This window comes from Rhineura floridana, chromosome 5 (genome assembly GCF_030035675.1).
Source record: "Rhineura floridana isolate rRhiFlo1 chromosome 5, rRhiFlo1.hap2, whole genome shotgun sequence".
Taxonomy (NCBI): Eukaryota; Metazoa; Chordata; class Lepidosauria; order Squamata; family Rhineuridae; genus Rhineura; species Rhineura floridana.
Window position 1 is genome coordinate 133,614,529 of NC_084484.1, and position 109,606 is coordinate 133,724,134.

Sequence of the window (109,606 nt, forward strand, 5' to 3'; positions counted from 1 at the left end):
AACTACATGGGAGGGCAGTGGTATTACAGCAGCAGTCTCCTTCCCCAATTCTAATGTGTGTTCCATAGAATATGTGTAGGCACACATCCATTCATATGACTGTCAGACCCCTACTCAGGGTCTGGTCTTGTAATGGATCTCTCACAATGACCCCAGCACAGGTCTCTCACGATCCCACTACTAGGCGGCGCCACCTAACACTCTGTAATGCAATATTGCCCTGAGACTGTGTCATAGTCTCCTCCACAGATTGCTACAGATTGCTACATAGTGTCTGGGTGCACTTACAGGCCACAACCCCTCTGTATCTTTCTGCCTTTAAAGATTACAGCCCTGGGTTACTTTGGATACCTGGTGCTGTTACCCTTCACCGCTGCCACCATTGATACTGTTCCCAGCTTTGGTATTTGCTCTGCCCACCCTTCTGGTCTGTAATATCCCAGCCAAGGATCAGGCGTGTTGTTAAACCAAAACTATTTATTTATTAACACAAGGATACAAATGCAATAAACAAACAAACAAACGTGTGGTTACATATGATAGTTTTCTCTTTATATCTCTTAGTCCTAAAACCTGCCTCACTACCACCTAAACACAAATCCACCCCTCCAAAACCCAGAACCAACAACCAACCACTCTCCAACTGTCATTCTCTCATTTATACCTTCAATCATCCAGACGGTCAGCCAATCACAACTCAGCATTCCAACCCATGTACTCCCCCTCTCACTCACTCTACTTACCACATTTACCCTACAAAAATGACACTTACCATAATTACTCTACAACATTTACAAGGGCTTCACAGTGACCAGTACACATCCACTCGTATGTGCAGAGTGTCCTTGTGCCAGGGCTCCTGGCTGGGTGTGAAGAGAACTTATGCATAGAACTGTACACATAGAAGTCTCTACACTTGTTCTAATGGATGTGCATATATCAGGAGAGGGATCTGTCACCAATATGCTGTTTGCCTTGGCTCCATCCTGATCTGAGTCCATTTGAACATCTAAAAATGTTCAAATATGGGGAGAGTGGGGCATACAGTACGCTTTGCATTTGGTGTACAAAGCCCTATGCAGCTTGGGATCAGGATGCCTGGAAGATCATCTTACCCCTTATATACCCAGTTGATCACTGCACTCTGCAGGTGAGGGCTTCCTGCAGGTATCATCTTATCAGGAGGTCCATTCTATACAACATAGGAAATGGACCTCTAGTGCTGTGGCACTGACACTTTAGAATTCCTTCACCTTAAATATTATACAGGCACTATCTTTGTTATCTTTTTGGTACCTACTGAAGACCTTCCTCTTTCAACAAGCCTTTTAAGTAGAGATCTTGTCCCAGTCTGCATCTGTGCTGGAATTGCTTTTTAGGATGTTTTTAAAGTTGCATTTTAAAAGATGTTTTTAACATGTTTTGTTTTAATATGTTTTTTAAGATGTTTTGTTTTTTAAGATGCTTTAAAGTGCTTTTAGTGTTTTTGTTTGCTGCCTTGGGCTTCTGGGAGGAAGGGTGGGATATAAATTTAATAATAAATAAGTAAATGCAGAGGGAATCTATTGCATGTCCAACTAAAAGGATCCGGTAATGGTATACACTGGAACTGCCTTATACGAAGCCAAGATCACTGGTCCATCTAGCTCAGTATTGCCTACACTGACTTGCAGTGGCTCTCGAGGGTTTCAGGCAGGGTTCTCTCCTAGCCCTACCTGGAGATGCTGGGGACTGAACCTGGAACCTTCTCAGATGCTATGCCACTGAGCCATGGCCTTTCCCAGATCCCTGCCTGAGACTACTGCCAGTTAGAGGAGAAAACACTGGGCTAGATGGATACATAATCTGACCTGTTCTGCTGAAAGAGCCAATTCCTACCTCCCAAACCTAAAATTAACAAAAAAAAATTGGGGGACTTGAGGAACACATGAAAATGTTGGGGGCACAGATCTGCAGACCATGGGTTAGCCATATCTGTGCTATATCACAAGTTTCCATTACTTCCATTTTGAATATGCTTTTGTTTTCAAAGTCCCATTTTTCAGTCTTCCTTTTTAAATGTGCATGCTCGCTACAGACCAGCCGTTGCCAAGGTGGTGTCCCCCAAGTGTTTGGGACTACATCTTCCATCAGCCCCAGCCAGTCCCAAACACCTGGAGGGCACCAGGTTGGAGAATGCTACTATACACTACATGCTTCCTTTCCCCAGTACCACCACTGCTCCTTCCTTCCTACTTCTTCTGCCTCTCTTTCTAGACCATTCTGCTCTGCCCTCTGGCTCTCAACGTACCTTTTGGAGCTTATCTTCCTTTCTCTTTGCCCCAGTATTATGATGATTGTGGGCTGGATATTTGCATGGGTGCCCAGGACTCAGGGCTGTACCACAACTCTGCAGCAGACCACATGCAGACATTTGGTCTGCGCACAGATAAGAACATAAGAAGAGCCTGCTGGATCAGGCCAGTGGCGCATCTAGTCCAGCATCCTGTTCTCACAGTAGCCAACCAGGTGCCTGGGGGAAGCCCGCAAGCAGGACCTGAGTGCAAGAACACTCTCCCCTCCTGAGGCTTCCGGCAACTGGTTTTCAGAAGCATGCTCCCTCTGACTAGGGTGGCACAGCACAGCCATCATGGCTAGTAGCCATTGATAGCCCTGTCCTCCATGAATTTGTCTAATCTTCTTTTAAAGCCATCCAAGCTGGTGGCCATTACTGCATCTTGTGGGAGCAAATTCCATAGTTTAACTATGCGCTGAGTGAAGAAGTACTTCCTTTTGTCTGTCCTGAATCTTCCAACATTCAGCTTCTTTGAATGTCCACGAGTTCTAGTATTATGAGAGAGGGAGAAGAACTTTTCTCTATCCACTTTCTCAATGCCATGCATAATTTTATACACTTCTATCATGTCTCCTCTGACCCACCTTTTCTCTAAACTAAAAAGCCCCAAATGCTGCAACCTTTCCTCGTAAGGGAGTTGCTCCATTCCCTTGATCATTCTGGTTGCCCTCTTCTGAACCTTTTCCAACTCTATAATATCCTTTTTGAGATGAGGCGACCAGAACTGTACACAGTAAGTCAACCAGAACTGTACACAGATGAATACATGGAAGATGTTTGGGGTTGTCCCTGCTGTTACTGCCCGAACCTTCAAGTGTTCAAGATCTTATCTGCACACAGACTTGTACACATACACCCACATTTCTAAGTTTTACATGCACAATCTGTAGCTTCCAGTTTTGCAGGGAACAGATTGTTATCAAACCCTACACTTCCAGAGATGCATACTCTTCTTGTATCTTTGGACCTTGAAACTATGCTTCCATGGATTCCCATTCCTCCTTGGTGTAGGCTTGAAGACAAAGAGGACCAAACATTTTCATGGCAGGGAAAAGGGAATGTGGGAACCTCCTGCTTAAAACCCTACATTAGGTGTTCTTAAATCTGTGATCTATGGACCCTTCATGGATGGGCTTTAGGGGTCTGTGAACAGAGCACACAAAATATCAATTTCCAATGCAATAAGATAAATTGTATTTATTTATGATTTATGGGGTCCATAGCTTTCACCAGATTCTCAAAGGGATCCGTAACCTAAATAAGGTTAAGAACCACTACCCTACATAGCGAGGAAAGGCTTGGTTGCATTCCGTATGCATTTATACATGCTGTGGATTTCTTCTTTGTTTCACTATCAAATTAATGAGTGCTTATTACTGAAGACAAGTACAATTGCTCATCTAGTTCTAATGTAGTCTGTCCCACTTCTTTACACCAGTGTCCTTGCTGAGGTCCTGTTAGTAGAAATGATCCTATTCGTATTTATAATTTGTTTGTCTCCTAAACTGGCAGTTTCATATTGGTCATTGACCTTTCCAGCTTCTAGTCCATTATTACAGCTTCTGTTAATACTTCAAGCTAGCATTTCTCCAGGATATTTTAACCTACCCTGGGCACTGGTATAAGACATTTTACTGTGTGTCCAACAAAGGTTGCAGTCTGATAACATCTGTGGGGTCAAGCAGTACCTCACCTCTGTCTGACTATATTTATTTATTTAAGGTACTTCTAAGCCACCTTTCAAGTTATAAATATCTTTGCAAAGCACAATACAAAATATTTAAAAAAACCTATTTAAAACAAAACATCAAAACTCATAATTTAAATAAAATAAATAAAACACAGCAGTAAAACCATTTCATTTCAAGATAGCTATCTCATCATAATCCTAATTCACAACCACTGAAAGCCTATAGAAAGCATGTTCCAGGAAAATTGGGGATCTTTCAACCCAGCTCTGATGAGATTCCTTAGCTGGCCTGGCTATACCTTCAGTTGTACCCTTTCTGAACCAGGCCTAGCAGTATAAGGACAAAGGAAGGGTTGTCATCCAGATACGTGTATTGTACTCCCTTTGTAAGAACGTAAGAGCCCTGCTGGAACAGACCAAAAGCTTATCTAGTCCAGCATCCTCTTCTCATAGTGGTCAACCAAATGCCTATGAGAAGCCCATATGCAGGACACGAGTGCAACAGGATTGTGTCTGCTTGTTATTCCCATCAACAGGCATTCAAAGGCATACCGCCTGACAGTGGAGACAGAAAACAGCCATCATGTTAGTAACTATGAGTAGCTTGTATCCTCCATGAATTTTAAAGCCAAGGTAGTGTCTATCACTGTATCTTCTAGGAGCAAATTCCACAGTATAAGAACATAAGAGTGTGTATTTTGGAAATATAGACCCTTCAATTAAATTGCATATGCTTGCATTTCTCTTTTGGTCTGAATTGATCTTTTGGTATATAACAGGTGTAGGAAACTCACAGCCCACCAGGTACTGCTGAACTACAACTCCCATCACCCTGTACCACTGGCCATGCTTGCTAGGGCTAATGGAAGTTGTAGTTCAACAGTATCTGGAGAGCCAAAAGTTCTCCACTCCTGATATATAACATGTATGTTTGGTTCTTGATAACATTCAAATGTACATTTCAGCACACTGAAATGCTATTTGAAACACTGACAATAAATAGCACATCATACACAGCACAATAGATGAACAAAATTAATTAAGTACTTGTGTACATTTGTCCAATGCTGTTTGCCATCTTTTTTATATATAATTTAAACAGTTTGGCAGTTTGGCAACAAAGCTAGATGGCAAAAGTCTTGCCATATCTAGAAATTGCAATTCTATGCAATGTTTACATTCTTCTGATATCTCGTTTTTCAGATACATTTAGTTATGAACAATGGGATTACTATTTCTAAGCTGTTGGAATCCAGCCCTTGGCCAGACAAGATATTAACCTTTTTCGACTATCTTGAGGCTTCTTAACAAGTGTTTTAAAAGGCAGAGGGGTTGGCTTAGCGATCTAAGCTTTTGGTTTGAAATATCCAGACTGAATGGACAGGTTTATAATCTTTATGTATCTGTGACTTAGCTTTTCATCGTCTCACTCTAGATGAATTATATTATATGCTATAATAATGAACATCATTTGACAAATCATCATCTTGTGGTTTTTTTACCAAGATAACTGACCAGAATTCTAATATAATACAGTATATTTAATACAATGTTTATGCTAGGGTAGCTGCACTTAATATATTCTGTGTTTGATTCCATCATATTTTAAAACTTGTTTTATAGTGAAGGGTGAGTAAGAAATATAACAATAGCAACAGATGTAGATGTTTGGAGTAGTGAAAAAAATCTTAACTTTCTGAAAATTTGCACTGTTTCACTGCAGTTTAGAACCTTTTTGTCTCCTGGATGCCACCTCTTCTCAGTGTCCTTTTGATCCTTCTCTTTTGCTCTCACAACTCTTAGCATCATTATTTATTTATTTTATTTGTTTCATTTATAAACCGCCCATAGCGAGTAGCTCTCTGGGCGGTGTACAAAAAAGTTAAAATACAAAATATCACAATAAAATCAGCCTACAAACAATGAACACAAGCAGCAACAAAAGAAAGTAGAAAATTTAAAATTATAACATTAAACGCTTAAAATGCCTGGGAGCATCTGCCCACTCTGCCTTTTAATCTGGCTGTGGATTTGTTTTATGGGTGTCTGTGACATTATCACATCACATGAAGTGTCATGACATCATCAACATCATCATGTGGGGTCACCACAGCCAGCAGAGGTCAGTGGGGACTAATGAGTCAGAGGACGGTAAAACCAAAGGGGGGGGGGGAATGGCACACGAAAAGAATAGGTTGTCAGAGAGTAGTGTCAAGCCATCTCTTGTCTGTTGTGACTATAGGAGTAAATTACTGCTGTATCTAAGACACTTTACAGATGTGTACTGTCTTTTGTGCACGCAGTCTCTTATAATGCAGGAGACTAGAGAGATGCTATTCCTGACTTCCCTGCCCTCTTCCCCCCTCCCCCCTTCCGGAGCATTAAAAGCAGTGGGAGGAGGGGTATTTACATCAAGGCCATATCCACACTATAAATTTAAAGCATTATGATACTACTTTAACCTTCATAGCTTCCTCCAAAGAATCATGGGAACGGTAGTTTGTGAAAGGTGCTGAGCATTGTTAGGAGACCCCTATTTCCCTCACAGGGCTAGTTTCCAGAGTTCCCTAGGAAGAGGGACTGACTGTTAAATCACTCTGAGAATTATAACTCTGTGAAGGGAATGGAGTCTCCTCTTAACACCTTTAATGAACCATAGTTCCCAGAATTCTTTGGGGGAAGCCTTGACTGTTAAAAGTGGCATACTGCTTTAAATTGATAGTGTGGATATAATCCAGAATCATGAGAACACCTTCTCCCACAAAAACACACCCTAACTTTCAAAGCAGTCCTAGAGGGCTATTAATTTATAAAACAAACCAGAGAATAGCCTAACTGGGATCTCCTGTGTATCATGTCTGGTTTGGCCCTCAGATGCATTTGCCCATGTGGTGAACAGAACAGCTGTTTGAAACAAAGGAAAATCCCTGTGCACATTTTGTAACAGTCACAATGTGATCTGACTATAAATATCATGGACTCAGATTGGTTTATAAAGAAAAGCTTGCGTTTCTGGATTTCACCATTACAATATGAACATTTTAAGATTACTTTTTTTTAAAAAAGGGGGATCTTTGAAATGATTACTCTTTGGATCCCCTTAAAGAATTCTGGGGATTATCAACACTGTTCTAAATATCAAATAATAATAGTCTTGTTAAACTTCCAGTGCTTATTACCTAACCCTTGCACAATGTCCTTAATGCCTCACATGTCCCAATTTGTTTTTGATGGCACAACTATCTCTGAAGGCTGTGAGCAAGGATGGTGAGCTTTGGAGTACTGTGACTGCAGCATTCTATCCCATTTTTACAGCCATTTTACAGAGCTTTCTTTCTTTCTACAGAAATCCAGTTAATGGTCACAGAATGTGTACTAGAAGGTGGAAGTGGTAAGCTGCAGCTTTCTGACACTAATCTATCTCTATCTCTGTAATCACCCAGTCCCAAGACTGGACATATTCCATGATACAACAGTCATACTGCACAACAGTAGAATTTGGCTCCAGGTGAAAATACTTCAGCATCATAAGAAGCACCTGCTGGATCAGGCCAATGACCCTGTTCTCATCCTGTTCTCACAGTGGCCAACCAGATGCCTGTGGGAAGCCCACAAGCAGGACATAAGCACAAGAGCACTCTCCCCTCCTGAAGTTTCCAACAGCTGGTATTCAGAAGCATACTGCCTCTGACCATGGAGGTGCAGCATAGCCATCATGGCCTGAGAAACTAGAAAAGTAAGGGAATGATCCAGTCCTTTGCTTTGTAATTCCCTCTCCCTGCATGCAGAATTCTCTACCATAGACCTCCACGCACTCCCTATATTGCCCAGCCCCCTCCAGTATATCCTGTGCTGGACTGGATCATCCCTCAAGTTTATAGCCCTCAAGGATGTAAAGATAAACTTGAAAGTCTATGGGCAACACCTGATGAAATTCTGAGAAGGATTTCTAGCATGTTCATGTCATTGCCATGTAGTGGTCAGAAAGCCGAATCTGGAATTTCTGACAGAATTCTGTAGTGATTGATGGTTCTGCTGTGACAAAATGTCCCATTGAGCCTAGGATGCAAGCCCCAGGAGAAGTCTCAGTGCACTGAAGGGTTACCTTTATGCAACTGTAGGAATTCTCTCAACAACAGATAACATTGAATCAAATGTAAGAGTTGGAACTCAGGAATATGCTGCAGGCCCTGCACACTTGTCTGCACAGATTTCCCCCCTCCTTTCTCTGTTTGCAATAACCATAGTTTGCTGTCACATCTGAATCAGGCAAACTATGATTAATTCTAACTGGGATTGCCTTAGACTTTCAACCATGGTTTCAAATCATAGTTTGAGGTTGAGAAAAATTGTATATGGTATAAGACTTGTGATGTTTGTTACATGATTAAGATCTCTATGGACAGGCATAAATTACATTTGAAATTATTGCACTTGGAATGACTGGATTTTATGTTTCTAATGTTTCTGTGATTATCCACCTGTTTTTCAGTTTGTTACTTTTGAGTGTTTTAAATAGGATGTTTTGATTCCATTTGATGTCATGTTACTGTACAAGTCTAATACCGTTTGATTATCTGTTTCCAACAGTTGTTTGCCACTTGGTGCATTCATCTCTTCTGCTCTGAAGGGTATGTTTTCTCTTTGTTTTCTGGTCCAGTGTAGTTCACCCCCCTGTCCTTAAATATAATTAAAAATTATATATACTTATTTAGTATAGTTATATAAATAGCTAAAAATCACTGACAATGTCTTTAATGAATCTGGCTGAACCTCATATGAAATCAAGTGTGCTTTTGTAAGGACCATTTTTACATATTACTGTATTAAAAATATATAATTGGAACTTGAATATGTAATTGTGAAATTCTAGAGAATCAATTTGTTTCAATGACTTTGTCCAAAACTAAATTTATCAGATTGAAAAGAAATAGGTAGTGAAGGACTGGAAGCCCATATAAAATGGGTGAGATCCAACATAGCGTAAGTGGGTGTCCACTTGTGCAATGAAGCTTCTTCTTTCTCTCCTCTCCCCTCCCCACATCCACCTGCACACCCACAAAATCTGCCCATGAAGGTTGGGGGACCTCCAGGCTTGTGCTTAAACTCACTGAGACTGTAATAGGTTAATATTCTTTCTCAGCAACAGAACTTGATTTTTCAGAGTATTGAAGGTAGTATAGAATACCATTGTTGACCATAGTGGTCAACTAGTAAGCAAGTTTGAGCTTGTTGTGTCTGAGAGTCAACAGCAGGGAGAATGTGCATATGTAAATTTCTAGGCCCTCCGTGGCGCAGAGTGGTAAGCGGCGGTAACACAGCTGAAGCTCTGCTCACAGCCAGAGTTCGATTCCAACAGAAGGAGGAAGTCACATCTCTGGTAAAAGGGGTCGAGGTCCACTCAGCCTTCCATCCATCTGTGGTCGGTAAAATGAGTACCCGGCATATGCTGGGGGGTAAAGAAAGGCTGGGGAAGGAACTGGCAATCCTACCCCATATATACGGTCTGCCTAGGAAACGTCGCAAGACGTCACCCTAAGAGACGGAAACAACTCGCACTACAAGTGCGGGGACACCTTTACTTTACCTTTTTAAATTTCTAGATCCCGAATTTCTAGATCCCAAAGACATACAAGATTTTTTAAATTGAAAAAATGATTTCAGGTCCAATCATTTGTGACTATGCCCGTGTGGCTCAAGGCTGCATATAAAGTGGCTTTACTGACTGTCCAGATGTGGGAGTACCCCCTCAGACCCCAAAGCCACATCCACTGTGCCTCCAGCTCTAAGGCTCCCCATGGTCCAATGCACTGACAAGTACAAGGATCAATTCTTGGAGTTAAGATATTGATATACCAATACTCTCCAAACTCACATCAAACCATGTTAAAAATGCAAATTTACTTTGACCTTTCCTCTTTTGATCTCTTATATGACAGGGGTGGGGAATGTTTTTCAGCCCAACGACCATATTCCATTATGGGCAACCTTGGGACAGAATCAAAAGATGGTATGGTCTGCTGGCCCCATCTACATTTTATCTTTGTTTAACACACTGCTTCAAAACATGAGTCCACACAAAATAGATGTGAGAGAGAAGACTTACACAAGAGAAAAACAGTGTCTCCCCACCTTCTGGACTCCAGAACATGGGACACATAATATCTCTGTCTTTTCAGGATTCAGCTTCAGTTTATTGGCCCACAGCCAGCCTATCACCACCTCCAAGCACAGGCTTAACCCCTCAGCCATCTCTCCTGAGTCAGATGAACAGAGACATAGAGCTGTGTGTAATCTGCATATTGATACCTCAGTCCACATCTCCTGATGACAGCTCCCAGCAGCTTCATCATTATCATTAATAATAATAATTTCAATCTGTATGCTGCTTTTCCACATAAACATGCCCAAAGCAGCTCACAAGAGCAAAGAACACATATCAGTACATCATTACAGTAAATCTAATGCCAATTCATGTCAAAACAATACTACAATGCAAATAAATAAGCTGATTTTGACAATATGGGCATTCTATGGATGTTAAATGAGGGACCAGATGGAATCCTGTGGAACACCACAAGAAAGCTCCCATGATGCCAACAATGGCCTCCCATAAGTACTTTCTGGAAACAGCTCTGGTGATAGTAGCAGAACCACTGAAGTATAGTGCCCCCTAACCCACACCTCCAGAAGGATAGTATGGTCAACAGTATCAAAAGACACAAAGAGATAAAGAACAAGCAGGGTCTCACTCTCCCCATCTCTCTTCCAACAAATATCATCAACTGGGGCTACCAAGGTGGTTTAAGTGCCAGACTGGAATGGATCAAAGTAATCAGTTTCCTCCAAGCATGCCTGAAATTAGACGACCACCCCTCTCAAGCACCTTGCCCCAAAGGAGTTATTCGCCACTGGCCAGTAGTTAACACTTCTGGGTCCAGGGAGATCCTCTTAAAGAGGGGAAGCACTACCACCTCTTCAAGGCAGATGATACTTCCCCCTCCTGCTCCAGTGAAGCATAAATCACTCCCTGGATCCACCCAGTCAACCTCCTATGGCTAGCTCTAACAAGCCAAAATGGGCAGGGGTCAAGGAGGTAGGTAGTTGGCTCCTCATCTTCAAGCAGCTTGTCCACGTCTTCAGGCTGCCATAAACAAAACTGGAGTACAGGTGGAATAGACAGTGCTCTGGACAATTCTGCTTCACAATAATAGCAATTGGGCTCCTGATGTCCTTTCATGCTGGATGAACTGAAGCAGTAGTACAGAGAAGGAGAACTCTGCCTTTATCAATTAAAAATACAATTACATAAAACAGAACTTTTTTAAAAAAAAAGCACATTGCAGGCATGATGCAGGAAATAGCACTGCTAATCACTACTGATGTCATTGGCAACCACATTTGACAGTGCAATGGCAATAGCAAAGTTTGTGTTTTGTTGAGGAAGAATTCTATTTTTTGGGGACAAATATTGCTGTATGGTTGCTTAGAAAATGCAATATCCCTGCAGAACTGCTAGATACCTGAATTCCTTACAGTAAAAGTGTAACAGATGTACATTTGTTTTGTGCAAAACCAATTGTATATGAAGTCCCCCAGAATAGTTTATATGGGAGATAATCTTTGGGGTGGAAAACATTAGCACATTTATTTATTTATTTATTTTGTACCCCGCCCTTCCTCCCAGCAGGAGCCCAGGGCGGCAAACAAAGCACTAAAACACTTTAAAACATCATAAAAACAGATCTTAAAATACATTAACAAAACGGCATTAAAAACATATTTAAAAAAAACAACTTTAAAAAAGGGTTAAAAAATTATTAAAAACATATTAAACAATTCTGACACAGATGCAGACTGGGATAGGTCTCAAACGGCTCATTGAAAGAGGAAAGTCTTCAAAATGCGCCAAAAAGATAGCAGAGATGGCGCCTGCCTAATATTCAAAGGGAGGGAATTCCACAGGGTAGGTACCATCACACTAAAGGTCAGTTTCCTATATTGTGCAGACCGAACCTCTTGATAAGATGGTATCTGCAGGAGGCCCTCACCTGCAGAGCGCAGTGATCGACTGGGTATATAAGGGGTAAGACGGTCTTTCAGGTATCCTGGTCCCAAGCTGTATAGGGCTTTGTACACCAAAACTAGAACCTTGAACTTGGCCCTGTAGCAAATGGACAGCCAGTGCAATTCTTTCAGCAGCGGGGTGACATGTTGGCAATACCCTGCCCCAGTGAGTAGTCTTGCCACTGCATTTTGCACTAGCTGCAGCTTCCGGACCAACCTCAAGGGCAGCCCCACATAGAGGGCATTACAGTAATCCAGCCTGGAGGTTACCAGTGCGTGGACAACAGTGGTCAGGCTATCCCGGTCCAGAAACGGCTGCAGCTGTCTCACCAGCCGAAGCTGGTAAAAGGCACTCCTAGCCACTGAGGTCACCTGGGCCTCTAGCGACAAAGATGGATCCAGGAGCACCCCCAGGCTACGGACCTGCTCTTTCAGAGGGAGTACAACCCGTCCAAAGCAGGCTACTGACCAATTATCCGAACTCGGGAACCACAAACCCACAGCGCCTCCGTCTTGCTAGGATTCAGGCTCAGTTTATTGGCCCTCATCCAGCCCTTACGGCTCTTCTGTACTGCTTGTATATGCGTTGATATAGTCACCGCCCTCAGGGAAATTTCAGTATAAGATGCTTTCCAAATAAGCTTACATTCTTTTTACAGCAGATGGTTCGCTTATTAATATTATTGTCAGGATCAATTAAAGACACTACATGTCACAACCTTCTTTCTTTCCTTATCTGATGGGTTTATTGACTTCTTGGAGTTTGTAGCTGCAATAAATCTGGTTATACAAGGAAAAATGGAACAAAAATTGAAATGGTATTTTAAACTACATGACGCTGATGGAAATTGAACTGACAAAAAAGGCACTTCTCCTTCAAATCTATGCGGATAGAAGAGATTGAAGACATGCTCCCATTGGCTCATCAGCTGAAGAGCAGATGGGAGGGTGCCTTCAAACACCCCCTTCTGCATTTCAGACCTCTGCACTCTCTGATCTACCCATCAGCTAATTGATGGATGAGAGCACACCTTCAAATGCCCGCCCTCACCAGTCACATCAGCTGGTGGGTAGGTTGGTATGGTGTGGAGAAAAAAAGGGCTTCAATTGAAGTAGTTCCTTTTGTAAAAGGACAAACTAGAACAGGATGAACTTGGAACTGGTTTTTTTTTTATGAACTTTCCAAACATTGATTAAAAATGTCAAAGTAGTACTAAACATTTCCTCTGCAAGTTGCAGCCCTGACCAGTCAACAGCAGAGCACACCTGTTCACTCTGCTAGCAGAAGAGTCCATCCATCTGAAATGAATGGTGCTGAGGCATGGCTTACGAATGCATGTGTGATCAAGCTAGTGAAGGGAAGTATAATGCATTGTTTTTGTGACTGGAGGCTATCCTTACTGAGAATATATTTTGGAGCACAATATATTGGCACGGAAATAGCCTTGGTCACCCTGTATGATGCCCTCTGTCGGGAGAGACAGGGGGAGTGTGACTCTGTTGATTCTCCTTGATCTCTCAGCAGCTTTCGATACCATCAACCATGGTATCCTTCTGGGAAGACTGGTTGAGTTGGGAGTGGGAGCGACTGCATGGCAATGGCTCCGCTCCTACTTGGCGGGTTGGCTCCAGAAGGTGGTGCTTGGGGAACATTGCTTGGCCCTGTGGACTCTCCAGTATGGGGTTCCAAAGGGGTCAGTTCTGTCCTCCATGCTGTTCAATCTACATGAAACTTTTGGGTGCAGTCATCCGGAGTTTTGGAGTGCATTGCCATCAGTATGCTGATGACATGCAGCTCTATTTTTCCTTTTCATCTTCTTCAGTTGAGGCTGACAATGTGCTGAACCAATGTCTGGCTGCGACAATGGACTGGATGAGGGCTAATAAACTGAGGCTCAATCCAGACAAGACTGAGATGCTGCTAGTGAGTAGTTCTTCTGATCGGATGGTGGATGTCCAACCTGTCCTGGATGGGGTTGCAGTCCCTCTGAAGGAGCAGGTTCTCCTAGAATCATCTCTGTCACTTGAGGCTCAGGTAGCCTCGGTGACACAGAGTACCTTCTACCAACTTTGGTTGGTGGCTCAGCTATGCCCCTATCTGGACAGGGATAACCTGGCTTCAGTTGTCCATGCTCTGGTAACCTCCAAGTTAGATTACTGCAATGTGCTCTGGGGGGGCTACCTTTGAAGACGGTTTGGAAACTTCAGCTTGTGCAAAATGCAGCAGCCAGATTGGTAACATATAAAACTGATTCTGGCCCACTTGTATTGGCTGCCTGTATGTTTCTGAGCTCAATTCAAGGTGCTGGTTTTAACCTATAAAGCCTTACACGGCTTACTACCGTAATACCTGTTGGAACGCCTCTCCTGACACGAACCCACCGGTACACTACACTCAACATCCAAGGCCCTCCTCCGGGTGCCTCCTCCGAGGGAAGCTGGGAGTCTGACAACAAGGGAGAGGGCCTTTTCAGTGGTGGCCCCCAAATTATGGAATGATCTGTCTGACGAGGTGTGCCTGGCACCAACACTGTTATCTTTTGGGCACCAGGTCAAGAACTTTCCTCTTCTCTCAGGCATTTTAGCATGTGTTTTAAATGGTTTTTAAGTACGTGCTTTTAAACTTGTATATTTGTTCTTATGTTTAAATAGTTGTAAACCTCCCAGAGAGCTTCAGCTATGGGGCGGTATACAAATGTAATCAATTATATATATTCCCATGTTATTTAACTTCCAGAGGAGGACCCGTTAGTTCATTACAGCAAAACCAAGTCTTGTAGCATCCAAAAGACTAAAAGATCTGCCACACTGAAAATATTAATCAATACAGCAATGTCAGGGTGCCGGTGTTATCACAAATTACTGCTATTGGGAACTGTTACTGTGTTTATTTTGCGTATAAATAACCTTTAATTGAATAGCCGCAGTCAATGCTTTTTGCATTTCATTAACATTTGAGTTTCCTGTTGATATCCCCCCCTACCTCCACGTGTAGAGAACTGTCTAGGGCAGATAAAGTGGATTCTAGTCCAGAAAAGCATATGCCACAATAAATGTGTTAATTACTGCCACAAGACCCTTTGATCTTTATGTACAGTCCACATGAATAACTAACTTCAAACTGGCAAAAGTAAGCTACTACTCGATTATTGCTTCCTTATTTCTCCCTCAAAAACCAACAACATGCCTTTCTCCTCTTACTCTATATACCCTCACCTAAGGAAAGCTGAATAATGAACCGTCTCCTCTCTTTTTCCCTCGCCATATGTTCTACAGCTCCCCAGCGTCTCTTTGGAGGCGTGGTAATGCGAGAGCACCTCGATCAGCCGTCCAATAGCCATTCTCACGCGGTTTCCGCTGCTTTCCGGATTCGTACCGTACCCTAACCTCTCCTTTGTCCTCGATTTATGAGCTCAATAGAAAGCCAGCTCAGGGACAGCTTAGGGTTTTGAGAGAGTTAGAAAGACGGGAACCGGTCCTTACGGATGCCAGCCAATGAAACAGAACTATTCTGTTCCGCTCTCTGATTGGACGATTTTCATAAAACGACGGGAGAAGCATCCTATCCAATTACAGGACTCGAAACACGCTCTTGCGGGACTGGTGCGGCGGTGAATTTGAACTGGGGGGCGGACGTGGGAGGTCCTTTTCTGTCTCTTTCGGAGTGATTGGAAGCACCCAATGCCTGTTCTCAGGCGGGGGTGCACAGAGCGGATCAAGAAGACATACGAGATGGGGGGAGCAAGAAGATGAAGGTGGGGGAGTGAGAGAGGAAACGGGCGCTGCCCCCATGAACCCCCGAGGAAGAGGAAAAGACGGCGACAGCAGCATCAACATGGACCGGCGCTTCAGGCACAGCAGCCTCCGCTTCGCCTCTGCCATGAGCAGCATTGTAGAAAAGGTGAGCCCAACAAGCGTTGCGCGGCGAAGGGCTCGGAGTGGTTTAGTGGGCCGAAGGAGCTGCTCCGGGAGGGGCGAGGATCACGGGCTTTTCCAAAGGGCAAAGGCCCCGGCAGGCACCTCCGACGCCGGGCTCCTCCTCGGCCTTTTTCCTCCCCTCTGACGTAGCTTTGTTGGAAAGACCCACGCTCAAAATATCAACCAGATAACGTCACTGGAGAATTTTTAGTAAATGTAATAAAATTTCTTTTTTTAGGGTTTTGTCTCTTCTTTTTCTTTCTTTCAGGGTTCCTGTCACTTTAATGTCTGACGACTATTCATTTATTTTTTACATATATGCCCCGCCTTTTCTCCAAGGACGCTCAAAGCATGTGTTTTAAATTGTTTTTAATTTTTTTAATTGTGTTTTTAAATTTTTTTTTGTGTTTCAAAATTTGTATATTCGTTTTTATTTGTTTTTAATTGCTGTAAACCGCCCAGAGAGCTTCGGCTATGGGGCGGTATATAAATGCAATAAATAATTTTTTCCCTCCCAACAATCCTGTGAGGTAGATTAGGAGGATAGAAAGTGACTACCTGAGGGAAGCTGTTCTTGCTGAATGCAGCCGGTCATGCAGCTGTTAACGGTACAGAAGTGCTTTCCTGGGTTGGGAAAGAGGTGGTTACCTCTTGCTCTGTTTTGAGGTGACTGGTGACAAATTATTTGCAGAGAACGTTAATAAATAAATAAATGGTTGCTACTTTCTCTTTCGTGGCCTTAAATGATTGGGCATTAATAGGTCTGGAGTACAAATGGGGGGAAGGGGAGAATTAGAATAAGACAGAGGGATTATTATGCCTCAACCCTTGTTGCTGAGGAAATCACTTTTTCAAATAGTCTAGTCAGTGAACATGTAAACTGACACAGGGAGAGTTCCATCACAGTTGGTGATCCATAAAACTTTATAGAGGATATCTGTGAAAGTTACAGGACTAATCATGGCACCAGTCCACATGTTTGTTGTCTTGGAGAGGAATTTAGAATTATTACTGTTACTAGTATTTATTAGAATCTGGTTGTGTTAGTAGTCTAATATGCAAGCTGGTGGCTTTTGCCACAGTTACTATCTGTAAATTGTCAGCTTGCATATCTATGTATTCTGATGTAACCAGCCCACAGGTACATGCTTGTGAAATCACTATGAGTCAGAGCTTGGAAAAGTTACTATTTTTGAACTACAACTCCCATCAACCCCAGCCAGCATGGCCACTGGATTGGGCTGATGGGAGTTGTAGTTCAAAAAGTAACTTTTCCAAGCTCTGCTATGAGTGCCAGATATTGGAACAGAAGCAGGCTCCAAGAATGGAGAAATTGATGGAGAAATACCTTTTTATTGATCAGGGTCTTATAGCTGAAAGAATGAGCACCTAAGAATGAATGAAAAAGTGTGCTAAACAGAGGGTTTCATCTGACAGATGTTTAGTTTGATTTCTTACTTGCCTAGTTTTAGAGTAAGAAAGAATTCCATTGTAAATATATAGAATATATTTAAAAGCATTATGTATTTAACAGCCCCTCTTGTTTCTATAGCATGATGATCTTGACTTTCTATAAAAGTTTGATGAGGAGACGCATATATGGAAATGTTCTTCCAGGAGCCACAATTGCCTGAGACACCCATGAGTACCTTTCATGTATGCAACTCCCTTTTCAGACATTACAGAAAATGCCATAGCTGATTGCAGAAACGTGCAGTCCTTTTTTCTTTTTTCAAGAAAAGTGCCTTGAGTTGCTTTTGGAAATTGCCTGGACTTTGGCAAACCTCTTAACCCAAGCTGTGAGTGACAGCCAAAGAAGCTACCCACTGCTGATCATCAAAACATATAGGTCTTGTTTGCACATAAACAACAGTTAATGGTTATTTTGCTCCCACCCCCGCACTAGTGTGTAGGAGAAACAAGGCACGATCCCTGGCTTAATGGATCGTGGGGGATTATGCTTTGTTTGGAGTGAAAAAAGCCACAATCTGCAGCCAAGTTTTGATTTACTGATTGTGGTTTATTTGAATGAAACAAACCATAATATAACACTGAGCCAGGTATCATCGTTTGTTGTACCTGTGCGCTAGTGGGAAAAAGCAGAGTGGCCCGGACTGGTGTGTTAACTAATGCCACACAGTAGAAGGCAGTCTGGAAATGACACCCAAAAGTTTGTAGGAAGCCAGTGCATATAGTTGGAGCATTAATGCACAGTGGTACTTTTAGCAAGGTGGCGCAATAGGGAGATGGCTGTTAGTGTACAAAGCACAGTTTTGCAACTAGATCCACAAAGGTTGTCCACTGAAATAAGTATACTTCTGTGACAAATTGTTGTGTTTTTTTTTTAGGGATCATACATTCTAAATTATGTCTGGAAAAAACCCCAGACAATCCCATAATGTCCGGGTAGCTACTTTATTGTCTCAGATGCTGGACATTAAGCCTGTAGTACTAACCATCCTGCACACAGTAAATCTCACTGTTGACAAGGGGTAATACTTTGCTGCAGAGCACTTCAGCACAACTGATCTCTTATCTAAAAATTCTGACTCAAAATTATTTCTTTTACTTGGAAATTTCCCTGCCTTATATATTCTCTCTGCCTGCTTTCTTGTCTACTCTACTCTTACAGATTAAAATGGTATATAGGAGGGAGTGTTTTTGTGTACCATTGTACAAATTTAGTACATGAGCTTTATAGTCTCAATGAAGATAAATAGCAGGGACACAAGAGAGCCTTATTTAAATTTGCTTCAGTCAAATTTGGGAATACCACAGTGCAGCTGCATTAATGTAAAAACAAAAATGTTGGACGTCCAATCATAAATCTGCCATTTTGCATGTAATTTGGCCCTGTCAACCAGATGTCAACTAGACAGGAGTGAAGTAACTTGCAAATAGGCTGTGCCCTTGTTCTGATTAAATCAGCTCGGGCTAGCAGCTTAACTGGAGTTGTAATAGTGTAATATAAATCTTTAAAAAAACTTAATTTTTTCTAATCTCTAGCAGTGTGCTCATATGTAAAAAATTGTGTGTCTCTTTTAAATCTAGTACAACTTTCCCTTTGATGATGATGATATGGTCTCCATCAAATCATTGACTTATGATACACCTGAAGGTAAGACTGCTTTTATTAGTTACTATATTTTATTTTCCCTTTCATTTGAAAACAAAAAATATAGATGTGTGAAACCAATGTGGACATTGTGTCATAGTGAAATTTATTCAGTATGATGAACATACATCAAATTGCATTAAATTAAGTACTGAATGTGAACTTTGAGGTTTATTGTAACAGTGGCTGCACATAACAGAGTCTGCATGTCACAATAAGGTATGGTTAACTGTTTACTGTGAATAAGCAGATGATTATTTATTTCATTTGTTAGTGCCTAATATCAGTCTCTAGGTGACTTTCAACAGATTTAAAACATACACAAGTTTAAAACAAGAGCGATATATAAAAACACACACAAGCAATTAAACTCATCAATACATTAAAAGCCATACATAATCATCAATAAAAACTTAAAACCCATCAAATGACAAAAAGGAAGAACTAGGACAGCATACATCAAGGGCCAAAGGCCTGAGCAAAGAGGAAGGTCTTTGCCTGGCACCTAAAGATGGATAAGGAAGGTGCGAGGTGTGCCTCCCTGGGGACCGCATTCCACAGCTGGGGGGGGGGCACCATTGAAAAGGCCCATTCTTGTGTTTCCACCTTCTGAACCTTGTGTGGAGGGGCACATGTAGAAGGACCTCTGTGTCGTACGCAGAGTCCTGGTTGCTTCATACGGGGGAGAAGCAGTCCTTGAGATATTGAGGTCCTGAGCCATATAATGCTTTTTAGGTCAAAGCCAGCACTTTCTATTGAGCCCCAAAACTCATCAGTAGCCAGTGCAGGCATGCCAGAATTGGTGTTATATGTGTGGACTGACTTGCCCCATTTGAATATATGTGGCTGCCAAATTCTGCACCGGCTACAGTTTCTGAACCATCTTCAAAAGAAGCCCCACATATAACACATTGCAGTAATCTATCCTAGAGGTTACCAGAACATAGCCTAACTTGGGTTGTCTATCTCTGTCTAGATAGGGGCACAGCAGGGCCACCAGTTGTAACTGGTGGAAGGCACTCCACACCACTGTGGCTGCTTGAGCCTCAATCGACAGTAATATACCCAGGAGTACACCCAAGCTACATCCCTGCTCCTTCAGGGAATGTAACCCCATCTAGAGCGGGCTACAACCATCCATCCTGTCTAGAGAACCACCCGCTACAGTGTTTTAGTCTTGTCCGGATTAAGCTTCAGTTTATTGGCTCTCATCCAGTCCATTACCGAGGCAAGACACCGATTTAGCACATCCACTGCAAATGTAAAACAGAAGCAGAGCTGTGTGTCATCAGCATATTGCTGACAATGGATCTGGTCCGCAACCACACACTCAAGAACCTTGCCCCCAAAGGGGAGATTGGTAACTGGTCAATAATTATTTAAATTTTCTGGGTCCAGGGAGGGTTTCTTAGGGAGTGGTCTAACCACTGCCTCCTTTAAATAGGAAGAGACCACCCCCTCTCACAAGGAGGCATTAATCACCTCCCTGGCTCAGCTAACTTTCCCATCTGCTAGTTTTAATCAGCCATAAGGGGCAAGAGCAGAGGCAGTTGCCCAGACCAAACCAAGCACCTTGTCCATGTCCTTGAGCCTTACTAAACTCATCCAACACAACAGGACAAGGCAGTGTTCTGAACACCTCTTGAGGCTCATCAGCTATCACTGTGGAGTCACCAAATCAGCAGTGTGGCACTCAGAACTGTACTGAGTGCCACATGCCCCAGATATGAGCTTAGTATGCACTAGAAGGCCATCTTTTATTGTTGCAACACCAGCCTTCTGAAATCAGTAACCAACTGAAATTAGATAAGCAGCTGTTCCCTAAAGTGTGATCCAATCATTTTATGGAATAATCTGTATAATTGTAGAAATGTTTTTGCCTTTAGTTTACTGAATTTGTAAATCTTTTGTATTTTATCTTATTGTACACCATTTCAGTAACATTTGGTTGTGAAGTGGTTTATAAATCTGATAATAAATAAAATACACTGTAGTAAACAAGATGTATTGGAAAGGAATACCAAAAGACAGTCTTCCTATTATGATGTGCTTGTGTTGCAAAAACGTCTATTGTTGTTATTATTATTATTAATAATAATAATAATAAATTAAACTTCTGTCCCACCCTTCTTCCCAGAAGGAGCCTAGACACAACTATTTAGAGTGCAGTGCTTAACTGTTTCTTACAGATCCTTTTTATGACACATTGTCTTTGGCAGATCGATTTTAATGTACATGTAAGTCATCACCCTCCGTGGCGCAGAGTGGTAAGCGGCGGTAATGCAGCCGAAGCTCTGCTCACGGCCGGAGTTCGATTCCAACGGAAGGAGGAAGTCGAATCTCCGGTAAAAGGAGTCGAGGTCCACTCAGCCTTCCATCCATCTGTGGTCAGTAAAATGAGTAGCCGGCATATGCTGGGGGGTAAAGAAAGGCCGGGGAAGGAACTGGCAATCCCACCTCATATATACGGTCTGCCTAGTAAATGTCGCAAGATGTCACCCAAAGAGTCGGAAACGACTTGCACTATTAGTGCGGGGACACCTTTACCTTTTTTTAAGTCATCATGAAGCTAGGAATTCTATAGAGTAATGGATTACATTTTCTGTGCTATGTTTTTCCTATAAACCACGTTATTCTAGGGGAAGAAAAAAGAGGTTTTGCCCTGCTTCTGTCATGGGCCATGTTGGAGCTACTGCTAGAAGGCATAAGATTCTTTTTCTTCTAATTTCATTTTAATATTTCATCATGATGATGAAGAGGTAAGGGAAAGTGCTCATGCCTCTGGCTGATCACAGCTGAGCCAAGCTCTGATAACTCAGAATTCAGTGCAGTCCTTCCCATCAACACAAAGCTCATTTGAGCTCTGAGGACCCTAAGCCATTTATTGTGGTGCCAGTAAGGTTTGTTCAGATTTGAAACCAGCATCTGATGCTATCTGGTTTGAAGTCCAAGATCAAACCACAATTTTCTAGCTCGGCTCTAATAGGGAACTGATTTAACAAACCTCAGAAGTTTTTAATTGTGGAGCACAAGGGAATGGGACGAGTTGGAGCAAAATATGTGGGCACAAGGCTTGTTCCCAGTCTAATATTATGGTTTATTAGACAGAGAACTAGCCTCATTCAGTGAATTATTAGACTGAATTTGTTGCACCTAGAATGGTCTTAAAGCCATGTTTGGCTTTCTGCAGCTGAAAGGGAGGAAGCCATTGGTCCTGTCTAGTCCAGCAGTAGAAGATTAAAAAAAATCTTTGGGCCACTTCTGCTTGCTTACTATAAGAAAGAAGTGATCACAAATCCCCTTGCAGCTGTGGTGAATGAGCAGGAAAATGTGCCAGTCTTGTAGAAGGAAAAATTGTTTGCAGATTGGCATTTGCTTTTATTCCACCAAAAAGCTCTATCTAAATGATTGTTCCCAAGTTTCTGTCACACTTTCAGGTGGCCAAGAAACAGATATCTGAGTGAATTTATGAAGGCAGGAGCAGACTTTATGTTTGGTCATTGTGGCAGGAATCAGGTTTAGCTCTTGCTTCAATGGTGATACCAAGTGCATTCCTTTATGTTGCCTATATAACTGAATGGCTGCCATTCTCTGACAGAAGGGAAAGTGAAACACTGCATTTCAAGAAACTGTTGCAGTTACTTCCACTTTCAGAGATCACTGCACAAAACAAAGGCACATTGCAGACCAACATTGTACCTAGTGATCCTGTCAGCATACAGCCCTTCCTCCATGCACAACTTCCCCTATCATAATAAGAGCCATGGTTGAACGTTCTGTCATGCTCTAGATTGGCTGGTTAGTGCTATGCAAACAGGAAAATACTTAATTCTCAATTATAGGTTTCACCAGTGTCAGGGATCAAGCTTAATCCCCACTCCAGTGGTGCTCCTGATTTACTATGTTGCTTTCTTCCAAGTGAGTGTCATATGAGACAGTAATCAATGTACTTACTCAGAAATACATGGTTAGGCAGGGGTGGATTATCTTCTTCATGGTCATTTGCAGAATAACAGACCTAGATGCCATCTGTGTCCACACATCTAGTCCTGCAACACTATTGCAGGGCCTAATAATGTCATCCACAACATCAGGGATTCATTTACCTGTTCATCTTCTAATGTACTAGATGCTATAATCTGTCAGCAATATCATTCTGCATTTTACATAGGACAAATAGTCCACTCTCTCAAAAAAGGGATAAATTGAACTAAATCTGACATCAGAAATGGCAAAGCCAGTGGAGGAACATGTTAATCTTTTAGGACATAGGACACTCATTAAGAACCATTGTTCCTCTGGTGCAAAGGAAATTCAAAGAAACTGAAGCGTTCAACCACTGAGGAGGAGGAGGAGGAGTTTTTACTATTGATAATAATATTGATCCCACCCTTCCTCCCAAAGGAGCCCAGGACTCCAAACACCAAAAAGTAAAACAATTAAAAATAAGATAAAAACATATTTAAATCATTTAAAAATATTCAGAACATCTAAATTATGTTCTCCAATAAGTTCTTAATTATTGGAATATTTATAATCAAACTATGAGACTAGATGAGCCCTTCCCAACCTTTGGGCCCCCAGATATTTGCTGGACTACAGTTCCCATAATTCCTGACCATTGGCCATCCTGACTAGAGCTGATGGGAGTTATACAATATCTGGGGACCCAAAGGTTGGGAAAGGCTGAACTAGATCATTACTTGTTTAATTAAATCTTGGGGTTTTTTTAGGATTGGCCTTGCTGTACAGATATACCTCTATATATATATTATTTTGTTTACATTTATTTATTTATTGCCCACCCTTCACTATTAGGTCCCAGGGCATGTTACAAAAATTTAAAATACAGTATTCAAGATCTTAACACCCAAAAGAGTCTGTAGGGAAGGAGACAGTCTCTGAGATATTTGGGGCCTAAATTGTTTAAGGCTTTAAACACTAGTGTAAGCACCTTGAATTGGACCCTGAAACGAACTGGCAACCAATACAACTGTTTTAGAACAGGGATTATACGAGTTCTAAAAGCAACCCCAGCCAGTAATCTGGCTGCTGCATTTTGAACCAGTCGAATTTTCCCAGTCATCTTCAAGGGCATTGCAATAGAGCGCATTGCAATAATTTAATCTGGAAGTTACCAAAGCATGGAGTACTGTGGCCAAGTCATCTCTGTCCAAAAGGGGCTGTAGCTGGCAAACCAGCTAGAGCTGAAAATAGTCACTCCTAGTCACTTAGACTACCCAAGCCTCTAGTGACAATGTTGGATTGAGAAGTATCCCCAAGCGCTCCTCCCAGAGAAGTGCAACCTCATGCAGAACAGGCAATCTTTCCATCTCCTGGACTCGAGAACTTGGAACAGTAACACCTCTGTCTTTTCAGGATTCAGTTTCAGTTTGTTGGCCCCCTACCAGCCCATCAGTGCCTCCAGACACCTGTTGAGCACCTCAACCACTTCTGCCGATTCAGATGGAATAGAGAGGTAGAGCTTAGTGTCATCTGCATATTAGTGACACTTCACTACAAAACTCCTGATGACTGTTACTTGTGGCTTCATATAGATGTTAGACAGTGTCAGGGACAAGAAGGAACCTTGCAGGATATGGCAGGAAAATTGGTATCAAACAGAAACCTCCCATAACTACTTTCTAGACATGTCCCTGAAAATAGGAGCAGAACCACTGAAGTACAGTGCCCCCAACCCCTGCCTCCCTGAGCCATTCCAGAAGGATACTGTAGTCAATGGTATGAAAAGCCACCAAGAGATCAAGGAGAATGAGTAGGATTATACTCCCTCGATCTCTCTCTCTCTACAAATGTCATCAGCCGGGGTGACCAAGGCAGTTTCAGTGCTGTGACCAGACCTAAAGCCAGACTGAAATGAATCCAGATATTCAGTCTACTCCAAGCATGCCTGACATTGGACCGCCACTACCTTCTCAAGCACCTTGCTGGAAAAAGGGATATTTGCCACTGAGTGATAGTTATTTAACACTTCCGGGTCCAAGGAGGATTTCTTAAGGAGGGGACACAACACCGCCTCCAAGTTGGATGATACTGTCCCTCCTCCAGTGAAGCATTGATCACTCCCTGGACACAATTCTGGTCATAATGAAACAGATGTTGTGTATATATAAGGGTTATAATTTTTTTTAAAAAGTGTTGTTGTTTTTTTAAAAAATTAAAACATTAAGAACATCTAAAATATTTAATTCTACATCAACAGTTTCAATGCTATCACTTACGGACTGAACTGAGACAAAGGATTTTTAGCATGTATGTATATGTTAATTGGGTTATCAATGCCAGGATGTCATCAAAAACATTTTGTGTTACCGCTATTAAGTACACAGTTATCACTGTCTGTCCTTTCTGCATTTCATTTCTCTCTGACCTCAAATGGTGGTGCTTCTAGGATTCTGTCCTTTGATAATGGAGCAGCCACTTCTTTTCAAGGTTGTGCTCGATGCCACTTGCACAGGTTATACTTTTGAGTCGCTGTTTTCACCAACTGTCTCCCCTTATAATCTAGAAATTTTCTCTAATTTGTGTAAGTGTGTCTCTCAATCCAGCATGCATTAATCTTTCATGCTGATACATATCTGGAGCTCTGTGAACCTTTGCCTTGGTGGTAGTATCCATGGATGCTGCTGTTCTAAAGTGAGATTTGATTTTTGTAGTCTTCCACCTACACGCATCAAACCATCCTTGTCCAAGAATGGATTAAACTCTTGAGTCTCTTATTGGAATACCATGTGTCAGCTGTTTTAATAACTGCTCTAAATGTTTCTGCCTGAGTTCTCCCAATCTAGTATCTTTCAGCTCTGAGTATCTCCTCAGAAATCAGAGGACCTCACTGTTTGTGTTGTGGATTTCAGAGATTGTATATCTGTGGGTAGCAGATCCTCAGAGCTGCATCTGGTTTGCAAAGCCATCCGAAGACTTGCTTTGAGTTCTGGATCCCCTTTCATGGAATCTTCTTCTGGCAATGTGCACTGTGGCCATTCATCTTCAGACAGTGATAACCAGTAGGGCCCCTTCCACCAAAGATGACATTTCCAGAGGTCCTCTATATGTTGCCCTCTGGTAGGGAGATCAGTTGGATTCTCATCTCCTGCACAACTTAGAGGGTCAGTTAAGCCTTGAATCTCTGCCACTTGATTGGCTACAAAGGGCTTCCACTGTCTTACAGTGCTATGAATCCAGTGGAGGGTGATCACTGTATCAGGCTACATGTAGGCTTCTACACCTTCCATTTTTAGCACAGTTTTCAAGTAATTCACCAGTCTTGCTCCAGTCAATGCTCCCATTAATTCAAGCTGTGGAAGAGTCACTCTTTTTAGTGGAGCTACTCTTGGTTTGGAAGTTATCAAACTCACATCTGTCTCTCTATTTTCTGTTACATATTAGAGGTAGACCATTGCACTGTGTGCCTTTTCGCTGGCATCACAGAATGTATGCATCTGTACTCTTTATAGTGCACTCAAAGTACCCCGAAAATACCATCTTGGAATGCTCAGTTCTTGCAGATGTGGTAGTTCAAGACACCATCGGTTCCACTTGAGGGCTAGATCATTAGGTAATTCTTCATCCCATTTAATACCTTGTTCCCAAAGTGGTAGCCTTATCCTTCTGGATAACTGCATGATGAGAAAGATAGTAGACCACCTTGCCCATCTCAAATGCAGAACTATGGATGACTTCTTCAGCTATGCCCTTCTGAAGGTGCTCTTCAATGACATTGATGTACCTCTTAAAGAGCATCAGTTCCAAACTTCCGAGCTAACTGACTCTTCTCTTGGCTACAAGGAAGTTGTCTGGTAAGTCAGGGCAGTTGTACTTCATATCTCCCTTCTTTGTATTTTATGGGAGCCTCATATCTCTGGAGCATCTCTGTCACACTTTGTCTTCCCCTCCAGCTCTTCCATTATGCCAATTGATTCTAGTTCCCAGAAGGCTCTGCTGTTTGGAGATGAGGGATTCTTCCTCCGTTATGACTTGCAGTACTCCAGCCTTGGTAGCACTGGTGCCTAAGGTGAAGGTTGTAGTTGGACCTTGAACAGCCACTCCAATATAGTCTCGAGTACCACCAATTCATTTTCAAGATGTTCCACTCAGCCTGTCCCTGCCTTCCAATAATAATCTCCTCCAATCAGTACTTCTAGCTCTGGCCCATGGCCTTCTTTGGGAGAGGTTGCATCTGCCAGCTGGAGGCCTCTTGTTTCTGATTCTTGGTGCAGGCCATCTCCTGGGACCCTTACCATGGCACTGCATACTTGTGGCATTTTCAGGGCCTGCAGTTCAATCTTCTCTCTTTTCCCCAAGAGGCCTTGCAAGGCGACCTTAACTCTCTGTCTTTTGGTAGTCACTGGTGTCTTTACCCCAAAGGAGTGGATAGTTGGGGCCTCTTCTTCCACCACTGGGAGCTTTAGTGCCTTGGAGATATCTTCTTGTATAAATGTTCTTTGGCTTCCTCCATCTAGTAGACAGTGCAGTTTTCTTCCCAGCAGTCCTTTTGGCTGAAGCTTGCACAGGTTGCAGTAATACTGTGTTCTGTGGCTTTAAGTCTGGTGCAGATGGCGCTACTGAGGACATTATAGTGTCACCAGGAGTTGTGTTGGTGGGGTTCTCCTTGGCTTCTTGAGAACAAATTGACTTATGATGGCATTTTCCACAACTAGAGCAAATAATTCCCTTTGCTTTGCAGAATTTGGCCATGTGTCTTACCCCCAGACATTTGAAGCATCGGCCTTGTTTCTTCAGCTTCTCCTTTCTTTCTACAAGTGTCAGAGATGAGCAGTCACCTGCCCCGTGGTGAGGAGCATTGCAGAATATGCAGGCTGCTTCTGGAGTTATTGTGTTCAGTGCTACAGCAGATGGTGTAGAGAGCAATCCTTTCTTCTGCTCTGGATAACATTGTACTGACTTCTAGCTATACTTGAGGGGAGGTATCACTCTCACGTGGTTTAACTGTGTTCTTAGCCAGAACTGAGGTAAGCTCTCGACTCAAGTTTCCCTTTGGAGGAACTTTAGGACTCCTGGTAACTTCCATTCATCACTATTATCCCTATTTGGCTGAATTCCAGTGCTATATCTTCAGGAATCATTTCATCAGTATAGGACACAATAAATTACCATAGGTATGAGAGACAACCCCATGGACTCCAAAGTGTGTACTTGAGTCTCACAGGCATCATATAGGTGACGTGCAGCCTTTTTACTGGGTTCAGGCTTAGCATCATGTGGGCATTAATAATAAAATCCTTATGCCCAAATCTTTCCCTCAGGATTTTCAGAGATGCATTGTAATTTGCCTCTGATAGTGGCATGCCAACAATTGTACTGGCTGCTGCCCCACCTAGGAAGGAGTTTAAGTCATTCAACTTGTCTACCTTTGTCACCCTGGTGTTGTGAATGGAGGTTTCATATTGGCCCCAAAATCTCTGCCAGCAGCTAATGTCGCCATAGAATCTTTCAATCATCAGTTTGTTGAGCTTGACCATCAGCGGCTGTGGATCTGCCCTTGTTGCTGAAGAGGTACTTCTTGCATCTTCAGTGTTAATTGCTTGCATTGCATGAGTTTTCCCAGCTATAATGCGGCCTTTATAGCCCTGTGCTGTTTCACCTCTTCCTCTAATTCATCTAGATCAGTTATCCCAGCTTCTATGTCTTGGTCAAGCTCATTTAGAATATCTTCCTTTGCTATAAGCTGATTTATGCTTTCCTCAAGCAGAGCTACATCCAGTTTTCTGGCACATCTTATCTTTTGTAACAGTTTTGTTGTCAATGTTCTAATTACAGCCCTCTTGCGCCCTTGCCTTTCCAAAGCCTCAGCCATGTTCCCCTTTTCTTACCTTACAGTGCAGTCTGTCTTCTAATCTTTAAATCTTTCTCAGGTTTCAGCACCAAAAATATTGCAACAACTAAAGTCGTCTTAACAGGAATAATGGTTCTTGGAGCTTGACTTCTTTAATGCTGATCATATTTATTAATTGACAAATTGGCTTACAACAAAATTAAGCTTCTACAAACCGTGAGGCCAAGGAAGGGAGGGAAAACCTAGTGGCTTTCACAATATTCAGTAAGAGTTACATAAAAAGATACCCCTTTAGGCCTCTCCCTGTGTTACATCCAAACCCTTCTCTTTAAAGAGACAACAAAGAGTTTCAACAAGGTCCACAAGATTCTTGATGTTTGCTCTAAAGGCTAACCATGCTACTCCTCTATTAATCAGAAACGTGTATTGTTACAAACTTCAACAAGTGGCATTATTGTAATAATTCTTGTATCATTTCTAGGACCAAAAGTTTGGGGAGAAGAGCCAAGTGCTGAAATCATAGATAGACCTTATCAGGTATTGACTTTAAATGTTATAATGTTAACATAATCAAAATAGATTATTTGCTAGATTGTTAAATTTTGAAATTATTTAGTAACAGATTATTATTGATGTAGTGATTTGCATTTTTGTTCCCTTATGGCTGCTTTAAGTATATTTAGGTAAAAAGCAGCATGTCAATTTTAATAATAATATAGAAAATGTATAACTTGTAATAATTGTATTTTTATGTTTGCAGTTGCTGGGTAACATTTATTTTCTAAATTGTTGTGATAGTTCAAAAATCTAGAAATCTGTCGAAGAATACTCTTAAAGTTGTAACAATAGTACTTCTGAATTGTGTCTCATTGGCAACTTAAACTGAAGGAGCCCCACTGAAACAAGCCATGGATTCTGTTCAGGGTTTATGACTTGTATAAGTTGAAGAATATTAATTTCTCTCTTGCAGTTTTCTCTTTACCTCATATTTTGGACAGCTGGTAAAGCGGATAACAAAATGAACTAATCCAAATAACTAAAGCCCAATACAGGACTATTTATCATCTGCCCAGTAATACTTATTTGCATTGTTGTATATTGGTTTCTGTATTCCGTTTTAGCCCCAATGCTCTAATCGTTGCAGATGTTTGCCTGATGGGAAAACAACTTTTGTGGTCTTACCTGCAATCTGAATTGTTGATTCTTAAAGAAAAAAATCAATTGTATTTCAGAACAAGATTTTCACATTTTGTCTTGCTGAGCTTTCCAAAGATGCAAGAATATAATTTGCTTAATTCAATGCAGATGTATTCAATTCAGTATACTAAGACATATAAAAACAGTTATTTTCATCCCTAGTACTTTCCCCTTGTGACTGGAGTTTGGCAGATGTATGGGAATATACTAATCACATATATTCATGACATCCTGTTGATGCCCATATAAATGATCTACAAATTACAGTGCAAATCACATTATTTAGTAAATAGCAGTAAATAGCAGGAGTCATTGACAATTCGTGGGGGAAGAATTACTTTTTCCTTTCTACTTTCCAGATCACTATCTATACATGTGTTGACTAGACTAACAACAAAGTGTACCTAATTGTCTCCATGTTACACTGGCAGTTTACAGTCCTGCAGAGTGGATTGTTTTAAATCAAGTTTCCCATTGATCTTCTCTTTTCACATATTTCCTAAATAATACCATGCTGCTATTCTTTTTACAACTAGGTCTTGGATTTCTTCGTTGTGCTTTCCTTTTTTTTTTTACCTGTAGAAGGAATGTCTTTAAAATAATGCCATACAGGTTCTTTCTGACAGTCATCAACCATCACAGTTTGTGAAATTAAATATGGGAGTATAGGAACCTGCACACTGGACCATTTTGTCTTCTGTTCATCTCTCCAGTGTTGTTCCTTTCTTCTTCACTCTGCATTGGCCCGTCCAAGAACAAGATCACATCTCACACAAAAAATACAGCAATTAAAATTAAATGTTCATGACTGATAATTACTGGGTAAACTTGAGCAGCTTATTTTTATTGGGTGAAAATGCAGTGCCTGTGTCTAGTAGGTACAGTGTAAATCTTTATAACTGAGAAATGATCACATCAGTTCATTCGCAAAGAAATGCCCCCTTTAATCCAATGTTTCTGATAGAGGTGCTGATCCAGTTTACAAGCTATCTGTAGGGCCAAAATGCTTATATTCCTATTTTATATTAAACTGCTTATTCTTTAAGAAAATTGGTATGTATAAATTATTATTTTTTAAAAATATTTAGCAGTACTTAGAGCATAGTGAAGAACAGTCTGTACAAAGAGCTTGTGTTCAATGATCGGTCCCAATTAAAAAGTATAATTCAAGGGCACTGTCTGCCTCTAACTAGCAAATGTTAGGGATATGCATGGATTCCCAAGATTTGCCTTGCATCTGCGCATTGTCATCATCATTACTATTATTATTTCAATATATTGGTTACTACATAAACAGTCTGAGCAACTTACAAAATTTAGAACATAAAGCATAACAAAATCAGAAGAAAAAACCCAATACATTACAACAACAAAAATACAATAATCCATTGAACAGACCTAATAAAACAGCAGCATAAACATCAATACAAAATCATAATCTGTCAAATGTCTGGGAGAAGATAGAAGTTTTTACTGGTGCTGAAAAGCTATTCATGATGGTGCTAGGTAGACCCCAGTGTGGAGAACATTCTACAAACGAAGCTACAGGTGAAAGGGCCCTCTCCCTTGTCTTACTCTCTGAACCTTCCCCAGAGGGGGCATCTGGAGGAGCTTTAAAAAGTCCAGTTTGTTCCGTGTTGCTCTATGTTCTCTCTACTTTCATCTGTGTTTAAGGTTCTGAGTCACTCTAAGTAAAATGTAGCTCTGTGACCCCCATTCCCTATTATGGGGGATTTAAAAGTGGCTATAGCACTTTCCTCTGCTGGCCTAAGTGAATAACATTTAAAGGCTCAATAGCTCCTCCAGAATAGACTAAATCTGCCAAATGTAGAAAATGGATCCAGGGGTGTTTTGTGGATGAAGCAAAAGATATTTACTTTTCTCCATAATATCTAGGAGAGGAGAAGGAGACTTGTCTCTTGCTTTTAATTTAAAATAAGGCAGCCAAGTTTTGTGTAGTCTTGCTGATATGTTAATTTAAATTGCAGCTTCATACCAGCCTTTCCATTCCAGTGGTTGGTAGGATTTATATATCATGACCCTCTGCAAAATGCTGCCTGCAGAGTTCTGAAGAGCTGTGGGTGTTGGTGTTGGTTGTTGAAGCACAGCAATTAAGGATTTTTTTAAATTTAGATGAAACATAACTTTAAAAAAAAACTTTCTGCTGCCTTTCTTTCGCAAAAAAAAAAAAAAAGAATCCAATACCCTGCAGGCAGCATTCTGGACAGCTTCCCTACTTGCAAAGCCCATTGACCTGGAGAAACATAGAGAACTATGCAGGGGACAAAAGCATAGAAACAGAGTGATATGAGATATTGTGGGGGCTCTAATCCAACTCAGGATGGTGGTGGTTATTGACATTGCCCACTAAATCATCCCATTGTTTGGCACCCACACAGAAACAATGTATGCCCTAGCAATTCTATTCTATGTAACATTAGCTTAACTTCAAGCCATGCTTATTTCTGAATAAGAAGATATTTTAAAATAAAAAATACTTTCCATTCTTTTCAAAATGAAGGCACTGAATGTCCTTTTTTGTAAAACAAACAATTTAGATACACTGAAATTTTCCTGCTTCTTTTCAAATTACAGAATAATGTACAATGTCAGGAAAACAAAGGTAAGATAAATCTTGGAACTTTCTACAATACCGTTATCTTTAAATTGTGTAAAGATGTAACTTTTTAACTATTCCTAATGTCAAAAGGAAACGATCAAGTCTAAATCTGAGATAGCATTCTTTTCTAGAGACAGCTCTGAAAAAATACTGTAGCTTGCATATATCATAGCCAATAGTTGAGAATAAAAAAGATTAATTCTGCACAGGAAGATAGTACAAATAAATTGGACAAAAGAATCTGAAGTCGCTTTTTAAACAACAGATATATAATCTTTCTCTAATCTTGACTTACAAAGCGCTTACAAAGGGGAAATTAACATATAAAATCTGCAATTTTTATTGGATCTATGCTTAACTTCATCAGTGTACCGTTTCTTCATTTGCATATATTTGTTTCACTTGTATGAAACATATTTACCTGCTTTTCATTCTAAAACCCTTCAAGAGCCTTATATATTATAAAGCAGAACCTAACTGGTCCTTCTCACAAGCTATTCAGAAATGGTCGTTTGAGCTTAATTCTTTAATTTTTCAGGATTATTTTTTAAATGAATTGTGTGACTCACCCAAATATGTTTGTAGTAGTCACAAAAATTATTCTGAAAGGTGTCTGTGCATGCCAAACATTAGAAAAGCCTCTCCTTAAGACCTGTCAATAACTAGGTCTCATTAAATCCTAAGAAGAAAGTCTTATGCATGAACTACATGGAACTTTGAGACAGTTGATATATATTCTAGTGTTGGCATGATGTAACCTAGATGTTCCTGTATCATAACTCTTAATCTTATTTAACTACCGAACAGAATAAATTGAATATATATTCAACCTCTTTTGCTACACATATGTAGGTGTAAGACCTAGATTTCCAAAAAGTGCATTATGCCTGTGTAGTAAAACTGATTCCTGTGCCACAAACAACCATTTCCAGGATCATATCAACAATTTTCCCATTTGCTATATTCATCACAATAGTGGTGGCTATGGGTTGTATTGCTGTATTGCTCAGTTTAATTGGTGATTTATCCATAGAATTTGTAAAATTGGGAGGAAAGGGTTTAAATGAAAAAGAATTGTGGCTGGATTAAATACGTGGATTTGCTCTAATCCGCCAGTGAAGAGAGAACTTTTATCTTCAATTTTATAAAATCAGTTAATTCTTTTTAATTAAGAAATGGAGAGGCAGAAGACCTCTGACTTTGACAGTGAAGACTATGAAGATTATCAGGTATGTACCTGTAAATTTTTAAGGGGAGGCAATTGGATCTTTTTGGTTTCTTCTTCAGCCTGCAAATCTAGGACACATAATGGCAATCTGCAAGGAATGAACGTTTCTTCTTTCTCCAGCTGTTTGAGTTCCCTGCACAATACTAAAAGTATATATCTCTCCACAATCTTGCTTTATTGTGTTTTTCTCTGAGTTTTGCGAATAATCTCCGGCATACTTTTGTGTGGAAATATCGCATAGGCATTAGTTATCCATTTGCTTTTGCTTTTCTGTAATTGTATTTGAACAGGGTCTGTTCTGGGATCCTGCTCACAAGCATATTGAGGAAATATTGCAGTCGCATACAATACTTCACATAAACGTGATGATAGAGTTGCTTGAACCTGCTTCTCTATGTGCTTGTTACATTGTCAGAATCAGTTCTTCATTAAATCAAAAGTAAACTGTGTCCATGGTATCAGATGCTATCTTAAGATGCTGTCAGAGAGACACAGTAGCTTGCTGTTGTGATGCTTTCTCCTGCAACTACATGTGAGTTTTTATTCCTAATCTCACAGACCTCATGAGATTTGTAAAGTGATCTTCCCTGTTGAAGTGTAATCTTTGCATAACTTGTAGTACCACATGATTACTTGTTCCTGTGTTTTCTGGAGAGTTTATCTGACTGATGTCAGCAGCCATTTTTAGATTTTTCTAATGCTCTGTGTTTATAAAGCTTTTTGTATATCTGTTTGACTTCCGAAGGTTAATGGCTATTGGCTCAGGGCAGGGGTTATCAACCCTTTTTGGACCAGGAGGCACATTTTGAATTCTTAAGAATGTGCTGAGGATGCCAGTCACAAAACTGCTGCCATGGGGAATGTGATGTAACACAATATGGCTGCCATGGGGAGTATGGCATAGCCCAAATTAGAGGGAGTACAGTCATTCCAACTTCCCATCTAACCACCTTATGCTGATCCTGATTGTGGAGATGCAACTGTTAAAGGCATAACAACCTTGTTTTCCCCAATGCCAATCCTAAAGGAAAGCCTAGGCTGCCGTGCTGTACTCACATATTTTAAACACAAAAAGAGCTCTGAAGTAGACATGTATGCCATTATACTGTAAGTTAACTATGCAGTAGGGCCCTGCTTTTCGGTGCCCCGCTTTTCGGCGTTCTGTTAATACGGCGCCAGTGGGGTGATCAGCTGGAGAGGGGGGCTGGAGCTCCCCGCACTCCAGCTGATCGTGCCTGAGGAGGGAAAGATCAGCTGCAGCTCGCTACAGCCGATCTTCTCTTCTGGCACGATCAGCTCAAGCCGAGGAGAGGAAGATCAGCTGTAGCATGCTACAGCTGATCTTATCCTCCTCGGGGGCGGTCAGACTCATGCACTCCAGCTGATCGCACCCGAGGAGGGGAAGATCAGCTGCAGCTCGCTACAGCCTATCTTCTCTTCTGGCGCGATCAGACTCTGGCTGGATCTGATCGCGCCCGAGGAGGGGAAGATCTGATCTTCTTCTCCTGTGGTGCAATGAGCGAGTTAGGTTCCAGACCCCTGCACTACAGCTGATCTGCTTTTCAGCGGTTTTCGCTTTCCGGCGAGGGTCTGGAACCTAACCTGCCGTATGAATGGAGCCCTACTGTAAAGTGAATTCTTCCAGAATCAAGATACATCATAGTGCTTAAGTTTAAGCCAATTCACATTCTGTGTGTTATTATTAATCATACAGAATTTACTGTGCAGCAGGAGAGATGTCTGAGCCTCCTTGTGAAGTTTTCACATTTTACATTTGCCATTTGGAGATGGGTTTCTTTAACATCTTCCTGTACTTACTGTGTAGTAGTATTTACAGAAAATAACTTCTAGGGACTACTTGATCTCAGATGAACACACACACACACCGTAGGAAAGATGCATCCTTGCTAGGTAAAAAGGAAGGGTAAACTACAGAGATTCTATGATTACACAGAAAAAAGATAGAAGCAGGAAAACTGTGCTAATGGGAAGAGTAAAACGAAAGCTCTTTAGGACCTGAGAAATACCTCTTGCCTGTTGTCCAAATAGCTCACTTATCATAGTTCTGACTTCACTTAGAAGGGTATTTGCACATTTTGCTTCATAACTTTCTAGGAGGGCTAGAGGTTTACTTTTTCTTAAAAAAAGAAAAGAGAAAGCTCAGAGTCTGGGGCCCCTTCCGGGGGGTGCTAACAATTCCCCTTCATGGGTGCCATAGCACCAGGTTGCCGGCTCCCAGCCCAGGGTCATTTAAAAAGCTTTTTAGCTGAATGGGAATTTGAACCTGGGTCTCCCTAGTTCTTCTTTGATACTGTAACCACTATACCACACCGGCTTACAGTGTGCTCTTTCGTGTGTTCAAATACCAATGAACTAGACAAAATTTCTGCTTTCCTGCAACACATCTTATTGTGCAAGCAAAATATTTATAATAACACTTAGCACTTATATAGCATTTTAGAGTACTCTGAGGACATATCTTCTCAGGGTAACGCATTAAAACAACCTTTGGAAAGGTTGGAAAGGATGATATGCCTAAGGCCACCTTAGTCCAGCTGAGCTGGACTTCTTGGCTGTCATTCTTAGTCTTTACCTTATACCAGATCTTATTTCAGATAGACATTGTATGTAATCTAGAATGCTTCTGTTCGAGGCTTGGAAGTTTCACATTGCTCCCACAAGAGGTGATGATAGCCACCAAGAGTATTAAACAAATTCAGGGAAGACTGCACTTTCATTGGCTGCTTGCCATGATGGCAGTGCTATGCCTCCACGGTCGGTGTGCTTCTGAATATTAGTTACTGAAATTGCACTGGGGAGAGTGCTCTTGTTCTTAGGTCCTGCTGGTGGGCTTCCCATGGGCATCTGGTTGACCGCTGTGAGAACAGGATGCTGGACTAGATGGGCCATTGGCCTGATCCTGCAGGCTCTTATGTTCTTTTGCTCATTCTGTTCTGTGTCATTCATTGGCATTGATATGGGTAGTTATACATACACACAGCTAGTAGCTGGAGCTTTTTCCATTTAACTTCTTTAAAATCATGACCAAGTTCAAAATATGAGGTAAAATAATTTGCAGTCAGAAATTGCCTACCAATTACAATTTTAAGTACAAATAATTGCAAGTAATATTAAATTACTTGCCCAAATTGGCAAGGTGGTGGGAGCAGGTAAATGCATGGTATATTTTAAAAATGCTTGAATAAATAGTTGGGAGCAACAGATGTATCACACAATGTTAGACTGTTGACAGCCATAGCTGATACAGATTTCTATGGATAAATGCTAGCACAGTATCAAATGTGTAAATCAAGTAAATATGTAAGTGTAAGAACCAAAACTTGAAAATTCCCCCATACTGTAATTATACGTCCTATTTTCCCTATACTGTTACTAATACTAATACAACGCAGTAACCCCTTCCTTTTTTCTATGTAGCTCCCTTGGCTCTAATATTAAAGTTGTTAACTAGGCCAAATTTAGGTCACCTGGTATTTATGGGGGTTTTTTTGTTTTTGTTTTTTGCAATTAAAAGTCATCTGAGGAAGAACAGTTCATGAACTCGTGTGGAGAGAGTCAACTTGATACAGGTAAGGCAAGCCTGGTGGGAAAACTTGTAACTTGAAACATTTATTTATAGGACTAATCTAAGCAGTCTTGGCTATAGATAACACTTGAGGAAGCTGATCAAATACATTTTAAAATTATTATACACAGCCTAGCAATGATTGTGCTACATACTTTGTCCTGCTACCCCGGAGGAAAAAAAATAGTCTCTGTACTTATTTTTTTTTATTTAATGTCTCTCCATCCACACACCATCCTATAAGGTTGAGACATGCATCTTAACTGAAGAATGGAATTTCTCTTTCATGAGATTCAGAAAGGCTTTAAGGCCACATATTAGGTTCAGAATCATACAAACATTGATGTAGTGATATTGATCTTCCTTCAGGCATTTTATGCACATGAAAGAGGCTCTGAGGTCATGCTTTTAGTTGCATCCCTGAAGTTGTGTGTCTCCTACCACCATTGCCATGTTGAGACATAACTTCTGAAGTGAGTAACCTGCACTATGTGTGGAATTCCCTATATGATTAAGAATCCTGGGCAATCAGGGTTTTAAATGGCACAGGGAGCCTCTACACATAGAGTAGATTCTCCACTTCAAAACCTATGCAGACAGAAACTGCGTGACTGGAGGCAGGGCTAAATCGGTGGTTCTGCAGCCACTTTCACATTTGCCTGCTTCATGCAAGTAATGCCTGAAGAGGGCTATGTTAGCAATGAGTGGGACAAACGGACTCAAGAGAAAATGGCAATATCTTCAGAAATATATATTACATACTTTGTTACTTGAGGTTACCCCTTGTGTAGAGGTTAATTTTTCCAATGTAGAATTTTGTCAAATAAATTAGAAGCAATTTGTATGAAAAATGAGCGTAGCCTATTGGTGTGTTTATGGCAACTGAAATATGTTTTGTGTTTTAACTTTGAATTGTAGATCACAGAAGCAATGCTGAGTTGATCTCTATTAAAAGACATTTGGAAAATATACATATCAAGGTAACACTTGAGCATAAATTAGAATTTTGCTTACAGTCTTTGAACATTTGAAGATTCAGGATATTTGTTCAAAGAAGAGTTAGGAAAAAAGATTGATAGGAAATAAGGGATATGAGGAGAAGCTCTGAACTATATAATAGGACAAACGCCACTAAGCTCTGTCAGACGCTTTCTGAATATTTCATACGCACTGTCTGTGTTTATGAAACTTTACATCCATCGGTTCTTGTTTACTCAATTTGTTTCCCAAAAGCTGCGATTTCCTGCCAAATTCTGCATCATTGTATAGAATTTGTTCCGTACAACTAATGCGGCTGTTTCGATGCATGGATTGTTAACAGTCTTTCTCGTCCTTATTCCAGGAACTATATGCATTGTTGTGGGTCTTATCTAATTTTAGATAGAAGGGGTGGAAACAGAAATCTTGTCACTGCCATATACAGCAAATATATCCTGTTCTTGCCATGTATGAGTAACTTTCCCCAGAAAGCAAAAATGGTATGTGAAATACCAGTTTTCACTGAGCTGAAATATAGTAGTCTGGTATTCTCTGCATTTCAGCAACAACCTCAGTTAACTGTTGTTATAACTGTTCATGGAGGATGAAAAGAATGCCTTGTCACTAGTGGATGAAATGTGGTAAATAAATAAATATTCCAAAAACATCTGCTAATATTTAAAAAGAATTTGTACAGTTTGTTCTTGTAATCATTCAGAAATATCTCCCATTTAGTGTAAGGTTATTGAAAGTCAGCAGGTAGTATCAGATCATACCTAGCTCCAGTGTGTTCTTGTTGCTTGTAACTATATGTAATAACTGTTCTTCAGTATCTTTACAAATATTGTTTTATTTCTAAAGACTCTTTAATAAAAATACTGTTTAATGCAAACAGCCATACATAATATAATTCATTTTTTTTTTAAAAAGGAACATATTCCTCTTGTATGCTGTTCTGGAACACTTGCAAAGAAAAAATACAAAGTTGAAATGGATGTGCTGTTGGAGGATGGTGCGAACCTAGTTCCAAAACTGATTACGGTAACTGTTCAGCTGATTGTACTAAAACCTTTCCACTTACAGCTACTCTTGCAAGTCCAGATTTCTGTGTGTGGCCCAATATTGTGTCTCCCCATTTATTTATTTTTTCTATTGGAAGTGCACACACATTTCCAGCGTTTCTGTTGAAATGGGTGAGGAGGACGTATTGGCACTCGTCTGCCCATAAACTACTAAATTAGAAGAATTGTTAATGAGATGGGGTTCAGCCCACTCCTGTGTGTGCTTCAGTCCCACTGGAGTATAAATGGAATATAAAAATGCAACTATCTAGTATTTTAGTCTGAACATATTACTTGCCAAAGCTAGATTTTGACTAGCCTCTAACAGTAGTAAATAAGATGTGTATCTCAAATAAAAAGTGTTGAATTGTTTTGTTATTGAAGGCTGATGTCTTTGTGCAGATCTTTTAAGTACTGTTTACTAACTACCTACCATGGGAATTTTGACTTAGGTTACAAGACCAAAAGCAAATAATGTTTATCAGTTTCCTTTGCAAGAGCTGGAAGATGAATCCTTAATTGGTGAGCATCATGACAAATCCTAAATGTTTTAATGAATAAAGTGCTTGAAGGAGAAATAAATGGTATAGTAACACAAGAAGGATGGCAAAAGAAACTTTCCAGGTTAGCGGGCACAAATTATTCTTTCATTGACTGGGTAATACATAAGTACAGTAATACTAAACATTCCTTATAAGCCATGTTAGACTATCACTTGACACAATTAATTGATATTTTTAGAAGCTTTCTCAGCTGAATCAGAAGTCAGCTACATATAAGGCTAGTTCTTGGGATTTTGTAGAGTGTAAAAGGGCCAACTAGACCAGTATGTGGTGGATCCTTTGACAAGCCAGTGGTTGTAAGAACCTATCTAGCCTGCTCTCTTTCATCTCCTGTGATCTTCAGTACTGCAAGAGTCACTCCATGCTCAGCAGGCACCTAAGTACTCTGGTGTTCTACTGGAAGCCATGGAGGGCTTTTTATGCTGTGCCAGGATCTGGCACATTGCTTCACCTATATGGGAAGTTGCAGCTAGCCCAATATTGTCTATGCCAGCCAGTATTGCCTCTGCTCATTAGCAATAGTTTTCCATGGCTTCTGGTAAAGGTCTTTCCTATCTTTGCTACTTAATCCTTTTAACTGGAGGCCGAACTCCAGAATTCTGCATGCGAAGTATATACTATGGTCCCTTCAGTTCCTGCAGTATCCTTCCTTCTCCAAGGGTCTGTTGACATGTGTGGAAATATCTGTTCCTTACCCTCTGTATAAGGCTCCAGGGACTAACTTGAGCCCACTGTCAGTACTTTTTTCTTTAGTAGCCCATTTTAATCCCTAGATTTTACTGTAGCATGCTGTATTGCTTTAGTCAGCTGCAAACAATTTTTATAGTGATAGCACTCTGGATAATTTTAAAATGATTATGCTTACAGGTAATAAACCTATACTTTACAACACTCTGAAGGATCATTGTGAATAGATTAACAGGATAACAGGTGTCTAGTACTCTCCATCAATTGCAGTAAATTGAATTCTGCTTTATCTCTGAGGAAGTAGTATTTTTCATTTCTGTCTTACAAAACAATTTGTACTGTGTTCCTCCTAGCAATATGTAGTTAAATTACATAGGCTGACGTTAATTTGAGTCAGCATGGGGCAGTAAATAAGTTGAATTTGGATATACCATATGCAGCCTCAGATCTCCATTTAGCTATGAAACTTATTGGATAGTTTTGGACAAGTTGCCGTATTTCAACAATTTATTTTTTTGAGGATAAGTGAGATATATATTCTAAATTATTGCTGTCTTTTAAAACTAGAGTACTTTAATCTCTTCATAGTTTGATTTTTGTTAGTTATTCGGTGGATAATGCAAATTGCATTTGAATAATAATGAATGCAGCAATTCAGCCTGATTCAAGAACTGTGTTCAAGAACCTCAGTTTCTTCATTGTTGGAGACAGTTTGGGGCTCATGTCCCCATTATGCCTGTAGAGGTACCCCTGTGATATTGAATTGAGTGGGAATGTGGACTTGTTTAGGTAGGAGCTTTCAACTCACTGGACTGCATGAAGACCTTTAGATCAGAGCAGGGGTCTCTTAAAGGTGTTGATTTTTTTATTCACTTCTATATATTGCAAACTCATATAAAAACATATCTGTGTGCTGTACACAGTCTCAGTTAAAACCAAAAAAATATAGCAAATAAAATCAAGCAGAATACGTTAAAGAAACAAATACAAAAATGGGTCCTCTCACAAGAAAGTTATAATAACAATAACTCATTCTTGTAAGAAGGCTTCCTGAAATAGACAAGTCTTAAGTTCGGGCCTGAAGCTCATTACAGATGATGCCCACTTGATTTCACTAGGTAGAGTTCAAATATCGTCATTAAATTATACAGCCAGCATAGATTTTTCACATTCCTCCATATTAAATTGAAAATACCCCCCATGCTGTTCTGCTGCTTCCCAGAAGCTCATTCCAAAACAAAATCTTACAAAACGTATAGTCCTGAACTCAGAAATGCTTCCTTAACAGCTTTTCATGGCGATACACAAAACGCTCAGAGAATCTAGAGTTCAAAGTGTAAAACAAGAGAAGAAAAATTCAGACCCCTGTTGGACTTTTTTCTGTCAATGGTCTCATAATTTGTTGAAATTAATAAAAAATCAGCCATGTTCACAGAGTCCTGTAATCGTATTACTGACCTTGTCCTATACTTTGTAGGGCAGTACAATATTTCAGAGAGGAGGTCAGGTCTCCTGCTCTTCTGAAGCATTCACTATGCTGCCCAATTTCCCTGCTTTTTAAAGTTTGATAGAAATATCTGTTGGTAACAGGTACCTTCTTAAACTGTAAGGGTTTTTTTGCCTATTCATGAATAACATCTCAATGTGTGCTACCTCATTATGAAGTGATACTATAAACTGATGTTGCTAAATTTAATTGAAAAGCAATAAAGAAAATGAATGCTTCTTGAAACACATAGACAGTATCTGGCATAACAGTGAGGACTGACAGAATCCTAGATAATTTTAAAAGGTTTGGGAGGGGTTAGTGCTTTTTCTTATTTTAAATCTGTTCAGTTTTTAGCATTATAGCTTAGTTGGAACATCATTGGCAGTAGTCAATCCAAAAAAGATAAAATACTGGTACTTGTACTTCCATTTATTTGGTCTGATAGGTCACCGTGATATGTTCCTGAAGAAACAAGCACAATCTACAAATGGAAATCCTGCATCACTATCTCCACAGCTGTCTAACTCAGCTGCTCCAGGTTCTACCAATGAGGCAACTGTGTCTGAAAACCATTCCGTTGGGGGTGATAATGAAACTGTTTACAGTAGCTTTTTGGAAATGTATGAATCTGCAGATGAGCATTGTTCTTGGAATAATGTCACAATAGCAGACTTGTATCCAGGAATGGTGAAGGCACTAAGCAGACTGTTGCATAAAGTATCCCGCAAAACTTCTTCCAATTCATTAAATAAACGGTATAGATATGGACACTGCCACCCCAAGAAAACAAAGCTTAATACCAGTACAGACAGAGTAAAGAAGTCCATACCATTGAAACTGAAGTCTAACTTGATGATGACAGAAGATGATTTGAAAAGAGATAAATTGTCCATGGGAAATAATAGACGAACTAGTCCTTTTTATGATGGCAAGCATCAAATGCAGTGTTCAGTGAACAACATATCTAGAGCAGTATCTTCCATACACTGTAATGCAGATAGAATGGAAATGGACTCTGGCATCTTAGATGATCACTCATACACTGAGAGAGTCAGACTAAATGACACGGAAACTACCATTTTTTCTAGAGCTCTTTCTACAGAAGAAACATTTCTGGACGGAAGTCCATCTTGCATACCTTCGTCTTCAGACTTTGGAAGAAAGGGTCAAACATTTGAACAGTACTCTCCTACAATTTGCACTGTAGATACAGGAGCAACATTTAATCTAGCAGCAGATGATAAAACTGGGGAGATGAGCACTATGACATTCAAGGCCACATCATGCTTAAGCTTGTCTTTGAATGGTGGCACAAGCTCTTATTTGCACAGTAATACATCTTCTCCAGTAAAAATGTCAAACATGTTACTTGGAAATCATGAAATTAAAAGGTTCAATAAAGCCATTTCACTACAGCGGAGTCACTCATTTTCATCACTTCCTGTTAATTGCGGTTCCATCAAAACTCACCAGACATGTGAAGATGCATTTGAAAAAATGTATAAGGAGCTGTGTTGTCCAAAGTTGCAAAAACCATATAAGTTTTCAACCATATGTACAAGTCCTAGGAAGTCTTCAGAATTGTGCAAGTCTGGTTTTAATAGTCTTTCTTCAAACTTTCATCAAAATATGATTGAGAATATATATCAGAAATTATGTTCTGAAGGGTTGCCAAAGATTCCTACATTTCTGAGAGCTGCAAGCTTAAAAAAATATGAAGGAATACAGATGTCTGACACAGTAAATGCCCTAGTTAATTCTCCTATTAGAACTCTACCTGCAGTTGCCAGAATTAAAAGAGCAGCAAATTTCTGTAATGAAGATTCTCAATCTTCACCATTTAAAAGATTAAAAAATATATCTGAGAACTCTTATAGAATAAGTCAGAAGCTGCCGCCTTGGAAAAACGATCTGCGGAAAACAGACATGACTTTCACATTGCATACTCCAACTGCAAACAATTGGACCTCAAACATGGTAAGTAAACTATTGACTTTGAATTATATAAAAAGTACTCTAACCTGAAAAACATTTTCGTGTGCCTTCAGTGTCAAGATTCCTGAAGTACCATGAAATTAAAGTTACTGAGACTTTGAACCTTACTTCAAAGTGAACTCCACTGAATCTAGCAGGACTTGTTTCAAGTAAATCTGCATAGAACTGGACTAGAAGTCTTACTAATTGGTATGCCACTTAATGTGTCCCCCATCCCCCCTTTTCTTTAAAACATGTGAATTATGGCCTTTAAAAGGTACTATAGAACACCATTAGTATTTTATCTGGAAAAAAAGTTTGGACAAATGTTGGATTGTGTTTAGGTAACTCAGCCTTTCCCAACCGGTGTGCCTCCAGATGTTGTTGGACCACAACTCCCATCAGCCTCAGCCAGCATTGCCAATGGTTGAGGCTGATGGGAGTTGCGGTCCAACAACATCTGGAGGCACACCGGTTGGGAAAGGCTGCTTAACTGAACAGAATTAGGCTGCATATGTAGCAGGAGAGAGAAAACATAATAATATTTGAGATTTTTTCCAATCTGCTGCAAAAATATGCCCACATTCATTGCAACTATAAAGCAAGCAAACAGAGAGAATAGAAGCTTGTTAAAATAATCCCTGGATATTGATAATCCAGATTGTAAAACTACATCATTTTAATGTTTGAACATTTAATTTTCAGGATTCTAGATTTTGTGTTTCTTCAAATCACAGCTATCTGGCTGTTCCAAGCACTTGTATAAAAGGTAGGTTTTAAAGATGAGAAAGTAATTTTTTTAATTTTGAATAGGTGCTATCCAGAGCATTAAGCAATTCTCTTTACATCTTTGACAGGAGGTCCATTCTTTTTCTACCCTATCATATCTGGTAATTCCAAGAACCATCCAGTCATTTTTTCCCATCCACTCTTCAGTTATTTGACCAACTTTAATTTTAAAATCCTTTTGACACAGGCTGTATACGAAGAAATGATAAAAGCATGGGAATGTTTTACATAGTAGAAGATAAAATACTTCACAAAGTTCCCATTCTCTGTTTCCCAGATCTGCTAAGTTGTGCCTCCTATCTCCTTTTCCACAGTGAAAGTGAAAACCTAGGTCCATAGAGTTGGCAGTTCTCCCGGGGGGGGGGACTAGATTTGGGTAGGGTGCTGGTAAATGGGGGGGGCTTTTTTCCTGGTATTCACTAGGTAAAGCTGGAAAAAGTGGAATAATAATGGGAACGATAGCATTTTTTTAGAAAGTTTTTTCTGTCACATGGAAATATTAGAAATAGTTTTTCAGTCATGTGGCCTTCTTTTTTTAAATATAACAGTGCAAGATAGAACCTAAATCTGAACATGTGTGTTGAATGCTCATCTGAAACTGAACATAATTTTGACTTATTACATTGTTCCATAATTGGCTAAGCAAACAAGGGGAATATGTAGATCTGAAAACGTAAGTTCTCATTGAGCTAAGCAAATTTCTTCTGTATTCTGGTTAGTTGCATATCTTATCATCTGACTTGTTCATAGCCCCTGCAGTTCAATTTAGCAGTTTATGCCAAAGGAAAGGTTTGGTACACATGGAAAGGATCGGTACACAATAAAACCACACTCATCCATGATTTGATCATGGATGAGGGTACTGACTTGGTGTGCATTACCGAGACCTGGGTGGGTGAGCTGGGAGGAATTGACCTGACCCAGCTTTGCCCACCTGGATACTCAGTGCAACACCAGCACAGGCTGCAAGGACAGTGGGAGGGGTTGCTGTGACCTACAGAACCTCCATCCCTGTCACCAGGAAACTACTCTGTCTTGGAACTGGCTGTGAGGGCCTGCACCTGGTGTCAGGCCAAGGAGGCAGTAAACTAGGGTTGGTGCTGATGTCCTGTCCACCTTGCTGTCCAGCAGCTTCTCTGACCGAGCTGGTGGAGGCCATCTTGGCTGTGGTTTTTGAGGCGCCGAGAACAATAGTCTTGGGTGATTTCAATGTCCATGTTGTGGCTGCCTCTAGTGTTCCAGCTAGGGACTTCATGGTCTCCATAATGACAATGGGACTGTCTGAAGTTGTCACCGGTCCAACACATAGGGCAGGACACACCCTCAATTTGGTTTTTGTCCAAATGGAGAGTGTTCTTTAGATGGGGGAGTTTCCAATATACAGAGCAGGTGACCCTGTTGAAACCCTTGTTACACTGTGGAACAACAAGACTTGTCGGGCTCTTAATATGGCTCCCCCTGAGCACCCTCTCTGGCATTGTGAAACCCAGGTTACACCTTGGTACACCAGTGAGCTAAGGGCAATGAAACAGGCTGGACAATGGCTAGAGAGCAAGTGGCGAAATACGTGCTATGAGGCTGATCAGATACACGTAAAACATAACCACACCTACTGTGTGGCAGTGAGGGCAGCAAACACGGCCCACCTCTCTGCCTCCATCATATCCTCAAGTAGCCGTCCAGTGGAGCTTTTCCATAAAAGAGTTGCACTGGTTACCAGTTGCTTACTGGGCCCAATTCAAGGTGTTTGTTTTGACCTTTAAATCCCTATACGGTTTCGGCCCAGTCTATCTAAAGGAACACTTCCAGCATCATCAGCTGTGCCGCCCAACAAGATCAGCCCCAAAAGACTTCTCCATCCCATCAGTCAAAACAGCCAAACTGGTGAGGACTAGAGAGAGGGCTTTTTCAATTGTGGCCCCCACCCTGTGGAACTCCCTCCCAAATGATCTCCGCCATGCCCCTTCTATGATGAGCTTCCGCTGGGCCTTGAAGACCTGGCTCTTCAGGCAGGCTTTTGGGGTGGGTTAGATTTTATCTTCATTGTTTTTAGATTTTTAATGCCTACGTATTGTATGCCTATGTTGTACGTTGCCCAGAGTGGCTGAACAGCCAGCCAGATGGGCGACTAATAAATTCAATAAATAAATAAATAAATAAAATATTGTCAGGGGTCTGTTGACATCAACTCCAGGAAATGGAGTTTTAGACCCTTCAGAAGCACACTGTGAATTGTTGCAAGGCACTTCAAAGGTAAAGTTGCTCGCCTCCATAGCAATCTTGATGTCCTATCTACATCTACCGTAGTTCCCAGTGAAGCATCCAATACAATGTCTTGTTCAACTTCTTGGGATCAGTTACAGTTTATGCAACCAGATTATATGGACAAGGTGGTTGTGACGATGCGGCCAGCAACATGTCCTCTCGACCCTTGTCCTTCTGGGTTTATTAAAGTTTGCCAAGGGGGTATGACTGAGTGGATCCAGGGTGTGGTTAATGTGTTTTTGCAAGAGGCGTGGTCCCAGACACCCTCAAAGAAGCGGTGTCCGCCTGCTCCGAAAAAAGCCTGTCCTGGACCCATTGGTTTTTGACAACTACTGTCTGGTGGCAAATATCCCCTTTTTAGGGAAGGTGATTGAGAGGGTTGTGGCGCAGCAATTTCAAGCACTCTTGGAATAAACAGATTTTTTTTTTTTGCCCATTCCAACCTGGGTTCAGGCCTGGTTATGGGACTGAATTGTCCTTGGTTGCACTGATGGATGTCCTTTATTGGGAGAAGGACAGAGGGAGTGCAACCCTGTTACTTGATCTCTCAGCAGCTCTTGATACCTTTAACCATGGTATCCTTCTGAGCTGACTTGGTGAGATGGGTATTGGGGGCATTTTTACAGTGGTTCCTGTCCTATATCCAGGGTCATTTTCAGACAATAGCATTAGGTGATTGTCTTTCAACACCCTGGCAGTTGTGCTGTGGGGTGCCACATAGTACCATCTTGTCCCCAATGTTGTTTAACATCTATGTGAAGCCCTTGGGAGTGGTCCTCAAGAGATTTGGGCAAGGTGTCAGCAGTACGGTGACGATACTCAGCTCTATTTCTCTGTAACATCTGAATAGGGAGAGGCCGTGCAAGCTGTGGACCAATGCCTGGACTCGGTGGTGGGTTGTATAAGAGCCAATAAACCTGAATCTGAATCCTAGCAAGACTGAGGCGCTATGAGTTGGTGGTTCCTGAGTTCAGATAATTGGTTAATCACCTGCTTTGGATAAGGTCATACTCCGTCTGAAAGAGCAGGTTCTTAGTCTGGGGGTGTTCATGGATCCATCTTTGTCGCTAGAGGCCCAGGTGACCTCAGTGGCTAGAAGTGCCTTTTACCAGCTTCAGCTGGTAAGATGGCCACTGCCGTTTCTGGACCAGGATAACCTGACCACTGTTGTTCATGCACTGGTAACCTCCAGGCTGGATTACTGTAATGCGCTCTATATGGGGTTGCCCTTGAGGCTGGGTCCGGAAGCTGCAGCTGGTGCAAAATGCAGTGGTGTGACTGCTCACTAGGGCAGGGTATTGCATGTGAAAGAATTGCACTGGCTGCCCATTAGCTACTGGGCCAAGTTCAAGGTTCTAGTTTTGGTGTACAAAGCCCTGCGCAGCTTGGCACCAGGAACCTTCAAAGATCATCTTACTCATTATATACCCAATAGCTCATTGCGTTTTGCAGATGAGGGCCTCCTGCAGATACCATCTTATCAGGAGGTCTGTTCCACACAACATTGGAAGTGGACCTTTAGTGTTGTGGAATCTACCCTTTGGAATTTCCTCCCCTTAAATATTAGACAGGCGCCACCTCTGTTTTCTTTTCAGTGCCTAATGAAGACTCCACTTTCAACAAGCATCTTAAGTAGAGATGTTATCCCAGTCTGCTTCTGCGCTGGAATTGCTTCTTAAGTTTTTAAAGTTGTTTTTCAAATGTTTTTAAGATGTTTTTAAATTGCTTTTAGTGTTTTTGTTTGCCCCCCTGGGTTCCTACTGTGAGGAAGGGTGGGATATAAATTTAATAAATAAAGGTTGGTTTTTACAACTTGTGGCTAGAGCATTCTGTGAAAAAAGGAATACTAAAGCTGCTGTCCTAACCCCACTTACCTAGGAGTAAGCCCCATTGAATTGAATAGGACTTCCTTATGCAGTGATTATTATCCGGGTTTCATTTGGATTTTATTTATTTATTTATTTATTGTATTTATATACCGCCCCATAGCCGAAGTTCTCTGGGTGGTTTACAATAACTAAAAACATTAAAAACAAATACATAATTTTAAAAACGCATCTTTTAAAAACAATTTAAAACACATGCTAAAATGCCTGGGAGAAGAGGAAAGTCTTGACCTGGCGCCGAAAAGATAACAGATAAAGAACTTGATTTCTTCTGGAGTAAAACCTTTGTTATATAAAAAACAAAAAAGGTAAGCAAGCTGAGATATGTAGGAGCCTTTTGTCTTTGCACACACCCCTTTGCTCCTCCCTTCATTCAAGCTGCAATTAAACCAGGGAGTCTCTAATTAACTATTTTTTCCTATTTTATCAAACCAGGAAACTTGATTCCAGCTTTGGAACAAGCCAGAATATTAAATCACAGTTTGAAGGTGGCTTAATATCTGGCTTGTTCTTGTTTTCAGCAAAACAGGAAACAATGGTTCCTTGACACTTCCTGGTTTGATGGGCTCATGGCATCAAGGGACCGAATGCATAGGCAAAAGACTCAAGCATATCTTGACATAAGCTGACATATGATTGTCCAAATGCAGCCATTGTGTCATACTTTTTAGACTGACTTCCAGAGATAGCTTGTTTTCCTCTCGGTTATTCTTTTACACAGAAAAGCAACAAGGTTTGACTCCATTATGTATGGTAGAAGGCTATTGACTTAGTTTTAAAAGACTATTAACTCTTGAACACATTTGTATGCATTTGAGGTTTTAAAAGTGACATGTTCTTTAAAAAATAAAAGTTTTTAATTCACTTTTATTCTTTCATCCTGCTAATATTCAAAGTCTTTGTGCTCTTTATACCTATCCTCTATGAGGTAGTCTGGTTTTCATGATTTGGTTTTCTTATCCTTTGCATTCGAAATTGTTACCTTATTTACCACATCAAATCTCTTAACACAGAATCCAGGATTACAGATGCAGATGTAAGCATTCCTAAGTTTGTGCAAAATAATGATTCTCCAAGAAAATCACAAAACTGGACATCAGGGTAAGTGACACCTAAACTCATTTTCAGTATCCCTTTGTTGTATTTCACTGTGAAAGGTTTGGGAAGGAGAAATAATAAGGTGTTCCTGTTAACTACACCTAAGATGAGTTGAAAAGAATGACAAAACGTTTTCTTGCACTGAGGCTTATCTTCAAATATTTTTGGCACAATCATATGCCCACTGATATTCTAGACTAGTTCATAACAGATATCTTATTGTTTGTAAATAAGTCTAAGAAATTTGACATGAATTCTTTTTAGAGTTCAGACAGTAAAATAAGGCAGATAAGGTGTTAAACTTGTTCCTTTCAAGTTTGCTAAGGAAGTTTTATTTATTGATATAAAATAAGAAAAAAGATTTCTCTTGAAACAGTATAGTGTAAGGAACTGTCTAGTCAGATTCCCTAGTTGCAAAGGCATCCCAGTGCATATTACATATTGCTGGTATTGTCTGCACTGACTGGCAGTGGCTCTCCAGGATTTGAGACTGGAGGTTTCCCCAATCTGATCTGTAGATGCTGGGGACTGAATCTGAAACCTTCTATGTATAAGGCATGTGTTCTGCCACTAAGCTGTTGCCCTGCTCAAGCCTGTTTTTAAGGTGAGGGTGATGGAGAGGGTGGTAGTATTGGGAAAAAGAAAAGTAGGGAAGGGAAGCTAACTTCATTCCAAATAAATGAATCTAGAAAACAATAAAATATAAACACACATTAATATGCAAATGTATCAGACAAAGCTATGCTGATGGGCTAGACCAGATAAAATTTGGTGAGCCTGTGAGGAAGGTAGTGTGGTTCTGCCAGTGATTTATTGGGATTATACAAGATGGCATCTTGTCAAGATGGTTTAATATATTTTTCCTTCCCCTCCCTAGTGCTGCTTCCTTTTTGAGAAATACAGTCTTGGCACCAGAATGACAAAAGCTTGGGGTTAGTTTGGAAGCTGAGAAGATATTTAAATGGATGCCAGAAACTCGGTTATGAGCACAGTTTTTTTTATATAGGACTTGAGGATGACTGAAGAGCTACTTTTATATTGGTGTATTATTACATTAGTTAGGAGATGGCTCAAAATGGTTAATGCTGGCCAAGATGCAGTCTACTCTGTGTACCACAGCAAAGATTGTGCAATTGCTAAGCAAGAGAGAGATTCTGAAACTGCATCACATGTAGCCTTCTTTTTCTCTGGCTGCACTGGTAAAGACTTTTGGACTTACAGTTTTACAGGTTGTTGAGTTTAAAATTGGTAGCTTTCATATTGTGTTTGTTTTAGTTATTACACAATGGTTTATCTTTTGTATGGATGTATTTGCTGTTCACTAGTGTGTTAATTATGTGTGAAGTTGAAGAGGTATTGGGGACAGGTTGGGGTTTTTTATTCCTATGAGAGAGTGAAAAATATCCTGGTCTTCAGGTGAAGAATTTATTTGCAGCCATTGCATTTTACTACCCCTTTCTAACACTGTTTTGAACTGATAAGATCCTCTTTCCTTTTCCAGGGTTTCCAGGAAGCTTAGCTATCACAATGAGCCAATCACAAGTGAAAATGCTTATGTGGAAGAACTCCTATGTAAAGATTATGAAAGTTCATTTCTGGAAGGCTGCAGAGAGGAAATTCATGATTTTTAAGGGGAAAGCTATTTGATTTGATCCAAAAATGCCCTTTCATTCATGAAAGGAACTTGGATCTAGTGAAGGGAAGGCAATTCCCCTTTCCCTGTACAGTCCACTAGTGCCACCACCTACATGATTCCAGATATTCCCCCAACCCTCTGAAGCAACTTCAGAAGGTTGCAGGAAGCTCCAGAGGGAAGGGGAGCCAAGAGCACTCTATTCTGTGAGTGATACTCTTCTCATGTGACTCTGAATCAAACCCATTGTAGTTATGCATTGCCATATGAGAACTACATATCCTTCAAGGAATTGAAGAAGGACTCTGTCTCTAGAATCTCGTTAATCCTGAATTTAGCATCTAGGGATCAAACTTCTTGAAGGCTTATCATACTTATAGGAGCAAATGTTCTTTTTGCGGTGATCAAGCTTGTTTTCTCTGTGTGTGCATGTATAATTTCCTCTATTTCTAATGTATTTTGCTTGACTAATCAAGATCTGCTCTTAATGCATAAATAATGTTTTAACAGGCTATTTAATGCATTTAAAGTACTATTCAGAGAGCTTCTGCTTTAAGGAAGAGCAGAGCATTATTCCACTGTTAAAAATACTAAATTTGGGAAGATCTATATTGTAATACAGTGTTTCAAATTTGGTTTTAATGTTTTAAATGTGTATATCTAGTGCTTCTGTATCTTATATGCTTAATAAATCTTTATATATGGCTGTGTGAATTTTGTTATATTCCATTAGACGTTTATCTTTTAAGCTAAATGTTTCCTATTCATTAATAAGAAGCAGGCGGATAAGTTTCACTTAGGTTAAATGTGCTCTCATTAACCAGCCTAGACTTTCTTCTTTGAAAGAAATACTTATTTTCTTCTTAGTTTCTTGTTTGGAATAAATGGATAGGCTAATTAAAGAAGAAAAATGGCACTTAACAGTGAGCAGCAACAAGATTTTATGTGGAAGGCCATATATTATCTGTCAAAGACATTTGCCAAAAAATTGAGAGTGTGGGGAGGGAGGGTAACAGCAATGGAAAGAGGCAAAAGCCAGGGAATGCCTTATAATACATTCATCTAAGGAAAAATCAATTTACCTAGGTAAAATATGAATATTATACAAAAATTCTCAAGAGATTAAATGTAAGGTAGTGTAAGTGCATGTGACAAAATAATCTCATAAAGATGTTGTGCAGCAAAATGTCTGAAGTGGACAGATTGGATAGGGAACCTGTGGCCTCTTTCATTTTCCAGTTGTTGAACTCCCAACTCTCATCAGCCCAGCCAGCATGGGCCAATGTTCAGGAATGATGTCAGTTTTGGGAATTAAAATGGTAGCACTTCTGTCCCAATTTCAAAAATTACTTTCACATTGCAATGCCTGTTATGTTTAGAAACTGTAGCTTTTTCGGCCAGAATACTGGCATTTTGTACAAATGTCTTTCACACTGCTGCAACAAATGTCTGGTTTTTGTCCCTCACCCGTTGTATACATGTGAACTATAGTTGCCCCAAAATTCACTGTGCGAGTTACTTTGGGCTTTCCCCCCTCATTTCTGTTGATGTGTGCTGATATACCGGTAGTTCTAAACAAGGGAATATTGTATGTTATTGTATTACTGCATTTTGTACGTCGCCTAGAGTGGCTGTTCATTCGGCCAGATAGGCGACTCAAAAATAAAATTTTATTATTATTATTATCATTTTATTAAACCTCATTCAGCTCTATCTTCAGACTTGGATTGTTTTAAAAACAACTGTCCAAAGCATATTGATCCACCTGAGGAGGCAGAGGCAGAAATGGAAGAAGAGAAAGCTGCTACCTCCGCCTATGCCAGAATACCAGTACAATTTTTGTCAGTCAAAACAAAAGAAAAATGTGCACAAAAAGAGCAGGGACAAATTGCATCCTGGGCTGCCTGTCACGTGAGTGGCTGCAGCTAGTGCAAAGCTCCCATGATTTTCTGAGTTTCCAAGCTTGCAAATGGATCATTTCTGGAATCATTTATCACAGAAATGAGCACTAAACTTCCACTGTATTCCACTAGATTACCAGAACTAGCTTGTACATTGTGTGAAAGATCAAATATGATGTAAAAATTACAGAAATCATCGGAATAATAGTATAAAGCGCAATGTGAAAACAGCCTTATAGTCCAACAACACCTAGACCACAGATTCCCCTCTCCTGGTGTAAAGGGTAAAGCAGTGGGAAAAATAATAATCTACCATGTTTCTTTTAAGAGCAGTGGCATTTATTTGTGGTGAAATTGCTAAACCAACACTATCACAAAGCTTAGGAAGTGCATCCTGACAACACTTAAGAATATGGAATTTAATACATGCTTCAGTTACATGCTTCTGCAAAAAGAACTGCATACTGTTCAGAAGCATCAAATTTTAGAGTTCTGATTCTGAAACAGTCCTATCAGAGTTTCCTATATGAACCAGGGACAGCTCTCAGCTACATAACTAACGTTTTGATTGCCAAGTTGGTTATCACATAAAATATCCTATCACTTTGATTTTAAAATGATTTAAGGCTTTAATCCTAAAGTAACTCAGGAAGTCATTTCCATGGAAATTGTTGGGACTTACGTCTGAATACACATACATAGGTTTGTGTTGTATATTCTCATGTTGGAAGTCCTAATACCTCTTGAGATAATTTGTGCCTTCAAGTTGATTACGACTTATGGTGACCTTATGAATCAGCAACCTCCAATAGCATCTGTTATAAACCGCCCTGTTCGGATCTTGTCAATTCTGACATAATAGACAGTTTCAAGTAAGAAGGGAAGACATTCTTTAATGTTCATCTTCAGATTTGAAATGTGAGACTGATTTTTTTTAAAGCCATAGTGTTTCTGGTCTTCATGACATTGACAATTAATTGGCTTTAGTTTTAACTGGGCATTCTACAGCCATGAGAGTAGCTGTCAACTACAGCCAGCATGGATTTTTCACATTCCGCAATGTTAAATTGAAAATATCCCCCATGCCATTTTGCTGCTTCCCATAAGCTCACTTCAAAACAAAACCTTACAAAACTTATAGTCGTAAACTCAGAAACACTTGCTAAAAACCCCTCTACGTTTTCATGGCAATACACAAAACACGCAGAGAGAATTGAGAGTTCAAAGTGAAAAATGAAAAAAAAAAAATCCAAACCCCTACTGGACTTTTTTCTGTCAGTGGTTTCATCATTTGTTGAAATTAATTAAAAATCAGCCATATTCACAGAGCCCCTATAATCCACTAGACTTGCCCCATACTCTCACCTTCATCCTCTGCAGTTTAAAAAATGCCTGGCTGATTTCTAATTAATTTAACAAATTCAATATTTGAGTCAATGATAAGCGTGGGCCTGCTCGATAAGAACCAACTGTAAATGTTCTAAAAGCCAGCCTCACAGCTGGATTGGCTAATCCGGTGGCCACACATTTGCCAGACATTTCACTTTAGACAGTCATGGCTTCCCCCAAAGAATCCTGGGAAGTATAATTTGTGAAGGGTGCTGAGAGTTGTTAGGAGACTCCTATTCCCCTGACAGCTCCAGTGGCCAGAGTGGTTTAACAGTCAGCCCCTCTTCTGGGGATTGTAGTTCTGTGTGGAGAATAGGGCATTTCCTAGCAACTCTCAGCACCCTTCACAAACTACACTTTCCAGGATTCTTTGGGGGGGAAGCCATGACTGTCTAAAGTGAAATAAAAGTCTGCTGTGTATGTAGCCAGGGACAGCTTTGGTTTAAATTTGGGTGGGAGGCTACATGTGCCTGCTGTATAATAAAAAGGTGGTGGCAACCCTGAAAAAGAATGATGCTGTTCACAATGTTTTCCTTTTGGAGAAGAAGGGCTTTCCCTCTGCGCAGTGCCCACCCACCCAATCACCCCTCCCTCCCTCTCTCCCCCTTCTCTCCCCCTTCCTCAGGTCAGTTTTTCCTATCCTAAGCATGATTGTACAGGAGCAAATCCCATTGAACTCAAAAAGTATGCAAATGATCAAACCTGCCCTTCCCTGATCCTCCCATCCCCTCCCTCTTGCCCCTTCCCTCCCCTTCCTTTCCCCTCCTGCCCCTCCCCTTCCAATCCATTCCAGCTCCTTCCCCTCTCCCTTCCTCCTTCCCTCCCCCCCTTCTGCTTCTCTCCCATGGTCAGTTTCACCTATCCTAAGTATGATTGCATGATTGTACAGGAGTAAATCCCACTGAACTCAATAAGTGTGCAAATCATCAAACCTGCCCTCCACCTCCCCTACCCCTGCCCTTTCTCCTCCTCCCCAACCCCTCCCCTGTGGTTAGTTTCACCTATCCTAAGCATGATTTCAGGGGAGTAAATCCCATTGAACTCAATAAGCATGCAAATCCATTCTCAACAAACTTGTACAGGATCCAATTTCTTACCTCCCAGATAAAAAAGCAGAGAAATTGCAACACCTGCAATGAGCCCAAATAACAGAAACAAGACATGTGCTATGCTGATCTTGTTTAGGAGCAAGCAACAATATTAAGACAGTTGATATAGTTCAGAGTCATTTTAAATATGTTTGATTTACTTTGCAATTTTAGTGAAGTTTCCCATAGTAAATCATTTTCTTTGGCTTCTCTTTCTGTGAATATATGATGTACAGCAACACTTTGCATAATTTACACTAAAAAACCGCCAAAAACAATTGTAGAATAATGGCACTGATCTGCAGAATAATCTCCAACAGAGAGTAGGAGCTGCGCTGGGCTCCTACTGGGAGGAAGGGCGGGATATAAATCAAATAATAATACCAATAATAAAAATAAAAAAATAATAAGACATGAGTAGTGTCTCAGTTTGCACACGATAAAATAAAGGGAGGTGAAATATATCCCAGCAAATCTCTAGGTATGCTCTGTGTTTTTGATTGACTGTGCCCACCCTTACTTAAATGGAGAGGTTTAAGCATAGCAGGCTGAAAACATGCATCTTGGGCAGGGCAAGTTTGTTTTTTCCAACAGCTAGATGCATTGCTTAAGTAGCAACATATTGTAATCAGTCTGATTTTACTTCAAACTGCAGTTTCAGATTCAACTGTTAATGCACTCAAAATAGAAATAGTTTGAAATACAAAAGGCTGTCTTCACCATTATGACATTGACCAATAAAAAGGCTTTGAAATTAATAAAAATAAATTTGACACAGATTTCTAGGATGAATAATGAGAGAAATATAATTTTCTAGGTTAGATTCTCTGTAGAAACAGTAGTAACACAGGAAAGAAGCAAAGTAAGAAGAACACCAACAAACATACAAAAGTGTAATTCTCCATTTTTGGAGATGGGAGCTATTGGCACCACTCGCCATATGCTCAGAGGCACATGTTACCAAATTCTTCCATGCTACACTGGAAGTAGATTGCACTGTGAAAGACCAACCCAAATTGTGTTTGCATTTTTACAAATTTGTAGGGCAGTCCAATATCTCAGAGAGGAGGCCAGGTCTCCTACTCCCCTGGTGCATTCACTATAGCTGTCCAATTTCCCTGCTTTTTAAAGTTTGATAGAAAATATCTGTTGGCTAAAGTTCCTAAACTGCAAGGGTTTTTTGCCTGTTAGTGAATTATTAACTTCCTTTGTTTGTGCTTTTTATTATTAGAGCAACAGCTACAGTTACTCTTTTTGCTCTGAAATCTGCTTGTACTAGTGCAAAACTGGAAGGAAAAGCAACCGAATTTGGTGGATGGCAGAGAGCTGATATTTGTGAGAAACCTCTTCAAAAGCCCAGTGTTTGCTTGTCAGCCCTATTAATAAATATTATTTAAAATAAACATGTTCAAAACTTTGTGAAGCAGTATATAAATTAAATTATTTAATTACTTGACTGACAGCACAATCCTGTGTATGTTTACTCAAGTAAGCCTCCACTACATGAGTAAAGTAGTGTTGTTGTATCTAGAAAACTGTTTTCTTAGATTTTTCCCCTGCCTATCTTCTCTCAAAGGGACCTAGTGTGGCAAACAACAAAACAATACAAGAATTTTAAAACGAACCAAATACCCTTAAAACTAACCATTTAAATTGTCGGAAACAATCTATTTCAGCCACCAAATGGCTTGGTGAACAGAAATACATTATGTTTAAGATTGCAGTCTTAACCTTGCAGTCTTATTTTCTAAGTTTCTTTGACTGGAGACAGTATTTGCTTCTAGATTTTGCATCAAGTTAATTGTTCTGAGATAATAAGCTACACCTGTCTTTACAGTATATCTTGAATTAGCATCCTAACTGCTTCAATTTCAATTGCCGTATCTTCAAAGCCAGCGCTGCTCCTCCTTTGTAATACAGGACGAAGAGGGAACAATGTCCCAGTAGAGAAATGACAGATATGTGGTGAGTGCTAACTCTTACTTTTGTGCTTCACTCCCCAGTAATTTTTCCTCCAGCAATGCTTCCACACAAGTTTCCATTGCAAAGTCAGGTTTGGCACTATTGGTTATAGGGAGTATTCAACTCAATTCTTACACTAGCAGAACTTCAACTAGCACAAGGGACTTTCCTCCCTCCTCTCCACACGCACACCTAGCACCATCCCCAAATCTGTTCCAGAACCTGGGGGGGGGGAGGAGAGGGGAAGAGCATTCTGTTTCACAAGGAGAAATCCTTGCAATGATGGAATGTTCAACTTGATGCTACATTGAATCTAACCTTGTGTGAATGAATTCCGAATAGAGACATTTTGGGATTCATACCTCACCTTTATGAATGAATGTGTTAGTTATCTTTCAGTTCCCCCTCAGTAACAGTGGCTAATTTATTGTAGCCCAACTTACAGATATAATGGAAAATACTCTGGACACTTACAGAAAGCATTATGAACAGTAAGCTGTGCAGTATTCAATACATAAGAGGGTATAATGGCACATACCAGTGTGATTTTTTTGGCAACAGTACTGTATATTACAGACAGTGATTACATGGCAGCTTCCCACCAGATATATCTCCAGTTCAGTCATTTCAGAAGCATTTCAAAATTTCTACTCTGGGATGAACTGAAACACATGTGTTGACCTGTCATCCTTTTCGATAAAATGCCAGGGACCTTTTCAGACTGAACTTTGATGAAAGGTGATCTTATATGATTATTCATTGCTATAATATATAATTATTTGCATATAAATAGATCACTTCTTGCTGTTTCAAACTTGCAATTGACTCCCAAATAAAAAGGTAATACTGGGTCATCGTTTTTACACTGCATTCTCTTATTCTGAACTACTTGTGGAGTCACACTTGGCAGCACACAAATTTGGGACACTATGGGCTGCCAGATGGTTCAATACCTTGGCACAGTCATTAACCAAAATGGAGACAATAGTCAATAAATCAGAAGAAGGCTAGGACTGGGGAGGGCAGCCATGAGAGAACTAGAAAACGTCCTCAAATACAAATATGTATCACTGAACACTAAAGTCGGGATCATTGAGACCATGGTATTCCCGATCTCTATGTATGGATGTGAAAGTTGGACAGTGAAAAAAGTGGGTAAGAGAAAAATCAACTCATTTGAAATGTGGTGTTGGAGGAGAGCTTTGCGCATACCATGGACTGCGAAAAAGACAAATAATTGGGTGTTAGAACAAATGAAACCAGAACTATTACTAGAAACTAGAATGATGAAACTGAGGTTATCATACTTTGGACACATAATGAGAAGACACGATTCACTAGAAAAGACAATAATGCTGGGAAAAACAGCAGGGAGTAGAAAAAGAGGAATGCCAAACAAGAGATGGATTGATTGCATAAAAGGAAGCCACAGACCTGAACTTACAAGATCTGAACAAGGTGGTTCATGACAGATGCTGTTGGAGGTTGTTGATTCACAGGGTCGCCATAAGTTGCAGCTGACTTGAAGAGACATAACAACAACAAATAGATTGAGCACAAATCGATAACAATGTAAATACTTAATTTACTTGATTAGATCATTAGGTGAGGGTTACTTTCAATAAACGTTTTGACATGAGCTACTTTTTGTGCAAAATTAGAGCAAATGCCTTCTAAATATTTACCATTAAACTAACCCAAAGGTCTTGGCATATAAAGGTTAGCAGAAGATGTATAGGACCATCAAGGCTACAATTACCCATAATCTTAAATCAACCAACCAGACTTTTTTAAACAGCCCACACTTAAATGTCACTCACTGATTTCAGTGGGATAAAATTTATTTAAGTCAAACTCTTCTGCTACAGTACTGGACTTTAAAATCTATTTTAAGTGTATAACAAGGTAGAGCCTTGGGCCAGGCTAAGTAAATATCTCTAGGGAATAATAAGGAATAGATTGTAAAGCAGCTGTGTAAAACAGCAGTAATAATCATTTAAATACTAAGAAGAATGTCAGATTCTTCCTTGAAGATTTATTTTTACATCTCATTTACCACTTTATTTACAGACAATTGAATTCAGATGCACAAGACATTGCACATTATGGGGATGGGCTCTAGCAAGACTTACCAGCAGGAAATTAAACATATGTGGACATTAAATCTGCTAGCTGTACAAGTGCTAATTAGTTGAACCAAAGCCATTACATTATTCTCTAATTAACCTTAAATACTGCATGATGTTACCAAATGTACAATGTGGCAAATCCTAAATGCAGAACGAATGAGCAAGGTTTATGTTGAAAGTTAGCAACGCTTTTGCTGGTCCAACACTCTTCATGCTGCTTATAGCACATAACCATGTCTAAGGACCTGTTTGCATTAGGGCTCCCTTGCATAGTCTGATAGTCTGTGCCCTGGTTTGCACATACACATTTATGGGGAGGGGGCAGCCCTAAAACAGCATGAGGAGAGCAACACAAGATTCTCTTTTTCCACTGCACAGGTAATTTCCTATATGAACCAGGCTCATCTGCATAAGAACCCAGACAGAGACCCAGTTCAGTAGAGTCTCCCCTGAAGCACTTTGTGTGATCTAGCATTACTGTTCTTATATACGGCTCTACTCATACAACTACCTTCGGAAGAGGAAAGTCTTGTGCCCTTTCAACCACACCATTTAGGCACCACATCAGCAGGGAATATTTGATCTGGGGTTTCAGGAATGAAACCTGACAAGGGTTTGTAGCATTAACTTTATTGCGGGACTCATGTAGATGGCATGGTACACTTAAATTTACAATTGCTTCCATCTCTAGCACTTTCAGGGATGTGTCCCAAACATGGGCTGGGACTCCATAAACCACTGAATTAAGATCTGTCCGTTAGAAGCAACATACCAAATCCAGCTACAATTAGAATGAGTGCCAAAGGGGGGGAAAACAACACTTGTAGTTGCCTCTGGAGTTAAGTGAACCTGCTGAAAACCCTCTCTCTCTCAGTTGACAATCTATTTAGCAATAGACCCTGCTATGCAAAGGTCAGGTTGATGTAGAGCTATTACTGACCATACATCCTGAAGGTCTGCTCCTTCCGATTCAGCTTTTAACCTACCAAGTATTAACCCCAGTTGTTTAGCTATTTTCCAGCCATAGGGTTATATATTTTATCAGCTACATTTACTCAGCTAGGCCAGGTTCCTACTAAAATCTGGCATCATTTGTAGTGTGAATTAAACCAAAAACTCTGTGGGGATCCTCATGAGTTGCATCTTCAGACAATTTATTTTCAGCACTCAGCTGTTCACTGTTGAGATAAATGCAGGTATCAGAGGCCATGGAGCTGCTTTTGGTAAGGTGGTCTTCATCCACTTCTAATGTAGGATATTTCTTTTTTCGGAGGTTTTTGTGTTTTCTTTTGATGCTGTGATCCAAGGAAGCATAGCACATCTGTCTCTCGGCTGTCTGCTGCACACACACACAAATTAATAGATAGGAGTTAAGGGGTTGTAGGCATTTCTTTTAACCTATGAGATTCTTCATATATGACTACTGATGACTACAAACAGAACTCAGTTCTATGACTCAGCAAATTGAATTGTGGGCATAACCAAATCCAATTACTGCTGTATTTTTCATATAACAGAGAGAGAGAGAGAGAGAGACTATACATACGGTTAGACTAATATAAGTATGCTGGTTTGGCAACAACTTGGACACACATTTCTTAGGCTATTGGAATTATTGATATACTTGCATCCTGTCATTTTTATTAATAAGATGCTGTTGATCTCTTGATTGACTCTTTTCATGACCTAAGTCAGGGATAGGGAGCCTGTGGCCTTACAGATTTTTTGGACTTCATCAGCCCCAGCCAGCTTATCTAATGGTCAGGGATCTTGGGAGGTGCAGTCCAACAACATCTGGAGGGCCACAGATTTGTATCTCTGACTTTGGTCTTGTTGGCACTGTCCTTGGGTGGTTGATTCACCTCCTACCTGTATAATCGCTAATGCAACATTTCCACAGTAGGAAGCTCTTTCTCTGTTCTCCCTTTATTGTTTATTTGATTTTATTTATTTGATTTATATCCTGCCCTTCCTCCCAACAGGAGCCCAGGGCAGCAACCCTTTCCATTGGGTTCCTAGGAAACTCGTCCAACATCGGTTTTCCTCCCTCTGCTTGCTGTGCCTAGGAGATCCTATCTCTATATGTAGCTTTTAGTACCATTTATCTGCTGATAACACCCAGCTCTTCCTCTCCATCTCAGAAATCTCTCCTCCCTTGCCCATTCAATCTCATGTCTTTAATTGCCTGTCTGATGCTCTGCTTGGATCTTGTTTTGCTGGTGTTGATGCTCCTTACCTGGATAGGTCTGGGGCAGGGTAATGGTGAGATCAGAGCTGTGTGGTTTCATGACAGGACAACAACAGCATGCCCACCAGTGCAACTGCATGACCGATTTTGCCACCGGCTTGCCTCAGCCGTGTCCAGAAAAGGAGCAGTAACGCCAGCAGGTAAAAGGCACTCCTAGCCACTGCAGCCGCTTGGACTTCAAGTGACAAAGGTGGGTCAAAGAGCCTCTCCCCCCCCCAAGACTATGGACCTGGTCTTTTCGGGGGTGCACAGCCCCATCCAGAACAGACCAGTTTTGCAGTTCCCAGATCAAGGAATGCCCCACCACATGACTTCTGTCTTCTCAGGATTTAGCTTCAGCATCTTGGCCCTCATGCAGCCCATCAGTGCATCCAGGCACTGGTTCAGAACTTGTATGCCTACACTTGACTCAGATGTAACTGAGAAACAGAGCTGGATGCCATCAGCATACTGATGATCGAAATACCCTAATAACTGCTCCCCTACTGAAACTAAGCCTCGATATATGCAAGTGAAGTTGCATCTTCTTCCCATGGTTGCCTCCTCTTGTATCAAATTTTAGATTGTGTGGTCCTCGGTGCAGGAACCTCTCTTACTTTGTTTTGTGCCAGTTGACACTCTTAAGCTATTAGTTTATATGCTAATTGACAATTTCGTTTGTGACCAGGAGTTATGACATATTTAGGTATTTTGGTTCCTAGAGGTATTTCTCAAATGACTAAATTGAATGTAAACTGATGACAAAGATCTTGATTTGGAAAGATTGGCATTTTGGGGGTAAGGTTAATACACTTGAGATGAATATCTTGCCACAGATAATGTATATGTTTCATGGCATTCCTTTATATATTCCCAAAGTATCTTTTCAAAAATTTAATGCACATTTCAGAAATGTATTTGGGGGAACTTCACCTCATTTTTCACTTTAAAAAGTGCAGTTGTCAATATTGGAAGAAGAATATAATTTTCCAGATCTTGGTCTATACCGTAAGACAACCTAACTTAGGCTGCAATCCAATACACCCTTACCTGAGAGTAAGTTCCATTGAACCCAATGAAGCTTACTTCTGAGTAGACATGTATTGGATTGCAGCCATCTTCATTCAGTTCAACTTTGTATAGCACCAAGCACAGTAAAGGTGCTTAAAAACTGTTGGTTAATCATTGAAGCATTAACAGTAAACCGAAAAATGTGAGTGGAAGGAGAAAATGTATGTTCAATGAACGCTTGCATAAGTGCTAGCAAAAGACTCCTTGAAGTGCAGCACCATAAAGTATTAGGATTATGTGCTAGCATGAGAAATGTGGTAAACAAAGAAGACAGGCTGAAGCACAAGTTTGAAGCATAAGGATGTATCCAATGTAGGCAGCACAGCACTAAAGCAAGCATTCTGTTGTCAGAATGTTCTCCCCTGTGAACCCCCCCTAAATCTTTTCTAGAGGTTCCCCGAACCCTCCAGAGCAGATTACAGGATGGCACAGGGTGCACACAGGGGGAAAAAGGGGGGAACCCCATTGTGTTAGAGGTAATCCTTGCGCTTGAACAATTATTTTATTAAATACTGCTCTTAGCACCAAACTTGCGCTAGTAGAATTTATAATCTCGTGCAAAGTTCCGCCAGTGGACCCATTTTATTGGATTCCTCTGTTCCGCTGTTGAGAAACAGACTTCTGTGAGCAGACGTTGTGGTGAGCCATAAAAAGGTCTTCAAAAGAGCTTTATGTAAACATAAGGAATTCTCAGGTTTGGGTGGAACTTATGCTTCAGTTTTTATTATAGAAATCTTTTGTATAGGTTGGGAAAACCCTTTGGCTAGTCTAGGGGCACTTTCTTTGGACACAAGTTGACAATATCATCTGGAGAAAGGAAGAATATTATCGGATGCTAGCATTTACAAGCACACAAGCAACTCTGATGCAAAATGTCATCCCTGTATAGAAAGCAAGTCCTCAGTAATACCTGTACTTCATTGGCAGATGTGTGAGGATGGGCATTCATTTGTTCATAGCAGCTTTCATCTAGAGATTATATGAAATAGAAAATTCAGTTATTGGATGATGCGACTAATGATTTAAATGTCACCCTGGGCTCCTGCTGGGAGGAAGGGCGAGATATAAATCAAATAATAAATAAATAAATAAGATGTCCTGCACTGAGTTATAGTTTCTTTTTTTTTTTTTTACAATAATTTTTATTCAAATTTTCATAAAACATACAAAACAAAATCATAAAACATTCAAAGACAAAAAACAAAACAAAACAAAAATGATTAAACAAAAAAATAAAATGTTGACTTCCCATTTGTCGCAGATCAAATCAGTTATAGGTCTACAATATATAACAATCCTGTCTCTTAAATTATATTATAAAATCACTTTCCTCCAGTAGTTATCTTAATTAATCATCAAATCTCATAAACATTACTTTATTCTTTCCACAAAAAGTCAAAGAGAGGTTTCAATTCTTTAAGAAATATATCTATCAATTTTTCTCCAAATAAACATGTCGATTAATCCATCTCGTTAATAATAATAATAATCTTATTGTCATAACCATAGTCCAAATAAACATATCGATTAATCCATCTCCTCAAAATCTGTTAGGTCCAATAATTTCAATAGCCATTATTCCATTATCCCTATTAATTCCATCTTCCATCTTCAATAGTCCTGTTAAGTCCAGTAATTTCAGTGTCCAATCTTCCATTATCAGTATTCCGTAATAATCTTGCTGTCATAGCCATAGTCATATAATAAGAGTCTGATAGGAATTTCCTCTATCCCAAATATTTTCTTGCCATCAATTCTGAATAAGTTGCTGAAATATTGTTGTAAAGTCATATCTCTGTTCTTCTTTTTTACAAAATGCACTGGTTCATCTCTTGAAAGTTTTTCCATTGTCACATGGCTGCTGTTAGTTCCATAGATTTTCTCTATATCAAGCTCCATCACGTCATTCCAGTCCAAAAGATTATCCAAGCCATTGATAACTTTATCTCTAATATCTTCATTAATTTCTTCAGAGATAACGTTAAATTCCAAACAGTAGATTTTATTTCTAATATCCATAAACTCCAGATCTTTTTCCAATTCCACATTTGTTCCAATCTCCAGGGCTTGTATCTTCCCTTTATTTTTTCTTTTCTCATCTCTGATCTCATTCTCCTCTCTCACAGGATCCCCTATTTCTTTAAGCTCCTGCGTCATTTTGCTCAGTTCAATTTTCAGCTCCTTACTACCCTGTCGCAGGGTTTGTTTCGTTATCTCAATCTCATCCATTATTTTCTGAAACATAATTACTTCCAGATTCTCAGCCACTTTCTTGATTGCCATTTTTAAAACCACGAAAACAAAGCAAAACAAAAATAAAGAAGAACCACTTCTTATTTCAGCAACAATTGGGTTAATATTCCAGGCTTGATGACATCACAGTATAAACAGAGCAGCCTGCCTTATCTCTCTATGTTCAAGAATACAAAACAAATTTAGTTCCCAGCATCAAAACAGTTAGCGGCGTCGTGAAGAAGCAGATTCGTCAAAATAAAATAGACCAAAAAGAGAATAATCCCAGACAATATAATATTCCTCAGAATAGAAATCCCTCTTCTGTGTATATCTTTAGAATGCACTTCCAGGACAGCTTTTTGCAATAGAAACAGAGATAAGCTGTTAATTTCGTGAATAACAGAGAAGAGTTATAACTCACCCAGAAGCTCTTTAAAGCTGATTAAATTGACAAATCTCTTTTTGCTGCAACAATTTAAACCAAGTAAAAAAAATAATAGAAAGAAGGGTGCTTGCCTGTTAGTCTGTTTTCTCTTTGAAGAAAAGATAAACGTATCGCATTAAACAGATAGAGCTTGTTCGGAAGTCCGTCCGGCATTGCTGGCTGGACCTTTTCTCATAAATTAATGAAATCCAGTCCTCCCAACAAAAACAGGCTTTTGAGGTTGATCTCTACGTTTCTCCCTGCCCGGGAGAAATTTCATCAGTCAAAAAAAAAATGTTCTGACTGATTTATATCTGAATAAGCTTCTTTTGAGGCGGGAGCCCGTCTCAAAAGCAGGCACAAGCGAAGTCACCCTTCCCGGAAGTCCACTGAGTTATAGTTTCTAATTAATATGGAATATGGCAGTTTTAAACATGGCATAAATTTTAAATATATATCTAGAATATTCCCTGGATTTGAAAAATATTAAGATACAAATGTGTCCCATTATCAATATTTAAATTCTCAAATCTAAATTTATTTGTATGTATTGCATACAACTGTGTTCGTGGACATTCAACACAGCTGTGTTGTGTTATCTTCATCTGTGCTCCTGAACAGACCTAGATCTATACTTTCTGTTCCTTTTCAACACTCTTCTTACTCTCATGAGTAATGGCTTGAAATAGTCACATTAATGCAGTAGATAGACAATCTTAAATGCAACTTACTTAGCATCTCTCGATGAAGATGATTCAGGTTGTCATAAACAGGACATTCTTCAGTATAGAACTCACCAGGGCTGTAAAAGAGTTTTTTTCAATCTATAGCTATATTGTATCCCATGATGCAGGAGGGCCTGGTTGTGCTGAGTCACTGGGGTGGGTGGGTTTGATGGTGGTGCCCTCTTTATGGAACCACTTCCCCCTTGAGATTAGACAAGTGCCAACATTAATGGCCTTGTGGCACTTATTAAAAACACACCAATGCTCCCAGGCTTTTTCAAGCACTTAATTTTCAGGAAGTTTATTACAGATTTTTAACCCTGGTCAAGGTTTCAGTTGTATTTTATATATTGCCATTTTAATATCAATGTTATATTCACCGTCTCGTGACTGATGTGAAAAGCAGCACAAAAATGTCTTTAATTTAATATTTATATTTAATTAAGATAACCTTCCATACCAGTCCAATTACTCTTCACCCAATTACCCTTAAACAATAAAGCAAAAGATAGGAAACAGAACATTTGCCATACCTTGGACTATATTGCGGTTCATAGTCTCCATATATTTTTCCTGAAAAATATTTTGAGAAAATTAGGAAAACTGAAAATGAACTGGCATTTTACACCTTCATATAATTCATTCTCTGAAAAGTTGTTGCATTGTTCAAATTTTTCCTGCCTTACTGCTTTCCCATGAGCAAGTAGATTGAGCAGCCTAAAACAATAGCTCACTCTGTTTGTGTAGAATATGTATACCCTTACAGAGCTTCCATTAATTCACTGAAGCCCGTTCAGGAAATGTCCCAGTGGATGGTGCCCCATGCTTACTGGTAGAAGAGAGTGCTATTCAGATTTCCCCTCTTGGTGCATCAAAAGGCCTTTGATGGAGAATTTCTTCTTTTGCTCTACTGTGCTTTTTTCGTCATGTTGGAAGAGGCATTTGCATGTGATCTTTTAAAAATAACAGATTCCTTAGGAAAAGTATGCAATTGAAAATGTCGTTATGGTAATGGCTTGTTAACTTAGGTTGTAAAATTAATTATTCGGTCTACTGATAAACTGTCACTTAATCTTTTGTGCATCTTTTGTGCACTTTTTTAAAAATCCTTTTTTTTAAAAAAAAAAAACCTTTTCCCCCTAAACAATATGTTTTAACCCTTTTTATTTAAGATGTTTTTAAAGCTTTTTTTAAAAAATGTTTTTAAAGTTGTTTTAATATATTTTAAGGTCTGTTTTTATGATCCTTTAAAAGTGTTTTTAGTGCTTTTGTTTGCCTCCTGCTGGAAGGAAGGGCGGGATATAAATCAAATAATAAATAAATAAATATTCATTAAAGATTTGTTTCTTGTGTTTTTTTCCTACTTTCATAATAAAAAAAAGAAAACCAACCGCTATGCAAATTCTTACTAGTCATGCAGCTCTATGCAAATTCCTGGTTCAGAAGCATTTTGATACAAGAACCAGTTGCTGGACAGCAGCAGGAGAGGGTTTTTGCCTTCATGTCTTGCTTGTGGGCTTCCTCAATCTGATACCTCAATCTGGTTGGCCACTATGGGAATTAGGAGGCCTCACTAGACGGCCTTTAGTCTCATCCAACATACCTCTTCTTACGTTCTCACATTCAGATGCTTGTTCATGCATAACTGCCCACAGGTTTAGACAGTACTTTTTTTAAAAAAAAATGACATGCCAATATTAATATCTTGATCAAAGTGCTGTGGGTGCCAGCACAAAATGGTTGCCATGCCATTAAAAAAAAAAGGCACTGGATTGAGATATTTTCCTCCACATTTGCATATATTTTCTTGAGTCTAAGCAAGACTTTGTACTGAAAGAGTGAACTAGAAGGGTCACTTTTCTTTTTACCTCTTGTAAACCCCCCAAGTAAGTGAACAAAGGGTATAGTAAAAGCATAACAGGGAATATCTAACATGTACAAAGTGGTCTTGAGGGCATGGCCATAACTCAGAAAAAAATCTCAACTTTCCTTGGTTGAACTCTCCCACTGGGGACCAGCTAGACTCTTGAGCATCTCTCTTCTTATTCTATTGCATACAAAAGTGAAATAGCGCTGTCTGCAGTTACTGTAATTTACAAAGTACCCTAGTGTTCCAGTCTGTCAAGCCACTGCATTACTGGCATCATCTCACCTGCATAATTCAGCTTTTCATATTTTCAATGGCAATAGCACAGCTCTCTGTGATGTTATTCAAGTTAATTCCAAGGCTTGAAAATTTTAACTGTTCCTTCTTGCTCCATTGTAGACTATGTTTTTCAAAACTTAGGTCTCATAACTTACTAATTTCTGCTTAGGTGAACATATAGAACAGGCTTACACAGAGTAAGAATATTAGTCCATGTAGCCCAGTATTGTCTACAGAGTCTATTCTGTTTGGTAACAGCAAGGTCTCATCTACACACACAATATGTGGAGTTCCTTTAACTGGAAGTTTAAACCTGTGACCTTGTACATGCAAGGCATGTGCTCTAGCACTGAGCTATCATTCCACCTCTTATATTACAATGGCAATTCAGATATATAATAGTTTTGTATATGAATTACAAACTAATTTATAAATAGAAACACAAATAACATATAACTAAGATAAAAATAACATTTACCTTTGTTCATATCTAGTCTACTTCCCTAATATTAAATATAAATGCTGAAGAATTTGTGATTTTATTGTTTTGTGACAGTGGTGCTTTCTCCTATAGCACAGTGGGGAGAAGAGCCTGGCTGGGAGTCCAGAGTCTGTGAGTTCAAATCCCTGCTCGTGTCTCCTGGGTGTCAAGGGCCAGCTAAAGATCACCCCACAGTGAGTGGCTCAGGAGTTACGTGCCCTGCCACCTATGCAGCCGTGAACAAGCTGCATAGTCCCAAGGAGCCCAATTGCCCCCCAGCTGGCAGTTGCGGACAATGAAGGGGCTGGCTTGTGCAGCTGTGGCAAGCTAAGCAGGCCCTAGCCAGCTGGGGAGGACTAGCCTCAGAGGGAGGCAATGGTAACCCCCCTCTGAATACCGCTTACCATGAAAACCCTATTCATAGGGTAGCCATAAGTCAGGATTGACTTGAAGGCAGTCCCATCCCCATTATTGCATCAGATAACTGAAGGTATAGAATCACTTTATAGGATTCTAGCAATTCCACATACCGTGCTGTACATCTGTTGTCTCTTACCTTTTCTTTTCTTTTCTTTTAAGTAGTATGAAATATTTTTCATCAATGAAATAAGCATAATTGTGGTTACAAAAGCAAGAGGTATCCAGTAATAGATACACGAATCCCCCATTTCTGTAATAAAAATATTTCCACAAAAACATTAACACCAAAAAAACATTTTATTAATCCCAACGGTTGCAATCTGGTATACAGTTCAAGCATGCTTATGTCCCACTAGATTTGTTTGTTCGTTTGAACTTCATAGGCCTTGTGACCTTAATCGTGTGTTCAAATTATGCTCACAGGCTGATCCTGTTTTAGTCAAGCATTTTGTTCATAACTAGTAGCTTGGGTTGAAGAAGTGCATTATGATCCCCTTTAATAGACACATCCATCAAATTCAATAGGTTTGGATAAGCACTGTATTAGGAATGGGCAATTTCGAAGGAGATATGGGTCTCCTTTGCTGTACTGGGTCATAAATGAATGTTCTACATCTATCAGAATTTCTAAAGCGATTATATGCAGACAATGCAGTTTTAATTTCACAAACCCAGTTAGGTCTTAGACGAGCACTCACGGGATTAGCAGACTATGGTAGGCAAGAATATCTAAACTATGCAAAAACAAAGGTCATTGTGTTTTCCAAAAAGAGGGTTAAATACTCTTGGTCCATACAGCAGGGTTGCCAGGTCTCCTGTTTTTGCCCTGGAGACCCCAGTTTTTGGAAGTCCTCTCTGAGTCTCCGGGTAAGTCACCCCAATCTCCAGACTCTTAGCTTTCATTATTTTAAAAAATTAAGTTTCTAGGTGGTCCAGTTTAAGAGAAATACACCAAAATGTCAGCTCCCCCACAACTTCTGTTAGAAGTCAGCTGCTCTAATCCCTGCCCTTTCAGGTTTTTAGCTAATAGGTGAATTCAGGGTTGTGACTGATGAAAGATTTGCTGACCTACAGGCAATAGCTAGAAGCCATTGCAAATCCTGAAAACAGTTTCCTTTTCCTGCCTGTCTGCACATCAGAAGTTGAGTGGGTGTATAAATTTCAGCAGCCACAAAATTGCTTTTCTACAATAATATAGCAGGAAATCTAGAACCAAAGATCACAGCAGGATCTTGGTAGGCATGCACAGTGAACAGCTTCAGTTATGATTATAAGAAAAGTCTACATGCAGTTTTTTTAATTACTGCAAAAATAGCATATACATTTTATCTTTAAAATAATTTTTGAAAAGAAATTTTTAAAAGTGTACATGCTGCAGCTTATGATGCCATTATAATGTATTATATTTTCTAATTATAAGGAGTCAAATAAGTTTAAATATTCCTGGGCTGTTGAAGACAGCAGTTTGTCTTACTCAGCCTCTTTCGAAAACCTAGCCAATATGAAGCTTAAATCTTATACTCACTTTTCTGGGAGTAAAGCTGCAATGCTAATCCCACATACCTGGAAGTAAACCCCATTGAATTCACTTTTGAGTGAACATAGCAAAGGATTGTGTTGAAAACCTTTCTCTCCCCCTCCACTCCATTTTTTTTAAAGCAATGAGGCAGGGCTTGCTTAGGTGTCACTGCTTTTATGCAGTAGGAAACTAATACTGATTTTTCTAAAAAAGATATTCTGCAGTGACCAACTGGTTTTGACAATAAACTATTATATGGGGTTTATTTATTTATTTATTTATTTATTTAAAATATTTCTATCCCGCCTTTCTACCCTATAATAGGGCACTCTGGGTGGCTTACAAAAATAAAATCAAGCACATACATAATAAAATTGTAAACAATAGAATCACCAAAACATTAAAATAAAATAAAATAAAATAATATGTATTTTTACATCTCCAGTTTGTATGTATATATGGAATATTTCCAACAACCCTTGAGGTGAGGTTGGAAATGAAGGCAGCTGTAAATTAATGAGACTTTCGAGTGAACATAGCAAAGAATTGTCTTTGTGTTGTAAATCTGTCTCTCCCCATCCAATCCTATTTTTTAAAGCAATTAGACAGGGCTTACATAGGTATCACTGCTTTTATTATGTAGCAAACTAATACTGATTGTATTTTTTTTTAAGTTCCGCAATAACCAACTGGTTTTGACAATAAACTATCATATGGGGTGTATGTATTTTTACATCTCCTGCATGTGTGTACAGTATATTGGAAACCAAGGCAGCTCACAACAAGAAATAAATCCCTTTAAAATCCAATAACCAGGAGAACAAGTATAAACAGTTGCAAAACAGCTTAAAGTGGCATGATTCTAAATTTTGGGATGGGTGAGTGAAGTTTCTTATTACTTGAGGTTGTAGTTTTGTGCACCCTTCCCCGTTTGAGTAAGCCCCATTTAATACATTGGGACTTGCTTCTGAGTAAACAATCATAGGATTGCACTATAAATATCTTTACAGGTTGTGTAAATAATAAACATCTTTGGCATTCATGCTTATATAAATATTTATTCATACAATGTCTCAATATGTATCTGATTTCACACTATGGTTGTACATTATTATTTCCTCTATATTTTAAGTGTGTCGTTTTTCCTTGGAACGGTCAAGGTCCCTCTCTGTTGTTTCACTCTGAGGGGCAGATTAGGCTGAGAGATGGTGAGTAGCCCATGTTCACCAAGAAAACTTTGTAGCTCATTTCCATTTTAAAAATTAATTGAAATGATTTATATGCAGACAAAATTTATAAAGTAATGAAGATCCACACAATACATTTAAAGCACATCCAACTCGCATTTAAAGCACATGACTTCTCCCAAAGAATCCTGGGGAGTATAGTTCTCCCCTCACAGTTATAGTTCCCACCACCCTTAACAAACTACAGTTCCCATGATTCATGTGCTTCAAATGCATGCTGTGGATCTGCCCTAGGTATGCTGTGCATTCATTAGTGAATTGAAAAGAACAATTTTAAAATATAATTTTTGAAATGGGAAGGGCTGTAGCTCAGTGGTAGGGCACATGCTTTGCATGAAAAGGTCCAAAATTCAATCTCTGGAAAAGACTATTGCCCGGAATCCTGGAGTGCCAATGCTAGTCCATGTCATCAGTACTGAGCTAGATGGTACCAAATGGTCTGAGTTGGTGTAAGGCAGATTCTTTTTTTCCTAAAAGAGGAAAGAGACCAAAGGGCCACAGTGGCTCTGAAATTTATTTATGTATTTTACTTACAATATTTATATACAGCTTTATTGTAAAAAAAACCCTCAAAAAGGTTTATGGAAGGAATTAAAACAATAAAATTATTGGCAAAAACAGCTAAAAACAGGTATTTAAAAATATTCAAAATAATAAAATGAACAATGAGCTAAAAACAGATAAAAAGCATAATAGCTTCTACATGCCTGGGTAGGCTTGCCTAAACAAAAAATGCTTTTTAGCAGGTGTCAAAAAGAGTACAATGAAGGCACATACCTAATGTCAATAGGCAGGGAGTTCCAAAGTGTAGGTACTGCCATGCTAAGAGCAGAACAAGTACTATGTGATATGCATAAAATGAAAAGTACTTGGCCTTGTAGCAAATCAATAACCAGTGAAGATTTCAGAGCAGAAGTATTATGTGCTGACAGGGTCTCACTCATGTCAGCAATTGTGCCACACCATTCTGCAGTAATTGCAGCCCCTGGGTCAGGTTGTGCTGCATGGGGATTTCTGTAACCTTGGCTAACTGGCTGCCAGGTTGTTTTAGTTTTGTTTTTTAGTTAGGAACCCTGACTTCTTGTAGGATGCTTTCTTGCTTACTCATAGGAATTGTGTTGTGGTTGGTATGGTATTGCACTTAGGAAATCATCATTGTCTTTTCTTTTTCTTTTTATATTTGCATTTCATTTACCTTTAACCCCTCTCCCTTACATCCATAGAAGCTACAACAATGGTTCCATGTGCCCAGCTCAGCCCCCATAAGCCCATTAATGATGCACCTTGTTTGCATGATGGTTTGTTTCTTGCCCAATAGTGGTAAAAAGGAATTCACATACTGGGAAGTGTGGCTTTGGTTGCTGTTGTTTCAAAGCTACTGCCTGTGATGGTATGCCAAACCATGTGTGTTTTCTGTCTGTCAATTGTTATTCACTGGAATTGGGTTGGCTGTCAAAGTGAGTTTATAGCAGCCCACAGGGTAGGCAGAAAAGGGTAGAGAATTTTCTTCACTCCTACTCATTTCTCAAACCTGTCTCTGCAGTGAAGGGTCAAGTCTGTAAAGAAGTTTGGAGCAGCCACATTAAAAGGCAGGACAAGGCATTCCAGGCAGGGGGTTGCCAACCCTGCTTTGGTATGGATATCTTTGCAGAGGATCCCTAATCAAGCCTTACCATAGCACAATCCTAACCATATCTGCTCAGAAGTAAGTCATGTTGAGTTCTATGGGACTTAGTCCCTTAGTGTGTTTAGAATAGCAACCTTCAGAGGCATCCATCTTTACTCCTGAGTGCTTCCATCTAACATCTCCACAACACTAGGCTCCCTTCTTCCTACAATGGCTTTCTGGTGACTGGTCTGGCCTGAGGGCACTTAAACCCTTCTTGCCAGAAGCTAGTAGGCTAAATTATATGTCCCTACCCAGGCTCCCTAGGCAGGGGAGAAGGAATGATCCCATCCCTTTAGGTGGACTTGGGGCCTACCCCATGACATCACCAGAGTCTGCCCCATGACTTCACCAGAGCCCGTCCCTGTAACATCACTAGGGCCCACCATTTTAATTTCAGGGTTTGGGATGCTTCTGACTTGGCATCCCTACCATGGATGGACACAGGTTAGTACAAGTCAGCTCTTGCAAGTGTCTTGGTATTTGGTATTTTTACTCTTCCAAGTGGCCCGTGGAGGCTAAATTAGCAAAGGCAAATGCTGAGCACACAGTTAAAGCAGTCCTCAGGTTTTTCTGTACAAAAGAGGCAAATTTGTTTCAGCAGCCTTACAAGTGTATATAGCAAAAGTTGTCAGTCAGATTTCATATGGAGAATCAATCTTGTTCCCTGGGCTTAAATTTATTCTAGAAGAAACTCAGTTCCTTTTTCTTAGAGCTACATTGGATACACCCAAATGTGTTGCTAATGTTGCCGTCAGTTTGGAAGCTGAACTCAATTCATTAAGCAGCTTAGGATGGACATATTCTATTCATTATTGGCTTCGAATCTGTTCTTCCACTTCTCCAGTGTCTCTGGAGATAGAAATCATTAACACTGTAGTAAATGAAAGGAAGTATGTTATTTGGATTAACAGCACAATCCTGTATATGTCTTGTTTATTTATTATTTATATCTGGTCTGTGGCCGTAATAAAACAATTCATTCATTCATTATTGATTATTTGGTTTATATCCCGTCCTTCCTCCCAGCAGGAGCCCAGGGCGGCAAACAAAAGCACTAAAAACACTTTAAAACATTATAAAAGCAGACTTTAAAATACATTAAAACAAAACATCTTTTAAAACTTTTTTTAAAAAAGCTTTCAAAACATCTTTTAAAAAAGGTTAAAAACATATTAGGTTTTTTGTTTTTTTAAAAGGTTTAAAAACATATTAAAAAGCAATTCCAACACAGACGCCGACTGGGATACGGTCTCAACTTAAAAGGCTTGTTGAAAGAGGAAGGTCTTCAGTAGGCGCCAAAAAGATGACAGAGATGTCTTCTCAGAAATACGTTCCATTTGAGTTCAGTGGAGCTTACTCCCAGGTTATGTGGGCATAGAATTGCAGCCTTAAACAGTTTTGATCCTTTACTATAGGGAGGGCTCTTGTTGTTACAATACTGACTGGTACAGAGTAGCAGCACCTCTTTTTTTTTTTTGCTGCCCATAGCAGCCATGTTGTCCTGGAACCCACTGCACTTTTATCAAGATATCAGTACCAGCACCGAATTTTTTACCAAAAAAAAAAGCACAGGGGGACCCTGTGACGTCCTTCCCCGCCTGTGACCATTAGTGATGTCTTACCAATGTCAGGCCCACCTTATGATGTGCAGCCCACCTCTGGTCACCCCCAGTCAGGAACATCAGGTTTATTTTTACCTTTCACCGCACTAGCACCGATCTCAAAAGATCCCCCTGCTAGGACACACTACCCAACACTCTATATCCCTTATAGCCTATAGACTGTGTCTTAGTCTCTGCCTGGCTATCTCGATACCTTGTGCCTATGGGTAAAGGTAATTCCCAACCCCCCCTGCAGCCTCTTGCCTCTGAAGCTTACAGCTCTGGGTTTCTCTGTGGTACTGGATACAATATCTTTTCCTCCGCCGCTGCCACCATTCGATACAATTACTGTTCAGCCTTGGTTACTCTGCCATCCCCCCTGGATTGTGTATCCCAGCTGAAGAATCAGGCTTTTAGTAAACCAAGAAATATTTATTAAGCATTAGAAATAACAAGATTACTTAAGACTTTGTTGACAAGCTTATGGTTTCATATATGTTTTGTTATGTACTTTACTTCTTAATAATTGCCTCAGAATTCCTATTTCACTCTCTCAACAGCCACCTTATACTCTCCACACCAACCTCTACAACACACCAACACACTACCAAAACACCACCCCGATTCAACTGTCATCCTCTCATTTATACTTCCAGCCATTCCAACGCTCAGCCAATCATCCAGCATTCTACAGCCCATATACTCCCCCTCCTCACTCACTCCACTTACCATATGTCTTATATTAAACCAGCACTTACCATATTTACAATCAGGAACATCACAGACCCCCCTTCCCTTTACTACAAGCATTAACCAGAAACGCCAAAAAACATTAAAAACTAATGAAATACCCAATTAGAGAGATAGTAGTGAGATAGGTATATAACAAGCAACAATCCCACTATCAAATTGCTTTCAACTATTGGGGGGGGCAGCTAGCATCTGACCGCTTCCAGGTTGTTACTGTTCTGCAGGTGACAAATTCATATTGCAGAATGAAAGTCAATTTGGTGCTCTTCCACAACAAATCTGCTTCCAAAATAAAACATAAATAAAAATAGACTTACTGCATTAAGAAAATTGAGGGGGAAATACACTGGAAAAAGTGTGGCATAACAATTACTCTATGCACCATCATGTGACCTCCCAGCAAACAAATTAGAATGAATACTCAAACACCCAAAGTCATATAACCTTCCTGCAAACTTTGTGCAAATATATCAGGAAAAATGCTCAACAAACAGGTAAAGTAGAAGTGACCTGTCTTCAGTCACACAGACCACTGCATTAAGGATGGACTGGCTGTTGAGTTTAACACTGAATTCTTCAACAGTGTATGATCAGACATAGTAAGTGACGTTCAAACTGTGGACAAGATTAGCTACACAAAACCCAAATTGTGCCATTTGAACAACAGGTAATATAGCAGTCATCAATAGCCAACAACAGCAACAGCAAAACATCTACAGTATATTTTTCTGAACTGTGTGATTGAAGCTGGCCATGACTTTTTTCAAAAAGCAGCAGGGCAGGTGATCTCTGGAAATCTCCCCCTCCAAAACTGGTATGTGCCCCAATTTTAAAATGGGAACAGTGTGTTGTGTGGTCAGCAGGAAAATGGTTTGGGGTGAAAGGTTAATCCCCTTCCAACTACACAATGATCTTAATCCAGAATGACCACACACACAGCACACACAACATACAGCTGCTTTGGGGAAAGAAAGAGGCATGGCCAGTTGCAAGTGCACAACTGAAAAATATGCTTGAATTTTCCTCCAGTTTGACCCTTACAAGGTTGTTAGAAAGAATGTTGACTTTGCAAAGGGCAGGTAAAATTGTATTCTAAATAGAAGTCTAAAACTTTGACTTCAAACGGATATCACTCATCATTTAAAACAATAGTACATAAGAGGATTTTTTTTAAAAAAATCCTCTCTAAATTTCCACTACAATTTTTTTAAAAAGACTGAGGCAAGGGAGGACTGAAAATGAACACCTGCCCTCCCCGAGGTGCTGCCCAGCTGTCCGCTCCCCCAAGTCTTCGTATTTTTCCTCCTGGGGTGTACAATAAATGCACTTAAACTTTGTCCCTTTATCACTGGATATCCTGTTCGGAGGCACCTTCAGCCTCTTTTACACCCACCCTGGCTTCTGAGGTTTTTACAGGCCCTGACCACACCCTTTCATGTTTATTTTCAGGGTGTTAAAGGCTAGGAACTTGCTGCTTTTGTTTTGTTTTGTTTTGTTTTGTTTTGAGGAAAAAATGGACGGGAAAGAAAGTTACTAAATTATGCACTTGATTCCACCTTCACTGTTGGTACATTACAATTATAGGGTTGCATTCAACTAAGTCCTACTCAGAGCAGACCCATTGAAATTAATGAATCTTAGTCATATCTAATAACTTCAATGGCTCTGCTCTGAGTAGGACTAGTATTGAATGCTTGCTATCCATTGAATGGTGAAAAACAGAGAGCCCTCTGACAATCTTTTCAGATGACATGATGTTCTTTCCCAAGCAAGTCTTCACTACAAATATAATGTAACTGTCTTAAAGGCAAAATTACATATGGCACTCTTATCTTTCCCCTTGCAGGACACAGGAAGGTATCTTACCCCAAGTCAGACCATTGGGCCATGTATCTCAGTACTGTTTACACTGGCTGGCAGTGCTCTTCAGTCTTTTCCAGTCCTATCTGGAGATGCCAGGGCTCAAACCTGCAACCTCCGGCATGTAAAGCATGTGTTGTGCCATGGAGCTACAGGCAAAAGACAGTGGAAAAGGGAGGGTTGGTGTGAAGCAGAAAAATGGGACAAGCTGGGGGAAAAAACTCCTCCCGTGTGCAGATCTTAATCTTCCACTTTCATTTTCTGCCGCTCTGGACCCCATTTTGTAAAACAAATGCAGAAACAAAATGAAAGGAACAAACTGCATGTGACTAGGAGACTTCTCTGCAGCCACTTTCAGAACAAGCTTCTCTTGAACTTCTGTGTTTTCAGCTACAGACTCTTAGCAGCCAGAGGATATGGAGTTCTGATGTTTAAATTCTATCTAAGGATTCTTTCAACGAAGTACTTGTTTTAATTTCACCCAGTGTTATCCACCCATTTCCAGTTGGGAACTGACAGGATAGTAATTGTAAAGGGTTTTTCTTTATGGTCAGTTTTACATAGTCCCACATTTTGCCTAGCCAGTATTTAATGTTTGGTTGCCTTCGAAATTTGGCATAAACTATTATTGCTGTCATGATTGTGTAAGTTATTAGTTCTCTATAAGCCCCTCCAAACAGCTATTTTATTCTACAACATATTCTTGATACAATAATAGTGCAGTAGTAGCGGATTTATTTTACTTCAGTTTGTTCTGCAATGCTTTCCCAATGCTGCCACATTACTGCTGTCCAGATAACACCACAAAAGCAGAACAATAATAAACAATCCACAACAATTGTTGTATAAAACGTTACGGGATTTCAGCAGGACATTACAGGATATGCACTGACTGGAAAAGAAGCAGTGTGAGTGACCACCCTAAAACATTTGTAAGCACAAACAGTATTGAAAGGGGGAGGGGTCACGTATGATAGCCCCGATAGCATCATGAGCATAAATCATGATGCACAAGAAAAAGGAGGGACCCTATCTTTAATTGGCATATTATTGGTAAGATGAAATACAAGCAGACCAATCTGTATATTTTCCATCTAAAGATTTACCTTGTTTCCATTTCATTTTTATTTTCTCTCCATGAACTCCACCATATATAACATAAATTGTCTACGGTTTTGCTGCAGGGATCAAGTAGCTAAACAAACAACACAAGCTTTATCCATTTAATAACAGGAACTCCCACTTAGCCTTTTGTGTAGTTGTTGAGTCCCCCCCTCCCCAAGCATTGGCTATACTTTTTAGGCTTATAGGCTCACTGTGCTGCTTTTAACTATTACCTATAATACATGATAAGGACCTTTTGAACTTATTTTATGTAACTTTATTGCTGTGAGCCACCCTGGGATCCAGTGGTGACTGGTGACTTAATGTCAGTGGGACCATGGAACTGGCTCTGGGTTTTAATCCAAACTTTCAAGAAGCTTTTCAAAGTGCGGACGAGAACCTGGAGCGGATTCCACTACCTCGCTGACATGGAGCCACCTGCTGCCACTGCTAGGCTCCCCTTGGGGAAGAAATGTGGGTTATAAATGTGAAATACTAAATAAATAAATCCTTTGCAAACTGACATTTCAAACAGTTTGAACTATAATTGATGTTTATTTTACTTATTAGCAGGAGACTGATATACCATCCATATGCACAGCAATTTTCTGTAATGTTCATATTTAAGAGGGGATGGGGAAGCATGGCCAGTTATCTATAAACTTTCTAATATTGGTGAAGATAAAGTATCTCCAACTGTTCTTGTTTGGTATCAGTTTCCAGAGGGGCAGCAATGGTAACCTGTTGCAACAAGAACAGCAAAGAGTTGTGGCACCTTTAAGATTAACAAATGTATAATAACATAAGCTTATATGGAAGACAGTCCACTTAATCAGATGTATGAAGGGTTATCCTAAACTGGCAGATAGATATACACCTGGGTATAGAGAGAGAGAAAGGAAGCGGTGAGATCAAAGGGAAGTAAAATGCAAAACACAAACCCCACAGTTTTGTGTGGATATCACAAGCAGTAGGGCTTGAATGGACCAGAAAGGATATTTAAGCCAGTGTGTTATAGAAGCTATAATTAACAAGACATCTACTATATCTTGCAAAACGCTATTAGTCTTGTAGACCAAGAGTAGCTCTTATGTTAATATACAAAGCCCTGAACAACTTGCATCCAGAATACCTTTAGGGCTGCCTTAATCCTTATATCCCAGCTTGATCACTAAGATCATCTGGAGGAGTGCTGCTACTTCTTCCCGATATTATAGAGGCTAGCTTCAACTAGAAGTTAGGCATTTAGGATCGCCAATCCCATGCTGTGGAGTATTCTTCAACCAGAGATCAACCAGGTATCCCTTCAGGCGTCTGTTAAAGAACTTTTAATGCAAACAGCCGTAATAAACTTTTTTGATTACCCAGCCATTTTAATGATTTTGTTTCTATGGTGTTTTATGTTCTATTGCACTTGCATATATTGTTCTACACCTCCCTGATATTTTATATCAAGCGGATCGTCCAATTTCCAATTGCCCCTCTTACCCATAAGCCCCAGTGACACGTTCCCACATAGTTCTAGAGGATCCCCTGACCCTCAGGACAAGACTTACAGAAAGGATGAAGTGAAGAGCTGTAAGCAGGAATGCCTCAGAACACAATAGCTTGTTTGCCACCCTGGGCTCCTTCTGGGAGGAAAAGTGGGATATAAATTTAATAAAATAAACAAACAAACACAAGTGAGGTTTCACTTGCACCTTTTTGAATTAAATACAATATATTTATTATATATACACAAATCAATTTCCTTTCAGATTGGAATTATTTGTTGTTAGGTGCCTTCAAGTTGATTACAACTTATGGCGACCCTATGAATCAGTGACCTCCAATAGCATCTGTCATGAACCACCCTGTTCAGATCTTGTAAGTCCAGGTCTGTAGCTTCCTTTATGGAATCAATCCATCTCTTGCTTGGTCTTCCTCTTTTTCTACTCCCTTCTGTTTTTCCCAGCATTACTGTCTTTTCTAGTGAATCCTGTCTTCTCATTATGTGTCCAAAGTAGTTTAAAGGAATCAAAAGCTGCATATCTTCAAATGATATCCTAGGTATAGGATATATCTCCTGTATAATTTACAACTGGATGGCCAATTTTATGCTAAAATGAAGGAAGAGCTTTTCATGAGCTGAAGAGTAAGCTGACTTGATAAAATCAGTGGGACAGTTTTTGGAGCAAGCTGTTATTCCAAATGAATGGAATCAGTGTTACCACCATCCCTGCAGGAAAGGTTGCAATGCAGTAGCTCTTCAACAAGACTAGTTCTATCTTTTTTGGTTTTAATTTCAAGAGTAGTTTGGCAGCATAGGAAGCTGCTTTATAGCGAGTCAGACCATTCATTGGTCCATGTAGCTCAGGACTGTCTGCTGTACTGGAAGCTGGAGTACTGAATCAACAAACAGGAACAGAGAAGCATGAAGAGGAAAACGAAAGGTCTCTTGTCTCTAACTTACAAAATGGAGGACGACGTTTTTGGGAGTCACGAAGATCAGGTCCTGAAAAAGCTGAAGAAGAGCTAATTTGTGTCTTTTCAAATTGAGACTGTCTTACCTCCAGAGCAGAGCATATCTAGTATAAAAAACCTGGCTGAATGCGGTTCTGTCATCGTGACACATTTAAATGTTTTTTTTCCCTTTTAATAATGTTATTTGTTATTTAATTTTGAGAATTGCATTATTTTATTGATGTATGTATTGTTATATTCGTGTTTTTGTAAGCTGCCTTGAGGGCCTTTTGGCCATAACGCGGGGTATAAATTTAATAAATAAATAATAAATAATAATACTTTCTGCATGCAAAGTATGCCACTCAGTACCACTAAGTGGTAGTTCTTTATGGTACTTCTTATTTATAATTTACTCCTTAAGCTTCAGATACACCTACCCCACCCTCTCAAATTCTGGTTGGGACTTAATGTAAATAACCATCAACAACAAAATTGCCATAGATTGGGGGTTCCCAAACTGTGGTCCGTGGACCTGCACTGATTCACAAAGTTCATTCAGGTAGTTGGTGGTATGTCAGTGGATTTGTGGTTGGAGACAGAGCAAAGCACATCCATTGCATTAAATATTCATATTGGTTTTTGTTTTTTTCTTGCTTCTTTTATTTCTTCTATTGTATTTTATTCTATTACAATTTGAATTCTATGGCATTCAAATTGTAATACAATGCAATATATAAGAAATTAAAGAAGCAAGAAAATACAATTAAAAACCATTCAGTGTCTAGCACAGTGCATTACAGTTGCTACAACAGGCAGAAAAATAATGTAATGCCAAGTAATGCCCAAAAGTAATTCTGGAAACGTTACAATTACTCCACAAAAGTAGTAAAATTACAAATTACAAATTGTTGTACACCGCCCTGAGAGCTTTCTGCTATAGGGCGGTCTAGAAATGTAATTAAATAAATAAATAAGATAAAAATAAATAAATAAAATTACTCCTAGTTCTATTACAATCAAAATGTAAAGGAATTACCCACTCGTTACTCAAAAAAGTAATGAATTACAAGTAATTCGTTATTTGTAACTAGTTACTTCCAAGCTCTGGGCAAGAGTCAGATGCATATCACTTGAGCCAGTGTGGTAGGAGTACATGTGCTAGACAAAATGCCACTTAAGCTCCTGGCCTTTAAAAATGATACAGGAAAGCAGACTTTGGAACAGCTTTGCTTCTTTCACAGTATATGCTGGACAATGTGATAACAACCCAATTTATACAAGCACTAGATTGCCAATTTACCATAAATCTAAGCTGCTCTCAATGCCAACTGGCTAACTTGGATCTTGATATCCAAGAACTGCTTCTGAAATTATATATCTGTATGTGACAATGCAGAGTGGCAAGCAGATAGAAAATGGCTCATGGTGAACATTTAATAAGGCTGCGTGTAATGCCAAAGTTGTTGGGACTCTTTTAATTATCCCAGCATTTAATGTAAGTCTGCAGTAATTTTCTGTTCCCTTCATTGTACCCATTTTCAAAATGTGATCTGGGAAATATAATGTTGGACATGCGCAGCAAATGAAGATGACAAGAACAGAACTGTTCTTTTGTTTTAATAAATAATTGTGTAGGAGTCACTGATCCTATACCTCCTATTTGTGGGCCTGTGTGAGACTTTCTCACAGAATGCACAGTTATAAGATGGGGGATACTTGGCTCAGCAATACGACATGCAGAAGGATCTTGGGATTGTTGTTGATCACAAACTGAATATGAACCAACAGTTTGACATGGCTGCAAAAAAGGCAAATGCTATTTTAGGCTACATTAACAGAAGGATAGCTTCCAAATTACATGAAGTATTGATTCCTCTCTATTCAGCACTGGTTAGGCCTCATCTTGAGTACTGCATTCAGTTCAGGACACCACCTTTTAAGAAGGATACAGACAAACTGCAACAGGTTCAGAGGAGGGCAACTAGGATGATCAGGGACTAGAAACAAAGCCCTATGAGGAGTGACTGAAAGAACTGGACATATGTAGCCTTGAGAAGAGAAAACTGAGGGAAGATATGATAGCACTTTTCAATTACTTGAAAGTTTGTCACACAGAGGAGGGCCAGGTTCTCTTCTCGATCCTCCCAGAGTGCGGGACAAGGAACAATGGCCTCAAGCTACAGGAAGCCACATTTCGACTGAACATCAGGATAAACTTCCTAACTGTTAGAGCGATACAACAATGGAACTGATTACGTAGGGAGGTGGTGGGCTCTCCGATACTGGAGGCATTCAAGAGACAGCTGGACAGCCGCCTGTCAGGTATGCTTTAATTTGGATACCTACATTGAGCAGAGGGTTGGACTCGATGGGCTTAAAGGCCCTTCCAACTGTACAATTCTATGATATGATTCTCCCTACAGTCCTCTCACCCTCACCCTTAAACCTCAATGTATATGCAAATACACCATTTTGCCAAAGCATTCAGGTGAAGACACATGAATGCTGTTTGGGTGGTCTGCTGCAGAGCTTGGAAAAGTTACTTTTTTGAACTACAACTCCCATCAGCCCAATCCAGTGGCCATGCTAGCTGGGGCTGATGGGAGTTGTAGTTCAAAAAAGTAACTTTTCCAAGCTCTGCTGTAATGCTGATTTTGCACTGAGACACTCCTGAAAATGAAGAAGAGGATAAGTGGAGACTGGCTGCTGATGCTGACCATTTACAAGGAAAGTAGGATTACAGATGGTTCCACACCACACACTGTATGGCAGCTTGCTGAATGAAACAAAATGGAGGCGAAGCACAAAAGGAGAAATGGCTATTTAGAGCATTCAAGAGTACTGTGTTCATCCTGGATAACTATCTACTATCCAGTTTAACAAGTTACTACAAGTCCCCTGGGGCTGCGGAAGTATCAGCTCCTAAGAAAATTCAATAAGCGTGGACAATCCAAGCTAAATACATTGCTATGTCCAACGTATTGTGTGAGAAACAGGCAGTGTGCAGACACTACTTTGGGATTAAGAATCTTTTAAAGGCCTGCTTAAGAAAGGGGTAGGAGATCCCAGCCTCCAGGAACCTCAGTCCTTTGAATGAAGAGATCATAGTTTATTCTCTACTCATTCCATATGAGGCAAATGAAAGGAGAAGCCGCTTATTATTGTAGAGATATCATTTTACCATTCCCTAGAAACAAAGAAAATATTTTTCCCAGTTACTCAGTAACATAAATAAGGTCTTGTAGCACTGACCCTTACCAAAAGCAAATCCATTAAGGCAGCAATCCTGTACCCGCTTCAGAACTCTGTGGGACTTACTTCTCAGTAAACATACATAGGATCATCCTGCAAGTTACTGATTAATCTTAAATCAACACAAAGTAATCACCTTCATGACCTTTCAAGATAGGTTTTAATCTTTTGAAAGAGGTCTTTAAATGGCAGTCAATCATAACACAGTTAATTGGGTTTTTAATATTCAAACTGCATGGCTTCAGAGGGTAAAAGGTACAGGATAAAGGGCAGCTGTCCCTTGAATAAGGCAGCAGTTATAAAGCACAAATATTAATTCTACCTAACAAATAACAATAGAAGTTTTCCTCTACCTAACTAGAGATCGCCTATGGTTGATGAAATTGCCAATAATGACTAGTCATCAGAATCATTAATACAACTGTTGAGGCTTTGGGTGACCTGCTGTAAAATTTGTAACCTTTTGGAAGGCAATTAGCCTAAATAAGCATGCCCATAAATTGCCAGTAAGGAGGAAAGGTACGTACCTTTCAATTTCTTGCTGTTCAGAGATAGAGCACTTTCACTCAGATAGGAAACAAAACAGGTTTCAGAGTTGAGACAATCTCACAGACTGTGAGGGCTGGGTTTTCTTGGCCCAATTTTGAGTTGATCTGGGCACTTAAACTGCAAGTTTAAATCTTTGTAGTTGCAAACAGGAAATGCAGTAGGCAATGAGGGTTCTTTTGTTGCAACCACGGGACCTGAGCTAAGATTCCACTCTCTTCATTATGTTGTTTCTGAAAGAAAAGATGAAATACGCCCAACTGATGTTTTTGAAGTATGACAGTGAAAGCCCTCCATCACCAATCCAAGTGTTCTTGAGTGAAGCCTTTAACTATTCAGATATAGCATGCATTGCATTATGGGACTTCACATTTTTCTGGTATTATGACATAAGACAACAATAACACTCATATAGTAGAACCTCTTCTAATTTTTAAACCCATTTTCAGTCACATAGGATGGAATACAAATTGTGGATCCTGATGAGCCCTGAAGCAGAAAAACAGTAAGAGGAGTCTCACAGGTCTTGGCAACTTACATTTTATCATTTACTGGCAGACCACCATTACCACCCTGTAATTATGCTGAATGAGTAGACGGTGGATGGAAACAGTTTTATATATTGCAGGAAATCGGGTGAGGGCATGTAATGAATCTCTACACTGCACATCTCTACATCTCTTCTTAGAAGTGTAAAGAGAAAGGTTTCATTCACAACAATGTGCAACTTTTTGTTTTGTTCTGTTTTCCAAGGAGTGAATGACAGCCAGGGGGAAGCAAAGTTGTGTTCTCCAGGAAGACCCATGGTTCATTGATAGAGCATATGCTTTGCATGCAAAAGGTCCCAGGTTCAATCTCCCTCATCTCCTCTAGGTAGGGCTGGAAGAGAACCCTGGAAATGCCAGAGAACCGTTGCTAGTCATTAAATACAATACTGAGCTAGATGGCCCACTGGGGTCTGACTCAGTGTACAGCAGCTTCCTATGTTCTTACGTTTCACACTGGAATAGAAGAAACACCAGCCTCCTGCAGGATTTGCCAACATAGTGGGGTAGTACTGTGCTGCCATCCTCCCAACAGCTGTATCGTTGCTGCTTATTGGGAAGGGGCAGTGGTGAGGTGAGGGCTGCACAGATTCACTGGCGAGAGCGGCAGATTGATCTGCACGGCCCTGCCCTTGCTGCTGCCCTACCCTTCAGAGAGCCCTCTTCAGAGAAGAATTAATTGAATACATGAGCAGAAAGGATTGCGACAGAAAGACCAAGGAAAAGTGGGGATGCATGCACGGTAAGTTCTATGCAAGCACAACAGGAAGGCTGCAGAACATGCTTACTGTTTCTGTGGTGCAGATGTCAAGGTGGGTGATTTAACTTACTTTCTATACCAGCCTTTCCCAACTAGTGGGCCACCAGATGTTGTTGGACCACAACTCCCATCAGCCTCAGTTAGCATTGCCAATGGTCAGGAAAGATGAGAATTGTGGTCCAACAACATCTGGTGGCCCACTAGTTGGGAAAGGCTGTTCTATACTTTGTGGTGCATTAGTGAATTTGTAAGCACTGAACCTGTAACTATTTGTTTCAATGGGACCTTTGTGGTTTTTCTGTCCTCTTCCTTTTTTGCAATGCAAATTGCAGGCAGAAGGTCATGATCTGAATGAGAATCGCAGCAATGGGGGAAGGACTAAAGCTCCCCTCCCCCTCATGCTAGCGCTCGAACAAGGCTCCTACACTGGCACTCAAGGGCTAAACTATGCAGTTTAGTGTGTAGCTTGGCTTTTTATCCTTGATACCATTTTGTGTATGTATACAATAAACAATCTAACTTCACTTAGATTGTGGTAGGGACTAATGTTGGATATCCAGAATAAAGAAATGAATAAGGCTGCAATATTTAATTAGAAGGCTGATGAAGATGATGTTAATTTCAATGTGGGCAGGTTGATATGGGAGGAGGCAGTCCTTCAGATATTTGGAGCCCAAAGTGTTTTAGGGCTTTGTATATCGATATCAACACCTTAAAATGAGCTTGGTAATGAACTGTCAACTAGCACAGATCCTTAAAGACTGGTATAATATGAGTCAGGGTGTGAATCCACCATAGATATGCTGGGATGATGATGATGATATATATAGACCTGCCAACTTTTCAACCCATCTGCTTATAAGTGTAGTTAGGATCTATAGCAATTAGCAGCTGATGATGTTTATCTCCTTGCTGCATATGGAGCCACTTTTAAAGGCACAGCTACAGAAGCGGGTTAAAAGGTTGGTCACTGATTTATCAGATCAGAATGACTCAGTGGATCTGCTTAGTAATCAATATTAGCCTCTTTGTGTTTCACTTATCAAAACCAGGATTGTGGTAGGGGCTAATGTTGGATATCCAGAACAAATAAATGAATAAGGCTGCAACATTTTATTGATTTACTTCCTGTGCTTTTAATCTGTGCTGGCTCACTAGAAAAAAAAGGCAATATCCACAGTTGGGCAACACTTTTATTACACTATTTTCATGGGTTGTATATTTAATTTTTGTTGGTTCTATAATATGAATAAAGCATTTCCCAACTCTGAATTTTGGTTAGTTTAAAGTTGCAACCCACTTACCTAGTAGTATGCCCCATTGAACTCAATAGGATTTGCTCCTGAGAAGACATGCACAGGATTACACTGTACATAATTAATTAAAAACTTTTTCATAGACTAATAAAATGTTATCCCCAATTTATTGGGCAGCAGATATTTATTTTTAAATCAATTATTTTTAATACAAGTATTTATGAAAACTACAGATGGCAAGTGCCATTTTAAGAGAGGAACGCGGCCTTCTCTCACTCACAGAAGGGAATGTGCCTTCTAAGGTGATGCCTGCTATGACAAATGAGTCTTATCTAAAAACAAAGTCTGCTCTTTGTTTTAGAAGTATTGGGGGGGTGTTGATATGCACATTTAATAAATTAATCCACTAAGGGTGATATCCAACCAAGCCGTACTCGGATTAGACCTCTGGAATCTACTCTGGATGTGGGTAGCTTAAGTCCATTGATTTCAGCGGATCTACTCTTGAGTATGGCTAAAATTGGAAACCACTCTTTCTTTAATGAGATGACAAGCCTAAAATATACTATAGTCTTGGTTTTAAATAGCACATAACTGTATCTGAACATAAAAGTATCTTTTTCAAAAACATTACTGTCATAGTATCACCTGCTGCTGAAAGATGTGTTCTAATTACAAATGGCACCACAGACTTCCTGTAGAGAAACCACTAGGTTTTTTCCAGAACTTTCAGCAACATGTTCAGACCGGGCCTTCTATGTAGTTTTGCACACAGAAGTTTTCCATTGAAAGTAATCCTGCCCATCTTCTATCATGTGTAGGGTTGCCAGGTCCATGGCCTGAGACTGATCCTGTATCTTTAGGAGAAGAGAAGGTTAGCCAAGTGCAGGTGTTCTTGCAACTCTGTAATGAGAAAAACCACAAGGTGGAATTCTCCCTTCCCCCTGCACAACTTTTAAAGATACAGAAGACCTCTTGGAGGCTGGGCCTGGCAACCCAGGATCAGGTGAGAATTTGGTTGGACTAGGGAACCTGAAGTTCCTTTGGATGCTGTAACATCAGAAACAGTTCAACAGTGACATTGTTCACAACAGCATACTGTATGAAATAAGAACAGAAGCATATTCAACACTATTCACTCACAGTACTGATGAATACATCTAGGCAATATTATACAGCCACAAGAGTGGCTGTCTGCTATAGCCAGCATGGATTTTTCACATTCTGCAATGATAAATTGAAAATACCCCCATGCCATTCTGCTGCTTCCCATACGTACATTTTAAAACAAAACCTTGCAAAACTTATAGTCCTGAACTCAAAAACATTTACTTAATAACCCTCTAACTATTCACAGCAATACAGAACATTCAGAGAGAACAGTCAGAGAGAACAGAGAGTTCAAAGTGTAAAACGAGAAAAAAATCCAGACCTCTTTTGGACTTTTCTGTCAGTGGTCTCATCATATGTTGAAATTAATTTAAAATCAGCCATGTCCACAGAGTACAGTAGGGCCCCACTCATACGGCGGGTTACATTCCGGACCCCCGCTGTAAAGCGAAAACCGCTGTAAAGCGGAACCCATTGAATAGAACGGCGCGCAATGCCCGAAAACTGCTGTAAAAGCGGAACAAGCACCGTATGAGTCGGGCTTTAGACTAATTGTGTGAGACCTCTGTATTTGCGAATCGCTGTAAAGCGAATCGCTGTAAAGCAGGGGCCTACTGCACCCGTAATCCTATTACTGACCTTGCCCCATAGTCTGACCTTCATCTTCTGCAGTTTAAAAGTTGAAAAAAATGCCTGGCTGATTTTTAATTAATTTAAGAAATTTTGGCTGGCACCCTATGATAAGCCCAGACATGCTCAGTAAGAACCAACTGTCAGTGTTCTAAAAGCCAGACTCACAGCTGCTTGGCTTGGCTAGTTAGGGGGCCACACCAATGCCAGACCTTTATTTCACTTTAGACAGTCATGGCTTCCTCCAAAGAATCCTGGAAGTGTAGATTGTGAAGGGTGCTGCAAGTTGTTAGGAGACTTCTATTCCCCTGACAGAGCTCCAGTGGCCAGAGTGGTTTAACAGTCAGCCCCTCTTCTGGGGATTGTAGCTCTGTGAGGAAAATAGGGCCTCTCTTAGCAACTAGGGCCTCTCTCTTCACAAACTATACGTCCCAGGATTCTTTGCGGGAAGCCATGACTGTCTAAAGTGAAATAAAGGTCTGGTGTGGATGTGGCCTGGGATAGCTTTGGTTCAAATTTGGGTGGGAGACTACATATGCCCGCTGTAGAATAAAAAGGTGGGGGAAGCCCTGAAAAACAGTGATACTGTTCACAATGTTTTCCTTTGGAAAGGAAAGGGGCTTTCCCTCTGCCCAGTGCCCACCTACCCAATCTCCTTCCCTCCCCCTTTCTCCCTCCCCGTACCCTTCCTCCCCCTCTCTCCCCCTTCCCCTTCCTCCCTGCCCCTCCCCCAAGTCAGTTTCACCTATCCTAAGCATGATTGTAAAGGAGTAAATCCCACTGAACTCAAAAAACATGCAAATGATCAAACCTGCCCTCCCCTCCTTCTCCATCCTATCCTCTCCCGTTTGCCCCTCCTTTCACCCCCCCTCTCCCCCTCCTTCCTCCTTCCCCTCCCTTCCTCCTTCTGAAAGTTGCTTTCATTGTTCTTTTTACTAGAGCTCCAAGTAGTGTGTCATTCTAACCATTTTCTATCTCTGTGGTTGCTCTTTCTCCCTTCTAGGACACTCCTCTTTCTACAAACAGTTGTCCTTGCTCCCAGCTACCTCAGTCTCTAGCTCCATTATTAGGGTGATTACATTTTTCACTAACAGTCTTAGACAACTACATGGCAGGCAGAAATTAAATATGTGTGGCTTTTCCCATCTCTGCATCTCCATGGTACTGGAAACCAGATGAGTGTTGACTAGGGATGGGGGAGAAATTTGATTCAGTTCGCATTTAAAGCCGAATTTACCAAATTCACACTTTCTGTAACAATATGAGAAATGAAGACTGGAAACCTCTGTTTGACTTTTTGCGGAAAGAATAAAGTGATGTTAATGAGATTTGATGATTAATTAAGATAACTACTGGAGGAAAGTGATTTTGTAATATATTAAGAAACAGGTTTGTTATATATTATAGACCTATAACTGATCTGCGACAAATCGGAAGTCAACATTTTATTTTATTGTATTAGTTATTAATTTGTTTTTGTTTTGTTTTGTTTTTTGAAACTTTGAATAAAAAAATTAATGAAAAAAAAAAGAAATGAAGCACAGCCATCCTTTGAAATTTGCACTTATCCGAATTTTGCAATGCAGTTCTCCAGCCAATCAATGTTTACAAAAAAATGTGTATATTTGGAGAAAACAAGATCTGAACAGGGTGGTTCACAACAGATGCTACTGGAGGTCGCCAGTAGTCGTGATGACAGAGAAAAGGTGCACCTGACCTTACCACTACCAGCCTAGTCATTCATGTTTAGTTAGTTACAAGTGTGAAGGCTCTATCTATCTAATAGACATTTATGGTACACCCTTTACCTTGCTTAAGAAGGGAATATTAGCAACTTGGTGAAATTTGTTTAACACCACACACACACACACACACACACACACACCACTTGAGGAGGCTTGTTACAATGTGGCTCGAGAGGGTTGTCACTTTTTACATGGAAAGTTTCACAAACAGGCAGAAATCAGGAGGAATAGCTTGTGCTAACACTGCATCTGCCAGGCAGAGCTTCTGCCTGTTTATTTCTACCTGTTTCACAGTGGCTAAAGGTCATGCCAGAGCCCATGCCATGCAAATAGTGATCACTGTGTTTCACAGCTCAAGAGTCAGACTAGATTTTTTTTTTTAAGTTGGAATGCCAATTTTTATCACTGGATTCTCTGCTCTGCATCAAGCATAGGGAAGCTGAGTGGCAGGTTAAGCAAAATAATTACGGAGATAAATGCAAAGGGCACAGGTAAAGGTTAGCTGCCTTCATTGATACCCCTTCTCTTGCTAGTGGCAGCACAACATCCTGGGTGACCTATTTTCTTAACCTTAGTTGTCTGTCTTGATGCTAAGCCAATTTAAACCTTCATTATTCTTAGTTGAAATGATTTAGAATAACATCTCCAAATCTGTTGCTATTTAATCTTAAATTAGCCCTCAGTTGTATAATTTATGAGGACTGCTGGAAGCAAGTGTGGCTGACACCAATATTTAACTGTTGTCATTCTCTGCACAATAGAAAGACCTTCTAACCTTTGGGATTTTTTACCTCCCAGGTAGAATATATATCTGCGACAAGGCTGCTTATTTGTCCATGAATACAGAATACAATCTGAGACTGGGGATGTGTTGTCCTGGGGCATATACTGTATGGGGATGTTCCCTTGCACAGGCCCATTAAAATGAATGGGAGCAGCTCAAGCACACAATTTGTGCAGCTCTCACATGTGGGGCTTGCACATCCTATGTAACCTTTTTTTCCTCCAAGCAACTTGGCAGTATGAGAACAAATTCCTACATATTATATAAGCATTAGCTTAGAGTAGGAATGGAAGTATCTGTCAATTTCTGTTCTCTCAGTTTCTCATTTTTCCAATATGAAATTCAGCTCTCCACATTTCTGCAGCAATTTGCAGATTTTTGTTTTTCAAAAATCCTTATGAAAATTCTTCAGCACTTTAGTGCACATTTCTGCTAATATATTTTTATTAGCAGTTTTGGCTAACGTACACATTTCTGCAAGCAAAGTCGCCTAATATAATGCATTTTGTATGATCTTCACTAATATATTCGTTTTTATACGTACCTTCTACTAATATATTCATTTTTGTAAACATTGTTTGGCTGGAGAACTGCATCACAAAATTCAGATAAGTGCAGATTTTGAAGGATGGCTGTATTTTGGTTCTCAGATTGTTTCGGAAAGTACGGATTTGATAAATTCAGCTTTAAAGGTGAACCAAATCAAATTTCTCTTCCATCTCTAGCTCAGAGTGAGATGTTTTAACTTTTGGTTTAAGTAGCAGTGAACAAATCAGTGTGAACAAATGACTTTTGAAAATGAAAAAGGTAAACTATACCTTTTGTTGTTGTTATGTGCCTTCAAGTCGATTACAACTTATGGCGACCCTATGCAGTGACCTCCAAGAGCATCTGTCGTGAACCTCCCTGTTCAGATCTTGTAAGTTGAGGTCTATGGCTTCCTTTATGGAATCAATCCATCTCTTGTTTGGCCTTCCTCTTTTTCTACTCCCTGCTGTTTTTCCCAGCATTTTTGTCTTTTCTAGTGAATCGTGTCTTCTCATTATGTGTCCAAAGTATGATAACCTCAGTTTCATCATTTTAGCTTCTAGTGACAGTTCTGGTTTAATATGTTCTGACACCCAGTTATTTGTCTTTTTTCATAGTCCATGGTATGCACAAAACTCTCATATTTTTTAAAAAAGGAGTGGGTGGGTGTAAAATTAACTTCAGATAGGAAGGAGTGTTATTCAAAGCCTTATATAAAAATCTGCCTGCGTTTGGGGGTTGTTGTTTTGCATCGCATATCCCCTTCTAGTATACTCCATACATTCTTATTAAGTCACAATTCATTATAACGAAACAAATTGGCTTTTGGTAACTGGAATAAGAGAAGCACCATAGAAGGCCTGTTTGGTTCAGGAGGATTGGTAACAGGATACAAATAGCCTTTCACCTCACTGGCTTGAACATGGCTTAGTGAGTTAATGTAACTGCTGTTGAAGGGAACACTGGTATTTACATGGATTTTCCCCAAGTCTATTTCCTATGGATGGATTTTCCCAACCACAAATACCTCTTGAATAATTTAAGGTCACTGCAGAAGACACTCCTTAAAAATAAGGAGGGATTACTATGTCACCCTAACACTCAAACTATAATACTTTGAAGCTGGAAAAATGTGCATTTCCCCCCAAATAGAGTCAATTATCATTATCAGTGTATGGATGGGCCATCCTCACAAATGTCTCAGGTCTTATGGAATATGCCACCCAACTGATAAGCAACACAATGCCTCCCTTTTTTGTTGATCCTATTTTAGAAATGCCTCAGTAGAAATGCCCTGCTATTTTGCTGATACACTGATTTCTAACATTTATTTTATATATATTTATTTCTTTGGTGGCCCTGTGGTCCCTGTGCCAGTTCTGGGGAACTCCCATTATGTGGGAAGGCGATTTTGTGCCATTGACTGATCGGGTAATAAGGGTGAGTATAGCTTCACAAGCAAAATCCAGCATTTTTGAATTGTCTTGAAAAATCCTAAGATTGCATAATGAATGTCTGAGAGTGTGTGGTGAAAAGGGTGGGCATAAATACTAAAGACACAAAGCAATGTCTCAGTGTCATATTTCCACACTCAGCAATTCATGCAGAGCTTGGAAAAGTTACTTTTTTGAACTACAACTCCCATGAGCCCAATCCAGTGGCCATGCTGGCTGGGGCTGATGGGAGTTGTAGTTCAAAAAAGTAACTTTTCCAAACTCTGAATTCATGTAATCCTGGACCATAGATTCAAGTGTAATCTAAGAGAGGATTATGTAGGCCCCAGATTCCTCCTTAAAGACACTCAGGCAGTTAGTAAAGGAAGTAGAAGTTCCTTACCAACTTTAATCAGTTTGGTGTTGTGTGTTCCTTCTTCTGCCTGGAATAAAAGTTCTCTGAGTCATGCAGAAATTTGAACTGCATGTGTTTTCATGTAAAGTGCCATTGCTCAAATTTAATTGGGTAGGATTATGAATTGATAATAGTCTTCATTAACATAATGCTATTCCCATGAAAGTATTGTGGGGTTTATGAATTTCAATGATTTCTTCTTAGAATATGCAGTTCCCATTCATCAAAGAGCAGCAGCAGAAATTTTCATTTCCAGAAAACATTTCTGATTTACATATATATTTTTGAGTTATGATGCAGATTATATAAATCATTTTGTCAATCTAAAAGATGCCCTCAGTTCAGATTATGAAGGCTTTGTGACAAGGGAACTGTTACTTGAAATGGAAAGACGATAAAAACTTCAGCACCTCTGATATGAAGCTGATCTATTTTGTAATAATGTTTTGAGCGTAACTCCATTCATCAAGTGTATGTCTGTGATTGGGTTGCTTTCTAAATAATAATTTTAAGTCATTGAAATAAGGGAGTTAAAAAAAAAGATTTATGTGACTGAAACTAGACACAAATCAGGAACAGGAAACCAATACTAAAAATCAGGTTTCATAGTATATGTCCAAATAAGGATGTTCGTGTGTTCCATTTGAGCCACTGTTGAAAGTCTTGGAAACAATAACCACAAGGCAGTTAAATTGAATGTGCTTGTGAACATGCATGAGCAACTAATTCATATTTACTTTCAAAAGGATAGCCTTTTATCAAAAATAGAGATGAGCAAAACCATTTGGTTCTGCTCTGAAAAGTTTCGACAGAGGGCAGAATGATTTCATTCTTTTTTCTGCCAAAGTCCAAAGTGACTTGTACAATTCAGAGCTGATACCACAAATATGCACCGAGCATGTTTAAAGAGGTCCAGCGCACACTATTGGAAAAAGTGGCTGAATCCCTCACCAAAGACTCCTGAGAAACTTAGTATTAATAAGATGACATTCAACAACAAGAACGATAACCAGAAAGTGGAGGAATAAATAGTGTTCAAAACAGCAGAAGTTAACAATGGAATCCTCTGTGTATCTGCATTAAGAGTTGTGCTACTGAATGTATTCATAAATGTTCTGAAATTAGGGGCGAACATTAGAATAGTTCAGGTTGCCATTTACACAAAATTATTAAAAATTATGAAATCACAAGCTAACCAGGAAGAGATCAAAAAGGATATCTCTAATCTGGGTGACTGACTGGCAACTAGGGATACAGGAGAAATTAAATTCAGCTCACTTAAAGATAAATTTACCTAATTTTGCACTTTCTGAAACTGAAACCCAGCCATCCTTCTGTTGAAGGAAAAATAACCCACCAGTCAAATTTAGGAGTAGCAGTCGCTTGGACAAGCTTTATTGCAATAAAGAAGCAATCACTGATGTACATCAGGAAAGAGAGTCAAAGAGTCTCCCTCTCGAACCATGGACCCACAGGCTTATCTGGTTTTCCATATGTCATATAGAACCTTCTAGATTTATGGTAAACTGGTCATTTTATGAGGTGTGGTTACTAATACACGTGATGTACTCAGAGTAGTGAGGAACGGTTTGCAGAGCATGTGTTGAGTGCAATGCAAAAGTCACATTTCGAGGTGGTTCTTTACACGTGTCAGGTGTTACATATTCTTAACCGCTGTTTTAGCTAGAAACAAGCACAAACCTCTAACAGAAAGATTTCACATATTTCTATTGCCCACAACTTTCCCTTTTCCCCTGCTAGCTGGCATCACACAGAACTTCCTCAGTTCCCTTTGTGAAGATATACCTTAAGGTATGATAGAAAGCCTCCCAGCTCTTATAAGCAAGTATAAGCCTATTGATTGTAGAATCCTCCTTATCAAAAAGGTCAAAGTTCATTATTCTTTCACGCTTCTACATTCGCACATTTCTGAATTTTGCAATACAGTGCTCCAGCCAAGTAATGTGTACAGAAATATATATGCAAGGATAAAGTGTGCATAATAATACATATATTAGTGAAAATAACATATAAAATGCAGTATATTAGGAAATATTGCTTTGCAAAAATCGTATAAGGCAAAATTGCATACAAAATGTGTATATTAGGAGAAATTTACACTAAAATGCTGCATGAGGATTTTTTTTAAAAAAAAAATACACTAACTGAAATGGAAGTATGGAGAACTGAGATTAAGACTGGCAAAATGAAAACTAAGAGAAACTGAAATTGACAGATTCACCGATCCCTACTGGCAACAAAATGGCAGATGAGAATCTGTAAATTAAGTTCAAACTGATGCACACTGAGGTGAAAAATCCTAATTCCATTTGGGTTACTGTAATGTGTTGTATGTGGGACTGCCCTTGATGATGATTCTGCAATTACAGTAGGGGCCCGCTTATACGGCCCCCGCTGTAAAGCGGAAATCGCCGTAAAGCAGAACCCATTGAAAATAATGGACACGTTGCGCGAAAATGCTGCAACATGCCGCAAAAGTGCAAAAATGGCTTTAAAAAGGGGAATTTCCTGCTGCCGCATTAGTGGAACACTGGAATGCAAAGAGCCGGTAAGCGGGGCTGTACTGTAATCATATTCAAAGATAATTCTGCAACTAGTGCAGAATGTGGCTGTCAAAAACTTTAGCAGATATAGCTGGATGGAATTGTGCAGCTTATTAGTAATGATGTCACTGATGATGTCATTCTCACACAGCCACATTCTACATCGCACTCGTAGTAGTAATAAACAAACTTGCTGGTGAAGACAAGAGGCCTTTTCAGATGTTGTGATGTTCCCAGGGGCACACTGACCAAATTACATCATCCCAAGAAGCTTTTCTGTTTTGATGGAATTGCTATACATCCACACTCAGATAGTGAATTGAAAGATTTCTACAAAATATTCAAAAAGACCTAAACTTGGATTAATAACACAGTGAACTTTTATTGTTGTTATTATTATTATTGTTTGTTGTTGTTAAAACATGGTACCATCTAGGTACATGGCACTTTTCAAAGAATGAGAGGACAGGCGCTTACACTGGGGGCAGGGAGGAAGCTTACAATCTAGACCATTGGTTCCGAAACCTTTTCCCTCACGGACCACTTGAAAATTGCCAAATGTCCTGGCAGACCACTTACATTATTTTTCTTGTAGCTGATGCTGTATGATTTTTAATTGTATTTTATTGCTTCTTTTAGGTTTTAGAATCCATAGAATTCATACTGTGATACAAGAAAATACAATAAAAGACCATCTATGATCATTGGCCATGTTGGCTGGGGCTGATGGAAGTTGTAGTTCATCAGCATCTGGAGGGCCACAGGTACCTCACCCCTGCTGTAGATGATGAATATGTATTTCTTTTTTTAAAAAGGGAAGGAAACAGAAGCAGCAGGCTGTGTGATGTAAAATAAAGTAATCTTGGGCAAGGGCGGGAGGAGAAGATTGCAATGCCTCCATTTTACTTTGTATTTTTATAGGAAGGGAGCCTAGCTCAGTGCTTGAGAACATGCTTTGCATCAAATGTAGAGGACCTTTCTTGGCCTGAGACCACATTATCTCATGAGCAACCTTCCAGGGCCAGATGCTAGTGGTAGTAGTGGTGGTGGGAGACCAGAAGTGAGCAGGGTAACTGATGTGGCTGAACTCTGTACAGTAGGCAACATTCCAGCTACAAAAAAGGCAGAGGTTTCTACATCCACAGCATGCATATCTTCCACCCAGGCAAGCAGGAGGCATTATCACACTTCAGCCAAGATGAAACATTCAGGGAGAGTGCAAAGCAGGGTTGCTGAGGGATGTGGCCTGGGAAGAAGGGATAGGGTTTGAGAATGAGGCGTGGCTTGGAAAGAGTCCCAAAGGCTGGATAGTGGCACCCAGAGAACTGCATTTGGCCCCAGATTCCACTCTCCCTCCCGATTTACATGAAGAAGGTCCCAGGTTCAGTCCACAGCATCTCAAGTTAGGATTAAGGAGCAAGTGATGGAAAGAATCTCTGTCTGAAACCCTGGAGAACTACTGCAAGTCAAGTATCAACAATCCTGAGCTACATGGACAAATAATCTGACCTGGTATAAGGCAGTTTCCTATGTTTCCAAAACTTCAAATAGGGAAAAATAAATACCAATAAATGATTTGAAGATACTTTTTTCTTTGCAGAGCATGTAAGTACACTTCACATGCACCTACGACTAAACTGTGGTTCTTCTGAGTGAATACATGATTCTCATTGTCAAGAAAGAAGTGCAGATAGGGGCACATTAAGAGACAGATGCCCTAATCCAGAGTATGATCTGCCCTTAAATTCCACTGAAATCAATAGGAATAGTTAGCTGTGACGAACATGTCCCCTTGAAGTCAATGGCACTGAAATGTTATCCACTCTCAATGCAATCCTATATATATATATCTGCTCAGAGGTAAACCCCACTGAGTTCAATGGGCTGATCCCCATGTAAGTTTGCATAGGACTTCAGCTTTTCTCTGGACTGGGTCCACAGTTTAAGCAAGCTATGCTTGTGAAATTGGACTTGATCTTCCTTTCTCTCTTTCATCCTCTGTAGCATATAATTCATTTGAAATCTCAGGCTTCCAGATTCATCAGCAGCAAGCTGCAGTTAGGAACAAATTTGTCTGTTTGATAGCTTAAAAATAAGCCTTAATTAGATAGCTATATATGTTCTCATGGGGCTGTTACAGAAATACTCCTGATGATATCTCACTGGGAGTATTATTTCATTAGTACTGCTTACTTGCTTTGAAAAACATCTGATCAAAGTGTGAAATGAGTGATAGCAAGCTTAGAGTGCTCTTCTTGTTTTCATTTTCTTTTTTCAGAAAGCAGATATGCAAATTTGAAAATGGTTTACATTTTAGCACTGGAGCACAACTTTTTTGTGGGGTTTAATCCTGCTCCTTTTTCTAGGTAAGCCTAACAATTAAGAATCAGCCTTGCTCCAGCTGTTGAGGCTGCTTCCTGATCACACTAAAGTGTGACAGAACACTAAAAAACGTTTATGGCACATTTGGAGTGAGTTGTTTCAAGTGGTGTACCAGAAAAAAGATACATATAGACCTAGGGTTGCTAGGTCTATGGTTCTTGCCCTAAGACTTGGATTTTTGGGGTCCTCTCCAAGTGAGTCATCTTAATCTCTGGACTCTCAGCTTTCTTTTCTTTTTTTTAAATGAAGTTTCTAGGTGGTCTGGTTCACAACATATACACTAAAACATCCCTGCAACTTCTGTTTAATGAGCTTGTAGCTGGCTGCTGTAACCCCGCCCTTTCAGGTTTGTAGCCAATAAGTGAAGTGAAGGTTGTGATTTGTTGACCTCCAGCAGTAGTTAGACCTCATTGCAAGGCCAGAAAACTGTTGTTTTTCCCCGCTTATCTGAAAATCTCATAAAATGAGTAAGTATATAGCTTTCAGTCGTTTTCTTTCTTGCAGGAGTCAAACAAGTTTAAATTTTCCTGGGCTGTTGAAGAGGGCAGTGTTTTGAAAACCTTGCCAATATGAAGCTTTAATCCAATTTACTCGCTTTTCTGGGTGTAAAGCTGCAATGCTAATCCCACATACCTGGAATATCCATTGCCCCCACACAAGGAAGACTCGTGACACCAGACTGGTATAATGTTATATCTATTAAAATATAACATCGTAAATCAAATGCAATACAGCCAATTATTCAAATATCCAACTCTTCGGGCAGGTGAGGCTAAACCTAACAACGAGGGATTACACCCTCACCTTCTAAAGGCATCCATTCACGTCATTACGTAACCCAAGAGTCAAGGATGTGTGTGAATTCCTCCCTCCTTGCTCTTGGAGCCAGCTGTGTGGTTCCCACCTCCACACCATGGCCCCGCCGTACAGGCGTTCACCCTGATGCGCAAGCAGGTCCCACAAGAACACAACCCAGATCGCCACCAGACACCAAGCCCTGATGGTTCCCTGTGGAGTGCCCCTTTTTCAGGATGCCTTAACCGCCTAATTTTAACCCCCATATACCTCACCTGCCCGAATTCTATGCCACAAGAGGGGATCAGCTTAAGCTTGGTCCCCTCCACCCAATGAAGATAACAAACCCCTTAATCCCCCCATAAGATCCTCCAAAAAAATGTCACACCCTTGCTCAGAAAGATGAACACCGTCATCACGAAACAGATGTGGGGCATGGAACTTAATCCTTTCATGAGGAATAACTGCCCCACCCAAGGACAAAACTAGCTCCCTTACCTTCCAATTAAACCCATTTCCTAGATCTATCTATCTTATTGGGGTGCAATGCACCCCTCCAGATCCTTCTAACAAGCATTTCGGACCATACAATTGTAAGATTGGGATATACGCGGATAAGCCACGTGAGATCACGCGTAACTTTCAGCAGCAAATCCAACGCAGGACGCTGCACCAAATCATTTTCTCCCAAATGAATCAACACGATGTGTGGCCTATTAGCAGAGGACATGATTGGGCACATGGCAGGCAACAACACATCCCATAACATGCCCCTCCGTGCATCCCACTGAACCGTAGCTGAGGCCGACAGCTGCAGCTGTGTGCCCGGAACAGAGGAGGATGCCCTCTGGTGAGCCCAAAACAAAATTGAGTGGCCACACAAGACGATCCTCACAGGAATTGGGATGTTTGTCAAACCTATGGGAAACAAAAACAAATTCCTCTGTTAAAACCTGACATAAGACTTGAATGTATCGGAACGCCACCTTCCGATCGCCTGTATATCGCTTATACTCGTGCCCACGAGGGCCGCGGCCATAGCCGCACCAATCCGGAATGAATGCAGCCCATAGACTCCAACAGCGCAACCACTGGCCAACAAGGCCCGCCGAACAACGGCCCAAAATTGAAACTGAGTCAGGGCAGTTGCATCTGCATGTAGAAACAAATAACGCTGGCCCGCTGGCCGAATGGATAAGAATTGCCGCATTGCAGACACAGGGCACAATACTGGGACCTGGCATCGTTGTAACCACGATACTGCCACGGCCCTTTTGCCGCATTGAAGACACAGGGCACAATACTGGGACCTGTCATTGTTGTAACCACGATACTGCCACGGCCCTTTTGATCGGTCTTAGAGACACGCAGGGAGAACCTCACTATAACCGCACCTAATGTGCAATCGCCAAAGCATAAGGCTCGATTAGTCACATCACGCTTAGAAGGGGCAAGTATTTCATTAGGGCGAAGAGCACCATAAAACATAGTCAGAGTTACTGCGGCAAACAGGTGCGACTCATACTGAGATGAGCATAAAGAATTAAATAGTGCCAGGATCTGGAGGAGGACATCGGGCGTGATTGGCCTCCTCCGGCCAGCGGACCTGGGAGCGGAACGCGACCAACCCACAAGGACCTTTCTGACCCTAAAATCTACAGAATGATCCGGCAGCCCCCTTGGCTTGGAGTTAAAGGCTAGCGCCGAGTGGTGGCCGGCGATAGTGGAAACAGAATTATTGTGCCCTTTTAAATATATCATAAACTGCAATAAATGAGCCACAGGAATAGGCCAGTCAAATGGCAGCTTCAAGCCGATGAGGAAAGTCTGGAACTTCGCAAAAGATCGCTTATACGCATTTTGAGTACTGGGAGCAAGAGCAGCTGCGATAGCAACCCCAACTTCTAGTTGCCAAGGTTCCACAGGAAAGGAGGGATTGGTACTGGATCCGGAGCCGCGCCAGGTGCAAGCTCCCGAAAGCGCGCCATATGTAATCGGGAAAGTGCATCAGCAACTGTATTCTGCAAACCTGGAACATGTCTGGCCAGGAATAAAACATTAAATCGCAAGCATTGCAATACAAAAGCACGCACCAAGCGCATCACATGAGGAGACTTAGAAGTTTAATTAATAACGCTAACTGTGGCAAAATTATCGCACCAGAAACGCACTGTGGGATTTTGAAATGCCAGTGGCCAGATATGAACCGCTACCATTATTGGAAAAAATTCCAGAAATGTCAAATCTGAAGTAATTCCGGTAGCCTGCCAACTTTCAGGCCATCGCTCAGCGCACCACTGGGATCTAAATATTACTCCGAAGCCAATGCTTCTGGCAGCATCGTAATGCACCTGTAATTCGGCTTCTAAGAGCAATTCCTCCCGCCAAAAGGAAAGGCCGTTGAAATCTGTCAGGAATTCCAGCCACATATGCAAATCCTCCCTCATCCCTGACGTCATCCTTATGAAATGGAAGTGAGAGCGAGCTCCCTTCATGGCGTCACATAAACGCCTGAGGAACGCACGACCTGGTGAAATAATTTTGGAAGCAAAAACTAAATGGCCCACAAGTTCCTGTAACTGGGCCAATGGTATCTTCTTCAGCCCTATGACTGAATGAAGCAGTTGACGCAGTACCACCAACTTCTCTAGCGGCACGGGAAGACTGAGCTACAGTATCTAACTGGATCCCTAAGAAAATAAGGGAAGTAGTAGGGCCCTCCGACTTTTCAGGTGCTAGCGGGACTCCCAATTCCTCAGTTAAATTATCAAAGGCTTGCATGAGATGTAAGCAATGAGAAGACCCAGCAGGCCCCACAAATAAAATAAATAAATAAAATTATCAAGATAATGAGCAGAGAAGGAGGATAATGCTTTCCTCCTCAATGCCCATTCAAGAAATGTGCTAAATGCTTCAAAAGCAGCACAAGACACCGAACAACCCATTGGCATAGCTCTGTCTACATAAAACTGGTCCTGAACTTTAAGACCAAGCAAATCACATCTGCAGGGTGTACTGGCAAAAGGCGAAAAGCGGATTTTATATCACACTTTGCCAGTAAAGCACCCTTTCCAGCCTTCCTAACTACTCTCACTGCCTCATCAAAAGAAGTATATCTGACAGAGGCATATAATGGGGAAATACCATCGTTGACTGAGGCTCCCTTCGGGAAAGACAAATTATGAATAAGGCGATATTCCCCAGCCTGCTTCTTAGGGATAATACCTAAAGGGGAAATCCTCAAATTTTCTTTTTTTTTTCAATTAATTTTTATTCAAATTTTCAAAACCAAAACAATACAAAAAGAAAAAACACAAATCAATAACTAATACAATAAAAAAAGAAAAAAATATTAAAATATTGACTTCCGATTTGTCGTAGTTCAGCTATAATCCTCAAATTTTCCAAAGGAGGAAAACTGAAGGGGCCTGATATACGATCGGCAAGTATCTCCTTATTAAGCTTGGCCAGCACTACAGACGCTAAATTACTGAGAGTGGGCTGATGGACTAATGATGTAGCAATCCTAGGGCCCTCAAAAGGGATACGAAAACCATCCGTAAAACCCTGAAGTAGAAAAGTAGCAGCCTGCCTATTGGGATAGAGCTCTAACAGCTTTGCTAAAGGAGCCAGCTTGATCTGGCTACTGGCCTTGATATGTACTGCCGCTATCGCCAGACCCACGTTTTGGCTGTTGATGCTCCCCTGTACCTTGTCGAGCAGTACGTGCCCTCTGGCAAGAGGAACTAGAGTGGTTTCCTCCACACAATGCACAGACATGTCTGAATCTACAGGGACGCCTAGAGCATCGTCAATTGCTATTAAATGTCCAGCAGACTTGCTGGGATTGAACCCAATGCCCGCCTTGGCTGGAGCCATAGGCGGAAGTCTGTGCACATGCCAATAAATGCCCACTATCAGCTCTCTCTCCTGTAGTGGGCCTGGCGGAAGTCATAGATCTCAGCCACAGACCAGCATGTTCAATATCCCAACGACGGGTGGGATCCAATGCTGCTCTTTGCCTGAAATTCGTATCATATGTCAACCAAGCGGTTCCAGAGAATTCTCGGAAGGCCCTATGCACAATATCCTGATATTTTATCATGGACAAAGCCTTAGACGGATAAGCCTGTGTCATAACACCCATATAAATCGTTTAGGCGTTCAACCAATTAGGCCATACACGATCAATCTTTCCTTTTATCGCTGCCTCACGCTCTTTAACTTCCTGACCATCCTTAATCTTAGCCTCATTTTCACGAAACAGGAGAGTAAACAGATCGATATACTCTCCCCTCCATACTTTTTCTTTCGTTGCTAACAATAAATGATCACCTAATGGAAGGGAAATATCAGCCTGCGGATAAACCCCATGTGGAAGGGGCAAATAAGCAGGTGATGGAGAAGAGGTAGTCGAAGGCAGCTGCCAAGGACTCACGGCAGCCGCCGGCCACGGAAGCTGTGGGTGCTGGGGGACCAAAACACCTCCCATAAAAACTACTGGGTGCGTAGCATCTCCCGACAAAGGAGAGCCAGTCGTTTGTACCTCCCTGTTAAGGGCATTGGAATCTTGCACATGTGTATTGTGAGCTCGTGAGTGCAAAAGTTGCTCACCTGTATCCGCAGCATGAGAGGCAACTCCGGGCTGTGCTGTCAACCCGGAAGCCCTAGGAGTAAACGCGGCTGCATCATGCGGGACCGGCAGCTGATCTTGCATAGTCCCAACAGCCGGCTGAAAAGAAGGCGTGACAGAAGAAACGGAGGCAGGAACAGTTGGCAAACAAGCGGAAGGCGTCTGGGTAGCTGGCTCCTCACAGTGCGCTGCCGCTTTCAGAACTCCGATCCTAGAAACTAAATCAGCAAGAAGATGATTTGTAGGCATTCTGGAAGCCAACCTTGCAGATTTCTTACCTGCAGGAGCGGAACTTGTGCCAGCTTCAGCATCAAGCGGCTGCTTGCGTTCCTTTTCCAGCGTCTCCATCCTAGCCACCAAGGCACGGATGGTCTCCAAATTTTCCTCTTCATCAGAAGACAAGTTCTGCTGGGGTGGAGGACGCTTTGTCGTTTGCTTCACAACCCGCACCCCTTTTTTCTGTTGAACCTTCCTGGGTGGCCAACAGCATATTTGTAAAAACCAATCCACACAATTATGCAACGTACCAAAATGCAATCTCTACTAGATTATAAAGTTTTTTTTTTTTTTTTTCAATAATTTTTATTCAGATTTTCATAAAACATACAAGACAAAATCATAAAACATTCAAAGACAAAAAACAAAATCAAAAATAGTTAAACAAAAAAAAAAAAAGAAAAAAAAAAAAACAAAAATAAAAAATAAAGAGTAAAATATTGACTTCCCATTTGTCAAAGATCAAATCAGTTATAAGTCTATAATATATAACAATCCTGTCTCTTAAGTCATATTATAAAATCACTTTCCTCCAGTAGTTATCTTACTTAATCATCAAATCTCATAAACATTACTTTATTCTTTCCACAAAAAGTCAAAGAGAGGTTTCAATTCTTTAAGAAATATATCTATCAATTTTTTTTTCCAGATAAGCATATCGATTAATCCATCTCATTACTAATTATGATAATCTTATTGTCATAACCATAGTCAAAATAAACATTTCAATTAATCCATCACATCAGAATCTGTTAGGTTCAATAATTTCAGTAGCCATTGTTCTATTATCTCTATTAGTTCCATTTTCCATCTTCCATCTTCAGTAGTCTTGTTAAGTCCAGTAATTTCAATATCCAATCTTCCATTATCAGTATTCCATAGTAATCTTGCTATCAAAGCCATAGTCATATAATAAGAGTCTGATGGGAATTACCTCTATCCCCAATATTTTCTTGCCATCCATTCTGAATAGGTTGCTGAAATACTGCTGTAAAATCATATCTCTGTTCTTTTTTTCAAAATGCACTGGGTCATCTCTTAAAAGTTTTTCCATTGTCACATGGCTGCAGTTAATTCCATAGATTTTCTCTATATTGGGCTCCATCACATCATTCCAGTCCAGAAGATTATCCATGCCATTGATAACTTTATCTCTAGAATCTTCATTCATTTCTTCAGAGATAACATTGAGTTCCAAACAATAGATTTTATTTCTAAAGTCCATAGACTCCAAATCTTGTTCCTGTTCCACGTTGGTTCCAATCTCCGGGATCTCCTCTCTCACAGGGACCCCTATTCCAGTCTCCAGGGTCTCCTCTCTCACAGGGACCCCTATTCCAATCTCCGGGGTCTCCTCTCTCACAGGGACCCCTTCCAGGGTCACCTCTCTCACAGGGACCCTTATATCTTTAATCTCCTGCTTCATTTTACTCAATTCAATTTTCGTTATCTCAATCTCATCCATTATTTTCTGAAACATAGTTATTTCCAGATTTTCAGCCACTTTCTTAATTGCCATTTTAAAAGAAAAATATAGGAAAACCACTTCTTATTTCAGCAACAATTGGGTTAATACTCCAAACTTGGTGACATCACAGTATAAACAGTGCAGACAGCCTTATCTCTCCAATAGTTAAGTAAACAAAATGCAGTTCCCAGGATCGAAACAATTAATGGCAATCGTCAAGAAACAGATTCGTCAAAATAAAATAGACCAAAAAGAGAGTAGTCTCAAAACAGTATAATATTTTTCAAAATAAAAATCTGGAATAGAAATCCCTCTTCTGTGTATATCTTTAGAATGCAAATCCAGGACAGCTTTTTGCAACAAAAACAGAGATAAGCTATTAATTAGTGCGTAGCAGAGAGAAGTTATGGCTCCCCAGTGAGATGTCAAAAACTGATCAATCTGGCAAATCTCTTTTAAACAGCAACAATTTAAGTCAAGTAAAAGAAAAATATAGAAAGAAGGGTGCTTGCCTGTTAGTGCGTTCTCTCTTAGAAGATAAGATGAACGTTCGCTTTTCCAGATAGAGCTTGCTGTTGAAAATCCGTCCCACCTTCGTCGGCTGGACCTCGTCCCATAAATTAATGAGATCTGGTCGTCCCAACAAAAATAGGCTTTGAGGTTAATCTCTTCGTTTCTCCCTACCCGGGAGAAGTTTAATCAGTCAAAAAAAAAAGAAAAAACTGACTGATATATCTGAATAAGCTTCTTTTGAGGCAGGAGCCCGTCTCAAAAGCAGGCACAGGCTAAGTCACCCTTCCCGGAAGTCCTCTACTAGATTATAAAGTTGACAAATTTAATAATAAATGGCACACATAAGTGCTAATTACACTATAACAATAAATTTGACTTTTATTATTATTATTATTATTTCTAATATATTAACTTATTCTTTATTTATTTATGTATATATGACTATGATATGGGGGGAATTTTTAAGGTAAAGGGAAGTGGGAGGTGGGGGTGGGGTAATGTATTACACTCTAATAAACTGAACAATAAACCACTATGAAATGTAATTTAAAACTAATGCAATACCTTAATAATGAAATTAACTTAAGCAATAATTATGAATATATTTAAAAGTTTACTCAAAGTAAGATGAGGCAACTGCCAACTAAACCACAGGATCACCAAGCAAACTAAAGGAACTCAACAAGAACGTATGGGGGGGGTCAATATTATAACGTTAACGATAGATAGGGCACAATTACTTAAATGCACGCAAACTGTAACAAGAACAAAGAATCAACCAACTCCAACCCTTCTTACTGAAACTTAAAAGGCAATAACTGTAACGGTAGCACGACAAGGAAATAATAAAGCCTGCGTGTCGGCCCGCGCTGCGGGGCGCGTGGGCGGAGCCCGCCGCCCAGCTGATCGTCGGAGATCAGATAAAGCAACTGAAGAGGCTTAAACAAGGAAACAATTGGCAAACGAAGCTCTAGCGATGAAAATACTTAGCAGGAACGGCCAAACCGCAAACGGAGCAACGTGTAAGGAGAACAAACGCAGCTGCCGCAAGGCGAAAAAGGCAAGCGCGGGAAGGACAGAGCAGCCTTATATCTGCTGCTCCGCGCCTTCATCTATTGGTTGATTGATCTCACGTGGCTCCTAACTCTTGATTCTAGAATGTTCACAAGCCTTCCCTGTAATTATGGTGAGGGCAAATACGCCCCTTAAAAGGAACGCCATTGAATTCAATAGGACTTACTTTTGAGTAGACATGGTTAGGATTGTGCTGTAAATTAATGGGACTTTTGACTAAACATAGCAAACAATTATGTATGTGCAGTAAATCTTTCTCCCCCTTCAATCCTATTTTGTAAAGCAATTAGGCAGGGCTTACTTAGGTATCACTGCTTTTATTATATAGGAAACAAATACCGATTTTATTTTATTTTTAAAAAATGTTCTGCAATGACCAACTGGTTTTGACAATAAGCTATTATATGGGGTGTATGTATTCTTACATGTTATGTTACGTTATGGTTTATTTCTATGCCGCCTTTTGGCCAAAAAGGCCCTCAAGGCGGCTCACAAAAGTTAAACACAAATA

The 109,606-nt window shown here is 40.1% G+C and overlaps 2 protein-coding genes across 4 annotated transcripts; one reads left to right on the forward strand and one right to left on the reverse strand.

Moving 5' to 3' along the window:
• Window positions 1-15,553: 15,553 nt before the first annotated feature.
• On the forward strand, window positions 15,554-52,699 carry HJURP (Holliday junction recognition protein). 2 transcript variants are annotated; one of them, XM_061628106.1, is made up of 13 exons: window positions 15,554-15,993; window positions 19,062-19,128; window positions 29,421-29,476; window positions 32,732-32,759; window positions 33,930-33,985; window positions 37,520-37,574; window positions 38,489-38,550; window positions 39,479-39,589; window positions 40,062-40,131; window positions 42,794-44,325; window positions 45,028-45,091; window positions 50,276-50,363; window positions 51,238-51,847. In XM_061628106.1, the coding sequence occupies exons 1-13, from the start codon at window positions 15,883-15,885 to the stop codon at window positions 51,278-51,280; spliced, it is 2,343 nt and encodes a 780-aa protein (XP_061484090.1). In that variant the 5' UTR covers window positions 15,554-15,882; the 3' UTR covers window positions 51,281-51,847. The 2 variants fall into 2 exon arrangements, with proteins under 2 accessions (XP_061484090.1, XP_061484089.1); XM_061628105.1 differs by lacking the exon at window positions 51,238-51,847 and adding an exon at window positions 51,862-52,699 and having other exon boundaries at window positions 15,556-15,993.
• A 7,988-nt stretch (window positions 52,700-60,687) lies between these two features.
• Window positions 60,688-86,411, reverse strand: LOC133385940 (T-cell receptor-associated transmembrane adapter 1). Of its 2 annotated transcripts, XM_061629536.1 has the most exons (7): window positions 86,166-86,411; window positions 81,498-81,572; window positions 70,328-70,441; window positions 67,678-67,717; window positions 67,151-67,221; window positions 64,671-64,729; window positions 60,688-61,801 (listed from the first exon to the last, which is right to left on the reverse strand). In XM_061629536.1, the coding sequence occupies exons 3-7, from the start codon at window positions 70,437-70,439 to the stop codon at window positions 61,538-61,540; spliced, it is 546 nt and encodes a 181-aa protein (XP_061485520.1). In that variant the 5' UTR covers window positions 70,440-70,441; window positions 81,498-81,572; window positions 86,166-86,411; the 3' UTR covers window positions 60,688-61,537. The 2 variants fall into 2 exon arrangements, with proteins under 2 accessions (XP_061485520.1, XP_061485519.1); XM_061629535.1 differs by lacking the exon at window positions 81,498-81,572.
• Between the last annotated feature and the right edge of the window lie 23,195 nt (window positions 86,412-109,606).

Bases quoted from the DNA above. Each gene is read 5' to 3' on its own strand.
- HJURP (XM_061628105.1), top strand. From the start codon at position 15,883: ATGAACCCCCGAGGAAGAGGAAAAGACGGCGACAGCAGCATCAACATG. The intron at 32,760-33,929 runs GTAAGATAAATC...TTTTTAATTAAG, and splicing joins ACAATGTCAGGAAAACAAAG to AAATGGAGAGGCAGAAGACC. The intron at 40,132-42,793 runs GTGAGCATCATG...TTGGTCTGATAG, and splicing joins GGAAGATGAATCCTTAATTG to GTCACCGTGATATGTTCCTG.
- LOC133385940 (XM_061629535.1), bottom strand. From the start codon at position 70,439: ATGGGGGATTCGTGTATCTATTACTGGATACCTCTTGCTTTTGTAACC. The intron at 64,730-67,150 runs GTAAGTTGCATT...TATAATCTCTAG, and splicing joins TCTTCATCGAGAGATGCTAA to ATGAAAGCTGCTATGAACAA. The intron at 61,802-64,670 runs GTATTACTGAGG...GTGTGTGTGCAG, and splicing joins CATCTGCCAATGAAGTACAG to CAGACAGCCGAGAGACAGAT.